At 41.0% G+C, this 130,730-nt stretch overlaps 2 protein-coding genes across 2 annotated transcripts; both read right to left on the reverse strand.

The window, feature by feature from the left end:
• Positions 1-67,386: 67,386 nt before the first annotated feature.
• Positions 67,387-106,458, reverse strand: ANKEF1 (ankyrin repeat and EF-hand domain containing 1). The gene is given in 10 exon segments (XM_075203982.1): positions 67,387-68,145; positions 68,895-69,002; positions 75,549-75,760; positions 76,560-76,786; positions 77,460-78,279; positions 93,287-93,410; positions 95,108-95,257; positions 96,951-97,150; positions 98,488-98,927; positions 106,326-106,458. Coding segments are annotated over 9 exon segments (2,370 nt in total). The 5' UTR covers positions 98,846-98,927; positions 106,326-106,458; the 3' UTR covers positions 67,387-67,974.
• Positions 106,459-112,379: 5,921 nt separating this feature from the next.
• Positions 112,380-121,660, reverse strand: LOC142143011 (ankyrin repeat and EF-hand domain-containing protein 1-like). Its single transcript, XM_075200735.1, has 7 exons — positions 121,241-121,660; positions 119,271-119,470; positions 118,502-118,651; positions 117,262-117,385; positions 114,653-115,418; positions 113,437-113,663; positions 112,380-112,603 (listed from the first exon to the last, which is right to left on the reverse strand). The coding sequence occupies exons 1-7, from the start codon at positions 121,596-121,598 to the stop codon at positions 112,467-112,469; spliced, it is 1,962 nt and encodes a 653-aa protein (XP_075056836.1). The 5' UTR covers positions 121,599-121,660; the 3' UTR covers positions 112,380-112,466.
• Between the last annotated feature and the right edge of the window lie 9,070 nt (positions 121,661-130,730).

Here is a 130,730-nt window from a genome sequence, read left to right on the forward strand (position 1 = left end):
CCCATACCACTTCTACCATCAACTGTATCATCGTGACTGTTTGCTGATTCCTATCCGCTGCCTCCGTGCACTACAGTCTTCCAAGCCACTTCAACATTATTATATATCATTGTGACTGTTTGCTGATTCCTATCCGCTGCCTCCGTGCACTACAGTCCTCTAAACCACATCAACGCTATTATATTTCATTGTGACTGTTTGCTGATTCCTATCCGCTGCCTCCGTGCACTACAGTCCTCTAAACCACATCAACGCTATTATATTTCATTGTGACTGTTTGCTGGTTCCTACCCGCTGCCTCCGTGCACTCCAGCCTTTACTTCACATCCACTCACCTGTTCCTCATCAAGTCTGTGAGCTGATTCCTATCCGCTGCCTCCGTGCACTACAGCCTCCAGCTTGCAACTCGCCTGTGTTCACCATCGTGACTGTTAGCTGATTCCTATCCGCTGCCTCTGTGCACTACAGCCTCCAGCTTGCATCTCGCCTGTGTTCATCATCGTGACAGTTAGCTGATTCCTATCCGCTGCTCTTGTGCACTGCAGTCTCTTCTCAGCTCTCCTGTTTCCTCGAGACTGCTGCTCTCATTGCCATCCGCTACTCTCCGTGATCAACAGCTCCTGGTCTACTCTGCTCTCCCGTGTTCCATCGCTACTGACACCTATTGGTTGCTACTGGTTACCTCCGTGTACCCGCAGAGTCCTGCTGCTGCTGACCGCGCTATCGTCCATCTACTGCTGATCCGCTCTCCACGCCTTCACGTGTCCCGCTGGTCTCTACCCTCCTGTCAGCATTGGATTCGTATCTCATCAACTACTCCTCTGCTGGATCATCTCCATTCTCCTGGGTCCTCCATGAGTCCAGTTCCACGTGTTACTGATTCCTGTGGATTCGTGTCCCTGTTGGTCTACTTACCTGTGCGCTGCACCTACTAGACCGCTGCCTCATCTATCCAGGGACTTCTCATCCAGCCGGCCTCCTGCCACTCAGGTATCACTGCACTCCTATCTGACTGCCTGCTTCTGAACCACGGTATGCATACTTCTCATTGACTGTGCTGGTGTATTGCATATCTTGCTGGACTGTGTTGGTTCTCCTCTGGAGTCTGCTATCCGCTGAGTCTATTGCCATCATTGACTGTGTTAACTTGTGCTGGACTACTTCAAGAGACTTTCTATATTTGCAGACCTGTTCAGTCAGTTATATATATATATCGTGCATGTTACTGTGGATCGTGTATAAGGTGCCTGTGTATATCCTGTGTTGCAGTCTCTCCCCGTGCATCTCCTCACATATATATTCAGTGGTACAACTTGCTGATGTCAGACCACTGATCCCTGTTTCCTGTATCACCTGTTCCAGTATCCTCTCACATAGCAGTGGTACAACTTGCTACCGCAGACCACTGACTACCCGGATACCTCCACTTGGATTCCATTCCTTCACTCAGACAGCGGTACAACTTGCTATCCGCAGACCGCTGACTCTCATCACCTCCTTGTTCTGTTGGACATTCCTCCTCACTATAGCAGTGGTACAACTTGCTATCGCAGACCACTGACTACCTGCACGTGCCCTTGTCCATACAGTTCCTCGTAGATTATTACCTCCATATTACCAGTGCTGCTAGTCATAGACTTTCCTGAGCATCTCATCATCTACTATTTCCTGTTCCGTGATCACCCAGCTACCAGAGTACCCTATTACCATCTACATTGCTCTGGTAAGCCTACCACCTGGTGATCCCTGGGTAAAGACTCCTAGTGCCCGTGACAAGGCATATTCCTAACTTACAATTACATAACTTTCCCTGCCTGGATAATCTGATAGAGCTTATTTCCAAGGGTATTTTTGACAATACCGTAGATTGTACTGGAAGAGGGTAATAGGTGGAATGAGTGGAAGAAGGGAATCCTTGTTCCAGCTTTCTCTTTCTAAATGTACAGTCAATTTTAACGGCTAGTTACATGGTTCTTTCCAAAGTATTTGGAAGAGGATAAGTTACCATAGTGTCTTTTATAGGTTCACAAAGCCCAACATAAAATGGACTTGAAGGAGTGAAAGGTCCAATGGTAAAACTTTGTACAAAACTCTTTAGAATACCAATTTCCCTTCTCAAAAAATTCTGGGTAGAATCTGGTGCCAGATCTGCCCGTGTTGGTGTTGTTTATATACTAGCCCTTTGTTGGATGTCAACCTCCATGACTGAGCCATGAGTTCATTTGTTTTGAGCAGCATATCAGTGTTGTTTGAAGCCTAGGCACTTGCAAACTTGACCATTGATATTAGGTTGCATGTTTAAATGTTTTGATCAAAATTTGAACTAGTACATCATGTGCTTTGGACATGCATTCCATTATGAAATACTTGCTGTCATGTGGCTGGTTGATACAGCCACTTTACTGAGTACATATGGACAGGCAGATAGGGCAAGAACAATATGTGTTTCTTGTATTGAGAAAAACTCACCTAAACTTGGCTTTTTTGGGAGGTCCTTTCAATAATGTGCTAACATGATCATAGGCTTCCTGCGGATTGCACTATTTTATTCCATCATTTTTTGTGTATTGGAAATCTATTTTAAGTATATTATGTACAATATAACTTACATTTCCATGTAATATTATATAAGTTTAAAAGGCATTGTTTTAATAGACATTTTGATAAAAAAAAAACAACAATCCTTTAAAAATCTAAACAATGTGATTCCTGCATTCCTGTTGCTAACTTGTGCTAAAATCTTCTTGGTTTTTTCCCCTAGACATGTGACCAGGCCCGGCGCTCCCATTAGGCAAGGTTAGGCACTTGCCTAGGGCGCCGGACTCTGGAGGGCGCCACAGATTAAAAATTTCTTTAAAACTGTGCGGCGACCGCTGACCATACCTTCCACGACCGCCGCACAGCTTCACATACATCCACAGGGAGGGGGGGAGGGACTATTGATCAGCACCATCGCCGCCTCTCTGCTCCGTCTCCTCCCCTCCACTCACTGACTGACTGGCGGGCGTGACATCATCATCACGGCCCGACAGTGTCAGTGAGTTAAAGCAGTTAGAAGCAGGTAAGAAAAAACGCACATTTTCAAAATCGGCGCCCCCACCCTGCACACTTACACACTATTTTGTAAGTGTGCAGGGTGGTGGCACCGATTTTGAAAATGTGCCGGGCGGGGGGCGCGGGGTGCCGATTTTGTAAATGTGCCTAGGGCGCCACGGACCCTAGCACCGGCCCTGCATGTGACTATGCAGTTCTGCTGCCTGGACCAATCTCTTCTTGTAACCTTCAATAATGAATAATAAACCTCTAGTACACTGACCTCAACATTCCTTATACATTCTAAATAAATTAATTCACTTGGGATCTATTTAACCTATATGTTACAGAGGCCCCAACCCTACTACTACCTATTGTGTAAAGGAAATACACAAATAAATATCACATATGAAATTGTAAAAAAACAAAATGATGTGTAACTTCAAAATCCCTGGAGACCCTGCTTTCAGGGTGTATAATTTTGTGGAACAGGTTTGTTCCTGTAAGAAGAGGGTGCGTTTTCTCTGAAGGTCAGAACAGCTTTGTTTATTTATAAAATAATTTATTTTGTCTCTACTAACTGTCATAATTAATGCCCAGTCATCTCTTTTTGTCTGTGACTTGGATCAATACATAAACGGTCCTATTAGTAGCAATGTGTGTTGCTGCTGCTGATTTTAAATACTTTTATTTAGCTATTAACTTATCATCAAATTTTTCTATTTAAAACAAATAACCAATTGGCATTATCTACTGTCCACTTTGAGTAACATTATCTTGTCTGCTCCTATCCAGCAAAAGCTGTGAGTGTGGAATTAATGTAAGTCAATGTAAGACCCATTTATTATTTTTAAATATGTTAGCTGACTTGGTATTTTAAAATACTTTCTTTAATGTTCTTGGGTTATTATCATTTTAAAACTCGTGTTGGTTCAGCAAATGACCGCATCAAAGATTTGAGGGTTAACAAAGATTTGAGGGTTAATTCTGATAGTCCTACAGCATACAGTCATTTCTGTATACAGATGGGATGCCACTGAGTAATTAGATGGATGTGATTCACAGCTCCAAGCAGCATATCAGTATCATTCTGTTAACTAATTTCACATCTCTTAACCCACTCATGCATATTTGGGGGAGTTCCATGTTGTGCGGAGGGGCACACAGCCGATTCCACTCTGCAAAGGAATTGATTTTTGCATCAGCCCAGAACTGAAAAGATTATGTCTCATCCTATGTTTCTAATGAGACACCTTTTGTGCCTTTCCAGATGCACTATGAAGTAGAAGCCCATTTGTTTTTAGGAGAACAGAATTATTTTTTTAAAGAAGGTCTAAAGTGCTAGGAGGTGCACTTCTTGTATGCTGAGGTTTGTCCTGAGAAAGGAGAGTAGTTGTCCACCTTTATATGTACCATCTGAGTGCAGCAATGAAACACCAATGTGTTTTCAACTGGGCATCCGGCGCACTTCATAAGGGAGTTCAACAGCAAAGCATGGATAAACCTATTTAACAAGGACAGCGGCAGTACAAGTACCGCTACTCACCTCTTGTCGCTTTCCCTACCTCTCAATGGCGATAGAAGAGAATTCTCACCAGGAAAAATGCTTTATTATTTAAATAAAGTTTCTTTCCTTAGTTAAAAACATTCAAATACTTTTTTTTTTTTTTAAAAAAAAACATTTTTTTCCCTTTATTAGTTGTTGTTGTTGAACGTGGAACTGGAAGCCCATCTGGGCTGTCAATTCCACTGCACATTTGTGGATCGGCAATGCCAGGTCACACACATGCTTAGTGGTACTCTTATCTTAGTAGGCAATAGGAAGTTTTCTATCTTCGCCATAAAGGGCAATAGAAAACCAGCTGTATTGTCACTTGATGTTAAACAGGCCCCCAAGCCTCTAACCCTTTAGATCAATGTCTTAAGTGGTTATTAGTAATATACACATAGCAACCCACAGGGCTGCCAAGCGGAATTTGGGGCCCTGGTACAGCTACTATTTGCCCCCTGTCCATAGGGTAGTCAGAAGAGGGATGTGTGCCGCTGCATAGTGTTGGCGGCGCCGAAAGGGGGCATGGTCAATATGAGCATGGCCACGCCTCTTTAGACATGACATTATGTATTGAAAGGCTGATGCTCTCACCTACATGTTATTGCAGCTTTCACAACCTGGTACTGGATTCCTGTATGGATCCTGGAATGTTGGGACCTGTTGGAAAATGTAAATATGGAAAACCGAGCAATAAGAGAACACGGTATAAAACACAGACCATACAGTATATAATACATACATTATAGTAAAATATTACATTTATCACCCCCTCCCCAACCACATCAGGTCACTACTTTTAAAAAGAAAAAAAATGAAAAGAAGAAGAAATACTTGACTCCAGTGGAGGCCGGTGTTCCCAGGCAGGCCCGGGCTCTGCTACTTTGTACCCCCTCTGCCCCGCTCGGTGCCCCTGCTAACCCAGTGCCAATTAAAATCTCAAGCACATAATGAATAGTGTGGTGGAAAAACATTAGTAGTCAATTTTTTAGATGACCAGAATTAACTTTTAATTATAAAAAAGCATAATATAACAATATAGTAAAATACATTTATTCATTTTTCAAGCCAGCAAATAGTCATTATGTGACTGATGCTGAGTTTGAAAGCATTTGTAGGAAGCATTAACGTAAAATGCGCTAAAAAAGAAACTGCAAAAGTCGGTGCTGATGATCATCATTGTTAGCACAGGTCTTTGCACCAGGAGTTGAGCACCCGCGATATGCTTCCTAACAGCCGTATGGGCGGCTGCGACCACAGTTAAGTGAACGCGCCTTTACTGTACTCGGTCTATGCTTGCCTGCTCTATTGGTTCCATTTTATGGATAGCTCCACAAGCCAAACACTGGGAGATTACCATCATCAACATCATTTATTTATATAGCGCCAGCATATTCCGTAGTGCTTTACGGGAACAAACGGTAATGAAACAATACTGTGTAATACAGACAGAGAAGTAAGATGGCTCTGCTCACAAGCTTACAATCTATTGGACAGTGGGACTTTGATACATGAGGGTAAGTGCTACTAATTGCATATTTGTCTATCCAGATTGCAAAGGGTTGTTGTCTTGTGTGAACTGTGTAAAGGGTGGTAATAGGGTAACCTATGGAGATAAAGATTGTGGTTGAGGAATATTAGAAGCTTCACAAGAAAAATTGATTTGAACTTCCGCACAGAAAAGTCAATAGACTTTAAATAACATGAGATTGCCCTGTAATATTGTGTCACTATTACTGTAGACTGAATAGATCAGAGCAGAGGTGCAACCCCTCAAGAGGCAATAAACATTATAGAAAAAAAGAAGAAAAGATCTCATAGTGGGGCACACTAAGGGCTAGATTTACTAAGCTGCGGGTTTGAAAAAGTGGGGATGTTGCCTAGAGCAACCAATCAGATTCTAGCTTCCATTTTTTTAGTACCTTCTACAAAATGATAGCTAGAATCTGATTGGTTGCTATAGGCAACATCCCCACTTTTTCAAACCCGCAGCTTAGTAAATCTAGCCCTAAAACTCACTGATAATTGTAATAAAATCATATACTTTATTGATATTATTTAAAAAGATGACAGAAGCATCCATTATTGTATCTGTACTTGGAGAAATATAAAATGATAGTAGAAGATGTAAAAATAACAATGTTGTAATATTAGTTACTATGTGTCCATCCTGGACACATTTACTCAGACACCTAAATGTGTGGCTTGCTACTGATCAGAAAGTTCAGTGGATCTTTGTCTTTATGTCTATTATCCTTTTATTGTATGATCATGTACATATTTTAAGCCACATTAACTATTTTCAGGTAAAAGATCACATTGTATAAAGTGTAGTTCTAATCACTACTGATACTATAATCTGAAAAGATCTATTGCAGTCTAGATTTCATGTTAAAGTTTGCCCAACATAATCATCATCATCATTTATTTATATAGCGTTACTGATTCCGCATCGCTGAACTCATTCACATCAGTCCCTGCCCCATTGGAGATTACAGTCTAATATCCCTAACATACACACACAGAGACAGAGAGAGACTAGGGTCAATTTTTTTTCTTTTGATAGCAGCCAATTAACCTACCAGTATGTTTTTGGAGTGTGGGAGGAAACCGGAGCACCCGGAGGAAACCCATGCACACACGGGGAGAACAAACAAACTCCACACAGATAAGGCCATGATCGGGAATTGAACTCATGACCCCAGCGCTGTGAGGCAGGAGTGCTAACCACTTAGCCACCATGCTGCATGGGTCTACACCTAATGTACTAACACTAAATTCTAGATGGACTTAAATATGCCATCTAATCGAATCAAAATTTTAAAATCTTGCTGTAACGCTTCGGTCTCGCAAGTAGTACCTGTCCCGTTACCCGCATTTCATTTATCTGGAAATTGCCATGTTCCAGCATCAGACTAACTTCATTCATTCATTCAGCCATATTCAGATCTGTACAAGTGCAAGCCTATTGCACTTCAGGACCTCCTCCCTTTTTTTCATTGGCTAAGCACTTCTGGAGCACTATTTAAACCTCCTGGATTCACCTGTCTGATGCCTGTTCTTCAAGCTCACTTCCTGTAGCCTGTGGTTCTGGTTCCTGTTCTCCTCGTGGTTTGCATGTGTTCCAGTCTGCTCTTAGTCTCCTGCTGTGTTGAACTATTGCTGCTGCAGCACTGCTACTACCATATCTAGTGTACTTCATCGTGACAGCTTCAGTTCCCTCATCGCTACCCCTGAGAGCTGCTGCTACTATTGTGACTCATCAGCTGTTACTACGAGTTACCCCCGCTACTTCAGTCTGCTCTCAAGTCTCTGGCTGTGTTGAACTATCGCTGCTCCAGTACTGATATTAACATCTCAACTGTACTTCATCGTGACAGCTCCAGTTCTCTCACCCCACTCAGAGCCGCTACTACTACTGTGACTCATCGGCAGTTACTACGAGTTACCTTCACCACGTCAGTTTACTCTCAGTCTCCTGCTGTACTGAACTATTGCTGCTCTAGTACTTCTATACCATCTCTGATGTACTTCATCGTGACAGCTCCAGTTCTCTATCCGCTATCACTGTGAGCCGCAACTGCCTTGGTGAATCATTGGCTGTTCTCCTTCAGCTACCTCTGCTTTCCCGTATGTGCTCAGCATACTCCCGTGCTGTACTCCCGCTGTTCCAGTATCTCTACCAATCACCATTGGATACACCATTGTGACAGCCTCTGCTTTTCCTCGTTGTACCACAGGACATCTATTCTCCTTGTGCCTCATTTGTTTCTATCCGTGTTACCTGGCTCCTCCACACCGTTCTGCTGTTCACCCACGCACAGGACCGCGACCTGCAGGTTTGGTGCCGCTAAATCCATACCTCCTTGTGGGGGTTCCTGGTGAAAACCACTTGCCTATTAGACTCTGCGCCTGTGGGTGGGCTAAGCCATGTCCAGCAGAGCATAGGGATCAATTTCCCATAAGCCAACCGTGACACTTGCAGAGGAACGCTAACATGCGCCTTCCATTTTAGTATCCGATCTCACACTGATTTTGTGCAGCTTCAGTATATAGCTGAAATTGCTAGGAAGGGCTCATCAGACAGCGACTATGTCCCTCTGGTAGTGGTCATCCCAGGTATCATCACTTAGGGCCTGATTCATTAAGGATCTTAAATGAAGAGGATTCTTATTTCAGTCTCCTGGACAAAACCATGCTACATTGCAAGGGGTGCACATGAGTGTTCTGTTTTGCACATAAGTTAAATACTGACTGTTTTTTCATGTAACACACACATATCAACTTTAAATTTCAGTGTACAAATAAGCTATCAAGTATTTGTGTGCTACATGAAAAAACAGTCAGTATTTAATTTATGTGCAAAACAGAACACTCATTTGCACCACTTGCAATGTAATGGTTTTGTCCAGGAGACTGAAATAAGAATCATCTTCATTTAAGATCCTTAATGAATCAGGCCCTTATATTTGGGGAGTTATGAAGTTATCATTACAAAAACACTTTTATGTTATAAGGATTATCACTATGTACTGTAGAGTATAAAGCTATGAGAGATCTTTCTCTTTATAAAGCCATTCAATATACAAATGTACACTCATGCTTTTTCATTTTTTCCCCTTAATAGCCAATTGTGATTACCTGTGCTGAATAAACAAATGAAAATGAAATGAAATGACTTGAAGTTAGAAAAAAAAACAACACTTTGTCATCAATTAATTAATTTACTAACGGCTACTACATCAGTAAAATCATGTCAAATATGAATACAGAGTGGTTAAAATGCATCAGACAATCTCCTCTAATGCATCAGCGTCAATCATTACAATACTGCACCTGTGTGCTTCCTATACACTGGATTTGCTAAGTAATAAATAAGTATGTGAGGTGCTGAATACTAAACAGTATAAAGAGAAACTCTCATGCGGGGGGATGAAGATTGTGTATTTCGATATTCTTACTTTGTATCGTGCAGAATCACCTTCAACAAAATGAGTTTTCATCGTATTTTAATATAGTCCCCTTTTGTTAACATATGACCACAATAACATGTACTTTATAACTAAGGGTGTAATGGTACTTTATATTGATTGAAAATATTATTTTTTATGTCATCTTGGAACTACCACTTTCATGCTTCTAACAATCTCAACAGTTTAATCTATGATTACGATCAAAATCATAGCCAATCAATGAACTCCTTGCTATAGCAATTATTCTAAAACTGGTCCAACCCCATTCCCAATGTTAACTGTAAGAATTTCATAAAAAGGGGAATCTCCCAATCTACATGGCATTCTTTTCATCAATCAGACACAGCCCAGTATCCCAAGTCTTCCCGTTAGGGCTCCACACTCTCTCTCTCTGTTTTACATATATGTATAGAAGAAAAGGGGGCTGTGCAGGCATATGTAGTGGAGAGGAAGGTGTTCCTTTGCAGTGATATATAGAGGCAAAAAAGAGGGAACAACATAGGCCTAAATGGTTGTGGAAAATAGGGTGTGCAGTTATTTGGATAAAAACGAGCCAGTGAAAACGACGAAGAATAGAAGAAAGAAGGAAGTAAGCAAAGAAAGCTCACCGGTCCCGGGATCCATCAATGGTTGGTGCTTCTCTTCTTTCTTCACAGGTCCCGATTCACTGCCGGCCAATCAGGACTCACCGCCGGCCATTTGAATTTTTGGCGGTGAGACGAGCCAATCAGGGCTCTTGACATCACCGCGTAGTGCCTTCACAACGGCTACTGTATAAGCTGCTGCACCCAGCGTTAGTTTCAGTCCGACAACGGAGCCGAAGAGAGTAGATGCCAGGGGATGCATAGTGTTCACCGGCGAGAAGCAAGCGGAGGAGAGCTCAAGGAAGCCGCCGGTGGGATCAAACAAGAAGCCACCAGGTCAAGCAAAGAAGATGGCATCAGCGTCAGGAAGCCCTTTTCAGGGCTAAGAGCGCCCCTGTCAAAAGAGAGAAAGCAGAAGCGCCAAACAGGAGAAGCGGCACCTCCAGCTGGAGGGTCTGGAAGAGACGGAGACGCCGGGAAGGAAGTCGGGTATGCTGTGTGGTGCAGGTAAGTAAGGCTTCAGCTAGACAGGTCGGGCACAAGGCCTGCAGCACATCTCGGGCATTAGGCCCAAATGGCAATAGTGGGCATAAGGCCCTGTGGATGTAAGTGGTAGATTTAAGAGTGATATCGTTTGGTGGCAATTCAAGCGTAAGGCCTGTGAAGGTAGATCAGGCTCTAGGCCTGTGGGCAGCAGTTGGCATAAGGCCATGGACAATTAGGAGCATTGAGTGTTCCTTGGGCGCATTTACTGTAAGACACAATTAGCCTTTGGTCTCATGTCAGTGTCAGGAGCGACTGGTGGTAAGAATTTCAGGCACTAGGCCTGTTGGTTTGAAGTGGCATTAGGCCGATAATTGTAGGTGATAATTCCCATAGTGAAACCGTGCTCTGTCTGTTCTCCTTTGAGGTAGTAAGTGGGCATTTATGTGGTGGTCACTTGCAAGTATTGCAATGTACTTTCTGTTATTGTATGATACTGTTGAGTGTGTATTTGTTTAGTAATATTCCTTTTTAGGATCCAGAAGTCAGGCCCTCATTATAGGTAAACTTTTGTTATCCAGTAACGCCTGCAATTGTGTTTTGTATATTTGAATTGAGGGGTGTGAGCTAGGGAAGTGCACCACACCTAGTTGTAGTAAAGTAGCTGATTACTTAGTTCATTTTTAGGCTCAGAGCACTGCTTTGTTGTAGTTGTAGATAACGCTAGTGTGGGAAGCACATTTGAGAAGGTAGATAGCTCTGTGAGGTGGCTATGTGTTTTGTCACCCCTGTTTACAGGTGTCTGAGTTGCAGAGTTGCAGGTGGCCATCAAGAGGAGGAGACCGTTTCCCAGTGAGTACCATCTTCGGTTTCGTCTCTCTCTTGGTGGGGCCCTCACCCGTACAAAGGTGAGTAGGATAGGCAGGCAGGATTCTTCTCTGTCCTAAGTATCAGTAGTCCCGCGTCCAGGCCCAGAACAAAATGAGGTGTCCTGACCAGCGGAGACCCTTTTATCTAGAGGTGAACGCCGCCTCTGTTGGGATAAGGGCTGTGTTATCACAAAAATCCTCTTCTGGGTCCTTTGAACCATGTAGGCTCTTTTCTAAAAAATGTACTGCTTGTGAGAAGAATTATGGTATAGACGATAAAGAACTCCTTGCTATCAAGATCGTTCTGGAGGAGTGGTGTTATCTCTTAGAAGGGGCCCAACATCCTGTGACGGGGATGACTGACCATAAGTACTTAACTTATCTGCAAAATGCACAATGCCTCAACCCTCGCCAGGACTGCTGGTCTCTTTTTTTTTTCTTGGTTCCAGTTTATCCTCATCTACCTTTCTGGCTCCAAAATGTCAGAGCTGATGCATTGTCTAGAACCTTCGACAATTGCGGCTCCCTGGGTTCTCCTGTTTGTAAACCCATCCTCAACCCTGTTCACGTAGTGGCTTTGACCAATTCCACTGTGAAGTCTCCTCCTCCCGGACACACTTTTGTAAGATCTCATATCCGTTCCAAACTTTTAAGATGGGCTCACGCTTCCAAATTTGCAGGGCACGCAGACTACAAGACGACCAGTGCCTTCCTTCGTCACAAGGTTCCCAGGCAATTTCCCTCTGGTCTCCTCCTTCCTCTACCGATTCTTGAATGCCCCTGGACCAGCGTTACTATGGACTTTATCACTGAGTTACCTTGAAGTCATGGTTAAAACACTGTCTGGGTTGTGGTAGACAGATTCTCCAAAATGGCTCATTTTACTCCTTGTAAAGGGTTGCCTTCGGCCTCAGAATTGCGCAATTTTTCTTGAAGAACGTTTTCCTTCTTCACTAGCTGTCCACACAAAATAATTTCCGATCACGGAGTCCAATTTGTTTCTAAGTTTTGAAAGGCTTTCTGTAAAAACCTCGGAGTTAACCTCAAATTCTCCTCTGGTTATCACTCACAGACTAATGGACAGACCGAGCGCATCAATCAAGACTTGGGGCTAGATTTACTAAGCTGCAGGTTTGAAAAAGTGGGCATGTTGCCTATAGCAACCAATCAGATTCTAGCTGTCATTTTGTAGAAGGTACTAAATAAATGAAAGCTAGAATCTGATTGGTTGCTATAGGCAACATTGCACTTTTTCAAACCCGCAGCTTAGTAAATCTAGCCCTTGGAGTGCTTTCTCTGCTGCTTCTTATCTGAACATCAATCTTCTTGGAGTGAACTTTTCAGTTGGGCAGAGTTTGCACATAATAATCAGATCCACTCCTCTACAGGTTCTTCTCCCTTCTTTACAGTTTTCGGCTGGCATCCTGTTCCACCCTCCTTGCTGGAAACTCCCGTTTCATCTGTTCCTGCTGTGGACTCCGTTGTACGTGATCTTTCTCAAATCTGGTCATAGACTCAAGCTAGACTTTGGGGAGCCTCTCTACGCTATAAAGGCGCTGCTGAGCACCACCACAGGAACCTCCCTGTATTGAAGGTTTTGAGATCGAGTATGGCTATCTACTCGCAACCTCAGACTCCAAGTTCCCTCTTTATTGGTCCCTTTTCCATCTCCCAGTTTATTAATGCCATTTCTTATAAGATTTCTTTACCTCCTTCCCTCAAGATCCGTAACTCCTTCCACATCTCATTACTGAAACCTCTGGTCTTCAATGAATTCTTCAGAGAACCCGCCATTCCCCCTCCTATCAATACTTCTCTTGGTGACAAATTTGATGTTGAGAGTATATTGAAGCTTTGTTCTTTTCGAGGCAAAACCAAGTTCCTTGTCCATTGAAAGGGCTACAGCCCCAAAGAGAGATCCTGGGTAGATATAAGTGACCTCCATGCTCCTTGTGTCCTTGCTGAATTTCTGGGTAGATCCAATCCTTCTCTGAGGGAGAGAAGGGGAGGGGGTACTGTCAGGCGCCATCCCTGCTGTTCTTCCGTGGAGTGGGAGGGGCGCCTGGTAGTTCCGGCGAGGGGCAACCTGTTGCTAAGCAACAGGAACACAGCGTCCCTGGCCATCCTCGCTCCGTCGAGCGCATGCGCAGTAACACGTCCCGTTTTCTAGGCTTCCATTGTTTTGGCAGTCAGCGTGTCTGAACACCCATCACCTCCTCCTACCACAGTACTGCTGGCTCTATTTAAACCCTGCTCCAGTGTTATATATATATATATATATATATATATATATATATATATATATATTTATATTACTATAATGCTTTATTGAAACAATAAAAAAATAGCATTCAAAGCATTTTTGAGTGAAGATATCTTTTATCAGTTTCTTGTTAAAAATGAAAAATTGAAGAGTGAATTACCCATCTTTTGAGTAACGATGCTGGCAACTGCTGCTCCATGAACTTTGCCGTTACATCTAAAACAACCATTCATCAGCATTTTAATAAAAAAATGCATACTTTGTTGACAAAAAAAAAAATGGAGCAGTAGAAGTGTACTTTCTAAACAGTGATTGAAGAGGTTCTTAAACAGAGAAAGGTCTATGCCGTTTTAATACCCTTGAGTAATGGCTTCATAATTTGTAAATGTATTTGCTTCTGTCACTTGTGTATTACTCATAAAGTTACGGTTCAGTTGTCTATGAAATTGGGGCGGTGTTAGAGGTACCAATCAATATACAAAGATTATATCTTCCCAAGTATATGAGTAATGTGAGCTCGCCATTGCTAATTTATTAAGAGTAATTAGTTTTATTAAAAATAATTAAACTGAATACATAGCGATTTAACTAAGCAATGTCAGGTAGTCAGTGATAATTATATTGATAACCAAATGCTATGTTCTATGACAATTATCTATAGCTACTATGTGGCTTATCAGTTGTTAAAATTCAACTCCCTTTAATAATGTTAACATAGATCAGGGCTGTCATTAGGATTTATACTGTGGGGTACCTGGTGAAATGAGCAGCAGGGAGGTTACCTGACTGTTACACAAAGGAGAAAAAAAGGCAAGAGGCAGTTTATGTAGGTGCCATTGATGTTTTCTCATGACATCAGAATAATGTTGCAGTTGTATCATAGATTGCAAGCTTGTGAGCAGGGCTTTCTTACCGCTACGTATGTATGTATTACCCAGTATTGTTTTATTACTGTTTGTTACCAATTATAAAGCGCTATGGAATCTGCTGCTGCTATACAAATAAATGTTGATGATGATGATGTATTTCCATTCTTCTTAGTGTTATCAGGAGTTCTCCCTTTGCTCATGCACACTTTTCCTGTCTCCTTCCCTCTTCTTTCTAACATATGGGACAAGCCACTGGAAGTGGCAGAACAGTGCAGATGAGAGAGAGTAACAGATCAGTAGGAAGTCTCAGAGCCTCAGTGTGTGACCTGTTACCAGTGCTGCCATCAGAAATTATGAGGCCCAGTTCAGATAGTCAAGACGTTTTACCCTCTACATGTGCACGTAACATCAGCCCGACAGTTCTCTCCAATTTAGTATCCAGCCCTACCAAGATTTCTAAGCTGAACTCCCCACCAAGTTAGATAGAAATATTACACTCTTTCATGTCACATCCTCCCTCTCTTCTCTTATCTTATATAATCCCCACTCAATTTCCCCTTGTTACATATGACCCCTTACTTTGCTGGTTTTGTCACTCATGCCTCATACTGTGTCCTTTCCATTTATGCCTAATGCTGTCTCCTTTTCACTTATGTCCCATACTGTCGCCTTTTCACTTATACCTCATGCAATCTCCCCTTGTCATATATTAACATTAGCCTCCGTCCCCTTGTCACATATGCCTTTTCCACTCTCCCCTTGTTTCTATGCCAACCTACCTTACCTTCCTTCGTTTCTCTCTCTCTCTCCACCCCTTCTACCCTCCCTCCATCACCACTGCCACCACCACAGAATCATATGTCCCCACCTCCACAAGTTCCTACCTCCCATGGTGTTCGGCAGAGAAGAGCCTCGGTCCTCCTTGCAGTTGCTCCCTGTGGGAAAAACAATGTGCGTCCTGCAGATTATGTCACCGTTACTCTTCACAGATGGCCCACTGGGAGTGTACTGTGCAGTGCAGCCCTCGGACCCCTCCTCCACTGGACATGGTAGCAGGGTTAGAACAGATGGAGGGTATGCTGGAGGAGTAAGGTTGGATGTCATCCCCACATAGTATTTCTGTCCAGGGATAGCAAAAAATAAAAACACACATTAGACAGAGAGCAGCTCCACTCTCTCCAGGCTTAGTGGTGTGGTCTAGAACAGCTGTACATGTTGCCTGCTACCATAAGCTTGTTTTATTTTTCCTGCTCTGTGTTCAACTCCTAAATCTGAAATTTTGAAGAGGGAGCGAATGAGAGATTACAGCAGTGTGAACATACATTGAGTGGGGATGTTTATTATATTGTTGGGTGTCTATGGGCTACATGTAACCCTGCAAAGCTTTACTTGTGGCCTCCTACATCCCAGGAAGCCTCCATTGTATGACATTTTTCCCAGGACGTCCATCATTCTTATTATTACCAGTAAGATTAGATTTTCTACGTATGCCAAAAGAGCATATGGCTACCTCTAATTAAGTCCCTATTTATTTAGGACCTAATACTGTGACCTATTGAAGAGACCTTTTTGAAATGCGTAGTCAGTACACGTGATATTGGTTGGTCTTGACTGTTGCTGGCGAGCAGTCTTGTGCTCACATAAAATTTATATGGTCTTCATTTTGTAAGTGCATTTAATAAATGAGAAACACGTAATCTATTGCCGGTTTCTCTATTTCAGTCTAGAGTTCTTATATTTACAAAATATCTATTGTGCCTGCAAATGTGACTATTAACTGAATATACTGAATTAACTGTATAAAGTACAAAATTACTGCAATAAACGTTAATAATGTAATGCAATTTGTTACAGCTAATGGTTACTGACATAAACTTCATGAACTGATGTAAGAGGTCTTTGCCTATAGCAGCCGCTTTTCCCGTAGAGCTAGTAGCAGTCACAGGTACTTGGATGCCCCCAGGTCTTAAATCTAGCATATTATAAGTTTATATGCAGTACCGAAGCACAGAGATAGTAGGCAGTAACCGGAAACAGGGAACGAAGTCTGGAACAGTCCAATTGTCAGGGGTCCATAGCAAGAAAGTTAATCAGGGACAGGCCAAAGGTTAGGGTTGGTAGCAAGCAAGGAGAAACTGAAGAACTAAGCCAGGGGCAATCAGAGTTCAAACAGGGTCCAGAAACAAGTCGAGGGTCACAAAAGAGATCAGTCAGAATTCGAGCAGAGTATCCACAGGAAACTGGAGCAGGTCAGCTAGTTTGAAACAGAGTGGCTAAAACCAGCAGGGAGGCTAAGTCCTCCATGCCTTAAATGGTAGAAATAACCAATCAGAACACAGGGCAACAGCCCACATAATCAGCCATAGGAGGCTGAATAATTTAATCCCCCGCGCACGCGTCTGTCTGTCAGGTCTTATGTCGGGAATCGGCGGTGAGCAGAAGAGCGTCCTGGCTGTTACCCTAGCAAGGGGCAGTATGTGGTGGCAGAAATGATGCGACCAGCAATGTGAACAGTAACAGCAATGTAATGTAATCACATACAACAACTAATGAATTCCTATGTGTAATGGTAAGGTTCGCAAGCACTCGCCATCTCCACTCTCCCTAGTTCCTCCTCAGTATTGCATGACAGGGTCATACTTCCTACCCTGTGCCTGAGCAACAGGTATTTGTATCTCTATGTACTTTTCAGTTGCAGCTTCTTTATTCTATGTGCTACCCATTACTTGCCTGGCTTTGTCTTTCACATTTGCTTTATCTACCACTGTTTGTGAAGCATCTTGTCTTTGACCATTCTGGTCTGTCCATGGCCTTGACCTTTGGCCAGTTTTGGCATTGCTCCATTGCTGCCCATCCTATCTATGTCTGAGTCTCATCACCAGTCTTCAAATCCAGCCAGCATCGACAACTGCCTTGTGAGGCAAATCCGTGGGCAGCAACCTGTGCGTGCCTCACCGCAAAGTTCATCATCTCCTTATAGGTGTACTTCGCAAAGGCCAGTCACCATTGAGATTCTGCTCCTCAGGTAAAGCCAGCAATAATCTTGTGTCCATCACCTAGAGTATGTGACAGTAATATACTTAAGCACATATTCTATGCTTAGCTCGTGATACAGTGGAAAGTATTACAGGATTCTACACATGCAGTGCAGTACAATTGGATAGTCAAATAGTATTGAGATCTTTTCTACACATGCACATCATACAGTAGCTGTTCCTGAAATAACAATAATATTGGATCCAATACTGTTAATGTATGATGAAGCAAATTACATTTCTTTAATACGCCATCTGGTGTTCTTGCTTTTAATTGCAATGGATCTAATACAGTAATATTACTGATACACTAAGTGCAGAAATTAGATGCACCTTAGTGAGAGGAGTTATACAACATGTCTAGAAGAAATGTGCTCCAATTTTCCTTGAGAGAATTTGAGATATTTCTCATTGTATTTACATTTGATGTGCATATGTGAGTAAGCTATTGCTTTCTGTTATCTGTCATTTCGGACTTAGGATAGGCTAACTGCAGTGACCTTCAGTGAATTTATAGACCGGAATACCATTTCACAATATGATGTTTGCAAATAAATAGACCCCAATGGCTGGTAAACCCTGACACCTGATAGCAAGTATCTGTGTAATAACAATACACTACAATGTGTAACCAGTATAAAAGTAAAGCCAGGCCAGTTCAGTAGCTTGAGGTTGATCTAGAACAGTGACAGCCTTATATTCAGATAGTCTGCTGAACTTAGATATGGAGCAACACAGTAAATTATAGGCACAGTCCCCAAGGAACTCTGGGACAGAGTCCAGACCTAGGCCCAGGATACAGGTTGGATTGAAAGCAGTTTCAGTATCTAAAGTAAGTCTCAATATCAGCAAATGTTCTGAATACAAAGAAGTTTTTTCAACGTTCACCAATTAGATGCAGAATCAAATATTCTGGAATCCTCAGCTGTACAATGGTGCTAATACAGTAGCGAGCAAGAGCTGCAGACAGCTCGCCGTAGTATAAATTTATAGCTGCTTCAGTGAAATACAAGTATCAGGAGTCAAGTAATAACCAGAGCCGATACACAGAGATTCCAATGGAACAATTCTCGCAAACGGATGTCAATACAGGTCAGAAATGGCAGGCAGCAATGAAGAGCATTGTTCATTTTAGATGTCAGGTCAGAGTTACAGGAGGAAGACAAGTGGTAGTTAGGAATAGAAGTCAAGGTCAGGTACACAGGGATTCAATAGAAGACAATGCTGGACAAAGGTAAGGAATAGAAACAATAATCTGCCAAAACACATTTGTTCTGACCGGATCTTATAGTTGCAGGTATGTTCCTGGCACCTGTATGACATCAGAACTCATTAAAGAATCACCTCCATGTTTTGTTATTCACATGACGCACAATGCATTCTTATTTGACCTCACCTTCTATTGCCATCTTCTTTTCTCTAGACTCAATTCTCTCCACCATTACCACCCTTTCCTGCTCTGACCAGGCTGTCCGCCTCTACAACCTGTCCTGGATTTCACCACCTGGCCATCACTCTCAGCCTTCAGTGATCCCCACCTCACACCCCTCTTTCTCTAACCTACTAACCTTGTCCTTCTTCCCCCCATTTCTGGAGATGAAGTCCAAGCTTTTTTCTCCTTTTCTCTCCCCTCCAACTGTGCCTTCAACCCTATCCCCTCTCACCTCCTCAAATTACTTATTCCTGCTGCCTGCTCCCAACTCACCCTCCTCTTCAACCTATCCTTCTCTTCTGTTTAGTTCCACTCATCCTTCAAACACACCCTTTTCTCCCCATCCTCAAAAAAACCCTCCCTTGACCCTTTCTTTATAACTACCACCCGATTTCCCTGCCTTTCTTGACCTCTCTGCAGCCTTCAATAATGTTGACCATACTTTCTTTCTGGCAAACCATGGCTTCATCCTCTCCAGGATTATCTCCAACCTTACCAACCACTCCTTCTCTGTCTCTAACCCTGCCTCCTCCTCCCCTTCTCTTCTCATACCTGTTGGTGACCCCAAAGGATCGATACTTGGTCATCTGCTCGTCTCCTTGTATACTTCCTCCCTTGTTGACCTTATGAGCTTCTCTGACCTCCAATAGCACCTATATGCTGATGATACCCAAATTTATCTTGTCTCCCCTGACGTCTCCCCTTTCCTCCTCTCTTGTGTCTCCAGTTGTCTATCTGTCATCTCCTTCTGGATGTCCCAGCACTTTCTCAAATTTAACAAGATGGAATGTATTATCTCCTTCCTCTCCAGAGTCTCCTTACCTACCTTCCTCACCTGTCTCTCCCCACTTCAATCCATCATTAACGCAGCTGCACCACTGCTTATCTTATTTTCATCTCGCCACTTTACTTCTGCCTCTCCTCACACTTTCTCCCACTCCCTCTGCTCTGCCAACAACTGCTGCCTTAACTGCTCACTGATCACCTCTTCCCACTCCAGCCTCCAAGATTCCATCCATGCTGCTCCTCACTTGTGGAATGCACTCACTTGCCCAAACAGACTATCCACTCGTCTCCAAGGCTTCAAACATGCCCTAAAAATTCATCTTTTCATCAAAGCCTACAAGCCTGCCTCCTAACTCCCCCTTCCATTTACATTTACTCCCAACTGAGGGTCACCCTCTTATTTCCTACTCAGTGTCAACTACATTGTGCCTGCTCCTCCCCTCTAGATTTTAAGCCTTTTGAGTCTTTCCTTTTTAGCTCTACACCCTTGAGACACACCTTCAGCCTGGTTTCTAAGGCTAATCCAGAGCATTTAGCCCTTTTTCTCTTGCCCACATTCCCGGACAGCAAGAGGCAACAATAAATATTTCCTACAGCAGCAATATAGACTGTAAAGGGGCAAGATCAGGTACATGCATAAGTATGCTCTGGCTATAAGGTACTTGCCGTATACAGACAGACACAACACACTGCAAGATACGTACAATGCATATGTGCAATATAAAGCCCCATCAAAGCGCATAGAGGAAAAAAATTAAATACCTGAACACTTGTAAATACTATAATCATTTATAAAACTACGTTTACAAAAACATAGCATTTTTGTTTACATGAAATACATTTATCAGAATGTTATTATGTTATTAATGCCTACTGTACATAAAATGCAATTTTACAGTTATTTGCAAACACATGTTCTGGCAAACATACATGACCGCCATCACTAACAATTAGCACCTACCCTGCAGCTGGTGCGAATGATACGACGAAAAAAATCTCGAACCTCAGAGATGCCCCGAGGTTGATTCTAACTAATATGTGTGTGCTCGATCTTGCCACAACCTTACTGTACATTGCCTAAGTGCACACACCCCTTCTATCCCCCGTTCTGCCCATCAAATTGTTGGCAGTCGGAAATGTCATTGTGTTTGAACTTGAATTGCATGCACTTGTGTTCACTGGCTTAAAGTCTTTGAACATGCACAGTCTTAAGTTTCTGAACATGCACAGAGCAATTTCACACAATATAGGGCATGCAACGGGACTTACGTTCTTTGATGAATTAGGCCCCAAAAGAACATATTCAAGTATTTTTGTATAGTTGAATGATTGTGCGCTCTTCTACACAGCAAGGAAACCCCTAAAACTGCACCCTCTCCACCCTATTTCCCAGTGGCAGAACTACCACTGTTGCAGGAAGTGCAGCAGCTTCAGAGCCTGGTGGTGGTGGGGAGGATCCATAGCCACTGCACAACCTGCAACGGTGGTAGTTCCACCACAACCTCCACCTACTGTCATCCCAGATCATGCGTAGTGAAACCCAAACAAGGCCAAAGGTGCAAGGGTCACAGAAGGACAGATCCCACCGCTGGGCCCCACACTTATCTTAAAATGGTACCCAGAGATATTGTGCTCCTGCCTTTAACCTTTATCAATAACCTAGCTCCACAAGTTGATATCTCTACCAAACTAGGCCCACTGCTGCTTCTACTTAGCACTAAGAAATTATTGTGCACATTTAAGGATACATGTTTATGTACAATTACATGAAATGTACTTTCCTCATATCTATTCATACATATGTCTTTCTCATTTTTAAAGTTACAATGATACAGTAATAAAGCTGTGCTTCAAAATGAACAACAGCCTGACTGCAAACACCACAAAGGAGAACGGTTCATTCCATCAACAGACTGATTCACTGTCTGTACTGAAAACGTATCCGTCATGCTCCCTTTAATAACCCCAGCTATTTTATTTAAAAAGCTTTTATCTCTTATTGGTTTGCCTCTGTTTTATCGTTTTATTCCAATTATTACGCTGCAATTTATCTCTCTTTTAAAACCACATGTAGCAGGTCCTTAAATATAAACAATACAAATTAGCAAGCAGACCCAGCAGTTCTGCCAGGCAGGCTCTAGTGAATCAGCACATGCACATTTAACTGGCTTATATCTTTTTTTAGCATTAAAAATTAGATATCTTGGGAAATAGTAATCAGTGTGTGTATTTGTGCTTATGTCATTGTGCTCAGTAAGTCTCATAAAGCATGTTAATTAAAAAGGAAATATTTGTCACTGCGCAAACTGTAGAGCCTGTAAATGCTATGCTAGAAATAGGAGCTGATCTGTACTGCAATGAAACTGTAACCTACCAAGCAGAGGATTTAACAAATCACTGTATGTGGCAGAATCGATTCATTGCAGCATTCACTTGGCACAGTAAGAGCCATTTTTTCCTCTGCTGCAGTGTTCCGCCTGAAGAACTTGACTCATTGTTCTACATAATTTTTGCTTATCAGTGTGAGGTCAAAAAACAGCGGTCACGGTTATAGTCACACGTTGAAAGAAATCAAAATGTGTCTGTAACAGTTAGCAAATAAAGTTGATTTAAAAATGAAAAAAAAATTACTTAATGTGAATAAAACAATGACAAGCGTCATTTTTAACAGCTGAGAGGAAACATGTATAATGGAAATAAGGTTTAAGTGATGATAAAATAAAATGCTGATTTCTTTATAATGGCTTTTATCTCCTATAGTGCAAGTAAATAACAAGGGAATATATTTGATAAGATGCCAGGAGCCTGCTCTCTATTGCATTTCCGACCATGTGAATCCAACATTATTCAGTCTTGACCAATCTTTGTATTCTGCTGTTTCCATAATGTGATGTTCAGCTATGTAAGCAAAGAACATTAAGGCAGATAGATCAATACCCAAATGAAAAAGGAGAAGACCATGATAATATAGCATGAATAAATTAGATAGTTGAAAGCATGTAATGGGTTTTAACGCACAGTGGTGATGGGGTGAATTAACTGTTATATCGGCAAAACATATCTATTTTTACCCCAAGACTTGCATTTATCACACGCTTCTTTGTTAAACAGCAACAAAAAGTATAATCTTATATATAAAAATCATTGGTTTGTTTGTCTGTCTGGTTATGCATTCGGACACCCCTGCACTGATTGGGATGAAACAAACGCGAAGTCGTCCAGTTGGATCCTGGCCCGGTTTTTGGGGGGGTTAGTGTCCTGGTCAGACCTCCCATTGGTGTACGCTGGGCAGAACTTTGAACTGGAGAGTCTGTTCTGAGCCTTCCACTGGATGGATTTAGACGGAAACTTCACAGAGCGTTAACATTGGATCCCAGAAGACATATTAGTGGTTTGAGCTCCCAGTCGGAGCTCTCATTGGTGTACCCTGAGCAGAAGTTTGACCCGGGGAGCCTGTACTGGGCCTTCCACTAGATGGATTTGGATGCAAATTTCACAGAGGGGTGGCCATTGGTCTGGGGTGCCTTCCAATAGATGGATTTGGATGTCATTTTAATTGCTAATTATCATTAAAATGTTCACAGTTACATCCAGCATCCAATGCCGGGTACTTCAGCTAGTTCCAGATAAAAATATTTTTGTAATGAAAGCTGCCCCCATTCCATCTAGCAAAAACTGTGTGTCCCATGGTAGGGACACGTGCATTACGGGAGAACTCAACCCCCACCAGCACAGCTCAATTTTCCCACACTGACAACTGGGAAGAATTTAAACTGAAGCTGCACTGAGTCATTTCTATCACAGGTGCTGATTAAACAGGGCTGCAGCTCTGTGAACTTGGGGTCAGCCTTACTGGCTGACTGACTCATCGCTCTTTTCTCCTTCTGGCCAATGAAAGGAGAAGAATTGTTAGAGCTCTGGTGGAAATGAGTTCTTCTGTGCTGCAATGATCCCCGGCAATGTAGTTACAGCTAGAGGAGGGGGGCAAAAAAAAAAAATTTTGCTGCTGCAATTACTGTGACTTGTAAAAGTATTCAACCCCTAAAAGCCAGGGAAAAGAGAAACTCATCATACTGAATTAACAGTGATAGATATCCTTAATACTTTCTAACTTACACTGAAAATATTACCAGCATGTAGTTAGCAAGACATGGCATACAAAATCTTACATCATACATACTTATCACTAAAAAAAGCATCTGATTGTCCTTGCCTCAGACACCACATGCCCAAAATGTGGTGCTGCAGAAGCGGACCTATTTCATTGTTTCTCGCAACGCAAATTAATTGGTAATTTTTGGGAAGAATATACTAGATATGACTATAGTTTTTAGGGGCTATACCTTTGAATGACACCCCACAGTAAGCTATTTTTGGACAATGGATTTACTATCTGCATCCGCTTTTAGAGTACGCTCCAAGCTACATTTCCTTTTAGGAAACAACTCATAATAAAGAACTTTTAATAGAACATTATTTCAGTGTTGGGGCAAATTCATACAAACTCTCCCATCAGCCACTACACAGGCAATAATGAAAAGCTTCCAGCACACATCCTAGTACTCCTGTCAAATACTGGCAGAGCGACCCCCTCTCATATATTATAACAGGAAAAAATTAACAATCATCTACACTGTTATAAGCTCCATACTCCAACCCAACTCAACCCAACTCCATGGGCGAATCACTGAAACTCTGGGTCAGCAATCATTGTTATGTTATGTCATGATGTTAGGTTTACTGTATTTCTTCAATATTTTATAAAATCAACTCCACTGCAAATATCTGTCTATTATTCTCAGACAACATGGAAAACAGTTCTCTATTCAATATGGATGGACTCTCCAGTGACCCAACATGTATTTTGCCGTAATGATATATACAATGTCTATATAGTTGTTTTATACTTAATATATTCCCATTCTTTATTGTATTGCGAAAATAAAAAATATTTTTGAAAAAAATAATGAAAAGGAGATCAGTGTGGACAAATTAAATAAAGGTGGTGGTTTAACAAGTAGACGAGACCAGGGCCATCTTTTCCATTGGGCACGATGGGCAGGTGCCCGGGGGCTCCACGACCATAGGCAAGGCTCTTAATAAGAATAAATAATCCTGCAAAAGAAAATCCTACAAAAGAAAAACTTCAAGCGTCACTGAGCAAGTAAATTTAAAAAAAGCAGTGCATCGGGGCCCATATATATATATATATATATATATATATTATATATATATATATATATATATATATATATATATATATATATATATATATATATTATATATATGTATATATATATATATATATATATATTATATATATATATATATATAATATATATATATATATATATATATATTATATATATATATAGGGGCCCTGATGCACTGCTTTGCCCAGGGGCCCGTAATGTTTTTAAGATGGCCCTGGATGAGACATGGCATATCCTATTAGTCCACAGAGTGCCGCCATAGCCACCTGTAGACCTAAAATTACAGAAAGGAATTGCAAAAAAACAAACATAATGCTGCCCCTACCATAGAAGATATGACAGGAAATACTGGTGGATAGGGTAAAGTGCTGATTTTAAATATTCTACTCCTCTTGAGATGTGGTACACTTTAATTAGAGATGCTCACTGACCCCCATGTTTTGGTTTTGGTTTTGGATCTGGATTACCTTCGGGTTTTGGTTTTGCCAAAACCGTCCTTGCGTGTTTTGGTTTTGGTTTATTTAGCCATTTTCTTTAAAAATTCAATTTTTTGGGTTAAAATCACATAATTTACATATTATTTTGTACCTACATTATTATTTACCTCACTAACACTAAATTCCAGTGATTTACATTCAATTTTTACCATCTCACTGGTCACAATATGCTTTTCATACACTTTCAGCCAAATACTGCAGCAATCTGGCTGGATGGTAAGCAACTGAGCAATGACTGAAACACACGGCAGTTCCTACCACATCTAGGACACATTGGCACACAGCAGTGGCAGAAATGAAAAGTGGTGCAAGATGGAATTGTCCTTGGATCATGAAACCAGTTAAGGTTCATTTGATCGCTCCACCTGTTTCTTGGATAAGTGAGGTAATTCTACAGCTAACACATAGCAACAATAGCTCCACCTGTTTCTTGGATAAGTGAGGTAATTTTACAGCTAATACATGGCAACGAGCGATGACCCCCCCGGGATGCATGCTTTTATTAGACACACACCAATCCAGGGTGCCAGACAATGCACTAAAAAGAGCCATTGAAATTCACAGCAAAAAGTCAGTTTATCAGTGAGCTTCGAATCAGCCCCAATTCCCACAAAATTATAATATAGTTAGGCACCTTTCATGTAAAGTGCTGATTACAAACATAACAAAACACGTGTGGGAGAACATTGCATGGATGGCTATCCAGGGATGTCTCCCTCTGAGGACATTCATGCACTCCCGGAACCTGTGTGTTTTTTGGGACTGCCCCACTGCACAACCACTGTTGGATGCCTTGGAACATGAAAATAAGGACTGTGCCCAGAACTTGCCTTTCATATCATTCAGTATTTTATTAATTATTTCCTGGGACCCCCATCATTGGGGTAATCCAGGAGGCCTGGAGCCTAATGAACTGCTATAAGAATGCTATTTGGCTTGCCAGGAATCGCTTCATCTTGAAAAGGGAGAAGATGATCATCCAGGACTGTCACAGACTGATCCACAGTCTACTAAGAGACTATTACACCATTGACAGTCTTGAGTAAGATGATTAATTTTCTGTCTCCCTCTTCTCCTTCTCCCCCTATGTGTCTGTTTATTCAATGTAACACTGTTGAATTTACCTGCAAATTCTACAGACAAGTCTGCCTGTCTTCCTCTTCATCAGTGACTCTTAGCAATGGAGCGCTCATATTTGGGTGTATACTAGACCCTACACTTATTAGTACAAATTAAGAAAAAAAGCCTGCAAAGACTTGTAGATTAATAAAAATGACCAAAGCAGCTCTTCTATAAGGGTGTATTTATTAGATACTACACTTATTAGTGCAAATTCAGAAAAATACAGTTCAATCACTGCTAGGCCCTCCCTAAACAAGCTAACAATGGGCTTGTTAGAGTAATGGCAGAAACACACCTCAGTGCCAGGAAAAACTAATGGTGCAAGATGGAATTGTACTTGGGCCCTCCCACCCACCCATATGTTGGATCTTGCAAAGGACATGCACACTTAAACAAACCAAGCACTTCAATGACAAGGGCTGCGACTTTTGTGGCTAAAGTGCTTGGTTTGTTTGGGCCCCCACTAAAACAGCTATCAATGCCCTAAAGGCATGTTAGGCCAACAGTGCTGTGAAATGAATTCTACATTGTCAAGATGTTGTTGTCATCATCTTCAACATCATCCTCACCCTCATCAGTGTGTACATCATCATCACAGACTATTAATTAATCTCCGCTGGAATCCGCCATTAGAGAAGTGTCAGTTCTTGGATGTATTTGCCAGTAAAGGCCTTCCTCGTGGATAATGTAGTTCATTTTGATGAACATCATCTTTTCCACATTTTTAGAAAGTAACCTCCTATGTCGATCACTGACAAGGTTCCCGGCTGTGCTGAAAACTCTGAGTACACACTGAGGGTGAGCAGCTTAGGTATTGCAAAGTAAGCTCCTACATGGGTTTCCAAATGGCTTGTTTTTCCTCCCAGTATGAAAAGGGACATTTCGATTTCAATTAACTATTGAAAATAATCCTCCACAATCCTTTGCAGAAAATACAGCTTTTTTTTATAAGGGAGTATATGAGACCTCAAACACTTTGTAGTGCAAATTCAGAGAAATGCCTGCTCTATACTGCTATATTCTTGCTCTTTACTGTGACCTAACCCTTCTCTGTCCCTCTCTTAAATGGCGGTAGATCCCCGTGGAGGTGGGTATTTATTGATTCTAAAACTCGCGAAATCCGAGATCCCAGATCCGACGACATAACAATGACGTTTTGCCTCGTTTTGGTATCCGAATAGGCGCGAAGGAAACTGAGCCTGCCCATCTCTAACTTTAATGTAATAGACGAATTATGGAATTAAATCTGAGATCTATAGTAAGTGATAAACTGATGTTATCAGGATTAGATTGTTACCCATAACTAAACAGGTTTTTCATTCCACTGGGAGTGGTGTAATTGAAGGCAGCTGGTGTAAATAAAATTATAGAATAAAGGCTAATAATGTAGCATGCATGTTTTATTTAATGTCACAGTGCTTCCCTTGCTGGCAGATGAAAAAACATCTCAAATTTTTTTTTTTATAATGATACAGTACCTCCTCTTAACCTACAGATGGCAGCATTGCTTCTATACCATAGAGAGAAAAGTAAAACTGCCACTTGAACAGTGTGTCATAAAAAATACAAAACTACATCAATTCAAGTCCCTCTCATACATCTACTAGAGGGAAAACCAACCAACAACCATATTATAATGGGAGAACATTGGGATATGAATCACTGATATATTAAAAAGAGTTGTGCAGAATGAAAATTAAATGTTATATAAATTGAAGAGTACAAAAGGATATCAGTATCCAATATCAGGTACCAAATAATCATCACCATTTATTTATATAGCGCCAATGACTCTGTACAGAGAACTCACTCACATCAGTCCCTGCCCCATTGGAGCTGTGAGGCAGAAGTGCTAACCACTTAGCCACCATGTTGCCATCATAATAATTAAGTGTTGACAATTAATGAAATGCATGGGAAGATCTATGATGTAATGTTTTAGTTGAGATTTGAATCTCTGTCTTCAGGTTGGTGTAGGATATAACAGTAGATATATGGAGGTCATTACCACTAAATAACCTTTTAAGGAGGAACACAATACTGAAATGTCTTTTTGCAAGTATCTGTACTCTTTGTCTATTTGCATAAGTAACAAGTGTTATTTCCCAGCAGGGGTGAATGTAGAATAAGATGTGCTATCATTATACACTGACTCTTTTCCAAATGCTTGATGCACCATGAATTGTCTTTATTCTATTTTTGGTATGTCAAGTCTTTAGAAAAGTTTAATTGTATACTAAGTAGATGAGTCCAAACACCAGTGTATATGTATCCTTAGGAACACACCTATATTAAATGTAACAATTTGACTGACAACCAGCTCGGAGTATTGCACATATAGTTTGACCACACAGTAATATTTATCTCTGGTGTACCTTAAAGGATTGATGGTTTGAATAAAGACACTGATCACATGTGTTTCTTAACCATATATAATCATTGCAGAATGGCTGCAAGCCAGGGATGGGGTTTAGCTAGGGTGTATAGTTCTAAGTGTGCAGTTACAAGTGTATTACGATTTAAATAGCATAATTGGGAGTTCTACTGGAGTTAAACAGAAGAAGAACATTCTACCCACAGCTACATAAGGACAACAGTCAGCATTCACCTGAAACGCCATTTTCTACTGCTGATATTTCCATCTCTAACAGGCTGCAAGTTTTGGTTTTGGACTGAGCTTATTTACTTCTCAGTATATGAAAGTTTGTTTTAACTGTCAGTTTATTTTTCCTGCAACATCCCCTCAGTTTAATCTGCCTGCTGTACCCTGTAGTAGGGGACAGACGTGTGTTTTCTGCATTAAGTGTTTTTGTCACAAAGTTTTTAGAAAATACAGTTAAAGAAGACAGTTAAACAAACATTGAACAACAATTGAAGACATCTAGAAATAATCTACATCTGCTGCAGCTTTACTTTGCTACTTCTGATTGCACAGGACATTGCAACTAAGTAATTCTTTTAATTCCCTCATTTGTTGCTATTTTACTCTTAAATCCAAATGTTTGTCACATTATTTTTCTTGTTCACCTTTTATGGCATTATCTTTAGAACTATATTATCCTTCACCCATCCTGCAACACACACCTCTGTCCACATTGCCCCTTCATTACTTCACTCACCTCTAGTGAACACTCATGAACTGTTGTCCTATTTAAAGTCAATAGTTATAACAGCCTCATCCTGTCGCCAGAAACTAAAAGACACACATCTAACAATCATCTTTCTTCCTCCGTGCTGGTGATATATCACCAAATTCCCTCACTCCTCCCACACACATGTGTCTAAACACTATCAAAATCCAGCAAACCAAACACATCACCTGTCACCCTTCTCTTCCAAAGTCCTTTAAATGTGCCCTTTGGAATGCACGCTCTGTTTGTAACAAACTTACCTCCATACATGACTTCTTCCTCTCAAATAACCGCAACCTTCTGGCAATAGCAGAAACATGGCTCATGCAATCAGACTGCCTCACCTGCAGCCCTTTCACATGGTGGCCTCCATTTCCCCCAGACCTGGAGGCAGACAAGGAGGTGGGGTTGGACTACTTCTCTCCCCAGTGTGCACATTCACAGTTCTACCAAATGTCCCATTACTCACGTTCACATCTTTTGAGATACATACTATTCGGATTTTTAACCCATTCTCTATGCGTATTGCTGTGATCTATCGCTCACCCAAAACCACGCCAACAATTTCTTGAACATTTCTCTGCATGGCTTCCTCACTTCTTATCTTCTGATATCATCAACATCTTCATGGGTGATTTCAACATCCCTATTGTTAATCCAAGTTCCAGTGCTGCTTCCAAACTACTCTCTCTAACATCCTCACTTGACTTCTACCAGTGGATTGACTCTGCTACTGCTCAAGATAGCCACTTATTTTAATCTTGTTTTCTGTAGACTTTGCTCAGTTTCTAATTTCCTTAACACTACTTTCTCCCTCTTGGATCATCACCTTTTTAGTTACTCGCTAAGTCCTTTAACCTCCCTGCTGTCAAACTCTTCCAAGTCTCCTCATACCCACAGGAATATTAACCCTTTCAACAGTTTTCCACCTATCTCCAACACCTTCTATCCCCAATTTCTACATTCTATTCCTTTGATATGGCAGTTTCTCATGTTCACTATAGCCTAGCAACTGCCCTTGATCAAGTGGCTCCAGTGACTCTTCACACTCCCCGTAGACTTCGTTGCCAACCCTGGCACACTAAAGTAACACAAAATCTTCAAAGATGTTCTCATAAAGCAGAACTACTGGTGTAAATCTTGTACCTCTAATGATTTCAGTACATATACTGCTATCTACCACTACAATCGAAATGCTCCGGACACTGCTTAACAAACATACTTCCAATTTTTCATAAATGCCCAGACTTCTAACCCCAAACGCCTTTTTAAAACATTTAATTGTCTTCTAAACCCTCCCACCCCAAACCCTCCAACTACCATCAGTGCCCAGGATCTTGCTTCCTATTTCAAGGACAAGATTGCTAAGATCTGACGTGAAATGGTATCATCTCCTTCGACTATCAATCAGCTCAATTCCTTCCCAGCACCCTCTGACACCCTCTCTTCATTTGATCTCACAAATGAAGAAGTTTCTACTATCTTCTTATCTTCCTACTCTACCTCCTGTCCTCTCGATCTCATACCCTTACAAATTGGTAGGTCCATGAATCCTGTGCTCATTCCACCTCTAACTAAAATCTGTAATCTATCGCTCTCTACTGGTTTCTTTCCATCACTATTCAAGGATGCAGTGATTACTCCTATTCTGAAAAACACAAAATTCTGACCCAAATTCTCTCTCAAATTACCACCCCATCTGTCAGCTCCCATGCCCCTTCAAAGTTATCGAGAGAATTGCCTACACTTGCCTTGCACACTTTCTTTCTGTAAACAACCTATTGGATCCTCTTCACTCAGGATTTCGTTCTCAACACTCCACAGAGACTGGCAGACCTAGGTGCTCAGTGATTTGATCACAGCTAAAACTAAAGGCCATTACTCTCTTCTAATTTTCCTGGATCTCTCTGCTGCATTTGACACTGTTGACCACTCTCTCCTCATACAAATGCTACAATCCCTAGGTCTGCAAGACACTGTCGAAGTCGTATAATTGGATGAACGAAAGTATATTGGTTAATATTGTTTTACTGTGTGATTGCGATCAGTACGCCACGTAACATGTGGCATGGCGCGATCGCACGATAAAATACGAACGCATACACTCGCACTCTCACATTCATTTATTTATATGTTTCATATTCATAATGGTTCCATTCCACAGTCGTTTATGAGCAGATGGTATTTGGTTTATAGTTATATATATTATGAGGTTATATGTACACTTTAGTGATATTTAAGGTTCAGTTTACAGGAAATATGTCATGTTTAGTATCATTTTAATCCCCTATTTATCCGCAGTTGTCCGATTCATTGGTCGAAGGGATCGCACATTGCATACTCTAGTTACCGATGTTAGGGAATAAATGTTTAAAATTATACTGACTGTGTATTGTAAATAGACTAGTTTAAACTGGATTCTGGGTGGGAAAATCAGAGTCATCATCTGGAGAGCAGACCCCAACCCTTGGAATGTTGACCCCCACCTTTGGAGGGAGTTGTTTGAACTGGCCTATGACCTGCATTACACTGGAGCCTCCTGAAGCCTGGACCTATAGAAGCAAACCACATCATCTGTATTGTTTTCTCTGTATCACTGAGTGTATATATACAGCTCCCTGGGACCAGTTAAAACAGTCATCACTGACCACAGTCTTCTAGACTGAAGGAATGTTCTAGCTGGATCCAGCAGAGGGCGCAGCGTATGTATGTATGTATGTATGTATGTATGTATGTATTCGGTATTGGCTGTACTTTATTATAATTATGTATTGAACTGCTAAAACTTTTGCTTTTGCTAAATAAATTGTTTGTGCTTTGGAACCACAAGAAATCGCTTAGACAATGCTTATTGAAAAACAATAAAATTACTTTAATAACACTGTCCTATCCTGGTTCTAATCCGACCTATCTAATCGCTCTTTCAGTGTTAATTTCTCTGGAACAACATCCACTCTGCTTCTTTTATTAGTTGGAGTACCGCAAGGTTCGGTGGCTAAGTGGTTAGCACTTCTGCCTCACAGAGCTGGAGTCATGAGTTCAATTCCCGACCATGGCCTTATCTGTGTGGAGTTTGTATGTTCTCCCCGTGTTTGTGTGGGTTTCCTCCAGGTGCTCTGGTTTCAACCAGTCACTATTTCAGGTGATTTAAAGGCAGGTAAGCAATGTAACAAAGCAATGAGGAAGGCAAGTCAGTTGCTTGGTTACATAGGGAGAGGGATCAGTAGCAGAAGAAAGTAATAATGCCACTGTATAGGTCATTGGTACGGCCTCATCTGGAATAGTGTGTTCTATTCTGGAGGCCATATCTCCAGAAGGATATTAATACATTTGAGACTGTACAAAGTAGGGAAACTAAAATGGTGCATGGCTTAAAGAACAAAACTTACCCGGAAAGACTCAAAGATCTTAATATGTATATGGGGGACATGATAGAAACTTTCAAAATATCAAGGGTTTGAGCAAGGAACATGCACTGAAACTGGAGGGAAGCAGATTCTGAGGAAAAACTACTTCACAGAGAGGCTAATATAATAGAGCAGTTTAAACATGCTTGAGATAGACATAAGAATATCCTTAAAAATAATAAATGATCAAATAGGGTTTAAGGTACCATAGGCTAATAAAATGGGCAGACTAGATGGGCCAAGCGGTTCATATCTGCTGTCAAATTCTATGTTTCTATGTTTAATAGAACAGAATAATTATTGTTAAAAAGTGATCCATGTAACATTTTAGATGTTTGGATAGTTGTAGCTCTTCTCATCATTCTAACAATATAGCAATAGATTGTTCCATACAGATATCCTGAAATTCAGTTATTTGTCATGCTTGACCGATCTCAGCATATCCTTTGAGGATTTTCCTTGGTTTGGACATTGTGACTGACACAGTATAATGAACTGTGTTTTTAATTTCCCGCAGACTTGTTTAATGCTTTCTCTGGGGTGGCATGCAGCTTGGTGTAAAGCCATTGTGGTAGCATTCGCACTGGTGTAATACTATTGTAGTTTCCTTCTGGTTGGTGTAATGCTATTGTAATGGTCTTCAGGTTGGTGTAATGTTATTGTAGTGTCCTTTAGGTTGGTGTAATGCTAGTGTAATGGCTTGGCTAGTATAATGCTATTGTAGTGGCCTTCTAGCTGGTGTAATGCTATTGTAGTGTCCTCTAGGTTGGTGTAATGCTAGTGTAGTGGCCTTCTGGCTGGTGTAATGCTATTGTAATGGCCTTCTGGCTGGTATAATGCTATTGTAGTGGCCTTCTGGCTGGTGTAACGCTATTGTAGTGGCCTTCTGGCTGGTGTAACGCTATTGTAGTGTCCTCTAGGTTGGTGTAATGGTAGTGTAATGGCCTTCTGGCTGGTGTAATGCTATTGTAGTGGCCTTCTGGCTGGTGTAATGCTATTGTAGTGGCCTTCTGGCTGGCGTAACGCTATTGTAGTGGCCTTCTGGCTGGTATAATGCTATTGTAGTGTCCTCTAGGTTGGTGTAATGGTAGTGTAATGGCCTTCTGGCTGGTGTAATGCTATTGTAGTGGCCTTCTGGCTGGTGTAATGCTATTGTAGTGGCCTTCTGGCTGGCGTAACGCTATTGTAGTGGCCTTCTGGCTGGTATAATGCTATTGTAGTGTCCTCTAGGTTGGTGTAATGGTAGTGTAATGGCCTTCTGGCTGGTGTAATGCTATTGTAGTGGCCTTCTGGCTGGTGTAACACTATTGTAGTGACCTTCTGGCTGGTGTAATGCTATTGTAGTGGCCTTCTGGCTGGTGTAACACTATTGTAGTGGCCTTCTGGCTGGTATAATGCTATTGTAATGGTCTTCTGGCTGGTATAATGCTATTGTATTGGCCTTCTGGCTGTGTAATGCTATTGTAGTGTCCTTCTGGCTGGTGTAATGCTATTTTATTGGCCTTCGGGTTGGTGTAATGCTAGTGTAATGTCTTTCTGGCTGGTGTAATGCTATTGTAGTGTCCTTCTGGCTGGTGTAATGCTATTTTAATGGCTTTTGCGTTGGTGTAATGCATTTGTGGGGTTATGCAGCCTATTGTAATGGTATAATAATATTATGGTGGCAAACTGGTGTAATCAGAACAGAGGCTGGTTTGTATTATTTTATGGTGGCATAGGCTGTCACGTAGTCACTGTGTATGTCTCCCAGCTCTAAGCATTTTAGCATATGTTAGACTTAGGCTACTTGTGTACAGTAATGCCCCCTGGTGATGCGACGTGCTGAGACTTGGATGTATCCCTAGATACACTTCTTAGGAGGTGTGTCTTTTGTGGTTACGAAGACCTGGTGTAAAGGTACGTGATGAGGATGACACCAGCAGCTTTATCCAGCCTCTTCTAACTGGTTGATAGTGTATTGACCCCTCCAGCTGATACTACTTCATTCATTAGCATCATAGCTATATTATTATATTATTGTTAAGTTGCAGCCATCTATTCTGATTTGTCACTTTCAGTTCTACTTGAACTACTGCAGGAAAGAAGACTCCTATTGGATATGTAAAGTAGTAAATTACAAATTTGAGGTGTTTACATTTTATATGTTAAAATGTGACTTTCATATTTATTAATATCCCTATTCTCTCCTGTGTACATGATATATATATATATATATATATATATATATATATATATATATATATATATATAATATTGTGTAGAATAGGGTAATGAGACTTGTGCAATCATAACTAACACTGTCAAGCTGCATATCTACGCTATCATTGGACTTATACGCATCTGTATCTGTATACGTATCTTCATGGACGCCTGATGTCAATATTACTGCTGGGTTTTGAGTTGAGCATTTCTTGAGATACATGCGACAACATACACACTTAATATCACAATTTTTGCAACAGAAGTTTTACACTTCTAAATGAGTCTTTCAGTTGCTCAAGATACTTTACATCCTGTGCTGTTTAGCCCTCTCCATACAGCTTTACTGTTTTGAGGAATTTAACTCAAATGCCTAAAAGTCTCTTGAATCCTTCCAATGCCTGGGCCAATTTTAATTCACCTTTCCAATGCTGGAGAGACATAATTACCACCACTTTATGTCTATTATTCATTTATCAAACTCCCTCATGGCCAAGTCACCAATATTTCTTTCATTTCAAATGGGAATTAAATAAATATATATAAATCAGATTAAATAATTCACTTCACTATGTGTATCTTTTAATATTGCTTCAATAACATTGTTTCATTCAGTGCAAACCATAATTCAGATGTACACAGGCAATTCATTATTTCATGACATAAAATAAGTTTCCTATTGTTGAACCCCAAGCTAAGTGTTTAGAGGCATTTGCCAGTCTTTGCCTACAAGTTGAACACAACAGTTTTACAAAAACATGTTCAAGGATTTGCAGGTTTTGTTCTTCATTAAGAAAATTATTATCATCATCCTCATCATCACTTATTTATATAGCGCCACTAATTCCACAGCGCTGTACAGAGAACTCACTCGCATCAGTCCCTGCCCCATTGGAGCTTACAGTCTAAATTTTCTAACACACACACACACACAGACTAGGGTCAATTTTGATAGCAGTCAATTAACCTACTAGTATGTTTTTGGATTGTGGGAGCAAACCGGAGCACCCGGAGGAAAACCCACGCAAACATCGGGAGAACATACAAACTCCACACAGATAAGGCCATGGTCGGGAATTGAACTCATGCTGTGAGACAGAAGTGCTAACCACTAAGCCACCGTGCTGTCCGTATTATCGGCTTGTTCTCTGTAATTCAACTCCAGTAATATATGATGATTTTCAAGTTCTGTTACTCATTTTTTCCAAGGAGTATTCTACCACTTATACATTTTGGAGCACACAAGGCTCTACTCGTAATAGTAATAGTAATTTGTGGTACTGTAAAATTAAAATAATGTGTACTTTTTTTAAATTAGATTTGCCACGCCCTACCCTGATTAATTTTCTCACTTGAATGCCATCCTTTAAACCACACTTGTGCTGCATTGATTTAATGTACCATACCATAACACAATAACACACTCTGCTAATTGAAATATCATATCTTCTGGCTGTACTTTTGCAATAAAACTTTTACAACATCGGTGGCTGTGCCAACAAGAACAGACTGTCACTCCGGCTTGGTAAGGTAAACTTAACATTTTAGTTGGAAATCTCAAACAATTTGAAATATCCACCTGTCCCTCTACTCAACCATCTACTATAAAAATTAGGGAAATCCATCTCTAAATCTAATTAACAATGCAAGACATGATTCTGCTGCAGGTATTTCTAATCTGATACATATTCTGAGACATACCACTAATTGTTATTAAATAAATAGCTGTCCAAATGTTCTTGCAACCGAACCAATTATTAACTCGTAATCTTTTTGTTCTAATGTAAATCTGTTTATGTTAAGGTGCTCCCAATTTCCTAAAGGAATATGTCATTTTTCATGGTTTGTGCTAAACTTTTTAAAACGCTTGAAAAATAAGATTTCATAAAATTGACGAACAGCAATTATGAATATATGTGTTGTATAGCTAAATAGTGCACCTTGATCATCATCTGCGTTAATTTATATAATTGCAATGTAATGTACAGTATATATAGATTTGGCATATAAGGGTCCATCAGGTTTAAATGCCCTGGTCATATTTTCTATATCTATAGTAATGCTATGCAATCCTGTACTAACAATTCCCAAAAATCTGTTTATTTACCTCTGGTATTCTTCTCAGCATATCTAATAAAATATATTTCCATGGTTGCAGTTTTGGGGCCCAGTACAGCAATTTTTTTGGGCTCCTACCATAGCCGCTAACGGGGGAGTGGCCACACCAGGTTATGTTATAAACCAAGAAATGAACAAAGACAAAATCATCAGTAGATGCATCCACCACATGGAAGCACAGATACCGGAAACGTGTTTAATGTGTACCATCGATTATTATCTGCCAGGGGTGCTAAAGCTAAGTATACTAAAGTAGTAATGGATGCGTGTGGCTTAAAAGCATTTGGTCCTTTTCATGGTAAAAAAAAAAGTAAATTCGATTTCTACACACTTCAACAAATATTACTCCAAAAATGTAGATGCCAATTCAATATGTTTAACCCTTTATGGCAGCATGTTATAGACAGGTACACAAATTGCATACAATGCTCCATTTTTTCCTTACTTGAAAACCAGGTTACGATACTTATAAAAGCAGCACATTGCAGAGACTGGGAATTATCAGACTTGGGATAGGATGTAACCACAGATTGGCCATTTGTTTAAAAATGGGTTTGTTCTTTCTGCAAGAGACAGTGCTTACGATGTCTACTGCCCGTCAATCCTCTCTTACATCTGGTCAAAGAGCAGGAATTACAATACGGCACATGTCTCCGCCAAATTGGTCATAGAATGAATATTTGGTCTACGCCCGCTCTCTGTGAATTGATATGTCTGGACTGAGCCCTCATGTGCGCGCCAAAGTTGTGTGTGGCGTAATTACTCTGTGCGCCATATTGGAGATTTTGTCGGAGCGACCTAGATATCACGATCCTGATCCCTCGTCCATGGAAGAGGGCAAGAGAATGAGGGATCATGTTACCCAACAATATTCCAGTTGTAAGTACATACAATCACGTCGAAGGAAATACGAATCCAGTATGGGTGTGATTACAGGCAAATACGTCTTCCTGCTGACATTTTCCAATGCAAGGTTTGCCAATGTGAATAAGTAACAAATACAGCTTATATAATGAATGCTGTCTAGAAATACTGTTCAGGCTGAGATAACGACACCCGCTTAAAAGACACCCAACATTTGTCCCCATGCAGTCTAACATTTGTGTAAAATACCACATATTTGATGTAATACATGTACCTCATACACAATGGTTTATTTAACTCAATAATTATGACTATTTTAAAAATACAAGCACATTCTTTGCCTTAAGATGTTATTAAACAGAACTAATATATATACACACAATGGTCGAAGTGATAATTTATATGTGCTGGTATGGAAAGTTGAAATTAAGCTTTAGAGAGTTTGAGTGAAATTAATTTTAGATGTCATAGCGGCACATACCGCTACACTTTGAGCAATGTGCACCTCTTTAAAGGTATATAATTTCCTGTTATCAAGCTTAGTCTCGATTACTTATAATTTGTTACTACATTTGCCTTTCTGGATCATAGCATACATTTTAGGATTTGGATTTCCCTTATGTGAGATGGATATTTCTATAATTTAAACCATTACAGAAAGGGCTACAATGTTATCTGTTAGCCCAGATGAAATTCAGGACGTTCTCTCTGCTATTTCAGCATTTGCTGGGTGCTGACATTTCCTGTGAATTAAAGAAACTGAAAAAAAAACTGGGTATAAATTTACTATTACACTGACCAACATTGTCAAAGTATTGTTATTTCACAACACATACCGTGTGGCTCTGTATAATTGGCTGCAATTATTAAATTTTTTACGAGAAGTGTTTCAAGGTCAATTATCAAAGTTTATCAAATAAACCACAGAACCAAATTGATCTACACAAACCATTACCTAATACCAAGTAATTATGAATAGTATTTGGAAGGTTAGAAAACTTAAGTTATGTAAACTTCAGCTGCTCTGGTTGTAAAAGCAATTAGTGTTGCCAATGAACGTGCCTGTTGCTTGTAATCGGGCTAACAATGTTACCCCAGACTTTCCCACAACCTCATCGCTGCGGACATGGGAAAACCCCAGGTTATAAATAGATCTAGCATTTGTAATTCTCTCATTACGCAACGGGAGCTCTTCAGTTAAGAGCTAGTTTGCAACATGTTCTAAAGGTTTTTTTTATTTTTCCACGCAAGAAGCAAGGATTATCTGGATTATTTGGATATTTTTTTAAAGCTGCAGAACCGATGACGTGTCTTTTGTATTTCTTTTATGGATAGGAATTTTTTCTTTACTTATAAAGCTGCCAGATCCTAGCATATCATTTCATTCTCTGGACATAGATTTTGTTTTTAGGTATAAAGCTGCCAGATCCTAAGTTATAAATTTTATTTTCTGGATATGGGGGGGTTAGGTATAAAACTGCCAGATTCTAGGATATAATTTTATTTTCTAGGCATGGATTTTTTGTTTTAGGTATAAAGCTGCCAAATACTGGAATATAATTTCTTGGATAAGCATGGATCACAGAAGAAGAACCTGGATGTTGGTGGGTATTACAAAGGTTTATTTAAAAGAAACCTATTTTTCAAACGAGGTGTGTGTTATTTACATAACCATATTAACCAAGTAGACAATTCTGATGATCGACATTTTGATGCCAACTGGCTGTTGACAGATTCAGCGTAGACAGATCGTACCCAACCCCATCAAAGAGATGTTGAATCAGTGCCAGAGTTTGTGAGGCAGCTGATGGGCTGGGCTGGGTGTGTGTTTCTGGCCTATCATCACTGGGTCCTTGCTCAGCATATATGGAAATGAAAGACAGTGAGACAGTGTCAAACCCAATGTTTTAAGCACTTTTACATGTAAAATATAGTGGATAATGCCAGTTTAACAGCTACTGTCAACTATAGCTTGGTGCCAGGGGCGGGCCGCTCAGTCTAACCCCTGTTAGGGCCGGCCGCCCTTCCCCCCCCCCCGGCTGCAATATTGACCATATATAACCAGGCGGCCGCATCACATGCCAGGCGATGCGGCCGCATGCGCCCCCCTGCTTGGTGCATCCAGAATTACAAGGGCTAGGTGTTTAAAACAATAGCAAATGTCAACAGAAGTAATTTTTTTTCCAGTCTGTTTTTTTTTTTTTTAAAGCAACATGTGTTAAAAGTAACACAACTCTGTTTACATAGCTTTAGGTAGACATACAGTACTACATAGTGAAAATTGTTACACATATCCTATGCATGTACATTTATTACATAAATTAGGTAGGATATTAAACACATATTTTGCTGCAGGAGAGAACATTGACCATGTGTTTTATTACACATGTGTTTTTTTATTTCTTTAGGCGGCCTCTCATAGGTAATCTGTAAGATATAATTATGATGCACTATCTCTTTAAATATTATATAGCATATGGTATTGGGTTGTTAACAGCTGAATGGCATATTTTTATTTGTAATGTACTTTTATGCACTCTTTATATAGTGCAGTGTAATATGTTTCCACGTCCTAAATAATTGTAAATAATAATAAAGGCAGCTACCAGCTCCAGAAAACTTGGCTAACGATCACATTTATTTTAGTAATGTTGATGTCAACGTCTGTGAAAACAACTTCAGTGCAAAAACAAATGTCATGTGTCGCATAACTGTGTATTTTTATTGAACCTTAATATGAATTCATTATGTTCCGAATGATTTACTGGCTTTACGCTATGCCATAGTAAGCATGTGCTGTGGGAATTACAACCAAAAAGTAAATAGAAGAAAACTGGGTTTATCTCTTGACAGGTTCAGATTACATAACGTCAGAGAACAAAACAACTGAACTTGATATTTCATGAGCATTTTGTGAATGCCTTGGCCCAATAGTTTTATTCTTGTCAAATGGTTTGCTTATATTTGTTCAGAATTTCCCAGTGGTTCAACTGGGACAGTCAAAATTTTGTAAATGTCTATCCCTTCTTCATTGTACATGTGCTTCTCACTCATTACATCAACTTCCCCCAGGTCTGATAACAGGAACATGAAGGAGAAGTACTGATAAGAAATTGTGTTTATTATTTAAAAGTTTCTGTTTTGGAATTCCATTTTTCCTTAGTAACAAATCAGCAATTCTTTGCAGTTCATTACAACTTTATGTACATTTAATTATTAATTTTACATATCTGTCCCAGTAGGACAGGATTGCATGCTTATTTGATTTGCCACCTATTTCAAAGACAAAATTGACACCATTCGACGAGATTTTTCATCATGCCAAATTCCACTCCCTCCACTCCACCTTTACCTACACTCTCCAATCCTTAATTCATTCTCTCCAGTAACTGAAGACTAAGGGCTAGATTTACTAAGCTGCGGGTTTGAAAAAGTGGGGATGTTGCCTATAGCAACCAATCAGATTCTAGCTGTCATTTTGTAGAAGGTACTAAATAAATGAAAGCTAGAATCTGATTGGTTGCTATAGGCAACATCTCCAATTTTTCAAACCCGCACCTTAGTAAATCTAGCCCTAAGTCTCTGCACTCATTTGATCATCTCACCCTACAACGAGTCCACTCGACCCTATTCCCTCCCAACTTCTCTGCTCCCTCTCCTCCACTACATGTCCACCTCTAACTCACCTCTTCAACCTGTCTCTCTCCATTGGCACATTTCCATCCTCCTTTAAACATGCGCTCATCTCACCTATTCTATAGAAACCATCTCTCGATCCAGCCTCTCTCTCCAACTACCGCACTATTTCTCTCCTCCCCTTTGCCTCCAAAATACTTCAGCGATTAGTGTACAAACGCCTGTCTCACTTTGTCTCCTCTCATTCCATTCTCGACTCTGCAATGAGGCATCCGCCCCCAACATTCCACTGAAACTGCTCTCACAAAAGTGACCAATGATCTACTTACTGCAAAATCTAATGGTAATTTCTCCATACTTATTCTCCTAGACCTCTCTACTGCTTTTGATACTGTTGATCACCCTCTTCTCCTACACACCTTCCACTCCATTGGCCTTAGTGACACAGTCCTTTCCTTGTTCACTTCCTACCTATCGAACCGCTCCTTTACTGTTTCTACCTCTGGCACATCCTCCCCGTGACTCCCACTATCTGTTGAAATCCCACAAGGCTTATTTCATTGTACACCTCTTCTCTTGGGGCACTAATTTGCTCATTCAGCCTCCAATACCACTACTACGCTGATGACACCCAAATCTATATCTCTTCTCCTGACCTCTTTCCTTCTTTACTATCTCGTGTAACCGTCTTTCTGCTATCTCCACATGGATGTCCCAATGCTATCTAAAGCTCAACATGTCCAAAACAGAGTTTATTATCTTCTCTCCTGCCAGAGTCACTATCTGCCCTTAAATCTCCCTCACTGTCAATAACACCACAATTTCCTCAGTCTCCCAAGCCCGTTGCCTTGGTGTCACACTTGACTCTGCCCTCTGCTTTATTCCTCACATAAAGACTCTCTCTCAGTTCTGTCGAGTCCACCTAAAAAAACATTGCCAGAATACGCCCTTTTCTTGCTCAACATACTACCAAAACTCTTATCCATTCTCTCATCATCTCCCGTCTTGACTATTGCAACCTCCTGCTATCTGGCATTCCTGACACCCATATATCCACACTTCAACCCATCCTAAATGCTGCTGCAAGACTGATCTTCCTCTCTCACCGCTTCACATCTGCTGCACCACCTTACAAATCCCTACACTGGCTTTATGTGTCCTCCAGAATCAAATTCAAATTACTCACCCTTACCTACAAAGCCCTCAATAACAACACCCCTGCATACAAATCTCATATCAAAATATTCTCCCTCCCGCCCTCTTAGATCTACCTCTGATCTGCACCTTGTCTCGTCTCTAATAACCACCTCTCACTAACGCCTACAAGACTTCTCCCGTGCTGCTCCCCACTTATGGAATTCCCTACCATGCTCAATCATCCTCGATAACACTATTCACACTAATGCACCTTCACAACTATCCCAATCTCCACTCTGAGCCACACTCGCTCCTCTTGCTTCAGCTGTGCCCTATTCCCCTTAGAATGTAAGCTCTCTAATGAGCAGGGTCCTTTATACCCATTGTTTTCATATCTCCATTCATTAGGTCTGCCTTGTCTGTTCTTGTTTTACGTATGTCCTGTTTGATGTATGTCCTTGTCTTCCCTACTGTACGGCGCTTCGGAGCACTGTGGCGCCTTACAAATCTACGATAATAATAATAATGATAATAATAATAATAAAGATGGTTGCTAAAGGCCCAAGAGCATGCTATAACTAGCAAGTCTATTTTACAGTTGTGGGCTTGTCTGATATACTTTGAGCTTGTCTTGTTTATATTTTCAGGTATCTCCTGATATTGATCCCTATCTCACAGACCCTTAGATAAAGTATATAGCTACCTGCTCAGGACTGCCGCTGGCCTGGCTGACTTTTCTCTTGTTGCCTCACTAGTTAATATATTTGTCTTGGTATGTCCGTAATTCATAAATCATCATCTCAAAATCTCCAGGCCTACACATTCTGTCAATTCATGTTAGTTCCTGTTTTGTAATTCCATTTTTCCTTAGTAACAAATCAGCAATTCTTTGCAGTTCATTACAACTCTATGTACATTTAATTATTAATTTTACATAGAAAACACCATCTGTCCCAGTAGGACAGGATTGCATGCTTATTTGATTTTCATGTGCAGCATGGATGGAGACCCATGAGCAGCAACTCGTGCCATTTATAATGACAGGCTAGAAAATAATCTATGGGCATTAGATATTACCTTACTGTTTCTATCTGTCATAGTGAATTCCAGTAGCAACAATGAAATGAACTGAACTCAGACTGGCTACTTGATTTCAGTTTGAAAGATAAGCAAAATTAGCATTCTAAATTCTACCCAATGGCAGCAGACTGCATTAATAACAGTAATTGCTGGATTAGCATAGAACCCACCCCAATCCAATGAGATGTAGTGAGTGCACTGTGTTGGCTCTGTTGGGCCTTATGTGTTGGTCACTGAGTATACTTCCTTGAACACAGCTGGGCTTTATGTTTTGGGCACTTATATCTAATGTGCTGGACACTAACATGCATTAGGTATAGGACAGTGCTAAAATATTGTGTTGGGCATTACTGGATATAATATACTGGACATTACTTGCTGTAATTGATTGGGCACTGCTGCATAATATTCTGGTCTATAACTTGACGTGCAGTGCACATATGCATGGATAATTGTGGGATAAAATAAAGAACCTCTCACCATAAAACCAAACCAATTAATTTGGATAAACAGACCACCAACAAATTGTGAGCAATGATATGCATCACTCTAATCTGACCTGTTCTATATTTTGGAGTCAGTAATCCTTTAGTAGAATAATTTTTATTTTATGTTTAGTGACTTTATAAAGGTCCACTATGCCTATAATAAAACATGTCTTCCATCAAAGAGCTATTAATAAGATGTATATATATTTATGCAAATATTTCAGGCGTTTATTAGAATTGAAGATATTTGAGATACAAAAGATGTCATTTTTTAAGATTTAATAAAACAACAAAGTTCGTCTTTAAATCTATTAAATTATACTACAGCAAGTCTTTCATTTATTTGAAATGTATGATAAATGAGAACCAAAACTGGATAGCAAATTGTATAGACATGGTTTGCTGTGGAATAGGAAAGTTATGACACATTTTTACATCATATTAATTTGTATTTTATGTTTAGTGGTCCATTAAACACATACTGCACCCTCATGTGCAAAGCCTGTCACATTAACTAAATGAGACAGCAAAAATGTCATAATATTTATCGCTACAAAAAAACTCAACACAGAGACAAGAGACTTAGGGGCACATTTACTAAACTGCGGATTTGAAAAAGTGGGGATGTTGCCTATAGCAACCAATCAGATTCTAGCTTTCATTTATTTAGTACCTTCTACAAAATGACAGCTAGAATCTGATTGGTTGCTATAGGCAACATCCCCACTTTTTTAAACAAGGCAGCTTAGTAAATCTAGCCCTTAAGATGGGTTGATAAATACAAAACTTACCACTAGGGGGTAGCAAACAACAATATTTAAATATGAATTTGCTTTGTCTAACAATACAATATAATTTTTTAATTTCATTAGACAGACCTATACAATTATGTTAGTTAAAATGTATGTTATAAACTATTGTTTATTTTTTAATGTGGATATTAGGTAAAAAGTTCCAGTCAGTAGTCAGAAGTCATTGGTCAGTGTTTGGTAAGAAACAAACATCAAGGTAGGTATGTGAACATTTACATATGAACTTGTGGCGAGTATAAGTAGATCTTTTATGTAAATTGTAATTTAGATTTGAAACTAAATTTTTATTTATTTAACTAAAGTTGGGTTGAAATGCCCAATGTACATATATTTTACACTAATGATTTGTTATAAATGCAACGACTGGACCCAGCTCTCACCTATATAGGGAGACTGTTACGGCTGACAAAAAACACCATGAACTTGTAGAGCAAGCAGGAGAGGTCTTCACCTATAGCAGCCGCCTTTCCAGTAGAGCTGGACGCGCTCACAGGTACTCAGATGCCCCCAGGTCTTAAACTCAGAGTAGTACAAGTTTATGTCACCGCAGCGCTGGCGAGGGCCAGATAGGAGGCAGTAACGGAATCCAGTAAACAGGCCGAGGCAATAGCAGGCAGCAGAGTGAAGTCCAGGCAAGAGTCAGGGGCCGGCAGAAGGCAACGTATCCAGAGAACAGGTCAGGGTCAGAGGCAATCCAACAAAGTACAGAAGCAAGCCAGGGGTCATACATGAAGAATCAATCAGAATACTCAAAAGAGGAGCAAGAGAAGGGAGCAGGAAGCCAAGCAAAACAGGAAGCTATAACTGGCAGTGAGGCTCAGTCCACACTGCCTTAAATAGTGAGGGGAACCAATCATCAGCAGAGTGCCAGTGAGCCCCCTCCCTAATCAGCCATAGGAGGCTGTTCTCACATACCCCTAAGCGTCCCGGCTGTTGCCTAGGCAACCGAGGTGTAGAGGGAGGAAGTGACGTCCCGGTCATCATGGTGACGGCCAGGACGCCAGAGGCACCAGGAAGTGAGCCGCGGAGGCCAGCAGTGGAGCCGCGGCTCGTAACAGAGACTCTCTGGTAGGGGGCGGGCAAACTCTTCTTTGTGCTCTGGAAACTACACATCCCAGCATGCCCAAGGAGCAATGAAGGAGCGAGTAACTTCTGAACTTGTCAGATGCAGAGAGGTTCGTGTCAGAGAAAGAGAAGCCTGGAGCATACCTCCCAACAGTCCGGATTTAGGCAGGACAATCACGATTTGAGGTCTTTTTCCTGCCATCTCGATTAGAACAGATATCTCATGTGGGTCTGAAATTTGGGAGATATGTCTTATCATTCACTGTGTGACCAGGTCCCACGACCACCTGTACAGACGACAATAGAGGTGTTTGGATGGGAGGAGAGTATGAGGCAGCCTAGCACTTCAAGAATGCTAGGCTTGCCCCCGGAGGTGTGCCCATGTCCATGTCCCCATTGTGATGTGGTCATGACCGCAACTTGACATGGCATGCCCCCTGTCCTGATGTTGGATACCCAAATGTTGGGAGGTATACTGGGCTGTGGCCAGAGAGAAGGTAGGCACAGCCATTGCTGGGACCACCACTTTACCATCTAGAGCTGATTGAGGGAAGAAAGCAGTGCAGAAAAGTCTTCTGAGTCTGCCAAGTAGCACAGAGTTGTTGGGAGAGTGAGTACTGTGGAGAGGAGTGCTGCAGGGAAAGGCAAAGACAGAGACGGCAATATCATTATACTGAGACTATAAATGAAGAGTAGGGCTGCAAATGTCTTAGAGAGGTGTAAGTTTTATAGAGAGCTGCATATTTGACAGAGCTGCCAACTTTACAAAATAAGCTGCCTGTCTAACAGGGAGATTTTCCATGTTGCTGCCAGAGGGGTCACTGCCTATACCAGAGGTCCAGTTCAAACTGCCATAGGTCCGGAGGAAATCCAGTCCAGAGGTGCAGAATGAGTCCAGGTCCCATCAATAGGGAGTGCAGAACTATTCCATTTGTATGCAGAATGTCCTGATCTTTTTCCACTTGTTCCAGGTGCCTTCTGTGACTACTACTTCTACATTATGGCCTATTGAGGAGAGCCACTGGAGACCCATCCAGTTCTTTGACCTTTAAATGTCCGGCAAGGAATCTCTGCTAATTTTTCCTCACTCCCCATGGAGATGCACAGAAAAATGAGCTGAGATTCCTTATCGTAATATCATCATCATTACCATTTATTTATATAGCGCCACTAATTCCGCAGCGCTGTACAGAGATCTCACTCACATCAGTCCCTGCCCCATTGGAGCTTACAGTCTAAATTCCATAACACACAGACAGACACAGACTAGGATCAATTTTGTTAGCAACCAATTAACCTACTAGTATATTTTTGGAGCGTGGGAGGAAACCGGAGCACCCGGAGGAAACCCATGCAAACACGGGGAGAACATATAATCTCCTTACAGATAAGGCCATGGTCTGTAAGGCAGAAGTGCTAACCACTACGCCACCATGCTGCCCAAGGAGGCGAGGTGGGTAGCTGGACATTGAGGCGATGTCCGGTGGCACATCGCTCCAAATTGACTCTCCCCCAAAGAGTGACTTTTCTTCCTTGTGCTCTATTTTGCCAATTTTACCCATATCTTCTGTAAGAGACGCTGTAAGAGTCATGTTGTGTGACTGTCGGTTTAAATGAGAGTGCTGCTACTAGTAGCTAGTAGTATTATTACTAATTTATGCTGTTGAGAGTACTACCATTGCTGATTCTGCTATTTCATCTATGTTGTTACTGATGCTCTTACTGCATGTCGTTGCAAAACTAATCAGTATTCAGTAATCAGTTAAAGTATTTTATAATGTTTTAATCCTTGTTATTTCCATTTCTTGGTTACTGTTATCTCAGCCACTTTATCTTTATCAAGGATCATTTACCTCTATACAAAAATGCATAGCTATGAAGGTACATGATGCTGGGTTGCTAAAGTACATGTTTTGACCAAATTTTGGACTAATGCCTTACATTTTACCGTGCTAGAAATGCAGAGACAGGGTCAGACAACAAATTGCTGGACCCCATAGCAAAACTGGCCTAGGTGCCCAGTTATGTCACAGTAGCCTCCATGCCTCCACGCTCTGCTCTTAAAGGGGGGCTCTTCTGAGGAGAATGAAGAAGACTCTACCTGGAGGTGGATCCTCCTCACATCCAGCCCCAATATTGGCCACACCCCCTGCAGCCACGGCAGTTCTGCCATTATGTAGAAATTTACACTGGTAAGGACATGCGCTGAAAACAACTATGTTCTATTCTGCCCACTAATAGATCAACATCTACACAAATACTGAACATACATGAGCTTCAACTTGCCTAGGCAGCTGTAATTTCTGGACATTATCTCATACTTGCCAACTCTCACGGAATTTCTGGGAAAACTCCCGAATTCCAGGTAGGTGTCCCAGACTCCAGGGAGAGTAGGGCATCCTCCCGAAGTGGGCAGAATTATAGCCGTTTTTGCGCCATTACGTCACGGGGACAGAGCCAAAATGATGTGATTCATCAAGCCCCGCCCCTCTGGCCATAACCTCTCCGGGAACTCCCGGGAAGGGCTCAACAAAAAGTTGACAAGTATGCATTATCTGCTGAAGGAGAGTTCCACTGAAGTGCGGCTAGTGACAAGGTGCAATTCATTCTTCCTCTAAATGCAAAGGGTTGAGCCCTGGAAGTCAGGGGTTTAAAACAGCAATTGTGTGCCCCCCACCCCCCTTTGTATGTGTTTTGTGAAGAATAGTAAGCAATAGATAATTGGAGTGAGATAACTTTGTGTGTGGGAAGTAAAATGATCAAAGCGACAGAGCAATAGATATTCTTTTGTCATCTGCTACAAAGCTCCAGCTTAGATAATTTTCATTTTCAGTTTAAAAAGCTTTCCTGAAACTACTCTGCAGCCCCTGCATTTACATGTGACAAATAATGGGGTTTATGTACCGTACTCAAGGCTACAGTTCTGTGTGTTCTTCTGCTACAGTTGAAACATTTACTTTTTTTGACAACTAAATGCAAGTGAAGGTTGAAACCATTATTAATGCTGTGAAAAATATTAAAACTTGGATAAGTCAGGTGAAAGAATATATCCTACTAACAATAATAATGAGAGAGAGAGAGAGAACAGGGATGTCGGTCATTTGACAGTTGTCTTTTGTTCCACTTTTACCCTGTCTGACAAATAGAAATTAAACCTATTTTTACCATGATGCAGTAATCATTAAATTGGAAGCATGTCTTCATGTTAAAGCATGTGTACATAATAGTATAACAGTACTTAAAGACGAAATCTAAAATAGATGAGAGACGATAAAATAAAATTAAATAAAATAGAGATTTGTGAAGTTAAAATAAAATGTATACGTGTGGCAGGACGAGGAGTAAAACTGTGTGAAGAGATATAGGTACCAAAGAATAGTAAAGTGAACAGTTTAATATATCAAAAAACACACAGGTAATATGCAGGTATTTAACCCTATTTTTAGGACTATGTAAGAACATTCTGTCCCCTTACTTTAATTATTTTTGCTCAATTGAGTAGTGTCACATATCGAGGTCTTAGCTGCATTTACCTCATCCACCGCTGTCATATCACAGCTACCCGGATCCCTCCTAGTTGCCTGCAGCATTTCTGCCCATCTCATCTCCATTTGTAAATAAACACATACTGTTTGTTCTGCTGCTTGGGTGCAGCCATATTGGATGCAGTCAGGTGATCATTCCAGACCAACCAGATTCAGCATCTGTGATCACATGAATTGTGCAGCCAATAGGTGTTTTGTACACCTTATTTAAACCCGCTGCTGAGATCTGTTCATTGCCAGAACAACCCCCTTCTCTCCTGAGGATAGTTCTTGACTCCAGGTTCCATTTGTTCCTGCATCATCTTCTGTGCACATCCTGCATTACCAACTATATGTCACTTTGCAAGTATCCTGCATTCTAAAGTGCATATCTTCTTTCAAGCATCCTGCATTACCTGAAGTTCATCATTCTGTATGTACTTTGCACTTAGAAGCTGCTTATCTTCCTGCAATATTCTGCATTCAACAGGAGCACTTACCTCAGTAAGAACTTTGCACCATCCAGTATCTATTCTGCAGTATCAGTGACTTTACCGGTATTACCTGTTCTGTTGCTCCGGCTGGTTCTGAGTCTCAAGGGCTTATTTCCAGTTCTGTGTATCTCTCTGTGGGTTCCAGGTCTGTGGCGCCACACAGTCCTGAGTTCTCCATTTCGTGTCACGGTTCTGAGTTCCTAGTCTCTGTCTCATTTTCCAGTTTGTTCTGTTCTGAGTTTCCTTGTGTTTTCTATCTGAGTTCTTATTAGTGGGTTCCAGTCCCGTGTGCCAGGTCACAGGAGCCGGGTTTGAGTTCCCACAAACAGTTCCAGTCAGTTATTATGCCAGATTCTCAGGCACAGACTCCGGTCTTTATACTCCTATACTGCTTGTGCTACTCTGAGGACTCTAGATGAGCAGAGAGATCATAGAGGCCTCTAGGTCCTGTTTCAGTCCTGCTCCAGTTAGACCCAAGGGTCCCGAATCGGATTGAGAAATACAGACGACTGTGACAGTTTGTTCTGGCCCAATGGAACCGCTAGGGTAACATACCCCGATGGAGGACACTGTCCAAATATTAGATGAACGCATTGAAAGACATGAAACTAGCCAGGGGCAAATTTTGAGATTCTTGCAGGATTTGTTTACGTGTATTGATACCTTCCAGGTATTCCACAGTCAACCATCTCATACACCCTCCGAGCCAGTAAGACCTGCTTCACTACCTACTCCATCCGGACTCCATCATTCCCATGCTAGCTAAATATAATGGAGATCCTAAGAACTGCTGCAGGTTTGTCAATCAGTGAAGTATATACTTTGAATTACAACTCAGGAATTTCCCTACTGCATGTACAAAAACAGCTTATATTATTTTGTTACAATCAGGGCAAGCTCTGGCATGGGCATCACCGCTCTGGGAAAAATCTGACCCAATTTTGTCTTATATTGATAGCTTCCCATCTACCTTCCACAAGATATTCTATGAGCCTGGAATAACTACGTCAGCCGCTTCAGATATTCTGCGGCTTTGGCAGGGGCATTATTCTGTGGGCCATCCAATTTCAAACACTTTCTTCTTAGCTGTCTTTGAATAATGAGGCTCTTGTTGCGGTCCTCTGGCAGGGCCTGTCTGATCATATTAAAGACGAATTAGCATCTCGGGAATTACCTACAACGCTAGATAAATTGATTACCATTTGCAATCGGGTTGATCTTCGGTTCAGAGAGAGAGCTCTAGAAAGGAGGAGGCTGGAGCACACCAAGTTCTGTCTATCACGCATCTCACCGGTTTAGTGTCATTTTGAGACTTGTATACATTTCTTTCCCAAAAAACAGCTGATGATCAATGGCATCCCTGTGGATTCTTCTCCCGAAATTTTTTACCAGCTGAATGTAATTATGCCATAGGGGACAAAGAACTGCTTGCCATCAAATTGGCGCTCGAGCAGTGGAGGCATTTACTTGAGGGAGCTCATTATCCTATCACAATACTACACAGATCAAAAGAATCTGCTCTATCTTAAAACCGCACAGTGCATAAATCCACGTCAGGCCCGGTTGACACTATTCTTTTCTCGATTTGATATCCATGTTACCTTCTGTGCCGGTCCCAAAAATCGCAAGGTTGATGCCCTGTCACATTCTATGGTTGAAGAGGAAGGTTCCATCACTGTGAATCTGCGGCCTATCATCAGCCCACTCAGAATCGCAGTTGCTAAGCCTGACAATTCACCTCCCCAGGGGAAAACGTTTGTTCCTGAGAATCTGCGTAAGAAATTGCTCCAATGGGCAACCTGTCCTAGATTTGCCTGTCATGCAGACGTCCGCAAAACTCAAACTTTCATATTGAGAAGCTATTAGTGGCCCATGCTTCTTCGGGATGTTCAGCAATTTGTTTTCGCATGTGCCAACTGTGCCCAACATAAAAGTTCAACACAATGTTCAACTTTTGCCTCTGCCTATTCCCACTAAACCCTGGACCCATATTTCAATGGATTTTTATTTCTGATTTGCCTAATTCTGACAATTTCCAAACCATCTGGGTCATCGTTGACCGATTCTTCAAAATGGCACATTTCATTCCTCTCTGTGGTCTCCCATCAGCACCTATACTGGCTCAGCTATTTATGAAGCAAATCTTCCGTTTGCATGTTGTCCTGAAGAAATCGTCACATATAGAGGAGTTCAGTTTGTGGCGAAATTCTGGAGATCCTTGTGTCAAGCACTACAGGTCAAACTAAACTTCTCTTCAGCCTATCATCCCCAATCCAACGGGCAAACAGAAAGAGTCAATCGGGACCTAGAAACATTTTGCCGCTTGTATATCTCCTCTTCTCAAGACTACTGGGTAAATCTGCTTCCCTGGGCAGAATTTGCTCATAATAACCATTATCATGTGTCCTCTGGTTTCACATTGTTTATGGTCTACACCCCAGGTTACCTTTGTTTACTCCACTTCCAACAGCTTCAGTACCTGCCTCTGAAACCTTCCTAAAAAAAATTGCAGGTCACTGGAGCCAGGTACGGGAATCTCTACATAAAGCATCCCAATGCTACAAAATTCAGGCGGACAAAAAGCGACAAGTCATTCCAAGCTTGAAACCTAGAGACAGAGTCTGGCTGTCTACTCACAATCTATGCCTCAGAGTTCCATCTACGAAATTCACTCCTTGCTTTATTGGACCATTTAACATCTACTGGGTCATCAATCCAGGGTCCTACAAATTACATTTACCATCTTACCTCAAGATAAGCTCCTTCCATATCTTTCTCTTAAAACCCCTGGTAATAAATCGGTTTTATACACCCAAATTGGTTTCTCCTGAAGTACAGACTGAACATGAAGAATACAAAATTAAAGAGATCCTGGACGTTCGGTTTTGACAAAATTCCTTACAATATTTAGTACACTGGAAGGTCAATGGTCCAGAAGACAGGTCCTGGATCAAAACTTCTGATGTTCACGCTCCATCTCTCAAAAAAATTCACCTGCAGTTTCCAGCTAAGCCCCAATCTAAGTGTGGCCATTCATAAGGGAGGGGGTACTGTTACACATCGGGGTCTTAGCTGCACTTACCTCATCCATCGCTGTTATATCACCCGGGTCCCTCCTGGTCGCCTGCAGCATTCCTGTCCATCTCATCTCCGTTTGTAAAGAAACACATACTGTTTGTTCTGCTGCATGGGCGCAGCCATATTAGATGCAGTCAGGTGAGAATTCCAGACCAACCAGATTCAGCATCTGTGATCACATGAACTCTGCAGTCAATAGTTGTTTTGTACACCCTATTTAAACCTGCTGCTGAGATCTGTTATTGCAACAGTTTAAGAATGTGCTGGAGTGAAGAAGGCGTGTAAATAAAGATGCAGTATTTTGCCATATAGAAATGATCTGCTGCTCAAATAATTGAAACATCTGATTGCACTGAGCCACCAAATTACATCTCCTGAGTCCCAACTACAAAGAGACTTGTAATACAATACCTGCATGTGTAGGGACCCCCTGGTAATTTGCACCCATACCCATGAGCTAGCCAACGCTAGAGAAGGAGGTGCACTGCCTAACTTGTGCATCTCACACTACACACAGGACAGGGGGTTACATATATGACACTTTTTTCTGTACATAAATACACATTAAAATCTTTCTAGTTTGGTCATCCTGTTACCTGACATTTTCATTCAGGCCTTATTACTGTTAACCCATTTGTTTTATGAAAGAGCATCAATTATAGTATTTGCACTCATCTCCCTTATGCTTACTATGTGCGTTATGCCAGTCTTATACATGCACTAATTTACCATGCAACAATACTACACAAGATCATTTTCTTGTTTGAATCACGCTAAACTAACCTCTTCTGCTTATTTAAGTGAATTGTATTGATTACATGAGCAGTTCATTTACTACATATGTTATTGTAACTAAGTACTTAATCACCGTCTCTAATTGGATTGTTTGGACTCACTAATCAAACACCTGTCAATCAAGCTATATAAGGTTCACCTGATGCAGTCATTTTTCAGACACTTTTCCCTATACGCCGGGGAGTATATACTCTTTCCCTTTGATGTCGTTGACGCTGTGTTTTGAAACTGGCAGCAGCATGTCTCTGTTGATTTACCCAACTTCTTTAAATGACTTTTAAACAATTTCAAAACTATATTTCTTTTTCAAAAACTTGTTCAACAGAGCTGTTATTTGAGCAGTTTCTTTTAATTTTCTGAATTGCCCTCCAGGTATATTATTTAGCCACTTTATGTGATGGTTGCTGTTACCCAATATGAAGTTATTGCAATCAACTTGTTTGTGAAATATATAGATCACTGTCAGAGAGACCGTGAGGGATAAGTGGGATCCTGCTGTCTCGGCTGGGATTGGCTAGACTCCACCCAGAAGCGCGGAGTCTAACAGAGCAGAAGGTATTCAACAGGGATCCCCGCAAAGAGATTTGTGCTTAGCAGCTTCCACCCTGCAGGTTGCGGCCCTCTAGGGAAGTTCCCAGTGAGACAGGACAGAGAAGTAACTCGAGAGCTACCAGAAGTAGTATGAGATAAGACTGAGCGATGAGACCCTATGAAGGGTACAGAACAGGAGTCTATAGTAGTACACTGGAGAGGAGGAGGCGATGATCCAGGATAGTTCTAACCACAAGTGGAGCAGATGAGCAGAAGGACAGCGATGCTCACAGGATAGGTAGTGGGTATTGGTGATTACCACTAACGAGTGGAACAGGTAAGCAGAGATCAGCTGTGCACAGGATATACAGCAGATGACAAACCACAGCTATTACCACTTGGGAGTGGAACGGATCAGCAGAGGTCAGCGGTGCATGCAGGATAGGTAGTGGGCGTTGATCACAGTGATTGCCACTAACGAGTGGAACAGGTAAGCAGAGATCAGCGGTGCACAGGATATACAGCAGACGATGAACCACAGCTATTTCCACTTGGGAGTGGAACGGATCAGCGGAGGTCAGCGGGACATGCAGGATAGGTAGCGGGTGTTCATCACAGCGATTAATACTAACGAGTGGAACAGATAAGCAGAGATCAGCGGTGCACAGGATATACAGCAGGCAATGAACCACAGCTATTACCACTTGGGAGTGGTACGGATCAGCGGAGATCAGGGGTGCATGCAGGATAGGTAGCGGGCGTGGATCACAACGAGGAGAAGGGAGCTGCTTCCAGGCCAGGTAAAGACTCGAAGAACCAGCACTGAAAGGTGAGGGGAGGAGCCTTATAAAGGAGTACTGACCAATGGAAAGATAGTGCAGGTAAAACAGGTGAGGCAGTTTGCACAGGCGCAGACTGATGCTGACAGGACGGCATGCACGATAGGGAGAATCAGGATGAGGACACGCGCGCCGATCCTCGAGTGGAGGACCCAGGAGGCCGATGTGTGACAATCTCAAAGTTTAAATTGGTCCATAAATTTAAGATTGGAGTTGGTTTAATTTATGTAGTCAAAAAAATGCATAAGTCAGTTTGTGAGACTTTCCAGATTATTAATACATCATCAATATACCTTCACTTTTTGAGTTGGATTATGGTGTATGGTTGTATTATTTTACTTAATGAACTCAACTGGAAACTGAATTATCCTTTAAGAATAAGCTCCTTGTTTTCGAACCTAATCTCAGCTTCAGCAACCAGCTGCACTACAGTTATCCCTGTGCCATCCAGACATCAGAGAACATCAAATTTAGCCTCAAGTCCACTTCTAACAACAGAAAGGGCCAAGCCAGTGGTGCGATGATTTGCTGCTCAATTTCCTCCAGTATAATACGAGGTATGTCTATTAAATACCGAGACTGATTAAATAACTCACCTTTATTTATTGGTATTACAAATTTAATGTTTGTTCCCTTCAATATACTCCCCATTTGCACTAATACATCGTACAATCTGTAGTCTTGTTTTCCACTGGTCGAAGGCATGGAGCAAATCAATTTCTGCCGTTTTCTTCTTTACAGCATCAACTGACTCAAAATGTGTCCCTTTAAGCACTGATTTAACTTTTGGGAAAAGATAAAAATCGCAAGGTGCTAAATCGAGCGAATATGGAGGATGTTCAAGTGTAGTAATGTGTTTGTCGGTCAAAAACTGCTTCACAGAAAGTGCTGTGTGAGCAGGCGCATTGTCCTGGTGAAGAAAGAAACCATTTTTCCACAGTTGCGGCTGCTTCTTTCTGACTCTTTCTCTCAGCTTTTCAAAGCTTCCTTATAATAATGCTGATTAACTGTTGTGCCTTGTGGAGCCCATTCTTCTAGAATTACACCCTTGGTATCGAAAAAATCAATGAGCATTGCTTTGAATTGTGACTTACTTTGACAAGATTCTTGGTAATGACGGTGTTTTCCAGTGCATTGACTGCCTTTTGGTTTCAGGATTGTACTGGAAGATCCAGGTCTCATCACAAGTGATTACTTTATGAAACAGGTTTGGATCTTTGTCAAGTTGCTGGAGAATGTCAACACAACATTCCTTGCAACGTTCTATTTGGTCTGGTGTAAGAACCCTTGGGACCATCTTTGCACAAACTTTCGTCATGTTAAGATCCTCACGCAAAATTTTCCATACGGTGTCTTTGTCAATGTTCACGGATTTAGCTATCATTGGAACACTGAGTCAGCGGTCTTTTCGAACAATCTGACTGATATTTTCTACATTTTCTTCGGTTCTTGAAGTGAAAGGTCGTCCAGGGCGTTCATCGTCTTCGACATTCTCATGTCCCTCGCTAAATCTTTTGTGCGACTCAAACACACGCGCACGAGACAGGCAGTCATTCCCATAGGCCGTAGTAAGCATTTGAAAATTCTGTTAGTGTTTTGTGCAATTTTACTTAGAATTTCAAATTAGCATGTTATTCAACTATTATACTTAGCATTTTTTCGGCACTCTAAAGAAAACACAACCAAACTAAATGACGACTCACAATCAACTGAACGTCATAGAGTGTTGCAGCTTGTCATGCAGGTTCAGATAGGTTCAAGGTTACTACGTATGCAGTTATAACCGGTTCTGACTGCTTTGTTTACTAGGTGGAATCACAGTCTCGTTATTTAATAGACATAGCTCGTATGTTCTTCTGGGCTATAATTTGGTGGTTTCTTGTGTAATGGTGGAAATGTTCTGTTCTTACTTTATTATTTATGCAAAACATTAGACAAACCTCTAGATTTACACAAAGTTTTATATATCAAATTTGAGTATATGTGCTGCTGTGAATACTGGGAACACTCTATTTTTTAAATATATTAATATGTTCCCCAATTGCATGACCACAAATGTAACATGTGCCCAGGGACATCCAAATATCTTAAAAGTAGCCCTGATGGGATCAACACATTATTTAAAAATGACAATTGAATTTGGCTTTTTGAATGACTTTGTCAGTTAAATTCTGAATTCTACATAAATGTGCCTGTTGCCATTGGATGTCACTTTATCTATATGGTTCTACAAAAAAATGTGCAGCCATCGCAATGAGCTCTATTTGATCAATTGTACAATTGCCTCGTTATTGCTAGAAGCTTAAACACCTGAAGATTATTGCTACCTGTTCTCTGAGTTTCCAGCACATCTATCAGCAGATCATCTCAGCCACTGTGTCTACTCCAGTATCCTGTGGTAACACTCTACAGATTATTGGGGCAGCACAGTGGCCTAGTAGTTAGTACTTCTGCCTCACAGCACTGGGGTCATGAGTTCGATTCCCGACCATGGCTTTATGTGTGTGGAGTTTGTATGTCCCTGTGTTTGGGTGGGTTTCCTCTGGGTACTCTGGTTTCCTCCCACACTCCAAAAACATACTGGTAGGTTAATTGGCTGCTATCAAAATTGACCCTAGTCTCTCCTCTCTGTCTGTCTGTCTCCTTCTCTGTCTGTGTGTGAGTGTGTGTCTATATTAGGGAATTTAAACTGTAAGCTCCAATGGGGCAGGGACTGATGTGAATGAGTTCTCTGTACAGCACTGCGGAATTAGTGGAGCTATATAAATAAATGATGATGATGATTATTGCTACCTGTTCTCTGAGGTTATAGCACATCTATCCACAGATCATCTCAGCCACTGTGTCTACTCCAGTATCCTGTTGTAACGCTCTGCAGATTATTGCTACCTGTTCTCTGACGTTCCCAGCATATCTATCCACAGATCATCACAGCCTCAGCGGTTTTATGCGGTTCAGCCTGAGTTGCCATTCCATGCAATACAGCCCGAGTTACCATTTGGTGGTGTTTTCTCTGAGGCTTCTCACAATGCTGTCTGCTCTGAGGCTTCTCACAGTGCTGTCTGCTCTTAGGCTTCTCACAGTGCTGTCTTCTCTGAGGTTTCTTACAGTGCTGTCTGCTCTGAGGCTTCTCACAGTGCTGCCCAGTCCGAGCCTCCTGCCAAGCCTGGTGCCCAGTCCGGGCCTCCTGCCAAGCCTGGTGGCCAGTCCGGGCCTCATGCCAAGCCTTCTGCCCAACCCGGGCCTCCTGCCAAGTCATCCGCCCATTCCGGGCTGTCTTCTGCCAAGGGTGTCCTGCCTGAGTCCCCAGGGACGTATATTCAACCCGAGCTGAGCAAGTCTCGTGCTAAACCGAGTTCATCCTCTGTTTCAGACTTCCGACCACCTACCTTCAGTGGGGATATTCAGCAATTTAATGCTCTTATTAAATTTTGTATATCTTATTTTCCATCAGTACCTGACCTCCTACATTCCCAACGAAAGCAAGTGTTTTACCTGTTATCCAACTTTACAGGAAAAGCTCTGGAATGGGCAAGCCCCTTTATTGAGACCAGAGATCCCATTCTTTCTGATTTGCAGCTTTTTTTGAAGCAGTGATCAAGGAATTTCCTCTGGCACTTGTTGGTTGTACTCCATGCATGCCTTCTGTGTCATCTTCTTTGTCTCCAGTTGCCCAAGCCTTGGAGTTATCTTCATGCTCTATTCAATTTGAACAACCCTGTGTCCCTAAAAAGACTCATAAAAAGAAAGCGAAGAAGAAAAAAGGGTCTTCTGGGTCTCAACTCTCTTGTGGCGTGTTTTCTATACCCTTTCCGTCCTTGGACGAAGACTTCTCTACTACATGCCCAATTCGGGACTATGACTGTGACTTTTTGACCATTCCTAGTAAACTCTGCATCTGGAATCTGCCCGTAAAGGAGGGTGTACTGTCACAACCTGCATCCTGCAGCTCCTGTCTGCAGGGTACTTTGTTGGACCGTTTGTATATATTGTATCCTGCCTGTACTACCACTGTCCACCAAAGGGGCCACTGTGCTACCTAGACTGCTCTTACCTGCCTCGTTATTGCTGGAGGCTTAAACATCTGCTTTTGGCCTATATAAGCCTGCCTGTCCCAAGCAATCTGTGCCAGATCATCTGTTGCAATCACCTGTGTTGCTGTGCCTGTTCCTTGACTCTTGTTTGCTACCTGTTCTCTGAGTTTCCAACACATCTATCCGCAGATCATCTCAGCCACTGTGTCTACTCCAGTATTCTGTGGTATTGCTACCTGTACTCTGAATCTTGCTCCGCAGACCATTGCACCTTGTTTGCCATCTCCATCGCATTCTGCATCTGTTATCCACTGTGTTCTTTAGCTAATTCTGCCATACCCTACCGTACTGCAACTTGAAACCTGTGTAACCGGTGTTAATAAAAACCACTTCTTTTCACTACGCTCTCTCTGTGGTTTTTATCGGGAATCCTGACAGTTCCTACACCTCTTCCCCTTTGTCTTATTTTATTATTGTGTTTGTTCTGATAATTTACCAATGTAATGCGTTGTGGAGTATGCTGGTGCTATATAATAAATATAATAATAAAAAATAAAAAATAATAATAACAACATTTCTTCGTTGTAGTTGTGAGTTATTTGCCCTATTGCACCAGCCCTGACTTTTTATTTACAACCTGGGATTTGACCTTAAATATTATAATTATCCTGTAGCCCGGGAAATGGGTTTTGGTTGATTCCTACAGTCTGTACTGCCAACATAAATTAAATAGCACCAACAGATTCCAATATTACATCGCCCACAATGGCCCATAAAGCACAAAACCCGGTAGAATACAATATAACATTCACTGTATACAAAATGGCTATTTACAGTCCTGATTAAAATGATAGAAGATGGTATATTACAGGAACACAGTGAACGTCAAAAATAAGGGACATTTAAAACCTTAACGATACCCGATGATTTACACATATGAATCTTGCCATATATAGAACATTAAAATGGATCATACAATTTAATCTTTTTTTTTTAAGTCAAACAAATTTTATTTGTGTTCCGAGAAACAGTAATAGTCATATATTATCACCCACACAGCAATAACATACAGGTATCATTAAATTTTGTAGTGTACACATAAAAAAAAGTAGAGTACAAAGATATCAGCGATAACATCTTATTGTTAATAAAAGAATTAAATACAACTTAATAACCACATTGATTCTGTAGTGTTAATTCTATTTGTCATGAAGAACAGACTATATGAGTGTAATGAAACATAAGATATATCTCTATATGATGTTCTGAATACCGGGTGCCCCCAGGACAGTACACTCTATTAGGAACATTCCAACTTCTGCAGTTTCTCAATAACAAATAGTGATTTCTGCCATTGATACCAAATTTTTTCATATTTATCTAATTTGTTATGGCTTGTATACATGTATCTTTCGTGGCCAACTATATCATTGACCAGATCAATACAATCTCCATGGAATGGCCATTCTGGCGCCATCCATTTCCGGACAATAACAACTTTAGCCAACATAAAGATAGTGGACAACAGCTGTCGAATTAGTTCATGTATCTTTTTAGCTAGGGCTAAACCAAATATACACATTCCTGGATCAAGTTTCATTATACAGTCCATGACTTCCCTCCAGAATGCTGCAATCCAACAACATATGCCAGAAGGTGCCCAGCTGGCTCCCACATTTAGGAGAGGACACCACCCAATTCCCTCAAAATTTGGAGAGACCTGCAGTCCTCTGGATGTGTAGAGTACAATTGGCAGGAGCGCCAAAGTGCTGTCCAGAACGGTGTACAGAGCAGAGGTGTGCTGGATGCTGGGATTTGTAGTGCAGCTTAACCCAGCTGAATGGGGAGTGAGGAGAAAGTTGCGCAGCATGAGAAGTCATGATTACATTAATGTTTATATATTGCCCTTCCTTGAGATTGGGGGCAGAAAGAGAAGCAGAATGTGTGAGAGATACCGCTTTCATCGGAGCTTAATAAAATAGAAAAAGTGTAGGGATAACAGCGCTGCTCTAAGAAAATGTGAAGCTGCCAATGTGGGTCTGTATGGGACGAATTCCAAACTTCCCAATAAGATATAATACAAAAACCATAGTATTGACCCATGGCGCTATGAATGTATAATCTGCAATTTAAAATAAAATAAACTAAAATGAAAAATAAAAATAGATACAAAAATACACAAAAGTAATGACAATGATGTAATAACAACAGTAGGCACTTTGGAAATACCCAGAAGGGTTTAATAAATAAATCCCTAAATGATGAAGGATGAAAAGATAGCTAAAAATAGTCCATTAGATGTATAGCAAAACAAAAAAATATATTCCAATAGCAAAAAAAATTTAAATGTAAAAAGCTAATAAAAGTGTATTAAATCCTCTTCTTGCAAGGAATATTAAGATATAAGTGTACACTTTTTCTTTCCCTGAGGAAGCCCCCGATGGAGGGGTGAAACGCGTTGGACACTTATATCTTAATATTCCTTGCAAGAAGAGGATTTAACACACTTTTATTAGCTTTTTACATTTTACAGCGTTGCTACACATCCCCGCTGCCCGAAACCGGAAGTGCGGCACTTGGAACGCAGGCTTGCGTTCCAGGACACAGGAAGAGAGGGTGAGCTCACTGTATCTAGCCACCGTTGGCGGTGCATCGCTTTCCGGAGAGAAAGAGTCCCCATCCCTAGCCCCGGAGGGCTTTACAGACTCACGAACCCAGATACCTGCCTTTTAGACTTATCCAGAGGTAATTTTTATTTTTCCATTTAATTTACTGGATTTGTGATTTTTTACTGGCCTATATCATCACTGGCCCCTTTTTTATTTATTTATTTTTTATTTAAAAAATTTTTGCTATTGGAATATATTTTTTCATTTTGTTATACATCTAATGGACTATTTTTAGCTATCTTTTCATCCTTCATCATTTAGGGATTTATTTATTAAACCCTTCTGGGTATTTCCAAAGTGCCTACTGTTGTTATTACATCATTGTCATTACTTTTGTGTATTTTTGTATCTATTTTTATTTTTCATTTTAGTTTATTTTATTTTAAATTGCGGATTATACATTCATAGCGCCGTGGGTCAATACTATGGTTTTTGTATCATCGAAGCTTAATGCTGAGGAGCGAAAAGGGATAAGGTAACCCCACTAGCCAAATGCCACCCACTGCGATTGGCCAGGGGGTTCACGTGAGTAGCAACAAGCAGCCAATCTCTTCCTGTCTGTTCGGCAGACAGGAAGTCTGACTTCACATCCTGTCTGCGTGATTTGAGGAGAGACGCCAGCCAGAACAACTGAAGGTAAGTGAGGGGGGGCTGCCAATAGTATACTGATACTAAGGGGGGGCTGCCAATACTTTACTATACTAAGGGGGGGCTGCCAATACTATACTATACGAGGGGGAGGCTGCCAATACTATACTATACTATACTATACGAGGGGGGCTGCCTATTCTATACTATAGGAAGGGGGGCTGCCTATACTATAGCGAGGTTGGGGAATGCCTATATGCTATACTATAGGAAGGGGGGGGGGTGACTGCCTATATGCTATACTATAAGGGAATTTTGTAAGGATATGTTAGTAGGCAACTAAACAAGTTGGAGCACAGAGGTATAAACCAGTCGCAGATAATGTAAAAGGATTCATGTAATTTTATGACACAGGACTGGCAGCATTTGCCCTGCATTGCTTTAGAGATGACCCACTGTGTGTAAAGTCATCACATCTAGATTTTCCTAAATGTTACTACAACCAAATTCCTGTAGTTCTAAATCCCGCCTATTTTTGTGTTGGCCCCACCTACAGTTATTTTGGTCCCGCCCATATGAGACTACTTCAATAATTTTTTCCAGGGCCACTTAAAGTTTAAATCTGCCCCTGGAGACAGTTGATGTATATAGCAACTGTACATATTTGTTTTTATCACTGCAACCATTTAAGAATGTGTTGGAGTGAAGAAGAAGTGTAAATAAAGAGTTTGCAATATAGAAATGGTATGGCGCCAAATTATTGAGACATCTGATTGTACTGCACCAAATTACATCACCTGTGTCCCAACATCTACACAGACTCTACAAAAATAACCTGCATGTACGGGGACCCCCTGGTCATCTACAAGGGCTACGAAGAAGGTGCACTGCCTAAACTGTGCACCTCAACACTATACACAGTGACGGAGTTACATATTTAATTTATTATTGCAACAGTTTAAGAATGTGCTGGAGTGAAGAAGGCGTGAAGAAGATGTTGCATTTTGCCATATAGAGATGATCTGGTGCCCAAATAATTGAACCATCTGATAATAACCTGCCTGTGCAGAACACTAGATTCCACATAATCAGTGTTTTTTTTGTCATAGAACTCACTGGAACTGAGTTCCGGCACCTTTTTTCGATGGATTTTCCAAGTTTTAAAAGTAACTTTTGAACATTTGATGTTTGGTCCAAGTGGGCTTGAGTCGCCCTGTCGAGCGTAGCAGTTTGGCGGCAAAATCATTAAAACGTTGCATGCGGGCTACTTGTGTGTCAAGTCCGATGCATGCGTGCTTCGTCCGCGCTGGTTGTGATGGCGCTGCTTGGCTTGTGGCACTGTTCAGCTTGTGATTGGTCGTGCGCTGAGTACTTACTGCGGGCGGCGAACGTTATGTTTCGTTACACAACTGACGTGTGTGGGTGTGTGTGTGTAGTGATTGACTACGTGATGTGAGTTCCGGCAGCTTTTTTCTTGCAAAAAATGCACTGCACATAACTAATATTCAGTTGTATTATTTTACTTAATTAACTCAACTGTAAACTGGATTATCCTTTAAGAATAAGTTTACTGGTATTAGAACCTAATTTCAGCTTCAGCAACCAACTGCACCACAGTTGTCTCTATGACTTCCAAACATCAGAGAACATCAACTTTAGCCTCAAGTCCACTTCTTACAACAGAAAGGGCCAAGCCAGTGGTGCTATGATTTGCTGCTCAATTCACCTGTATAATATGTCATTCTGGGCTATAATTTGGTGGATTCTTGTGTAATAGTGGAAATGTTCCGTTCTTACTTTATTATTTATGTTAAACATTAGACACACCTCTAGATTTACACAAAGTTTTAATTATTGGAGAGGAGGAACTTAATTATCAAGATTTGGATCTGGGTTCCTTTCTCCACAACTAACTGACTTGAAAATATAGAGAAGAAATGATTATTTGCAGACCTGATTAAAATGATAGAAGATGTATATTAAAGGAACACAATGAACATAAAAGATGAGGACAATTAAAACTTTATTGATGCCTGATGATTTACACATATGAATCTTGCTATACATAGTACATAAAAATGAATCATACAATTTCATATTTAATAAAACTATTCAGTACAAGCAACATGTCACAAGTCATCTTGCAGTCAAGGTGTAAACTAAATGCATTATTATTTTCAAATAACTTGTGGCATAGGATGGGTACATGTATGTAAACATAGCTATATCATTCTATATATCATACAGATTCTTCATTTATATTTGAATTTATGATATTCCTTAGTAGAACATTACTAATAAGAATTACTGTAACAATAGTGAATGAGATGAAACTACTGACCTATCATAACTACCAATACCAAGTATAAGAACCTACTACTGAGGTCTGTATTCCTCATTTCAAATAAATAATAAGTTGATAGCTCTTTCATTGATCAGCGACATTAGTATTGAACAAATCATCAGTCACAGCAAGCAATCAAATGTTTATAATAATACATTTATTACATCTCTTTCACTCAGTAAACTTCTATAAGGAATTTGTTTTCTTACCTATAAAGTGTTTTTGTTTAGACCAATTACTATCAGATTTGATTTGCTGATGATTAACGATGTTAATAATTTTTCTCAGATATAATACTATTAAGCTATTTGTGTCACTTCGTCTGGTATATTCTAATAGTATTCTATAATAACTAATGAATTGAATAAAACAAGTCTCACATGAAAGAAAGTACAGTGGTTAGTTGTAAAAATTGGGCTGTCCAATAGCATGAATAAATGTTTCCATTGAGAAGGCACGCTGTCATCAACATATTCCTTTGCTTACAACACCCCTCAGCTGGATCACTGGTGGCTGCTACATGAAATCATTTTTACCAGAGCATTGACCACTCTGTGTTACAGAATTGGCAAATTTATTTTATTAATTACTTTTGAATTGTGGTGGAGGGGTGTGTGTGAGCGAGATGACCTATCACAAGCCATGAACTCTTAACAGCAGCTCGTGATTGGTCTTACTATTTACACACAACCCCACATTTTTTTCAGCCGGTTTGAAAAAGTACAGAGGAGCCCTGGGAAACTGGCTGCACAGAACAGTGCACATTTTACTGGATGGTAGTGCAGCTGTGTCGGGTTAGGAAACCACTGGCCACACCACAATACAGCCATAAACAGTGGATGAAGTGGAAATTTAGAAGTGGCGGTATGAAAAATGTAATGGGAATGTAAGTAAATAGAATTGCATAGTTTTACAATGAAGGCAATAGAAGAAGTGGCGATATGGCATAACACTGTATACACCCCCACTTCCACCACTGGGTATAAATATAAATAACTGCAACAGGATGTAATTGAAAGAAGAGGCCATCCCAGGAGGGATGTGAACGTCATTTGATCACATTCTACCATGGGAAGACCTCTTCCGGCATGTACAAATCACCACTGTCCCCTCCCCTGGCCATATTGTGATAAATGTTCCAACCCCTTTAATTGTGCATTACTCAGGGGGAATCATATGCCAGACATAGAGGGGGTTTAAATACCTAACTCAGTTTTCACTGTCAGTGATGACAGCTCTTTTCTCTTGTGTTCTGGTGCTTCACCACCACAATTCAGTAACAGTGGAGGCCCCAGGGGGATGGGTGCGGTCTATACCAAAATAGCAGGGTTTGCCTAAAGGTGCAGTGTAACCACACTCAAATATATAGGTGCATCTGAACCAGACCTTCTCTCCACTCAAGACAATGTCCAACAAGCACTACAACTGTTTGTGTATAGATCCTTCCAAATATAATCCTTTATTGTAGTACAATGAAACTTGGTGAAGAATTAAACATTGTAAGAGGAACACTTTCTTTGTCAAGTATTTTTCACCGTGTTTAATTTCAGCTAAATAAATAATTGTATTTCGAAGAATGTGTCCAAAATGTATTGGCTAAAGGTGGACAATCCCTTAAAAATAACCTGAAATAAACAAAAACAGCTAACAAAGAAATTGTGTATTGACGCCTATCACTAACATCACAGATGAATTATTCATATATTCCATTTGTCAAGATTTAAAAGGAATTTTCATGGAATTACAACCCTCAAACATGTTTTTATACAGTACAAGATATGAACAGACCATGTATTATTTTAAAATAAGGTTGTTTTTCAGTATATTTTTGAAAATTCTGGAAAGTTGTCAACTTTGATTTATTGTATGACTATCATTATGGAAAACGTATTATTTTACACATACAATTAATACTGAGATTTAAAAAGTGTGCATTCCCTGTCAATGATTCATATAATTAACAGTACTCTTTCTGGCAACAGAAGAAAGTTCAGTAAGGTCTATTTACAAATTACAGTGAAAACACATATCAAACGCAAACAATTTGATAACAGCAGCTTTACTCATGTTCAGAAGGATTGGAGGTCACGTAGTCTTTCCCAATGAGTGCACTTGTGGTAAACGCAACTGGATGGAACAAGCAGTATTTGGAAAGCCACGTTGCTGCAGTAGTTCAAACGTGAGTATTAATGCTAGTGGGTATGGTTTCCATGTTAAGACCAGGTTTCATTTGTCGTTCTTAATAAACATTCAAATCATTTTACATTGTCAATCAAAAAGTCTTGAAGAAATGTATTTCGTAAAACATTGCACTTTGAATATTGGCATCGTAAATATTGTACTACTGCAGAGTTGATTGATTGATTGATCAGTATTAACATTGCATCATTTATTTCATGTAAATGTATCATTTCTTCTTGCCCACAATGCTCACTATTTAATAAACATAGAAGGGTCACTATGCATAAGTGCTGTGGTTTTCTGCGTTAAAGTTTTATTGAATGGCATTTGGAAGTTTTCAAAATCCACTTCATATGTAAATCGTTCCCGTTGTTGATCTCTCTTTCTTATTAGATCAACTGTTGTGGGCTCCGAGACCCAAGCCTTGGAAGATATATAATACAGTCAAAGATTAGGAGATGATAGAGATCATTGCCAGGTCTTGCCAAAATACTGACATACATGACTGAGGCATGAGTGTCATAACACAATAATGTCACTAGTAGCTAGTGGTTTGATACCCTCTAATTCATATCATTATTTTTAACATTATGGGCTTGATGTGGCTGCAAATGGATGTAACGTACACTAAAAAAGTTACATGCAAAAATAGTGTATCTACTCCTATATGCTGGATTGCATGGGTCTTAAGATCTGTATGAATCTGTATATAAGCATAAATTTGTGTGTATGTGTGAAACATAATGGTGCACTATTAAGCGCATCATTATGCTGTTCATATGCCAGTCATCATCCTCATTACTATCTTGATGATATAGACTGATTTTAAATGTAATTTTTTGAAGTAAAAAAATAAATATATTCTTTATAAACAATGCCCCCCCCCCCCACTCGGTCTGTATTGATTAGTGTCTAACATATATTTTTTCCAAATGGATTGCCCAGCTTGAAAAACGAAGACCACCCCACCCTCATACGGATTTAGGTGAAAAATAAATTGGTGAACGAGGGTGTGTGTGAGGAGTTTTCATTTTGAATAAAGGACTTTTGGCATGGGTATAATGGCACTGTGAGTTTCCATGTTATACAGCCACTAGCCCAGCCTGTCATAGCCTAGTGCTGGTAGCAGATTTTTTTGGGGGGACATGCTGTTAGTTCGCCAATTTTCTTACCGTCTTAGGGATAAATGTTATGTCAACTTTCTTTGCTTCTCTCATTTGTATTAGCTTCTTTAGGTGAATAAGAGTACTTGTCTTCTTGTTTATAGAAGGTATTGATACCTGCTAAGTGGAAATATAGACAAATGTTATAAATACATACAGATATTTTAACAGTATGTCATTATTGCAGAGCTAAACTTTTTTTATAAAGAGAGAAAATACATTGACAAAGGGTTGTGTAACCGTCACTAAATAAGAAATGTAGCTAAATTTGAAAGATGTTTCTAAAGTAGTTACATGTCATAATAGCCCAAGTCCTCAAATAGTGTTAAAAATATCTACCTTTTTTTTTTTTTTTTTATTTGAGCACAAGTCCATAGCACAAGACTATGCTTCTGTTTCATAATAAGCTGATTGCCGCTGGTAGCCATTTCCAACATAAAGCATACTAGAGACAAACATGACACCGGTGCGACAATTGTGTTCCTACTAATATAAGGAATATTCACAATTCATTGATTGAGTCTCTGAGCGCAGCACCAGTCTTCTAAAGATGGTTACTCCCTGGCATTAAGAAAACAACTGTGGGCAGCATGGTGGCTTAGTGGTTAGCACTTCTGCCTCACACCTTATCTGTGTGGAGTTTGTATGTTCTCCCTGTGTTTGCATGGGTTTCCTCCAGGTGCTCCAGTTTCCTCCCACACGCCAAAAACATACTGGTAGGTTAATTGGCTGCTATTAGATTGACCCTAGTCTGTGTATGCATATGTTAGGGAATGTAGACTGTAAGCTCCAATGGGGCAGGGACTGATGTGAGTGGCTTCTCTGTACAGCGCTGCGGAATTGGTGATGCTATATAAATAGCTGCTGATGATGATAACCAATATGTTATAGGACCCTCTATTTTATTACTCATTATTAAAGTAAAACTCAAAATCTGCCTTGCATATTAAATATATATACATATATATATATATATATATATATATTATATATTTATATATATTTATATATTTTATTAGTTATTGGGTTACAGGGCGAAGCCAGATACTGCCCACAAGCAATCTTGCATAGTGTTTTTACCCCTGATTCGAGTACCCAAGATACCATTTCTGGTGAGTCTAGTTTATATATATGTGTGTATATATATATATATATATATATATATATATATATAACACAAGTTAACCCGTGCATGATACTCATGCATTCTAGTCAAATCAAGCTACTTAAGGTGTTAAAAAGGTTCTTGTCATGCATTTGGGCCATAGCCCAGGCCTCAACCACCAACCACTCCCCACTGTCACCCCCGGCAACCACCAACCACTCCCCACTGTCACCCCCGGCAACCACCAACCACTCCCAACTGTCACTTCTCCTTCAAGAAATATATATATTTTTTTTTTAAAATCTTTATAAACATTTTTAACAATTAACAAATTAAATTAACAAGTTAAAAACATCTTAGTATACCAAATTTCAGCCCTTTCTGAATTTTTTTTTACACACACACACACTAAGAATTTAGAAGGTCAGTGTATAACTCCGCCCAGCAGGTGGCGCTGCAGAATTGGTTTTATTTTTTACACACACACACAGACAGACTAACACAGGCCACTAGACATTTATATTATAGATATATATATATATATATATATATATATATATATGCTAATTAAAGCTTATAGGCAGGCTCCAGTGATTACTTTAGTGAGGATTAATAAGTTAGAGGATCTTATAATACCCTATTTATATATATCACACAACTCTGCACATCAACCCTGCAAGACTTACCAGAAATGGAGTCTTGGGTCTATTAATCAAGGGTAAAAAATATGCATACTGAAAACATTTTAGTGATCTCTATACAATACAAAGAGCATTCTAGTGACCTTTATACAATGCAAAGAGCATTCTCATGGCCATCAGTTAAAACACAATGCATTTTAGTGACTACTATTCAATGTCAGCTCAGTTCTGAAGGCCACTTTAAAATACAAACCCTCAAATCTCTGGTGGCTTTACAATGCAGGCCCCCAACATCTCTGGGTATGTTATAGTGCAGTCCTCTAAAATGTCTGTTAGCTTTATAATGCAGACCACTTTAAATCTCTGCCAGATTTACTATACAGACCCCAGATCTGTGGTGGCTTTAAAATGCAGACCCCCTCCCCTAATCTCAGGTAGCTTTATGACTTTACTATACAGATCAAAGATCTATGGTGGTTTTACTAACTAGACCCCATATCTGAGATGGCTTTAAAATGTAGAAATTCCCTCTCATCCTCAACCTTTGTTGGTGAGAAAATAAGATCTCAGATCTTTGGTGGCAATCCAAATGAATAACTTACCCTTACAAAGTTCCCAAGCTGTCGCCAGGTCCACTTTAAAACATTTTTGACTGTGCCCAGATGTCATCTTACCTTTAGACAGCTTCCTGCACTCTAATTGATGGATAGTTCAGTGTGTGGGGACCCTCCAGACAATATGGTTACAGGCCAGTGCCATCCACCAATCATCTTGCTAACAGCTTTCAGTTCCCTGGCCATTCCAGTTATGATTTATACACAATCAGAACAGTCAGGGAGTGTCCTTTGCCTGCGTCATGGCCATCAGCTGTGGTCATGAACTGCACAGCTGCAGGCAGACTGGTTCTGCTCCTGGAAAACCAGGACACCCAACTGACATTAAGTTTAATATATTATAAATATTTTTACAAATAAGGTAAAATAGTTATAGGAATGTACAGTATTCTAGGGGGCATATTCAATTATTGGCGTTACAGCCAAAAGTAACGCGCCCGTCATTACGGTAATAGTGCGCGTAAATACCGTCATTACGATAATAGTGCGCATAAATACCGTTATTATGGTACTTTTCACGCTGGATTTTAGCTCGCGGCTCAGGGAACTGCGAGCTGAAATCCGGCTAGTATTACCGTAATAACGGTAATAATTTTTCCGCTGCGGAAACCGCCAACAATTGAATATGCCCCTAGGAGTCTAAATAATGGGAAAATTATCACTGTGAGTTAGAGATTCTGGGGAGGAAAGAGGGGGGAAACTAAGAGAAATTGGAGCCTTACCTCTCCATACTTCAGGGGTACTTCCATTGTATGCTTTTAACTTTGGAAAGAGAGGCCATTGATTGTTTTAAAAAAATAGTCTTAAATAACCACTCCCACCCCCCATCCATTTATGTGCTTGTTCCACCATATAGTAATTGGGGTAGGACCACTTTATCGCTGGCAGCCAAACTGCGGTTCATGTGTGGGATGACACTGTAGATCAAAGTGCAGGAGGACGCAATTCATCCAGTTATATTTTATAAGACATATTAGAAGTTCTCTGTTCTGATCTATTGAATCATACTAAAGTTATAGTGTTCTACCGCCCAAAACAGAGTTACCTTCTGGCACTTAATAGGCTGTGGTTCAAAAGCACTAATTACAAGGGGTCTGCAATTCCCAGAAAACAAGAAAATCCAAATGAAAAAAGTTTGCAAAGTGCATTTAGAACCACAAAAAACAGATGTGTGAAGTGTGGTGACCACCACAAACTGCTTGAAGTGTTGGGCAGTGAAATTGCTTCTCCCACCCCCTGTGTTGGGGAGTTTCCGATGGTTCCCTTTAGTCTATCTCCATCTAGGTAAAGCTGACAAAGTTTAATAGCAACAGCAACGGTGGGAAGACTTAAAATGGTACACAAGGCAGACTCAATTAAAGCAGGTGCTCCCAGAATTATCTGTAGAATTATAGCTAACTAGCCTGACACGTTTCATCGCCTTGGGGTGATTTCAGAGGCCTAACCAAAACACTCACTTTGTCTCTCTATATAACCAGCAGAGTACTAATTCACATCATGCTTGCCATACATAGAGTCCAGAAATAATACATAGAGATCATTTAAAAATTAAATTATTAATCAATAATCAAACAAAATAAAAATAAGTTAATTAATAATCAAATATTAAAAAAATAATTTATATCATTATAAATATCTAACATCTAAAAATTACACAATAAAATAAACTAAAATATAATCCAATATAACATATATAATGAAAAATGATATACTAAATGATTCTGAAATATTAAAATAAAATAAAATAGAATACAAATAGTGTCAGATTCAGTATACTATGGAAAAAGGACAAGCAGCAGCAAGTAGGCCAGGAGTAGGACCTCATTCCACCTCAGTGTTTGGTAATAATATTTTTGGGTAATAATATTTTTATCTTCTATCCAATTCTATTTTTTTTTTTTTAAAGATGCTATATATAGAGCCATTTATATATAAATATTAGGTAGGAGACCATATAGAAAGATCATAAATTACCAGAATTCTACCACAATAACTGAATCACAAAGGCATCTAACAATATATAACTAATACCGCCCTACAGGAAGCAGGGAAAAAAATATATATTCCCATCCCATATTTGGAGACTGTAAGATCTAAATCCTAAGTATCAAACAAGAAGTTTTTTTATATATAATTTCATTAAGTTCAAGGGATTCATTGGCGAGAATGTATTTCATTGTATTCTGTTGATAGATCCAGAAGGCCTCTTGTTTACATAGTCTCTTATACCTGTCCCCACCTCTTGGGGTGGCTTCAATCAGTTCCAACCCATTGATGGTGAGGCAGTTCGGATTACAATTATGGTTATTGGCATAGTGTCTAGAGACACTGAATTCTCAGTCCATTCAGTATATTACATCTATGTTCACTGAATCTCATATTCAATGCCCTCGTAGTTCTTCCAATGTAGTATAGGTTACAACTACACTTTAATAAATAGATTACAAACAGGTATTACAATAATGAATCCTCTGATGATATATTTGTTATCACCAGCCATATTTCTAAGTATACTCTATAACTAATTTGTTTACACATAATACATTATTGCCTGCCACATCTCAAACAACCATCAGGAGTGGAAAGAAGCCACCCAGATACGATCGTATCACTATCGTCTCCTTTCTGGGCACCTTCATTTAAAGATGTGGTTTTAGAGTTCAAAAAACTTGGGCCAATATATTTTTTCCTAACCCGAAATAACAGGTCGCCTTGGGGGTGTGTGCATGTGCTTGTGAATCTTAGGCAAATGATAAAATATCAGTGTTACAGGGTAAGATACATACAAAAAACTCATTTCTTTCCTGGATATTACCCCATCGGTCACAGTCAATTCTAGAATATTTCTCAATTTCAACTTATAACATTCTCCCAGATTACTCTCTAGTTTATTATAGAATGTTCTACTATCTAATTGCCTATAGGCTTCTCTTTTATAATCCGACACATCCTGGACCACAACACCCCCACCTTTATTGGCATTTTTGATAATATTAGCACGTGCCATTGTGTTTCAAACTCCCTTTGTCCCATAGATTGTAAGCTTGTGAGCAGGGCCCTCTTATCTCTCTGTCTGTATGTATTACCCAGTATTGGTTTATTATTGCTTGTTCCCAATTATAAAGCGCTACGGAATTTGTTGGCGCTATATAAATAAATGTTGATCATGATGATGATAATGGAAAAATCAATTTGTAGCTCTTTAAGAGAAATTTGTTCTCTATAGGGGAGGTTGGAATTTTTCCTCCTATTTGACGAGGAACTAATGAGGAACTTGACGACATAACTCTCTAAATTGTTTCAATGTAATTCTAGAAAAACAATCCATCTGTGTACTCTTCATCCTCACTATCTAGGGTGATCAACTGTATATCTTACTCCATTTTTTTCTTTTTCAACATTTTTATTGCAAAATATTTCTTTCTGCAGAGCAGTCTCACATATCTGTTAAATTCTGTAAATAATTCAAAAAGGTTTGGCTCTGAATAGGGGGCAATGTTCAATTCTCTGTTTAGTAACTCTATTTTTGGCTCAGATAGTTTTTTTCTTGGGTAGATTGAATACACCTTTGCTTCAACATCCATCTGAATTAGCAATTATTTCCAAATTTCCACTGTCATTTGTATTTTTAGTTGTATTATGTTTCTATTTATTCTTACTTTCCCCTTTGTTTTAAATTTTATTTTATATTTTAGATCTTCTTATCTCCATCTTCTTGAGTTGAGGTTTTCCTCCTCCTATCTTCCCTTTGATACATTTTGTGACCTTTTTGCAGGGCCTACTGATAACAGTTGATAATGATTTTTGTGTGTCCAGTCTTTCTCTCTTTGTGACTAATGTGTCTCTAAAAGAGCCTGTAAGGAATTACTCTGATATTTGCACGTCCAACCACTAGAGGTCTTTGTATTCGTAAACTTGCCCTTAGATTTGCTATCTTCCAAGATGGCCAGAATGGCATCAAGGAGAAACCATCTTGGATCCTGTTTCCTGTTTGGGCTTATAATAGGCACTTTCTGGATTAGACATGTGCTTGAGTATACTGCCTGCTCAGCTCCTGCTACTTGCTACACTTCCTTGCATCTGTGATTACCTGCTTGTGTACCAATCCGGCAAACGTGTGTCTACCCGCCTGTGTACCGACTTGGCAAACATCTGACTACTCGCTGGATATCTACTCGGCTATTGGGCTGCAGATAATACCACCAGTATTGTTACAAAGACACTGAAAATACCGCACCCGGCTGCAGCAAGAACAAGAAGAGAAGGGGTTGCACAAAAGCGGACAAACTCTTTTAATTAAAACCAATAATTAATCTACCTCTTGCTTTACAGGTTTGGGTTCTGGGCTTGCAGAAGTCCGAGGCTTAGATAATGCTTGTGATTTTCCTTCCATTTTGCCTTTCCCTTTGCTCCCCTTTTTCCCTTTTGGTTTTGGCAAGCTGTCCATTTTTTCTTGGATCATGTCAATCAGTCTACAGTCAGCATATGCTTTTGCAACATCCAGAACATTTTCTCCTAAGAAAACAATAGGAAACCAAAGAGTAGGAATTATAATTTCTTAATATATACAGTAATAACAGCTTTAATTTACTCAAAGCACAGACAACAACGATTGATAGGTTCATATATGAAGAGCATAATGTGCATGGTGCAGTACACACACATACATTATATTGTGGTTACCTATAAAGGTGTGTGCATATATATTTGCATGCTCGCCATGACCCATCTGTACTTCCAATGTACGCAATAATTGGTGTTTGAGGTGGGAGTCAACAGCACGTCTTGCACGAGTGTAAACCCCACCACTAAGCTCTCTGTATTATCACAACTGATCCATTGCTATCATTAATTTTTTTAAAAATCCCTATTTCTCCCAATATACTGCTCATTCGTGCTTTATACACTTCTTGATAGTAGGGGTCACCGTGCTTTCCTTTATTTGAAGGGGTAATTGCTTTATGTTTACACTTATTTGTTCAATGTGTCTTTCTGTTTGCTACATGCTCCTACATAGATCAAGGGACTTTTCAAAATGTCATAAAAACAAGTGGCAAAAAGCAATATGTCTCAGTGACAAGTTCTTCTTTCCATCAACTCTAAGGTAGAGTCATTCTGCATGACTTAATAGCCCTGCAGTGCTCCATCAAATCCAGAACACCTTCATCTATGTGCAATCCCCACCACTGCCACTTAATGAAGTATCTCCCCTTGAAGAGCAAAATCTCATTTTTATCAATGTAGCATTTTTGTGCATCATTGCTCCTACCCCGCACCGGTTTTACCACTACACAAGCTTTGTGCTACTATTTACCTTTCTTGTTCGCAATTTCCACTTTTGCTCCTGATTTTATTAAAAAGTGAGCACAATCCAAGCTTCCACTCTCTACTGCTCTCATCAGTGGCGTGGACCCGCTGAGAGCAACTGCATCTATTTTGGCTCCATGATTTAGCAGCAGTTCTGCAATGTCTTTCTGGCCCGCGTGACAGGCGTGGTGCAGAGGAGTCCACATGAAATTATCACTTACATTGACGTCAGCACTGGAAACAAAAACACATGAGTATCTCAGTATGTGCAACAAGCCTGGGAGGTACTGCACAAGTAGAAAATCTGAAAGGATCATAGCAGCACAAGCTTTCTACTTCTCCATTTTCACTTTTACGTTTGCTAAAGAGAAGCACACACACACACACACACACACACACACATATGTACTACTCCTTTCAGCCTGTTCAACTTCTGCTCCTCCAGAAGATCTGCCATGCATTGTCTCAGAAACCTAGTTGCACTTGCGCGAATCGAGGCGCGGTCGGCTGTTTTATACTTCGTACACTACCTCTCGTAATATTAGTGATATAAGAAAAGTGAAATATTGCTGCTTTTAGGCGATGGGAGGATAGATACATTACCAGTCACTTCCCAGTGATCCAGCAGTCACTGTGAAGAGCAGGGCTACACAATTTAATGAGAAGGGCAATGCCAGGGGCAGTGCCGTGATGGATAGGGGTAATTTATTTTAACATAATTGTGAATATTTTAGATATGGAGCTTCAAATCATGAAAAACCTTAAATCCCAAGCATTCTTGATGTTAGATCTCATATTGGAAAATAGGATTAATAATATACCCTTGCATAATATTACTTCTACTCACATCCTGCAAAGTGTCAACCTACTGGCAATTTCATTAATGAAAAAAAAAAAGCAAGCTTACCCTTTTTCTAGAAGAAATTTCACTGTGTCCATATTTCCATGAGCACATGCAGAAATCAGGGGTGTTTTATAAAAAATATCTTTCACATCCACAGGTACACCCTCTGCAAAAGCCCTCTTTAAGGACTCTATGTCTCCGGCTTTGGTGGCAAAATTTATGTGCGTATACACCCTTTCCAGTTCATCCACATACCATCCAGTGTCATCTATCACTGGATTCTGAGGTGGGTGGTCACAGTCGAACCGATGGACATCAGTAACATTATGAAAATGTTTAATCATAAAGTTGGGAAGTCCACCATCTTCTCGATGTGAAATGAGATGACTTGGCATCGTACATATTGGCATGGGCAGAGTCCTCTTTCCTTTTTTCCCCTTCCCTTTTTTACCTTTTTTCTTTTTTGGACCATAGGAAGAGAGTAAATAGGGTTTTTGTAAGTACTTAGATCCTTTTAAAAACTCCTCGGTATTAATATTACCTCCTCTACCTATCTCATGAAGACGAATTATACTGTTTAGTTCCTCTTCAGACACTGGGGCTCTCTTCGCTTTGAGGATGGAAGCAAAGTCCTCTTTTGTGACAGTTCCATCTCCTTTATTCAACATAGCAAAAGATTCTCGAAGAAATAATTGGTGCTCAAATGACCAATCATGTAGAGTTATTGACCATTGTGGGTTGGGATTTTTTACTCCTGGCTTAGAGTATTTTTTATAAAGACGCATGGCTTTGCCCAGTTCCTTCATTGCAGCCTTGAAACCACCCTCTTTTGCAACGTCTTTGGGTGTCAGAGCTTTTATATTTTTCCAAATAGGATTGCAACCTGTAACAAATACAGTCATTTATTTAGATGCAGGACGTCATTACTGTAACCAGCACTGCAAAAACATCGTTCATATCAAGTCTGTAAAACAACCAATAATACCAAAAGCAGAAAATTGATGTGCGATTAATAGGCAACACATCTTCTAAAATGTCACTCATACATAATTTTTCCTAACACATCAACATTGAGACGAGCATATTGCAGCATACAAAGCATATGGTAGAACGGTAACGCAAGCTGCTATGCAAATTAGTGGATGTGGTTAAGCTAAATGAAACTTGTGGTTTAACCATACCAAGAAGGAGCGTGGTCACCATCACAGGGATATGGCCACAGGGTACACCCCCAGCCACTTCTGAAACAACCTTTCAATGCCAGTGGCAGGTGCGGGCAGCACCCATTCACCGTTGCCCTGTATGATACAGCTGAAATACATTTAAGGTGGGGATTTCATCCAACTGATTGAACATTTATATACCCCTTAGAACATGGTGTGGACCCGCTGTTAGTAATCTGGTAATTCAGTATTTTTCACAGGTGCAAACTGTCTGCCGACATGCCTTAGTGCCAGTGAACTCTGTTGAGGTCACAATAATAGCCATGTTTAAAGGGAGGCAGCGGTACTATGGGGGGTGGCTGGATACGGTGCCTTGTATATAAGCACTTCAGCAGTATTAGATCCCATCTAATTTGGATCCAACTGAAGATGGCAGGTTGGCTACTAAGGTCCAGTTAACACAGTAATTGTTAGTATACAAATATATATTATATAATGACATATACCTTTGTTTAAAGGACTATAAATCATCTCATATCTTATCATATCTTAAGTAAGGTAGAACGATCTGATATCTCAGTAGTGAGAAATGTGATTTTGCTAAGCTGACGCCATCTTGTTGCCTTATAGCCATTTTGTTCTGTTATAGCTTAAAGACAGATTAGATGCACCTGTTTTGTAGGAGTAATTCATTATTTGCAAGGCTATGCTTATAACCTTGGACATAGCAGACAGGAGATAAGCCAACCCCCCCTGGGAAGTATTCCTGTGTGATAATCAGAGAATATAGTAACATCTGTGTAAAGGGAGCATGAGTGGTTAAAACCTTTTTGGGGCGTAGTTTTCTGTAATACATGATTTTTACTATATAGATATGGACTTGTAACTAATTATTAATCAGCACTCCGGACATATTTTTTCTTTAAATATTGAAGTATTCTTGAATAACCTTTTTATCAATGTTACATACATTGCCAGATAACCAAATACAGTCCTTCTTATCTCAACACACTGAAATCTTTTACACAGAATAAGGAAGGGGCACAGTTCACTCTTTCAGCTGCGCAGTATCAAACATACATTTTTAGTACACAACCTACTTGATTCATTATTTTAGTCATTATATCATTTAACTTGTGATACATTTAGCCTATCCACATATATTGCGACTTTCCAGTTCTCTTAACTTTCCTTTGTCACCTCAAACTATCTCTTGGGGTTTGGGCTCAATACCCCTTTTGTTCTGTTCACATTACCACTTGCAACACCCTTGTTTCTCCATTAACACATATCAATTCCTTCTTTGGCTATGTCAGGCGCCGCTCGGCGGCCGCCCGCCCGTCCACACAGAACGTCTGGTTGCCTAGCAACCAGACGCATCACTTACCCTTCCGCCCGGCCGGCCAGCTCAGACCCAGAAGCGTCCCCGTTGCTAGGCAACGGGACGCTGCTTGAAGAGAGCGCTACGGCGCTACAGTATGACTAGCGCTACGGCGCTACAGCTATGACAGCACTACTAGTGCTGAGGGCATTGGCTAGCAGCACTATTTAAGGCCCTCTGACCTCACCTCCTGTGCCAGAGTTTCAGGTCCTTTCCTGTCCTCCAGCGTTCCAGTGTTCCTGTGTTTATCTGTTTCCTGACCCTTGCTTTCCTCCAGTTTATTGCCGTTTGCCTGTGACCATTGTGACCCGGATTGCCTTGACTACCCCTTTTGGATCTCCCTTTTGTACCTCGCTGTCAGAACGTTATCGACCCGGCTTTATTCACACCCCGCTCGGATTCTCCTTGTGTACCTGCATTGCCCGCACCGTTGCCGAACCTGCCTGTCTGACATTCCTCTCGTGCTTCGCTATCTGACTCGTGGAAGGACCGCGACCTGCGTGTTTCCTGCAGCTAAGCCCATACCTCCTTGCGGGGGTCCCTGGTGAACACCAGGGGCACGTTAGACTCCGCGCCTTCCTCCGAGTAGTGCCAACGATAGCAGGTACGCTATACTAGTCGTGACAGTAAACTCTGGCGATGACTACCGAAGGAACGGGGGAACCCTCAGCCCGGGACCTTCTCATTCATTTGGCTCAGCGAGTAGAACAGCAAGAAGCAGCCCAAGCACACCTCCTACAATGTGTTCAAGGTATCGCTACACGCTTCAATGCCTTACAAGGCTCCCTGCCTGCTGCTCCTGCCATTACCACCGCCCCAGGGGCGTCCTCTAGTGTGGTTACTGTATCCACTGCAACTTCTGGCATGCGTATCCCCACGCCTGAAAAATACGATGGAGATCCCAAGAAATGCAGGGGTTTCTTGAACCAGTGCTCCATCCAGTTTGAGTGCAATGCAGGAGCATTTCCTTCAGAGCGAACGAAGGTGGCATTTATGATCTCCCTCCTGAGTGGTCAAGCACTAGCCTGGGCTTCGCCTTTGTGGGAAAATGGAGACCCTCTTCTTAATAACACCGGCTCCTTTATTGAAGCTTTCAGGAGAGTCTTCGATGACCCTGGGAGAGTAGCCTCTGCTGCCACCAGCTTGCTGAACCTGCGTCAAGGCAACTTATCGGTTGGGCAATATGCCATCCAGTTCCGGACCTTAGCATCAGAGCTGAAATGGAACAACGAGGCGCTGGTCGCAACTTTTTGGCAAGGTCTAATCGACCGTATTAAGGACGAACTAATTTCTCGGGATCTTCCCTCTGATCTTGATACTCTAATTGCGCTATGTATCAAAGTAGACCTACGTTATCAGGAACGCACCCAGGAACGTCCTGTCTCTAAGCGGGTGGTTCCTCGTCTGGCTCCTCAATTTCAAAACCCAGTTTTGCCTATGGATGAACCCATGCAAGTAGGACGTTCCCGTTTATCCCCAGAAGAAAGAGAGAGGCGCTTCAGGCAGCGTCTCTGCCTTTACTGCGGCGATTCCGGACATGTTCTCAAGGTCTGTCCTAAGAGACCGGGAAACCCGTCCTCCTAAACGGTAGCAGGGAGGCCGGTTTAGGAGTATCCACAGTTGCTCCCTACTCAAAAAACACCCCTGAGCTTCTTATGGCAGTCACCCTGAGCACCCCTAGAGGTCCCTTCTCCACCACGGCCTTTGTGGATTCCGGTTCCTCCGGGAACTTCATTTCTGCCACTCTCATTGCTGGGCTTCAAATTCCAACTCTCCCCTTGCCTCAATCATTATCATTAACAGCAGTGGATGGGAACCGTGTCAGCAGTGGCTCCATCTCCTTCATCACTTCACCTATTCGGTTAATGGTTGGAGCCCTCCATAGCGAGATGATTCAGTTGTTGGTGTTGCCAAAATCCATCAATCCCATTATCTTGGGGCTTCCATGGCTACGAAGACACTCTCCGCAGATGGATTGGGATCGAGCTCAGGTTACTCGTTGGGGTACAGAATGTCATCATAGATGTCTACCTAGTGTTCTGCCTCCTGGTTCCCAAGTTGTTGCTCAGTCCACGGTTACGGAAGTTAGCCTTCCAGCTGCATACACTGACTTCCAAGATGTTTTCAGTAAAACTGAGGCCGAGTTATTACCTCCCCATCGGCCCTGGGATTGTTCCATCACTTTGCTTCCCGATCAACCTATACCCAAGGGGCGAACGTATCCCCTTTCTCGCCCAGAGACCCTGGCAATGTCCCAATATATCAAGGAGAATCTGGAACGTGGTTTTATTCGCAAGTCTACCTCTCCTGCTGGGGCTGGATTCTTCTTTGTCAAGAAAAAAGATGGGTCTCTGCGCCCATGCATTGACTATAGACCCCTGAATCGTATTACCATCAAGAATCGGTACCCGTTACCTCTTATCTCTGACCTATTTGACAGAATCAGCGGGGCTCAAGTGTTTACTAAATTAGACCTACGAGGGGCCTACAACCTCATTCGTATAAAGAAGGGTGACGAGTGGAAGACCGCCTTCAATACGAGGGATGGTCATTTTGAATACCTGGTAATGCCCTTCGGTCTTTGCAATGCCCCTGCCATCTTCCAGAATTTCGTTAATGACATCTTTCAAGATCTGTTGTACACCTCCGTAGTCGTTTATCTAGACGACATCCTAGTGTTTTCTAAAGACTTGAGTTCTCATCAAGAACAAGTGAGGGAGGTCTTACGAAGACTGCGCAAATATCATCTTTATTGCAAATTGGAAAAATGTGTTTTTGAAGTTCTCCAAGTGTCCTTCCTTGGGTTCATTGTGTCCGGCTCCGGGTTACAGATGGATCCCACCAAGGTGTCATCCATCTTGAATTGGCCTCAACCGCAGGGTCTTAAAAGTACCCAAAGATTCATTGGATTCGCCAATTATTATCGACAGTTCATCCAAGATTTCTCTTCCATCATTGCTCCAATTACAGCATTAACTAGGAGATCTGCCAATCCAAAGATATGGTCTACAGAAGCTGTTTCTGCCTTTACTACTCTGAAGAAAGCCCTTTCCTCAGCCTCTGTTCTCTCTCAGCCGGATCAACAGCGACCTTTCTTTGTGGAGGTAGATGCCTCTTCAATAGGCATTGGAGCCGTGTTATTCCAAAAGACACCTTCAGGTACCCATTCTCCATGTGGGTTCTTCTCCAGACGATTTCTTCCCAACGAGATTAATTACGGAATCGGAGACAAGGAGCTTCTCGCTATTAAAGCAGCTTTGGAGGAATGGCGGCACCTATTAGAGGGAGCCCTATATCCGGTTACCATCTTTACAGACCACCGAAATTTGACATTCATTCGGGAAGCTCGCTGTCTGAATCCTCGGCAGGCCCGCTGGGCATCATTCTTTGCTCGCTTCAACATGATTCTTACCTTCTGTCCAGGTGCTAAGAATGGGCGGGCAGACGCTCTATCTCGTTCTTTTGATGATACAGACCGCCTGAATCCATCGATTCCTCATTGCATTATTGACCCTTCGAACATCATTGCTATTACCAATACTGTGAAGGATGCTCCGCCCACAGGACGATCATTTGTGGAACCACAATTACGACTCAAGGTATTGCGTTGGGCCCATTCGTCCTGTATTGCGGGTCACGCCGGCATAAAGAAGACCACATTCCTTCTCTGCCGTCGTTTCTGGTGGCCTACCATACACGCTGATATACGGGACTTTATTGCAGCATGTACCATTTGTGCCCAACACAAAACTTCCAGGAAGGTTCCTGCTGGGTTGCTCCAGCCCCTACCCACGCCTGATGCTCCCTGGGAGAGTATAGCCATGGATTTTATTACTGACCTTCCCTGCAGTTCTGGATTCAATACCATCTGGGTTGTCATTGACCGATTTTCTAAAATGGTGCATTTTATTCCTCTTTCAGGTCTACCTTCAGCCAGTCACTTAGCCGACACATTTATCAAGGAGATCTTCAGACTTCATGGTTGCCCTAAGGAAATTATCTCTGACAGGGGAGTGCAATTCATCTCCCGGTTCTGGAGGGCTTTCTGTAAAAAACTGGGTACGGAGTTAAAATTCTCATCGGGATATCACCCCCAGACCAATGGTCAGACCGAGCGGATCAACCAGGATTTAGAGACTTTTCTCCGTTGCTTTACCGCTGATAATCAAAGCAGATGGTCACAATTCCTTCCCTGGGCAGAATTCTCACACAATCACCATGTCCATGAATCTACCGGGTTTTCTCCATTCTTTATTGTGACCGGGATGCATCCTATTATCCCAGAGCCATTTCCCAATTCTTCCTCCTCTGTTCCAGCGGTGGACTCACTTTATCGAGAATTCTCTATCATTTGGGCCACAACCAAAGCAGCTCTGCAAAAGGCATCACAGCACCATAAGATCTTTGCAGATCGCCACCGAAGAGCTACTCCCCTATTAAAGGTAGGGGATCAAGTATGGCTTTCCACTAAAGATTTAAAACTCAAAGTACCATCTATGAAAATGGCTCCACGTTTTATTGGTCCTTACATCATCTCACAAGTTATTAATCCAGTGTGTGTTAAACTAAAACTACCGGCTTCTTTACGATGTCATAATACTTTTCATGTGTCCCTACTCCGGCCATTGGTGCTTAACAGGTTCTTTGTACCTCCATCTCGACCTCCTCCTGTTCAAACCTCCTCTGGAACAGAGTTTGAGATCAGCCGGATTCTGGATGTCCACATTCGCTACGGGCAACAACAGTTCCTTGTGCACTGGAAGGGATTTGGCCCGGAAGAAAGATCTTGGGTGGATAAACCGGACCTTCACGCTCCTCAGTTACTCAAGAGATTCCTCCAAACAAGGGGAGAAGGAGGAGGGCATACTGTCAGGCGCCGCTCGGCGGCCGACCACCCGTCCACACAGAACGTCTGGTTGCCTAGCAACCAGACGCATCACTTCCCCTTCCGCCCGGCCGGCCAGCTCAGACCCAGAAGCGTCCCCGTTGCTAGGCAACGGGACGCTGCTTGAAGAGAGCGCTACGGCGCTACAGTATGACTAGCGCTACGGCGCTACAGCTATGACAGCACTACTAGTGCTGAGGGCATTGGCTAGCAGCACTATTTAAGGCCCTCTGACCTCACCTCCTGTGCCAGAGTTTCAGGTCCTTTCCTGTCCTCCAGCGTTCCAGTGTTCCTGTGTTTATCTGTTTCCTGACCCTTGCTTTCCTCCAGTTTATTGCCGTTTGCCTGTGACCATTGTGACCCGGATTGCCTTGACTACCCCTTTTGGATCTCCCTTTTGTACCTCGCTGTCAGAACGTTATCGACCCGGCTTTATTCACACCCCGCTCGGATTCTCCTTGTGTACCTGCATTGCCCGCACCGTTGCCGAACCTGCCTGTCTGACATTCCTCTCGTGCTTCGCTATCTGACTCGTGGAAGGACCGCGACCTGCGTGTTTCCTGCAGCTAAGCCCATACCTCCTTGCGGGGGTCCCTGGTGAACACCAGGGGCACGTTAGACTCCGCGCCTTCCTCCGAGTAGTGCCAACGATAGCAGGTACGCTATACTAGTCGTGACAGGCTATCCCCGCTTCCTTGACAAATTACTTGCAGACCTTCTACTCCCCTCACATCCTAGAAATCTGCCCATCATTTCTATGTGGGGTGGGGGGGGGGTGCTGTCATCTATCTGCTTACTGTCTATATTCCCCTATATTGACAGTACTTTTGAGACCCAATAGAGACTCTGGCCTAGTTTCTGTGGGTTGTCCCAATAGTGGACGTCCCGTTCTGTGGTCTCCTAACAGTGAATTTATTATTATTATTAATATTTATTTATAAGGCGCCACAAGGCATCCACAGCGCCGTACAGAGACAAACAAAATTACAATACAATGGGAGACAGCACAGTACAGTAAACACAGCAACTCAGTAAGCTCAATGCACAGCTAGAGAGGGCGGGGAAGAGGGATGGAGGATCCGCAAACGACGGGGCCCAAGAAGGAGGGCGCGGAAGACAGGGAGACCCCCAGGGGGGAGGAGGGAGCGAGAGTGGATGTGGGGTGGAGGACCCTCGAGGAGGAGGGCTAAGTAGCTGGAGAGCAGAGTTAGAAGTGGTGGAAACAGGAGGAGAGATGGCCCTGCTCAGAGGAGCGTACAATCTAAGGGGAGGGGTGGACAGACAGAGAGACGTAGGGGAGAATGTTCGGTTCTGTGGACTCCATACACTAGATGCCCCTTTTGGGCTCTATACGCTGGATACCCCTTTTGGACTCATTATACTGGATGTCCGGTTCTGTGTGCTCTGTGCACTGGATGCCTCTTTTGGACTCCTTACACTGGATGCCCCTTTTGGACTCTTTACACTGCGTGTCCGTGCAGAATAGCCTGACAGCATCTGGTACAAAGGTCTGAAAATTCTTTCTAAACTTCTTGGGGATGGTGTTGTATCACACATGCACTCAAAATTCACTCATCTTTCAGAAATCTAATTACTAATACAATTACAATAAACAAATTGTTAGTAACTGTATAATTCTAAGACTTATAGATCTGCATGCCTGATACCTTAGACGGGCAGCACAGTGGCCTAGTGGTTAGCACTTCTGCCTCACAGCACTGGGGTCATAAGTTCGATTCCCGACCATGTACTTATCTGTGTGGAGTTTGTATGTTCTCCCTGTGTTTGCGTGGGTTTCCTCCGGGTGCTCCGGTTTCCTCCCACACCCAAAAAACATACTGGTAGGTTAATTGACTGCTATCTAAATTGACCCTAGTCGCTCCCTCTCTGTCTGTGAGTGTGTGTCTATATTAGGGAATTTAGACTGTAAGCTCCAATGGGGCAGGGACTGATGTGAGTGAGTTCTCTGTACAGCGCTGCGAAATTAGTGGCGCTATATAAATAAATTATGATGATGATGATAATATGTTGAAGCTAATTTGTATTTCGTCTAATGCTGGGACTTGTAGTTCCACAGCAGTAGGCTGGAAGATATCAGTTAATTATTCTCTCTCTGTATGTTTTATCTCCGTCTTACTGCGTGTGGGGGAGATCCATGTTTGTCTGTCTTTACTGTTTTACAAGAGACATGTTTCAAGGTTGAAAAAGTTGTACATTTGTAAATAATGTGAAGTGATGGAAAAGACGTTTTAAAATCTTTGGTCCATCACTGCACGATTCAGTGGACGGACAAGACTGTAAATAATGTACATTAACACTAATATTACTAGTGTCAGAACAAAGTTGGCAGGGTCCAACAAGTCGTTTCTGTATTTGAACAAAGTAATTTTGTTTCTGAAGTTGAGAAAAATAGCTTTCTCTTTAATGAAGTTGAGAATTGTGGGAGTGAGCTTTTACATGCAGATATATTACAAGCTGTTTTTATCTGTGTTAAAATGGCGCTGATGAATGTTCTCAGAAATCACGAGGGTTTGTTATGCCCATAAAGAAATGGCTGAAAGAAAATGATGTCTGTGAGGGAGACTTGCTTAAATGAATATATATTTTTACTTTCAACATGAAAATCACAGAATCTGGAAATATGTGTGAATATTTGGTTATGGGAGATTTTGTTGAGAAAATGTTGAGTGATTTACAGACACAATGTGAGGTGTCTAGCGAGAGTACTCTGATTTATAAGAGAAGCAGTGTTGCTTTCAAATGGCTGAATGCCTGGAACCAAGATTACAGATTGAATGTTTGTAAACCCGGAAAACATATTAGTGTCATTTAAGGGGGCTGTACTAGGTGATGATGAGAAAAGAATGGCTTTGAACACTCACCCAGGTCTCGTCCCTTTGACATTCCCTGTTTGTGAGATTAGGGACTGCCCCTTTGAGGAAATCATGGCATGGAATGCATAGCAGCACAGTTAAGCTTTTAGCAGCTGTTCACTGCACAAAAATGTTTACAGGTTACCTGATAACGGTGTACTAATACTGACAAGCATGATAGTTACTGTAATTCCAAGTGAATAAATATTAATCTCTATGCAAAAGTTTTTTTTCTTCACAGAAGATCTCCAGCTGCAAAGACCCTTTAGGCAATCCAGATTGCATTGAACCAACTTCCAATGAATAGAAGTTTGCAATATGTTTTGGTCTACAGCCACAACAAACATAAGTATAAACTAATGAAGGATTTAAAGAACGTAGACTCTGCTGAGTAATGATTACCTTGCTTTGGAAAGAGCTATTAGAGTTTATGGGCTATTCGCATAGCAAATGCATGAACTAGGTGGTTTTTCTGTATGTTGTAGAAGGTCAGAAGGTATGTTTTTAAAGAGAAAAGGAGAAATGGACTAACATAGTTGAATATGAAATAGTGTTTGGGTTTATTTTTTATCCTCATAATAGTTTTGAGTCAATCAGTGTTGTAAAGACATTCACTGCCCTTATTTACTGTGCTATAATCATCATATACTGTAAATACCTCTTTGTATCATGGGTATGGTATTGCTTTGATGGGAATTCAATGTTTGTACATAAATTATAAAAGCCTTAAGACTTTAAGAGCTATTATCTGTGCTCCTGGAATAGCACTTCTGGATGATAACAAGCCATTTATACTCTCCTCTGAGCAGAGCCAAATGTTTAACCAATTTTAAGCTGAAGTAACTTCGGCGCCAGCACTGACTTTGCCAGATTATGACAAGCCTTCCACATTATTTTGTTATAAAGTAAGCGCACACGCACAAGGAGTACTGACACAGATACATGGTCGCAAGCTAAGGTCACTTGCATACTACTCTGAACAATTAGACCCAGTCATACGAGCAGTGGCTGTAGCAGTCATAGTGTTTGGAAAAAGTACAGATATTGTGCTAGGGCACCCAGTAACCCTAATGGTGCCACATGCGGTAACAGGAATTTTAAATCAAGCACAAACAAAACACTTCTCAGCAGCCAGACTAAATAGCACTGCTAACTCCCTGTAACGTTACACTTAAGCGGTGCACAATGGTGAATCCTGCTGCCTTATTGCAGCAAGTTTCAAAAGATGGGAGAAGTACCTGTATATAGCGGGGTTCCCCTAGGGATTTGGGGGAATCCCATCCCAGCTTGAACAGGAAGAAAAAAATGCAAATACAAAATTTTTCTGAATATGATTGTGTAAAACTAATGAGACAAGGATCTTTGGTTTTATCTGACATTAAAGATACACCGCTACCAAATGCAAACATTTCACGCTACCACATAGATGGTGTTTCTTATACAGGGTGTGCTGTAACCACACACACAGAAAGAGTGATTCAACAGACTCTACCGAGTCACATGTCAGCACAAGAAGCTGAATTAAAGGCCCTGACACTTGCATGCATATATGCAAAAGGACAAACGAGTAAACATTTACATTGATTCAAGTTATGCGTCTGGAATTGCACATGTTTATGGCCCTATATGGAGAATAGGGACTTATAGGTTCAGCAAGCAAACCAGTCAACATGCTGAACATATCAGGGCACTGTTCACCGCATTCCAGCTGCCCTCCAAACTCAGTGATGAAGATGAAGACACACACAGTGACACTACCCCCAAAGCTAAGGGAAATAGACTGGTAGACCAGGCCGCACGAGAAGCCGCCATAGCCCCAGTACCCCAAGGGGAGTCTATTTACATGGTGACCCCCTGACCCCAAATTTGATCGTACCACACTCCAACTTATGCAGAGACAAGCAATGGAGAATGAGAAAAAGACTTGGGCAAAACATGAAGCACTAGAAGTGCAAGGAGAGTGGTGTAAAGGTCAGCGTTTGTGTCTGCCAAAGCACTTTATCCCATTGTGGCCAATTTAGCACGGTAAAGTGCATCTGGGGAAAGATGCTATGGTTGTACTCACTAACAGGTTATGGATAGCGCCAGGGTTTGTCCAAGCAGCACAGGTGTTAGTGGCAGGATGCCTAATCTGTGCATAGAATAACCCGGGTAAGACTGTCCTATGGAAAAGCACACCCCAGACACAGTATCCCTATAAGAGGATACAGATAGACTTTATACAACTTCCCAAATGCTAGGGCTTTGAGAATGTGCTAGTTTGTGTCGACTTCTTTAGTCACTGGCTGGAGGCATGACTGTATAGGAAAGCAAATGCTAAAGCAGTAGCCAAGAAAATTACGAGTGAGATAAATCTGCTGATATGGGGTACCAGAGGTCATTGAAAGTGACAGAGGGACGCACTTTACGGGGCAAGGATTCCAGGAACTGCTAAAAGACATGGGAATCATATCTGCCCTTCACACCCCTCACAGACCCCAAAGTTCGGGATGTGTGGAGCGCCTTAATGGTAATCTGAAATTGAAAATGCAGAAAATAATGGCTGAAACAGGCCTGCCATGGATCTCAGTAAGAAACACTGCTAGGAAAGACACAGGTTTAGCAACAAATGAGATACTGTTTGGCACAGAACAGGCTGTTACTTTCCATAGCAACTACAGCATGTACATGGTGATTTGTTGAACTATGTTGCTTTATTATAGAAACAACTATCTGAAATACATGATCAAGTGATTTCTTCCATTACAGGCCCTAATTTTGATGCAGGTACCCATAAACTGCAACCAGGGGACTGGGTGGTCATGAAAAAGCAAGTCAGGAAGAGTCTTGAACCCAGATACGAGAGTCCTTTCCAGGTCTTATTGACGACTCCCATGGTAGTGGAAGTACAGGGAAATGACACCTGAATACACGCATCCCACTGCAAGATCTTCAGAGAAGGGGAGTCTGAGTAAAATGTATTCTACAAGTTTTTTAAAGGTCCAAGGGAGACCAGAGAGTGGTGTTCATTGATATTAGCAGAAGGAATATTGATTGCACGTTATGTTCCTTTACTGTAGGCTGTAGATATGTACAAGTCTAGAAAGGAAAGCTAGGTCTGGAAGAACCAGACTCATGCCAATAGTAATGTAGAGATCATTATACATAATGAGAAAAATTCTAATATGAAAGTTTAACTCAACCAAATAAAGAAAAGAGCAACCCATGACTGTTTATTGATGATGTGGCTTATTAACAAGTGTAGTAAAGCTAAGTGCTTCTCTTCCAGAAAAATTAAAGTTACCACATCTGTCTTAACCGCTGTACTGTACACCCCATCTAATGAGTGTGAACCTTGTGGAACTCTCAGTACTACTGCCAGTTGTGATCAGTGCAGAAACCAAGAACCTTTTCCTTGGAATCCACATGGTCGTTACTGAAGCTTATCCTTATGAAGATATACAGCACAATGGACAATCCCTTCTATTGTGAAATAAGTGACATATAACACTTGCCAAGCGCACTGTGTATTTTCTCCCTCCCTTTGCTTTGCCTTCCCTAAAGAAATCCATAGTTAGAAGACAAAAAGGAAGCACAAGAGGCCCCAGAGCCTCTCATGTTCACTGATATATGTGAAGATCTGACATCAGAACATGCAGCGGGTGCAAGACGGTTGTCGACTCATTGACCATCTATCAGCTAGAAGAGGGATCATGGACTTGCTATTGGTGGGGGATGGGTTGTTCTATGTATCCAGTTTTAAGCATCCCTATTCATATGTTCTGTTAGAAGGGTGTATGTGTATAAGTACCCATTAAAAGCGACAGCAAGAATGTGATCTCTGATAGGTAGTGTTAGGGCAAATAATGAATAAAAAGATGGGAAATGAGGAATGTGATTATGCTAAGCTGACGCCATCTTGTTGCCTTATAGCCATTTTGTTCTGTTATAGCTTAAAGACAGATTAGATGCATCTGTTTTGTAGGAGTAATTCATTATTTGCAAGGCTATGCTTATAACCTTGGACATAGCAGACAGGAGATAAGCAAACCCCCCTGGGAAGTATTCCTGTGTGATAATGAGAGAATATAGTAACATCTGTGTAAAGAAAGCATGAGTGGTTAAAACTTTGGGGGCGTAGTTTTCTGTAATACGTGATTTTTGCTATATAGATAGGCACTTCTAACTGATAAAGCAGAGTTTATTGTACACGCAAACCATGCAGTGTATTCAATTCTCTCCATCTGATGAGCTCATAACTGATAAACTGACACTTACAGGTGAACAATCTGATTTAGATTCGACAGTAGGCAGGAAAGTCGCAGCTGAAGTATAATCATAACAGCTGATAATTTTGTGGAAATAACTATGGGCATAACTATGAAGTATATTTAACCCTATTTTTGCCTGTTTTTGTTTTTGTTGCTGTAGAATGCACTTGAAGTACATAATAATGTTATTTATTCCAAAATGCTACCAAAACAAGTATCTCATGCTCTAAAACACAGCATAAAGTGCCCTTCGATACAGGCCGGGATTGATGGAAATTCTGCATAAGCCAAGACCTAAGACTGCAGAATTGATGATTGACTTGTTTAATATGTTTACCTGTACTGCTCCTACAGGTGATGCAGTTCATGTGTCATGTCTCTAAAAAGTCTATTATTTTTAATTACTGTAAGAATAGTTTTCTTTTACACAGTAGAGATGTGGTCATGTAACAATACAACAAAAGGGGACAGCACAGGGAAATAGTGCTGCCCTTTAAATATAGGATAATAATACAGTATTAATAATTTACAAGTATTGGGCAAAAGAGAGATATATAAGGCCTGATTCATCCTAGAACGCAATTTGCGTTTAAAAAAAATCGGAAGTTAATTTTACACATGTCCACCCGTATTCAAGTAGAAGCAGATCTCAAGAAACGTTACCATTTGAATAAACGTGTAAGTAAAAAAAATCTATTAAATAAGTTAACAACTTTTAATAGTATAATCACTAAGAAAAATATATTTAAAACAATGTGTTAATTTTCTATTTACATGACATACATAAATCAGGATGTTCTTAATGCATGCTGTACATGAAATGTATTTTTAGAGTTTCTCTTACTTGCATACACGTTATGGCATGTATATCTGTCAGTCATCACTATCAGTTGGGACTTATACCTGCCCTGTAGCTGGTGCAAGTGATATGGCTAATAAAAGTACCTAAGAAATGACCAAAGCTTGAATTGGCACCACCCTTATTATATTGACTAGGTGCATCCACCCCTTCCCTTCCCCGTTCTGCCCTTCAGGTCATAGGCAGTCGGAAGTGTTTGGACATGAATTTGCAATTGCGTTTCCTGGTGTATGGTCTGTTTCTGAGCATGAGCAGAGCAATTTCACGCAATGGGACTTATGTCTGATTCATAATGTATAAAACACAAATCACTGGAACAAATGGTGATGACGTTTTCTTGTAGGAACTACTGACTTAAGCTACAATGTGCAAATGAGGTGTGTGTGTGTATGTGTGTGTGTGTGTGTGTGTGTGTGTGTGTGTGTGTGGGGGGGGGGGGGTTATACTGCACCATGTTAAAGTTTAGCACTACCGCCCACCTCTTTGTCCAAGGAACTTGCAGCAATCAGCAAACCCACCGCTAGCAGCATGGTGAAGGGCTGTGTTTCCATCCATTGCAATAATTCCCATGTCCGCTTTGTATGCAGACAGCACCATTAGGATCTACAATGCAGAGGGAGACATGTCAGAGGCATGGAAGGAAGTGGACCGTTCTCGCCTAAATACACTTTTAGTACATCAAGTAAGAATTGTTGAGCTGACTGTCTAATAATTTTTGATATTTATTTTTCTCCCCACAGTTACAATAAGAGGGGCAGCTTTTATTTTCTTTTTATATTGCTGGAATGTCTGCTGCAAAAACAGCCACTGACATTAGGGAGAGATACCAAACTCACACACAACAGCCAGATTTCAATCAATCCATATTTGCCTATGCACTTTGTATGTAAAGTATTGTGTGCACTATAAACACAGTGGTTGTTCACCTACTAATACTAATAAAAAAGTAATACTTAGTTTTTTGTTGCCATAGAGCACTGGGTAGAATGATTGTGTGGATTCATGTGGTATCGGCTTGAATGTCTTGTGTCTAGAACATTTGGAAGAGGTGTGGTGTAGTATATCCTGGTAGAATGTCCCAAGTGATGTAGTGAGGAACAATCTCTTGATTCTGGTCGTAGTTGTCAACTTTGACCGTAACTAGGAGAGTATTCCTTACTATATCACTTGGTGCAACTACCGCCAGAACCCAAATATTATTCCTTACTATATCACTCGGGACATTTTACTAGACCTGAACCAGAGAAAAAAGTCAACACCTACCAAACCAGACCCTCTCCAACCATACTAGACTCAAAACATCCAACCGATACCAAGGATAACACCAAAGGAATCCACATGACCAGCTCACTATGGCAACAATAAGCTAATAATAAATAACAACCACCGTAAAACTAAGCTAGGCCATCTCTGTTAATAAAGCAGCACTGGCCAGCTAGAGTCTAATACATGAACACTGTTGTTCTACCATTATTTCCTTAGGGGGGTGGTATTGCATAGATAAGAGGATCAGCCCCCCTCATATATCGCAATACTGCTACTGTTTACAGAATAGTAAATAGATCACTTAAAAAGAGACATCCTGCTTCATCCATCCCCATCCAAATTATAAATCAGCTCCAGTACCGTGCCAAGACTGTGGCGATCTCCTGCTATTGTGAAAACCAGCCCTGGGTTGGTTAGTGAAGAACTGGTGCATTTATAAAGGAGGAGGCGGCAAAGACCCTGTGCCTCCCCACTCGCAGAGGGTACCAGCTCCGCACTGAGCTGTGGAGGCTGGGGTAATCCTCAACATTGGGACCACTCTAGTGTCAACTCTGAAAATCCAGTGGTCCCAATTTCCTGACATATTAAGTATGAAAGAAATTCCTTAGAAACATCTGTAATTATGGAAACTGTAATGGCATCTACAGTTTGTTTCCATGAGTGCAGATGTTGTTAAGGAACATCAGTTATGCAAAATATATCTGTCAAATCGCAGCAACAGTATGTTTCTCAGTTGACAACAGGCAATTTCAGGCAGAAGTCCTATTTCAAGTATCAGGAGTTATGCCAGTAAATTGTAGTACCCAGAATAATTTTAATGAAGCAAATATTTTTTTAAGTGGCTTTACCCTCAAATGATATAAAAAATCCAGACACTCTTAACTGTGAAATATAACCATGATATACTCTGACACAGGTTGGGTAACATTGGAACAGTGAAGTTTACATATTGCTGAAATGGTGAAATAATTTTACCTCCAGCTACAGATCCAGGAAACAGAACTGTCACAGGGAAAATTAAATATAACATCTACCTCAAAAAATCCACCTTTAGCAGCAAAATGAACAGCATGATATCGTTGTTTGTCAAAAGCATTCACATTTCCTCCTTTTATCAAAATACTTCGGACAACATCTAAGGCACCTTCTCTTGCTGCTTCCATCAAAGCCGTGCGACTCGTCATCTAAAGGGAATAATAACATAATATAGTGATTTTAAGTCACAAAAACATATATTGCTGTTTCCTAGGACAATGCATATTTCGATTTAATATTAAGTCACAAGACATTATCTAAATGTCATCTGCAACTTTCATGATGGATATAAACTTACAGAAGATCAGTGCAGTAGGTACTGGATGTAGGAAAAAAGATTATTGTTATTCAGTCATGTGACCTGCAGAGTTGGGACAAAATGTTCAGAGCACATGGTCTGATGTATTTGTTAGAGAAAGTTTTCAAACTATTTCCAGCTATTTAAAGAAGTTAAATTTACATGTATAGAACAACTTTATTGTCCGTAGTATCAAACTTTCTTAGCTCTTCCTCCCACGTGATGTTTTTAATCTTAGAAATAAATGTGCAAATGATAATGCACTATTAGTGGCATTTCTTTTTCCATGAATGGAGTAAGCTGAACCTAAAGGAGAATTGCACGCATCTGGAGTTTGCATGGGTTTCCTCCAGGTGCTCCGGTTTCCACCCTTACTCAAAAAACATACTGGTAGGTTAATTGACTGCTATAAAAAAAATTTGACCCTAGTCTCTCTGTGTGTGTGTGTGTGTATGTTAGACAATTTAGACTGTAAGCTCCAATGGGGGCAAGGACTGATGTGAGTGAGATCTCTGTATAGCGCTGCGGAATTAGTGGTGCTATATAAATAACTGATGATGATGATAATGACATACAACACCATATCATAGGGCAGCACAGTGGCCTAGTGGTTAGCACTTCTGCCTCACAGCACTGGGGTCATGAGTTCGATTCCCGACCATGGCCTTATCTGTGTGGAGTTTGTATGTTCTCCCTGTGTTTGCGTGGGTTTCCTCCGGGTGCTCCGGTTTCCTCCCACACTCCAAAAATATACTGCTAGGTTAATTGGCTGCTATCAAAAAATGACCCTAGTCTCTGTCTGTCTGTCTATCTCCCTCTTTGTCTGTCTGTGTGAGTGTGTGTCTATATTAGGGAATTTAGACTGTAAGCTCCAATGGGGCAGGGACTGATGTGAATGAGTTCTCTGTACAGCGCTGCGGAATTAGTGGCGCTATATAAATAAATGATGATGATATCACAACCAATATTTTGTGAGTGCATTCACAACGGGGTGTGGAGCTGTTCATGTGGTGGTATTGATTAATATTAATCACTCAAGAGAAGAGTATTCATTGGGAATATATTGAAAAGAATTATTATCATTTACAGTATTACACTATGATGTGTTCTTTGTTTGTTCTAATTCTCATATTTACATCACGGTTGAGGAAGATCTAAGAAAGTTTGATAACACGGACACCTTTTGGAACTTTTGGTGATCTATAAACTGGACTGTATAAATTTTAGGACGGTTATTTATTTTGGATATTATTATTGTGGATTTGATGCTTCGTGGTCAAAATATTTATCAGTTTTATCTTTGTTCACATTTATGACACTTTTTCTGTTCACATTATCTTGATAATAAGACTTTAGGATCAGCCAACATGGAACCCTGCCACTTAATGCTCATCACTAGACTGAGGCCATGATTATGCAAAAGCAAGTAACTGGCAGTATAGTGTTTATTTTGCTGATAAGCAACTAAAATGTTTTTCCCTTATTGTAAAATGCCAGAGTAAAGTACATCTTTATGTATACAGAATGCACATAGAAAGTCTTACTGGATTGTATGCATAGGCCTTAGCTCCTCTTTCCAATAATGTCAGACACATTTCTTTACACTCCCGAGCCTGCTCACATGCTGCCAGGAACACCGGAATGCCGCCTTTGGTTTTGTTATTGACATCAGCTCCACCATCCAGCGCTATCTGAAAACAGCGTAGATGTCTCTTGGTGGGTGAGATACAGTAAAATAGGATCCCTATTGAAAACAAAAAACATCAACATTATTATAAAACTACAACATATATGGCAACTTTTGGAAATCCATTTTTTGGCCCGAATGGTAAATGACTGGATGTGCAGCCAATCTGGTCGCACATATCACTGCCAAACTGGGCAGATCCAATCATTCCAGTGATGTACAGGGTGGTCAGATTAATCTCAATGTGGCCCGTCTTACCTATCTCAATGTGGCCCATCTTACCTATCTCAATGTGGCCCATCTTACCTACCTCAATGGGGCCCATCTTACCTATCTCAATGTGGCCCATCTTACCTGTCTCAATGTGGCCCATCTTACCTATCTCAATGGGGCCCGTCTTACCTATCTCAATGTGGCCCATCTTACCTACCTCAATGGAGCCCATCTTACCTATCTCAATGTGGCCCATCTTACCTGTCTCAATGTGGCCCATCTTACCTATCTCAATGTGGTCCATCTTACCTGTCTCAATGTGGCCCATCTTACCTATCTCAATGTGGTCCATCTTACATATCTCAATGTGGTCCATCTCACCTATCTCAATGTGGTCCATCTTACCTATCTCAATGGGGCCCATCTTACCTATCTCAATGGGGCCCATCTTACCTATCTCAATGTGGCCTATCTTACCTATCTCAATGTGGTCCATCTTAACTGTCAGCAGCTGTCCACAGAATTTGCAGACAGCTTATACAACCCTTATTCAAAGAAAATTTCACATCTAAGATGCTAGTTATGGAAACCACAAATATAGGCAATATGCCAGTTTGAAAATTACAATTACATAATTGGAACATGGAATGTGCCAGTGTTTCCCCAACTCCAGTCCTCAAGGAACCCTGACAATGCATGTTTTCCATATCTCTTTGCTGGAGCACTGGTGTATTCATTACTAACTGACACATTTTGAAAGATCCACAGGTGGTATAAATATATCACCTGTGACCTGGAAAACCGGCACTGTTAGGGAGCCCTGAGGACTGAAGTTGGGAAACACTGGAATGTGCAATGAAGTAGTTTAGATCTTTCATACAGCTGAAGACACTGGCATCCCAAATAAGTTCCTCTTACCTTAACTGATTGCAACTTAACATGTTGTTTTATTGATAAATATATTAGATTTAAACTTAGGATACCTATGAATCACTCTATTTTAATTGACATAAAATATGAAAAATATTCATTTCAGCTATATGTAAGCAAAGGGAGGTTAAAGTATGGGTTGCAATAAAACAGAACATGGAAATAAAGAATGATCTATGAAAATGTAGAAAGAGAAATCTGTTTAAATCCAAATACATATGATGGTCAGAATACTAGTCAATGACATTTACCTTTTCCTTCTTTATTCACGATAGTCATGCTGGCATGGGCTTTGGCAAGAACTTCCAACACCAAGTCATGTCCTAACTCTGCTGCTTTCATGGCAGGGGTACATCCTTTTAAGTCTTGTACATCAGGATGGGCTCCACGGCTAAGCAGAAACTTACACATATCAACATTATTAACCTCGGCGGCTTGGTGTAGAGCACCATATCCATTACGTGGCTCGGTGAGGTTGATAAGGTCCGGGACTCCAAGTGTAGTGAGTTTTTCTATCTGGTCTTTATTTAGATCATGAACACACTGTAGAACTTTGTAGATCTGTAAAGTTTCTAGCCTTCCAACGGCTACACGTGTCTCTGGTGCCATTTGCTGTTGAAACTTATATTTCAGTAGCCCTTTTACATTGCAAAGGAATTTCGAATAGCTGAAATTTGGAATTTCAGGAACACTATAATAAAAAAAAACAAGTTAATTTTTAATGTAAGGTAGTGTTGTGTAAATAATACTACTACACTAAACTTAAAGTTGATGTTTTTCTCTGTTTTCTTCATTCATTCACTATGTTAGTACAATAGCTTTTTACAGCAGCTAGACCTTACGTATCACATGCGCCACTAACTCAATTTTCGTATTATGAGGCCATACAAGAACAGTTCTGGCCATTAGCCCTATAGACAAATGATTGGATCTGTTGTGCGCTAAATAGAACAGATCCAGTCATTTGGCAGTCATGGCGTACTGTAAAGAATGAACAATAGAGGGCGCCATGCAAAGCAGTCTGCATATTAAATAAACTCGTAAAATCTGACAGATATAAACTGGATTGGACAAAATACTGTTTTTGTACAACACATGTACCTATTTTGAGCCAATCAAAATTGAACTATATAGTGTTATGAAAATCACAGAAGTAATGACGTATGAAGTAGTTACAAACAATATGGAGTTTACTGGAGAGTTCAGAAGCAGACAGGAAATAAACACAATCTCTGAAATGATGCCGGCATGATAAGGCACAAGGTAGTGCAGGAATATAACAGCAGAATACTGAAGATATTTCTGGCATAAGGTAATAAAGACTTAGGCCGGCGGTTCCCAAAGTGTGCGCGGCGGCTCCCAGGGGTGCCCGCTGTCATGGGGTGCCGCGGGCCAGCCATAAAAAAAATAAAGAACAGAAACTTACCAATCCGCCCGGCGCCGGGACCCAGCAACCTTTTGCTGGGTCCCGGCGCCGCGCGGATTGGTAAGTTTCTGTTCTTTATTTTTTTTATCGCTGGCGCGGGGCAGAGTGAGAGGATCGTAACAGCGGAGGGGGACAGAGTGGCAGCAGAGGGGGACAGAGTGACAGCAGAATGGGACAGAGTGGCAGCCAGCAGAGGGGGACAGAGTGACAGCAGAGTGGGAAAGGGGGCAGCAGAGGGGGACAGAGTGACAGCAGAGGGGGACAGAGTGGCAGCAGAGGGGGACAGAGTGACAGCAGAGAGGGACAGAGTGACAGCAGAGGGGGACAGCGTGACAGAGGGCTGCAGAGGGGGGCAGCGTGACAGAGGGCTGCAGAGGGGGCAGCGTGCCTGGGGACAGGGGGGGCAGAGTGTCTGGATGCAGAGGGGGCATTTTTGCATACAACTAAATAAGTATTTCTGTCCTGACCTAAATACTTATTACAATTTTTTGACCCAACTACTTCTAAAACAGGACTGCTCAGTAATTATTTTGGAGGGGTGCCTTGAAAAAATTTGGAGACGCTAAGGGTGCCGCGAACTGCAAAAGTTTGGGAACCACGGACTTAGGCAATGAAAGATAGTAGATAGTAAATAATGTCTCTAGTAACAAGGCTGGTTCAAATGTTCACAGAGTCCAATAATAACTGTGAAGCCCTACCGGAAGGTAAAGAATAATTAGAGCTGTCTTGGGATTTTGAATTGGTGCAGACCAGAAGACAAGATACAACAGTAGAAATGCCATTAAGTAACAAACTCAATGAAGCAATCAGATGAAACAGGGACCGATGCAGGGACAGCAACAAACAGGTCAGGATACAGGAGCCAAGAACATAAATATATCAAAAGCTATCATTGGCAATGAGTGCACAGCCAGTCCAGGTTTAAATAGTGAGGTGTACCCACAATGTTATCCACTCAATTAATTTTCTGCAGCACCAGAATTACAATAAGTGCAAAGAAATCGAACCCACTGAAAACCTACCAATATAAGTCACGGGTAAAATGACTTTCAGCTAGAGTCTGTGTGTGATCACTCCTATTATAGAACTAATAGGTGCCAAATAAGACAGCATGGGGACCCAGCTATATAGAATGGCTGGAACCATACCAAATACTGTGAATGGTGGGTGTTCCAGGGGAGGAACACCTCTCATGTACTATTATTGGTAAGGAATGTTATTTAGTAGAATTGATGTTTAAAGTGAAAACCCTCTTTAAGACAAAAAATTTTGGCCGCTAAATATGGCAGTGAACAAGAGATGCCAATGCACACGGTCTGCGGCCTCAAAACCATAAAATAGAAAAGCAAAAAATAAAATGGTTACTCAAGCCACAATAAACTGTTTAAGCACTGTGAATATTCAAAATAAATCTTTAATATAAACACATAAACAGATCTCCCAAAAACTGTGATACCACTACTCAATGTCAAACAATATTAAGATCACAATGTTGAGTAAAATACAGGGGCAAACGCAGGATTTGTAGAGAGGGGTTTCCATGCCACACCACCAGTGGGCGTGGCCAGCATGCTTCAGGGCGTGGCTATAATTTTAGACAGTGCTTGGCTGCTCTCCAACTCTTCCGATCTCCAACATATACACGGGTAATGCTGTGTGCACTACTGTTAGGGGCACACAGTTCTCCCTTTTCGAGTAGAGCCGTGTGTAGCGGAACATACCTTCCAACTGTCCCTACAGTCAGGACAAGATTGAGTGTGTCACAACAGTTGACAGACTGTCCTGCTCTCTCCTACCTGTTCGTGCTGCTTTCAATACTTGTTGGGGAGAGATGGCTGTGAACAGTGCAGACAGAAACGATCTGCACACAAGCTACACAGTGGCTGGTCCCGGGGCAGGGTCCAGCCACCTTAAGCATACAGTACTCCAGGCTGGTATGGGGGGTTTCCAGGCACTAGGAAACCCCCTCCCCCCTCGGTTTGCCTATGAAATATATATAGAGAAGCCACAATAATATATAGGTGCACCGATATTTAATATCTCTCGTATCTTGAATAGTCCTTGAAGCAAAGTGTTGGTATAGTATCAAGACGGTGTCTTATGTTGGAGATTCGTACCAAACAGTCTCACTTAATCATAAACCGGTATTAAATAAAGAATTAATAGTCCCATATAGCAGAACTGATTCATGTAGCTGGATGAGTATTTAGGTATTCAAAAGCGGAGATTACAATCCACAAAGTATAACGTTGAAAGCAGTCTCTTACCAGATAACAGGGCGGGCACTTAAGCATTCAAAAGTGGGGATTACGATCCACAAGATGCAATGTTGAAAACAATCTCTTACCAAATACCTGGAATACTAATGTAACATCCGACTTGTTTTTTCACAACAACTTTATAAGTTGTTATATGTGTAATTTTAGCTATATGTGATAAATCCAATAAAGAATGTATTGATATAGAACTTTAATTGGTGTTTTTCACACCATATTTTAGACGGTCCTACATTATGTTTGTGAGACATTCTGATTTTTAGATTATTGTGTATGTGTTGTGAGCTGAGCAGGAGAGAATGGAAAAATAATGGAGTGAGAGCCAAGACAGAGAGAACTGGCTAATTGTTGCAGGAGTGGATCCTGCTCTACGTGCGGTTTTGGAGTGTACATCTAACTGGTGACTAGTGTTCTACAGTTGTTGCTGGACATTTAACCTAATGTTTGGCTATGTTTGTACTAGTGCGAAACACCTGACTTAGTGAGTCTAGAGGCTCCATCTAGTGCACATCAAGGTTCACACCTACTCTCCACACTCGGGAGATAATTACACACAATTTAAGTTCACTTGGGTGTGCGGAGAGGCAAAAAGATGCATAGAAATACACTGTCAAAGGTGTAAATGTCAGGTCAAAAGCCCAGGCTCCTACCATTTTGTGTGTCACTTTTGTGTGTTTGAAGATTTGTTTTACATTGGGCAAAGAAAAGTGCTTATTCACCAACTGGAAGTTACAAAATGCTTTCCACTAAAACATAGGAAAATCACTCCAAAAATCTAGTGATTTACAGGGTGCAAATGGCTACGAGCTCCTGCGGATAACAAGGAATGTCTAAAAACATGCCCACTGTTTTCAATCATTCTGCTGAACAACATTAAATTTACATTTAGGTGCATCCACGTGCTTATTCCATAGTTTTCAAGCAACGCTCTCTCTCCACCCAACTCCTCTCATTTCCCGGAGCAAACTTCCACTTCTCCTTAACGCCGCTCTTGCTCCACAAACACATGCACTTTGGTGAACACTAAATCACTTACATATACTGAGGCACAGGCAACACCAGAGGTTTGTCCTTTGCAAATAAGACTCAATGACCCCAGATATATATAGACGCTTCTGCATATTCCTCTCCATGTTGGCAATGCCCAGTTATAAAAAAAAAAAGGTTAGGAAAGCTCACTGTTGCGTATTTACGTGTTAACAGGGCAGTTTATTTAAAATGATGTTTGTGTGCTTGTAGTGCAGGGTGGTTAATGTAGCCAATTTGTCTAGAATAGAATTGATTATACTTCATTTAGTTTCCAGACCTGATTTTTTTTTTTTTTTACAGATTCTGCTAATTCTGTTTTCTACTGGAACGAGAAGGACATTAACCAGTGTCATTGTTATACAAGAGATTTCTTCTGTCTGTGCCATCCTTTGGCATGGTAACCACTGTTTGTAACAGTTGGCATGTAGTGGCATGTAGTGTCTATGGCTTTGTCAGGTTCTCAAAAGTGGCAGAGCGTACAACATGCCATACATCACCAAGGAGATATAACAGAGAGAACATTAGACTGCAGAGGAACCTGAGCACAGGCTTCTTAAACACATTTAGTTGCTGATCTTTGCTTGGACCTAAATAATTTTACCTTGAACTTCACAGAATTGTAGATTGTTCTGCCCTGTATTGCTGCAGGACAAGTAAATTGGTCTTTTGGGGGTGAATTAGAGTCCAGCATAAAAGTCGATTGTTTGCGTATGCAGAAATATGCTTCTGTACATTGGGTGCTTAATTTTACTGCATTTTAATGTGAATTTCCCTGATTCATCTTTCTAAGTGCAACACATACAGCTCAAAGTACTGGAGTAAGTTGTACAAATGCTCTGTGTGACCATTTTAGTTTTAGTTTGATCCTCCATATACTTTTCAGATTCTGCGGGAGGCTGTTTCTCACTTTCTCTATAACCTCCCTTAGACATTTTCTGATTTTTCTAAACAGCTTCATGTCATTTTAGGTGATTAAAATCCAGTTCCATATTGGATTGCTTTGTGCCAGGTCAGAGGGCCACCTGCATTATTTTTTATTAGAATGTTTCTAATAGGCTGCCAGGATGAATTGGCATAGTGCAGAAATGACACAACTGTGTCATTTGTGCACTCCACAAAGGTGCACTCTGTCATCACTCTGTTTACATGGGGGGAGCAGCCTCTGGCGCCATGTGCACCCCCTGACCTTACATTCATTCCTGCTGCACTGGGTGCACGGTGTCCGAGCAACACTCCTTCTCCTCCTGACCACTACTCCTCCTCCACTGGGTGCACGGTGCCCAAGCATCTCTCCTGCTCCACCTGACCTCTACTCTTCCTCCACTGGGTGCACGGTGCCCAAACACCTCTCCTGCTCCTCCTGACCTCTACTCCTCCACTGGGTGCACGGTGCCCAAACACCTCTCCTGCTCCTCCTGACCTCTGCTCTTCTTCCACTGGGTGCACGGTGCCCAAACACCTCTCCTGCTCCCCCTGATCTCTACTCCTCCACTGGGTGCACGGTGTCTGAGCACCACTCATGCACACCCTGACCTCTACTCCTCCTCCACTGGGTGCACGGTGTCCGAGCAACACTCCTGCTACTCCTGACCATTACTCCTCCTCCACTGGGTGCACGGTGCCCAAGCACCTCTCCTGCTCCACCTGACCTCTACTCTTCCTCCACTGGGTGCACGGTGCTCGAGCTCCTCTCCTGCTCCTCCTGACCTCTACTCCTCCTCCACTGGGTGCATGGTGCTCTAGCACCATTCCTGCTCTTCCTGACCACTACTCCTCCTCCACTGGGTGCATGGTGCCCAAGCACCTCTCCTGCTCCCCCTGACCTCTACTCTTCCTCCACTGGGTGCACGGTGCCCGAGCACCTCTCCTGCTCCCCCTGACCCCTACTTCTCCCCCACTGGATGCACAGTGCCTGAGCACCTCTCCTGCTTCCCCTGACCCCTACTCCTCCCCCACTGGATGCACAGTGCCTGAGCACCTCTCCTGCTCCCCCTGACCCCTACTCCTTCTCCACTGGATGCACAGTGCCTTAGCACCTCTCCTGCTCCCCCTGACCCCTACTCCTCCCCCACTGGATGCACAGTGCCTGAGCACCTCTCCTGCTCCCCCTGACCCCTACACCTCCCCCACTGGATGCACGATGCCTGAGCACCTCTCCTGCTCCCCCTGACCCCTACTCCTCCCCCACTGGATGCACAGTGCCTTAGCACCTCTCCTGCTCCCCCTGACCCCTACTCCTCCCCCACTGGATGCACAGTGCCTGAGCACCTCTCCTGCTCCCCCTGACCCCTACACCTCCCCCACAGGATGCACGATGCCTGAGCACCTCTCCTGCTCCACCTGACCTCTACTTCTACTCAACTGGATGCACGGTGCTCGAACACCTCTCCTGCTCCCCCTGACCTTTACTCCTCCTCCACTGGATGCACGGTGCTCGAGCACCTCTCCTGCTCCTCCTGATCACTACTCCTCCTCCACTGGGTGCACAATGCCCAAGTACCACTCCTGATCCCCCTGACCTGTTTTAAAGTACTAGTGCTGTATTGCTTATCGCTTTTGCCATATCAGGATGGCGCTGGGGACAAACAAAAAATGATTTATCATTAAAATAAGGCATCTTTTAATTTTCTTAATTTCATTTTCCTTTTTTTCTATGTATGTGCAAATTGACCAGAGGCTGGCCTGGCAACTGGTAAGACTCATCTTACCGTTGCCAGCCAGTATTATCGGTGAGCTGAGCACCGCTAAGCTATCACAGAGACATTTATTGATAAGTTGTGCGGCCGAAGATCTTCAATCGCTGCGATAGGCAGCAATAGAAAATCTTCAGAACCACAGGTCCATGGTAAATAGACCTCTTAACCTCAATGTGATATCAAAATAGAACATTAGAAGATTAAGTTACTACTTTTTGAACAGTTTAGAGTTGCATTATTCCTTTCAACCACCAGATGACACCACAGTATAAGTATTAAAAACATAACCTAAATCATAACAATTTAACTTGGTGTCTGTACGAAATAATATGATACATATACACCACACTTGTATAACCACATCATTGTTTTGTAAAAAGAAAAGTTTTTTACTTGCAGCTTATAATTAGAGATTTGTATAAGCACAAGTTACAGTGAGTTGTACAGAAACTTTAGTTATTATAATGGTGCCATTAACAGTATATGCCCCTATAGCTGCCACATGCATTACATACATATTTGTGCTTTGTGTTACAGACCAATAAAAATCGAACTGGAAAAACTTAAGTCCAACATTCCAATACCTAAAGAGTGAAAACATAACAAATGGATTTCCATGCTATTGTTAATGTGAGAAAAAGTTGTGCTAGCCGGTTTATTACCTGTTTTATGTGAAGATCAGTCCCTGGTCCTCTGATTGTCCCCCTTACTCACAAGTTGCCAGAGGCAGGATAATATTCATCTAGCGGGAGGTGATTGTTCAGGAAGGACGCGGAGTTATGTCTCCATGGTAACAGTACATTGTTGCAGACTAGCTAAGCCGGTATTGGGACGTGCGCATGCGTGCATGAAAGGCTGTCCTGCGCATTGTTTGCTGTTATGTCACTTCCACGCCTAGTCAGCGTGCGGTTGTACATCTAACAGCTGTTGCAAGCTGAACATTCTGTGACCTGTAGTTCTACAAGAGCCTCTGGTTGTCAGTGCATGTTAGGACTTACTAGTTTAACGGGGCTCGATTACAGGGCTCGATTACAGGGCTGGGTGTCGTGCTGGACAGTTCTGTGTATTCCTTTAGTGATCCAGTGATTTGTGATTTAAATTAATAGGGCTGTGCTGGCACTGAGGGAGGTATAAGGCAACATCATCTAACTAAAAATATTTTATTGATATAGTTACACTAAAATGGACCCGTACAATTTAGTTGGTTGATGATAAGCATCATATTATCACTTGTAGCTGAAGTATACCTGTCATTATACATTAACATAGATTGTAAACTTGTGAGCAGGGCCCTCTTACCTCTCTGTCTCTGTATTACCCAGTAGTGTTTTATTACTGTGTTTGTTCCCAATGGTAAAGCGCTAATTAATATGCTGGTGCTATGTAATTGATGACATGTTCAGATAGTGTATTATATACAGGCCCGGCGCTCCCATTAGGTAAGGTTAGGCACTTGCCTAGGGCGCCGGGCTCTGGAGGGCGCCACAGATTAAAATTTTCTTTAAAACTGTGCGGCGACCGCTGACCATACCTTTCACGGCCGCCGCACAGCTTCACATACATCCACAGAGGGAGAGGGACTATTGCTCACCACCACTGCCGCTCTGCTCCGTCTCCACCCCTCCACTAACTGACTGACTGTTGGGCGTGACATCATCATCACGGCCCGACAGTGTCAGTGAGTGAAGGGGAGCAGACGGAGCAGAGAGGAGGCAAGTTAGAAGCAGGTAAGAAAAGACGCACATTTGCAAAATCGGCGCCCCCACCCTGCACACTTACACACTATTTTGTAAGTGTGCAGGATGGGGGCGCCGATTTTGAAAATGTGCCGGGCGGGGGAAATGTTGCTGGCGTCCCGTCCGTCTCCAAGATGACCAGGACGTCACTTCCAGCTCCCTTGTACCGGTTGCCTAGGCAACAACCGGGATGCGTAAGGCTCCCTGCCACCGCGCCCGGCCAGCTGTCAAGCAGCCGGGTGTGCGCGCACAAGTCTGTTCAGGCTCAGCCATCTATGGCTAATTAGGTTTATTATATTGCAGCCCTGACTAATTATGCAGCTGGGCACTGCATCTTCATTGGCCACCAACGCTACTAATTATTTAGGCAAGTCCTGGGGATACTTTCAGGGCTTTGCCCTGATTGGCTTTTAGTACTATCTAAGGCAGTGAGAACTGAGCCTCACTGCCAATTATAGCGTTCTGATCCCAGTTTGCTTTCCTGCTCCTGTGCCTTGTTGGTGAATACCTTCTGGACTGCTTTCCTGTGTATGACCTCTCCCTGTTTCCTGGACTCTGAACCTTTGCCTGTTGCCCTGACCTCTCTGCCTGTACCCGGACTCTGAACCTTTGCCTGTGGCCCTGACCTTCTGCCTGTACCCAGACTCTGAACTTGTGCTTGTTGCCCTGACCCTCTGCCTGTTACTGGATTTGCATCATTGCCTGTGACCCAGACCCGGCTTGCACCTGATGTTTCCGCCTGTGTCCTGTTAGGCCAGTTGGACATTGTCATCTCTATCCCCAGACCTCTGGCCTGTCCCTCCTCCGTGTACTACCTCCCACACTTGAATTCTGCCGTGTGACCATAAACTTCTACTACACTGAGTGTAAGTCCTGGGGGCATCCGAGTACCTGTGAGCATAACCAGTCTCTAAGGGAAAGGCGGCTGCTATAGGTGAAGACCTTTTCTGTTAAGTTCTACAAGTTTATGGTGCACTGGTTTCCATAACATTATAACCGGCCAGTGAAGACTGGAGGTAAATTCTGTCATGGACGGCAGCGAGACGAAACATTCTCCAGCCCAGATCCTGGCAAATCAGATCCAGACCTTGTCACAGGTAGTACAAAGTTTAACTCATCGTTTGTCATTACAAGAGGAATCCTCCAGGAATCTGCAAATTCAACAGGCCTCTCCTGGCGTTGCTATTGAGCCGAAACTGAACTTGCCCGATCGTTTTTTCTGAGAGCAGATCCTCCTTCCGCAACTTCATGGAAAGCTGCAAACTATATTTTCGCCTGAGACCACGCTCCTCTGGCTCTGAGCAGCAGAGAGTCGGTATCGTAATTTCCTTGCTCCAGGGCGATCCTCAGTCCTGGGCCTCCACTCTTCCACCAGCAAGTCCCTCCTTACAATCCGTGGATGCCTTCTTTCAGGCCTTAGGTCTGCTATATGACGACCCAGACAGAGTGGCCTCAGCTGAGTCTGATCTTCGGGCATTGAGGCAAGGACATCGCACTGCTGAAGAATATTGTGCAGAATTCAGACGGTGGTCAACCGATAGTGAGTGGAACGATCCGGCGCTTCAGAGTCAGTTCTGCTTAGGCCTTAAGGAACAAATCAAGGACTCAGTACAGTATCCTACGCCATCCTCACTTGAAAGTTTGATGCAACTCAAAATTGATTGCAGAATCAAGAAGAGGAAAACTGAGAGTTATCTATACCTTCTTGCTCACTTCCGAAGTCTTGTTCTACTTTTCTGGACACCCCTGAGCCCATGCAGTTGAGCGTTTACCATTTGCCTCCTGAAGAACGTTCCAGACGGTGCTCCCTGGGTCTCTGCATGTATTGTGGTAAAACGGGCCACCTAGTTCGTTCCTGCCCTATCAAGTAGGGAAATGCCTAAACCCAAGCGCTGGTGAAGAGGTACGCTTAGGTCTCCAAATAATCTCTGCAGAAAGTTCCTTGTTAGTTCCTGCATGCCTAATCTTCAGAGATCATTCTACAGTTGTGTCAGCCTTCCTCGATAGTGGTGCAGCAGATAACTTTCTGGATATCCACTTGGCTCAGACGCTTGGTATTACTGACATCAAACTGGGTTTGAGCATTACCGCCTGCGACTTGGATGGTAGCCCCTTGGTTGGGGGGAGAATACTCGCTAAGACTCCATTGGTTCGCTTATCTGTAGGAGCCCTCCATACGGAGAAGCTCTCATTCTTCCTGATCACATGTCCCTCTGCTTCATTGATTCTGGGGTATCCTTGGCTTCAGAGTCATAATCCCCTCATTGATTGGAAAAAGGGTGAGATCATCCGTTGGAGTCCAGAGTGCTCTTCTACATGCTTGACCCTACCTCTCAGAGTTCTACAGCCTAGTACAGATTTTTTTTTACTATGCAACACGTATGCATTATTGGCACATATGAAGGCCTAACAGAAACTTTGTGGACAATGACTGCAATGTATCAAGAAGATCAGTAACTGGGACTTAAATTATAGTCAGCATAGTTCCCTCAATAGCTAGAACTCATGCATTGTGGCTATAACATTGCTGGTCACACTGTATTAGAATTATTTTATTATACTGAAGACAACGTGCAGTTATTAAAGTATTGTATTACACTGCAATCAGAGAAGCTCTTTGTTCAGTAAAATTGTTATCTTATTTTGTATATGTGAAATGTATAATATTTCCTCATGAACACATATATAACCAGTTCCACCTAGCAACATTACGTGCTGTGAATAACCTTGTATAGATGTTTTTTCTGTACGTTATACAAACATTTTCTCTTAGTCAACACAGAAACCCCAGCATCAGTGTCATCTTTCATAGGTCTACTTTATGCAAACTTAACAGATGATTTTTTGATAATCAATATACTAAGATTGCAGCTATATGCATAACAAGAATAGTGGGAAACTGAACGATTTGAAAGTGACATTTAGTTAATAAAGGTGGTATAAGTAAACTAAAATACAGTTAGATGTGTGCTAGTTTATGCATTCATTTTTTAGCCTTCTTTTTTATGATTATGTGGTTTGTGTATTAGAGATGTGCTTATTCTATTTTATATTTGTGCCCGTTATTTTTAAGAGCTGGACTAACCCGTTCTAGATATGACCTCCTCCATCTTCTGTAGACCTGTTAACTTGCTCATTACAAAAAGTAAATCATGTTTTCACAGCAGAACTGGTTATGTCGCATAGGGGAGAAGTTCCGGTGATAGAATCTTTCAGTTTCACCACTCTGTGGAATGGCTTTCTGCACTGTATTTGTACATTCACATTTCACAGAATTATGGTTTGAGAGTATCGTTGGGACAAAAAGCATTATTTCATTCTGTTATGTTGTTTGGTTGTGTTAGGTGTGTGCGAAATTTCGCTACCAAATTGGAAATGAGGTGTCTATTTTGCGTAATAGCATTGAAAAATGTTCTCATTTGTAACTGAGATGCATTTAAATACATGCATACTTTATAAACTTTTTGGGGGTTTACATTACAGTTGCTTTTAATTTTTTTTTTGTCATTCCCTCATCTTGTTTTAAGAACACATATCCATTGGAATTATTTCTGCCTGTGGCCAATAGGGCAACATCTAGGACCTCCATGTGTGTGGCGTGATACTTATAAGTGAACTTAAGATTCTAATCATTATTATTTAAATAACCAGCAAACTCCAGTGCATGTGATTCACTACCCCTTGAAATAATATACAAAATGTCTATACCAGGGCCATAGAAGATAAGGTCCGCCCGAACTTGTGTGCCCCACATGCGGGCCTCTTTAAGGTCACCCACGTATAGGTTGGCGTAGCATGTCCCCATGGTCGTTCCTATCACCTGTAAATAATGACCTTCAAACAAAAAGTGATTGTGAGCTTATTTAAAGGAAATGGAAATGGAATCTACAAGGATCCTCTGGTGTCTCACTGTAATCCCGCTTCTGACTGATTTTCAATGACCTTCACACCTTTTTCGTGGGGGATGTTACTATATAAAGATTCAACATCCAATATCAAAAATATATATTATTAAGTAATATCTATATTATATTAATATAGATATTACCCCGTCGGCCATAGTCAAATCTATTATATTTTTGAATTCAAACTTTCTGCAGAGCAGTCTCATATATCTGTTAAATGATGTAAATAATTCAAAAAGGTTTGGCTCTGAAGAGGGGGCAAAGTTCAATTCTTGGTTTAATAACTATTTGTGCATCAGATAGTTTTTTCTTGGGTAGATTGAATACACCTTTGCATCTACATCCATCTGAATTATCAATTATTTCCAAACTTCCACTCTCATTTGTATTTTTATTTGTATTATGTTTCTATTTATTCTTACTTTCCACTTTTATTTGAATTCTATTTTTATTTTTAGATCGTTTACTTATCTCCATCTTTTTGAGTTGAGGTTTTCCTCCTCCTCCTCTCTTTCCTGATACATTTTGTGACCTTTTTGCAGGGCCTACTGCTAACAGTTGATAATGATTTTTGTGTGTCCAGTCTTTCTCTCTTTGCGACTAGTGTGTCTCTAAAAGAGCCTGTAAGGAATTACTCTGATATTTGCACGTCCGACCACTAGAGGTCTCTGTATTCGTAAACTTGTCCTTAGATTTGCTATTCTTGAAGATGGCCAAAATGGCATCAAGGAGAAACCATCTTGGATCCTATTTCCTGTTTGGGCTTATAATAGGCACTTTCTGGATCAGACATGTGCTTGTATTCTGCCTGCTCAGCTCCTGCTACACTTCCGGCAAAACATCTGACTACCTGCTTGTGTACAACATGTATATCTGCTTGTGTGCCGACTTGGCAAATGTCTGAATACTCGCTGAATATCTACTTGGCTATTGGGCTGCAGATAATACCATCAGTATTGTTACAAAGCTACTGAAACTACTGCACCATGAGCTTCAGTGGCAGCATTTAGATGAACAGGGGCCCATCTGCAGCAAGAACATAAAGAGAAGGGGTTGCCCAAAAGCAGACAAACTCTTCTAATTAAAACCAATATTTAATCAACCTCCTGCTTTACAGGTATGAGTTCTGGGCTGCAGAAGTCCAAGGCTTAGATAACGCTTCTTATTTTCCTTCCATTTTGCCTCTCCCTTTGCTCCACCACTTCTTTTTTGGTTTTGACAAGCTGTCCAGTTTTTCTTGGATCATGTCAATCAGTGTACAGTCGGCATATGCTTTTGCAAGATCCAGAACATTTTCTCCTAAGAAAACAATAGGAAACCAAAGAGTAGGAATTATAATTCTCTAATATATACAGTAATAACATCTTTAATTTACTCAAAGCACAGACAACCATGATTGATAGGTTCATATATGAAGAGCATGATGTGCATGGTGCTGTACACACACATACATTATATTGTGGTTACCTATAAGGGTCTGTTTATATATATTTGCATGCTCGTATTGACCCATCTGTACTTCCAATGTACGCAATAATTGGGGTTTGAGGTGGGACTCAACAGCACGTCTTGCACGAGTGTAAACCCCACCACTAAGCTCTCTGTATTATCACAACTGATCCATTGTTGACATTGATTTTAAAAAAATCCCTATTTCTCCCAATATACTGCTCATTTCATATTCATTCGTGCTTTATAAACTTCTTGATAGTAAGGGGACACCGTGCTTGCCTTTATTTCATGGGTTAATATTTTTTTTCTAATGAAAGTAATTGGTTTATGTTTGCACTTATTTGTTCATTGTGTCTTACTGTTTGCTACATGCTCCTACATAGAACAAGGGACTTTTCAAAATGTGATGAAAACAAGTGGCAAAAAGCAATATGTCTCAGTGACAAGTTCTTCTTTCCATCATCTCTAAGGTAGATTAATTCTGTATGACTTAATAGCCCTGCAGTGCTCCATCAAACCCAGAACACCTTCATCTATGTGCAATCCCCACCACTGCCACTTAATGAAGTATCTCCTCTTGTAAAGCAAAATCATATTTTTATCAATTTAGCATTTTTGTGCTTCATCACTCCTACCCCGCACCAGTTTTACCACTACACAAGCTTTGTGCTACTATTTACCTTTCTTGTTCGCAATTTCCAGTTTTGCTCCTGATTTTATTAAAAGGTGAGCACAATCCAAGCTGCCCCTCTCTACTGCTCTCATCAGTGGCGTGGACCCGCCGAGAGCAACTGCATCTATTTTGGCTCCATGATTTAGCAGCAGTTCTGCAATGTCTTTCTGGCCCCCGTGACAGGCGTGGTGCAGAGGAGTCCACATGAAATTATCACTTACATTGACGTGAGCACTGGAAACAAAAACACATGAGTATCTCAGTATGTGCAACAAGCCTGGGAGGTACTGCACAAGTATCTGAAAGGATCTCTGAACTCTGAAAGGATCATAGCAGCATTAGCTTTCTACTTCTCCAATTTCACTTTTACGTTTGCTAAAGAGAAACACACACACACACACACACACACACACTACTCCTTTCAGCCTGTTCAACTTCTGCTCCTCCAGAAGATCTGCCATGCAGTTTGTCAGAAACCTAGGTGCACTTGCGTGAATCGAGGCGCGGTCGGCTGTTTTATACTTCCTACACTACCTCCAGTAATATTAGTGATTTAAGAAAAGTGAAATATTGCTGCTTTTAGGCGCTGGGAGGATAGCAGTGGCGCACGCAGGATTGTCAGGCAGGGGTTTCCCCTCTCCCCTCCCCTGACCAAAAAACTCCCCCAAAAAAAACAGAGAGAGAGCTGCTGCGCATGCGCTCCGTTTCGGCAGCGCTGTCCTATACAGCAGCCGCGGCGCTGCCAAAGAAGCGTCCGCAGCGGTGCTGTATACAATATAGCACCGCCGCGGACGATCCTTTGACAGCACCGCGGGTGCTGTATAGGACAGTGCCGATATGGTGGGCACTTATTTAGCGCAGGGGGGGTTTCTGGAGACTCATAAACCCCCCCTGCATGCGCCACTGCATAGATACATTACCAGTCACTTCCCAGTGATCCAGCAGTCACTGTGAAGAGCAGGGCTACACAATTTAATGAGAAGGGCAATGCCAGGGGCAGTGCCGCGATGGATAGGGGTAATTTTTTAAACATAATTGTGAATATTTTAGATATGGAGCTTCAAATCATGAAAAACCTTAAATCCCAAGCATTCTTGATGTTAGATCTCATATTGGAAAATAGGATTAATAATATACCCTTGCATAATATTACTTCTAGTCACATCCTGCAAAGTGTCAACCTTCTGGCAATTTCATTAATGAAAAACAAAAAGCAAGCTTACCCTTTTTCTAGAAGAAATTTCACCGTGTCCATATTTCCATGAGCACATGCAGAAATCAGGGGTGTTTTATAAAAAATATCTTTCACATCCACAGGTACACCCTCTGCAAAAGCCCTCTTCAAAGACTCTATGTCTCTGGCTTTGGTGCCAAAATTTATGTGCGTATACACCCTTTCCAGTTTATCCACATACCATCCAGAGTCATCTATCATAAAGTTGGGAAGTCCACTATCTTCCCGGTGTGAAATGAGATGATTTGGCATCATACATATGGGCATGGGTAGAGTGCTCTTTCCTTTTTTCTCTTTTCCTATTTTCTCCTTTCCTTTTTTTCTTTCTTTCTTTTTCGGAGCATAAGCAGATAGTAAAAAGGCTTTTTGTAAGTACTTACATCCTTTTAAAAACTCCTCGGTATTGATGTTATCTCTTCTACCTATCTCATGAAGATGAATTATGCTGTTCAGTTCCTCTTCAGACACGGGGGCTCTCTTCGCTTTGAGGATGGAAACAAAGTCCTCTTTTGTGACAGTTCCATCTCCCTTACTCAACATAGCAAAAGATTCTCTAAGATATAATTGGTGCTCACATGACCAATCATGTAGAGTTATTGACCATTGTGGGTTGGGATTTTTTACTCCTGGCTTAGAGTATTTTTTATAACGACGCATGGCTTTGCCTAATTCCTTCTTTGCAGCCTTGAAACCACCCTCTTTTGCAACGTCTTTGGGTGTCATAGTTTTTATATTTTTCCAAATAGGATTGCAACCTGTAACAAATACAGTCATTTATTTAGATGCAGGACGTCATTATTGTAACCAGCACTGCAAAACCATCGTTCATATCAAGTCTGTAAAACAACCAATAATACCAGAAGCAGAAAATTGCTGTGAGATTAATAGGCAACACATGTTCTAACATGTCCCTCATACATAACACATCAGAAGACTGCATCAATATATTAGACAATGGTTACACTGGACACATATGATTAGATATGATAGAAAGTTACACTGTACTGTTCCCTTAGAAGTATAAATTGCAACATAAAGTATCCATATCACCATCTTTGTGACAGATGTTTTAGGCCCTGTCTGCAGTGCTGTAATCCTAAGAAAAGAAGTTACGCAAGTGATGGAGACGAGCATATTGCAGCATACAAAGCATATGGTGGAACGGTAACGCAAGCTGCTATGCAAATTAGTGGATGTGGCTAAGCTAAATAAAACTTGTGGTTTAACCATACCAAGAAGGAGCGTGGTCACCATCACAGGGTTATGGCCACGGGATACACCCCCAGCCCCTTCTAAAACAACCTTTCAATGCCAGTGGCAGGTGCGGGCAGCACCCATTCACCGCTGCTCTGTATGATACAGCTGAAATACATTTAAGGTGGGGTTTTCATCCCACTGATTGGACATTTATATACCTCCTAGAACCTGGTGTGGACCTGCTGACAGTAACCTGGTAATTCAGTATTTTTCACAGGTACAAACTGTCTGCAGACATGCCTTAGTGCCAGTGAACTCTGTTAAGGTCACAATAATAGCTATGTTTAAAGGGAGGCATAGGTACTATGGGGGGGCTGGATACGGTGCCTTGTATATAAGCACATAAACAGTATTGGACACTGTCTATTTTGAATCCAACTGAAGATGGCAGGTTGGCTACTATGGTCCAGTTAACACAGTGCTTGTTAGTATACAAATATATATTATATAATAACATATACCTTTGTTTAAAGGACTATAAATCATCTCGTATCTTATCATATCGCATTATATCTTGAGTAAAGTAGAACGATCTGATATCTCAGTAAGCAGGAAAGTCACAGTTGAAACATAATTTCACATTTAATTGACTTTGTTTATATATGCAGTGCTGCCAAATATGCTACAGTAATAATATTTTACAGGTATTGTACAAAAGAGAGATATATAGGGCCTGATTCATCTTGGAACGCAATTTGCGTTTAAAAAATCTAAAGTTAATTGTACACATGTCCACCCGTATTCAAGTACAAGCACATCTCAAGAAACATTTCCATTTCCAAAGGTATAAGTAAAAAATCTATTAAATAAGTTAACAACTTTTAATAGTATAATCACTAATAAAAATATATTTAAAACAATGTGTTAATTTTCTATTTACATGACATACATAAATCAGGATGTTTTTAATGCATGCTGTACATGAAATGTATTTTTAGAGTTTCTCTTACTTGCATACACGTTATTGCATGTATATGTGTCAGTCATCACTATCAGTTGGGACTTATACCTGCCCTGTAGCTGGTGCAAGTGATATGGCTAAAATAAGAACCTAACAAATGACCAAAGCTTGACCGACCTTTATTATATTGACTATGTGCATCCACCCCTTCCCTCCCCCGTTCTGCCCTTCAGGTTATAGGCATTCAGAAGTGTTTGGACATGAATTTGCATAATGTATAAAACACAAATCACTGGAACAAATGTTGATGACGTTTTCTTGTAGGAACTACTGACTTAAGCTACAATGTGCAAATGAGGTGGGTGTATGTGTGTGTGTGTGTGGGGGGGGGGGAGGGGGGGTTATACTGCACCATGTTAAAGTTTAGCACTACCACCCACCTCTTTGTCCAAGGAACTTGCAGCAATCAGCAAACCCACCGCTAGCAGCATGGTGAAGGGCTGTGTTTCCATCCATTGCAATAATTCCCATGTCCGCTTTGTATGCAGACAGCACCATTAGGATCTACAATGCAGAGGGAGACATGTCAGAGGCATGGAAGGAAGTGGACCGTTCTCGCCTAAATACACTTTTAGTACATCAAGTAAGAATTGTTGAGCTGACTGTCTAATAATTTTTGCTATTTATTTTTCTCCCCACAGTTACAATAAGAGGGGCAGCTTTTATTTTTATATTGCTGGAATGTCTGCTGCAAAAACAGCCACTGACATTAGGGAGAGATACCAAACTCGCACACAACAGACAGATTTCAATCAATCCATATTTGCCTATGCACTTTGTATGTAAAGTATTGTGTGCACTATAAACACAGTGGTTGTTCACCTACTAATACTAATAAAAAAGTAATACTTAGTTTTTTGTTGCCATAGAGCACTGGGTAGAATGATTGTCAACTTTGGCCGTAACTAGGAGAGTATTCCTTACTATATCACTTGGTGCAACTACCGCCAGAATCCAAATATTATTCCTTACTACATCACTCAGGACATTTTACTAGACCTGAACCAGAGAAACAAGATCAACAGCTACCAAACCAGACCCTCTCCAACCATACTAGACACAAAACATCCAACCAATACCAAGGATAACACCACAGGAATCCACATGACCAGCTCACTATGGCAACAATAAGCTAATAATAAATAACAACCACCATAAAACTAAGCCAGGCCATCTCTGTTAATAAAGCAACACTGGCCAGCTAGAGTCTAATACATGAACACTGTTCTACCATTATTTCCATGAGTAAAGATGTTGCTAAGGAGCATCAATTATGCAAAATATATCTGTCAAATGGCATCAACAGTGTGTTTCTCAGTTGACAACAGGCAATTTCAGGCAGAAGTTTTATTTCAAGTATCAGGAGTTATGCCAGTAAATTGTAGTACTCAGAGTAATTGTAATTAAGCAAATATTTTTTTAAGTGGCTTTACCCTGAAATGATATAAAAAAAATCCAGACACTCTTAACTGTGAAATATAACCATGATATACTCTGACACAGGCTGGGTAACATTGGAACATTGAAGTTTACATATTGCTGAAATGGTGAAATAATTTTACCTCCAGCTACAGATCCAGGAAACAGAACTGTCACAGGCAAATTAAATATAATATCTACCTCAAAAAATCCACCTTTAGCAGCAAAATGAACAGCATGATATCGTTGTTTGTCAAAAGCATTCACATTTCCTCCTTTTTTCAAAATACTTCGGACAACATCTAAGGCACCTTCTCTTGCTGCTTCCATCAAAGCCGTGCGACTCGTCTTCTAAAGGGAATAATAACATAATATTGTGATTTTTAAGTCACAAAAACATATATTGCTGTTTCCTAGGACAATGCATATTTTGATTAAATATTAAGTCACAAGACAGGATCTAAATGTCATCTGCAACTTTCATGATGGATATAAACTTATAGAAGGTCATTGCAGTAGGTACTGGATGTAGGAAAAAAGATTATTGTTATTCAGTCATGTGACCTGCAGAGTTGGGACAAAATGTTCAGAGCATATGGTCTGATGTATTTGTTAGAGAAAGTTTTCAAACTATTTCTAGCTATTTAAAGAATTTAAATTTACAAGTATAGAACAACCTTATTGTCCGTAGTATCAGACTTTCTTAGATCTTCCTCCTATGTGATGTTTTTAATCTTTGAAATAAATGTGTAAATGATAATGTACTATTAGTGCCATTTCTTTTCCCATGCATGGAGTAAGATGGGGAATTGCAGGCATCTGGCTTTAAGAAGATGATACATCTCTGACATACAACACCATATCACAACCAATATTTTGTGAGTGCATTCACAATGGGGTGTGGAGCTATTGTAAAATGCCAGAGTAAAGTACATCTTTATGTATACAGAATGCACATAGAAAGTCTTACTGGATTGTATGCATAGGCCTTAGCTCCTCTTTCCAATAATGTCAGACACATTTCTTTACACTCCCGAGCCTGCTCACATGCTGCCAGGAATACCGGAATGCCGCCTTTGGTTTTGTTATTGACATCAGCTCCACCATCCAGCGCTATCTGAAAACAGCGTAGATGTCTCTTGGTGGGTGAGATACAGTAAAATAGGATCCCTATTGAAAACAAAAAAGATCAACATTATTATAAAGCTACAACATATATGGCAACTTTTGGAAATCCATTTTTTGGCCCGAATGGTAAATGACTGGATGTATAGCCAATCTGGTCGCACATATCACTGCCAAACTGGGCAGATCCAATCATTCCAGTGATGAACAGTGTGGTCAGATTTATCTCAATGTGGCCCATCTTACCTATCTCAATGGGGCCCATCTTACCTATCTCAATGTGTTCAATCTTACTGTGAAGAAACGAGTGTGATAGCCCTGTGACCATTCTGGTTTTCGTTTCTCACATAATGTGGATTATAGTACTTTTTATAGCCCATGCTTTTGTTCCCCAGCTCACCAGACTACAACTGCATTGTCCAATTACATGTGGTTAAGGGGACATTGTAGTTCAATGTAAATATGTATATTGTGTATTATATATTGATGACTTGCAGTAATGTTATTCATTGTCCTTAAACTGAAGCCAGGAGGGTTATGGGTAAAGATCAGGTGGTGTCTAGGATACAGGTGAGAGGGATGGAGCTGCATTCATTCTGCCCCTACCTTCCTCTACAGGAAGCATGGAACAGCTGGGGACTCTGTGACATCACAAAATCGTGTAAGGGGTTAATTTTAGGAGGGGCTCACTGCTACCTTATCCTTGGAAGTAGGGGAAGCCAATTAGCATCAATTGTTCTCCATAGGACTAGTCCAGACGTTCTGTCTGCATCCCAGCAGGGGGCATCTGTCGAAGGACAGCTCATCTTCACTGCCCTCTCCAACCCCCCCTAGTCCTGCACTGACCAATGGTTAAGAAGAATAGACCCAGGGGTTTGCCTAGGGAGGAGAAAGACTGTGGAAATTAGACCTGAGATATAAGGAGCGACTCCAGAGGGGAAGAGTGTTCATTCTGGGATTTCATTCATGAAGACTGCAAGATCTAGTTTTTTGAGTTGTCGTTCTCTACTAGTCTATATATGCAGCTGAGAGAGATCCATGGGTTGTCAAGTCTGCACAGCCAGGTGACTATAACTCCTTAAGCTAGTGGGGGTAAGGGACAGATTATGTGGTAAACCTGCCTGGCATTTATTTACTGTGTGTACATAGTATTCTAGTGTTGTTTGTATGACAATAAATATACTGTTGTATTTTTATAACTGCATTTGCCTAAATGACTATACGAATCCTAGAAGGTACTGAGTAGACTTCCCTGATATAGGAAGGCATCCGTGGGTGGCCAGCCAGCGTGAAGTGGGTAGCATTGGGCCAGAAAACCTGGTATCTTCACACTTACCTGTCAGCAGATGTCCACAGAATTGGCCGACAGCTTATACCACCCGTTTTCAAAGAAAATTTCACATCTAAGATGCTAGTTATGGAAACCACAAATATAGGCAATATCTGCCAGTTTGTTTGAAAATTACATAATTGGAACATGGAATGTGCAATGAAGTAGTTTAGATCTTTCATACAGCTGAAGACACTGGCATCCCAAATAAGTTCCTCTTACCTTAACTGATTGCAACTTAACACGTTGTTTTATTGATAAATATATTAGATTTAAATTTAGGATACCTATGAATCACTCTATTTTAACTGACATAAAATATGAAATACATTTATTTTAGCTATATGTAAGCAAAGGGAGGTTAAAGTATGGGTTGCAATAAAACAGAACATGGAAATAAAGAATGATCTATGAAAATGTAGAAGGAGAAATCTGTTTCAATCCAAATACATATGATGGTCAGAATACTAGTCAATGACATTTACCTTTTCCTTCTTTATTCACGATAGTCATGCTGGCATGGGCTTTGGCAAGAACTTCCAACACCAAGTCATGTCCTAACTCTGCTGCTTTCATGGCAGGGGTACATCCTTTAAAGTCTTGTACATCAGGCTGGGCTCCAAGGCTAAGCAGAAACTTACACATATCAACATTATTAACCTCGGCGGCTTGGTGTAGAGCACCATATCCATTACGTGGCTCGGTGAGGTTGATAAGGTCCGGGACTCCAAGTGTAGTGAGTTTTTCTATCTGGTCTTTATTTAGATCATGAACACACTGTAGAACTTTGTAGATCTGTAAAGTTTCTAGCCTTCCAACGGCTACACGTGTCTCTGGTGCCATTTGCTGTTGAAACTCTTACATTTCTGTAGCTGTTTTACATTGTAAAGTAATTTCGAAAAGCTGAAATTCACTATAATAATAAAAAACAAGTTAATTTTTAATGTAAGGTAGTGTTGTGTAAATAATACTACTACATTAAACTTTAAATTGATGTTTTTCTCTGTTTTCTTCATTCATTCACTATGTTAGTACAATAGCTTTTTACAGCAGCTAGACCTTACGTATCACATGCGCCACTAACTCAATTTTCGTATTATGAGGCCATACAAGAACAGATCTGGCCATTAGCCCTATAGACAAATGATTGGATCTGTTGTGCGCTAAATAGAACAGATCCAGTCATTTGGCAGTCATGGCGTACTGTAAGAAATGAACAATAGAGGGCGCCATGCAAAACAGTCTTCAAATTAAATCAATTCATAAAATCTGACAGGTATAAACTGGATTTTGATTGGACAAAATACTGTTTTTGTACCACACATGTACTTATTTTGAGCCAATCAAAAATGAACTATATGGTGTTATGAAAATCACAGAAGTAATGAGGCATGAAGTAGTTACAAACAATATGGAGTTTACTGGAGAGTTCAGAAGCAGAAGGAAAATAAACACAATCTCTGAAATAATGCCGGCATGATAAGGCACAAGGTAGTACAGAAATCATGCAGGAATATGATAGCAAAATGCTGAATATATTTCTGGTATAAGGTAATAAAGACTTAGGCAATGGAAGATAGTAATTAATGTCTCTAGTTACTAGAGTCTAGTAGCAAGGCTGGTTCAAATGTTCACAGAGTCCAATAATAACTGTGAAGCCCTACTGGAAGGCAAACAATAATTAGAGCAGTCTTGGGATTTTGAATTGGTGCAGACCAGAAGACAAGAGACAACAGTAGAAATGCCATTAAGTAACAAACTCAATGAAGCAATTGGGTTTCAGATGCCCAAAATGAGCAGAGCCAGAACCAGCAAAACTGTATGGTGCAGTCCAGAAATCAGGATACAATTAATGATGAAACAGGTGACAGGGACAGGAACAAACAGGTCAGGATACAGGAGCCAAGAATATGAATATCAAAAGCTATCATTGGCAATGAGTGCACAGCCAGCCCAGGTTTAAATAGTGACGTGTACCCACAATGTTTGTTTGCACCTGTCCCACATTTGAGGGTGTGCATCTGTTTCCTCAATCTGCAGATCCCAACAGCGGCTGCTCATATCCCGGCATACACATGGGAGGTCAGATGGGTAACTAAGGGGGGACAATTGGGATGAATTTAATGTTTTAAAGTACTAGTGCTGTATTACTTATTGCTTTCGCCATATCAGGATGGCGCTGGGGACAAATAAAAAATGATTTATCATTAAAATAAGGCATCTTTTAATTTTCTTAATTTTATTTTCCTTTTTTTCTATGTATGTGCAAATTGCCCAGAGGCTGGCCTGGCAACTGGTAAGACTCCTCTTACCGCTGCCAGCCAGTATTGTCGGGGGAGCTGAGCACTGCTAAGCTATCCCAGAGACATTTATTGATAAGTTGTGTGGCCGAAGATCTTCAATCGCTGCGATAGGCAGCAATAGAAAATCTTCAGAACCACAGGTCCATTGTAAATAGACCTCTTAACCTCATTCTGATATCAAAATAGAACATTAGAAGATTAAGTTACTCCTTTTTGAACAGTTTAGAGTTGCATTATTCCTTTCAACCACCAGATGACACCACAGTATAAGTATTAAAAACATAACCCAAATCATAACAATTTGACTTGGTGTCTGTACCAAATAATCGATACATATACACCACACTTGTATAACCACATCATTGTTTTGTAAAAAGAAAAGTTTTTCACTTGCAGCTTATAATTAGAGATTTGTATGAGCCCAAGTTACAGTGAGTTGTACAGAAACTTTAGTTATTATAATGGTGCCATTAACAGTATATGCCACTATAGCGGTCACATGCTTTACATACATATTTCTGCATTGTGTTACAGACCAATAAATATCGAACTGGAAAAAGTAAACTCCAAAATGCCAATGCTTAAAGAGTGAAACCATAACAAATGGATTTCCATGCTATTGTTAATGTGAGAAAAAGTTGTGTTAGCCGGTTTATTACCTGTTTTATGTGAAGATCAGTCCCTGGTCCTCTGATTGTCCCCCTTACTCACAAGTTGCCAGAGGCAGGATAATATTCATCTAGCGGGAGGTGATTGTTCAGGAAGGACGCGGAGTTATGTCTGAATGGTAACCGTACATTGCAGAAGACTAGCTAAGCCGGTATTGTGACGTGCGCTTGCGTAGTACATGAAAGGCTGTCCTGCGCATTGTTTGCTGTTATGTCACTAGTCTTGGTGAACATTCTGTGACCTGTAGTTCCACAAGAGCCTCTGGTTGTCAGTGCATGTTAGGACTTACTAGTTTAACGGGGCACGATTACAGGGCTGGGTGTCGTGCTGGACAGTTCTGTAGTGTGTATCCCTCTTTAGTGATCCAGTGATTTGGGATGTAAATGAATAAGGCTGTGCTGGCACTGAGGGAGGTATAAGGCAACACCATCTAACTCAAAATATTTTATTGATATAGTTGCACTAAAATGGACCCATACAATTTAGTTGGTTGATGATATGCATCATATTATCATTTGTAGCTGAAGTATACCTGTCATTATACATTAACATAGATTGTAAGCTTGTTAGCAGGGCCCTCTTACCTCTCTGTCTCTGTATTACCCAGTATTGCTTTATTACTGTGTTTGTTCCCAATGGTAAAGCGCTACTTAATATGCTGGCGCTATGTAAATGATGATGAGCAACATGTTCTGATATTCTGTTGTTTATATAAAAAGTACCTTTATATCGCCCTTATGTTTTCCTGAAAATTAAGATGTAAGAGGCACATTAAGAAAGGTAGTTGGTGCTTTTGAATGGTCTCATACTTCTGTGAACAATGCACTTTGTAACAGTAGGTCTTCTGCAACTTTTAGGGGATGCTTCAATTAGTTGCCAGGTTCCATAGTAGCCTTGTGCGTTATGTTTCTATGGAAATTACAGCAACTATGGTAATGATAAAATGTTTTCCTGTATCCCTATAAGGAGCGAGCAAAAATGAGTGCAGATCATTACCTATGTAATACGCAATACTATGGAACCTTGCAGCTAATTGGATTGCCCCTTTAATGTTATTCGTTCCAGACATGTTTACATTTTATCACATTTCAACTTCCTCTATGCTGGGATTTTCAAACATATGCTGATTGACTATGCCATGGCTTTTTGGGGGTTGTTAATTTTGTTTTTAACTGAGTCACCCAGAAGATGAAGCGGAAGAGAGGTGAGTGAGCATTGATATAAGTTTTTTTTCTTTTTGTGTAGCGATCCTTTAAATCATATTTACTAACAATCTTGGTTTAAAAATTGTGACAAGTTATTCCATGGCTATCGTCAAACATTGCCTGATCCAACCAGATCACGTCTTGCCTACTTTTTGGACCTCTCATCGCGAGTTGCATTACCGTGTAGTGGTGGCATGATGATTCATTGACATGAATTGCATAGTCAAGGCCCTGCCCACTTCACAAGAATAAGAAGGATCTAGGAGGGTGGCCTACTCTCCCAGAAGTCTGGGTGAACTTCCTGAACTTCAGGTGTCCCCCAGACAGAGTAGACAAGTATGCCCTACCATTAGCAGGCTATCTGTCTTTCTTTCTTTTCTTTCCTTTTTTTTTTTAATTAAATCATTTTATTAATAGAAGCAAATGTGAGCAAATAGAACAGAAACAAAAGTACAAGATATAACATTTGAAAGTAATGAATTACTACAAAAGAACCTTAAGCACATCACCAACAGTTTTAATGCTTGATTTTAGATTTTAAATAAGGAAAAGTGAAAAATGAGGGGGAGGGGTTAGTAAGAGGGCCTCTGGGCATCAAAGTACCAATCATTGGAAGAATACATCAGCCAGATAAGAGTTGAAGCTAAGTATAGAGAGTGGATACATAATTAAATTGGGTCCACCAACACCAGGTTTTGAAGAAGGAAACATCTGGATACTGATATGGTCCATCTCGTAAATACATAAGATCCTTTTCCTAAGGGCCACAAGGGCGGGCGGATTCTGGATCTACCAAAAACTCGGAATCAATTAGTCAGTATGTGTCCGGCAAGCGTATTAAGGAGATTTGGGAGGTCATGAAAAGGGAGGAGTATGTGCTTTGGTTGGAAAGGGAGGTTAGTGGTAGTTGGCTATGCACTTTTTGTTATGTAACCTGGCATCTTTATATTCATTATAAAAAAAATAATTAAATATATTTTTTCCATTAGGATATAGCATGATTACAGGACTTAATTTTTTTTTTGTCAGCATGCACATGAGCATTTGGAGTGTCACAATTCTGTACTTTTAATGGTGTTCCCAATGGTGTCCCCTTCAGGAAATTTTAAGTTGACATATCATAAAAATATACATTTTGCCCTCTGCTGATGAAATGGTAAGCCACAGTAATAAATAAAACAAAATAAAAAAAATAAAAACCACTTACGTTCAATCTAAATAAATTGTACCTCATAATCATTTTTGCCCCTCAACAACAAAAAAGTTGGTTTGTTGAAACTTCCATTGTGCCTCCTGTTATATTAACATTGCCCTGCAGTGTAACAGTGATGTGTTTGCCAATCTCGCCTATAGAAAGCAGCATATTGTATCTGGCGATTCTGAATTCAAACTCGGCGAGTTTGTGTTTAATCTTCCGCGAGTTTATATAACACGGGAGAAATTGGTGTTTTAAAATTGACACAAATCGCCAGAGATTGGATTTAGGAAAATCAAAATTGCTGGTTAATACATATGGCGATTTTGCACTTCAAATTGCTGGTTATCTCTCGCGATTTGCGTTGATTTTAAATTGTCGAAAAAACAGCAGCTTGATACATTTACCCCCAGAGGTGTTTATTTCAATGAAAGTGGTGATGCTAAAGGGATTGGACTTTCATATGATGTTTACATCACATCAAAGTGCGCAATTTGTCTACACACAAAATAGGCAATAATGATACATTATAAAAGTTATGTTTTATTTTTAAACACAAGCTAAGAGAATGGGAGTTATGGAACCCGACTCAGATAGAGCTTAGAGAATGATGGTTCACAGCAGAACTGCTGTCAGAATGTGTTTGGGTATCTGATGGGATGAGCACATGCGACTTTCCCAGCCTGTCTGCGTTCACAATTCTCCAGGCACTGCAGCCTTCTAAGCAGGGTCCGGGCAGGGCTAAGCACCTAGTGATGCCATGCAGTGAGACCGCTGCAGATTGTGTTAGTAAGGGGATGGAAGGCTTTGTTTCCAAACATAAATAAAAACAAGCATGAGTTTCCTTTTAATAAAGCCAAGCTAGAATTCTACAATGTTTAGGATAATTTCCCATCTAGAAGAAGTCTTTCACTGGTGTCTATGGCTGATAGGTTATTTTAGTCTGACCAAGGAAGTAGCTCCTACTTTTATTAATACATGTAAATATTCAGATAAATGAACGCTGTTTGTAATGCTGTCTTACATCCAAAGACAGCTCCAGTTTACAGCAAATGCCCATGCCAAGCATTAAACAAAGGGTTTGATGAGCTCAAATTGTATAACATTTGTGTTGTTAATTTTTTACTATGCAACACGTATACATTATTGGCACATATGGAGGCCTAACAGAAACTTTGTGGACAGTGACTGCAGTGTATCAAGAAGATCAGTAACTGGGACTTAAATTATAGTCAGCATAGTTCCCTCAATAGCTAGAACTCATGCATTGTGGCTATAACATTGCTGATCACACTGTATATTATAATTATTTTATTATACTGAAGACAACGTGTAGTTATTAAAGTATTGTATTACACTGCAATCAGAGAAGCTATTTGTTCAGTAAAATTGTTATCTTATTTTGTATATGTGAAAAGTATAATATTTCCTCATGAATACATATATAACCAGTTCCACCTAGCAACATTAAGTACTGTGAATAACCTTGTATAGATGTTCTTTCTGTACGTTATACAAACATTTTCTCTTAATCAACACAGAAACCTCAGCAGCAGTGTCATCTTTCATAGGTCTACTTTATGCAGCCTTAACAGATTTATTTTGATAATCAATATGCTAAGCTTGCAGCTATATGCATAACAAGAATAGTGAGAAACTGAACGCTTTGAAAGTGACATTTAGTTAAAAAAGGTGGTAAAGGTAAACTAAAATACAGTTGTATGTGTGCTAGTATATGCATATTAATTTTTAAGCGTTCTTTTATGATTATGTGGTTTGTGTATTAGAGATGTGCGTGTTCTATTTTATATTTGTGCACAGTATTTTTAAGAGCTATACTAACCCCTTCTAGATATGACCTCCTCCGTCTTCTGTAAACCTGTAAACTTAAATCAAGTTTTCACAGCAGAACTGGTTATGTCGCATAGGGTAGAAGTTCCGGTGATAGAATCTTTCAGTTTCACCACTCTGTGGAATGCCTTTCTGCACTGTATTTGTAAATTCACATTTCACATAATTTATGGTTTGAGAGTATCGTTGGGACAAAAAGCATTATTTCATTCTGTTAAGTTGTCTGGTTGTGTTAGGTGTGTGCGAAATTTAGCCACCAAATAGGGAATGAGGTGACTATTTTGCATAATAGTATTGAAAATTCCTCTCATTTGTAACTGTGATGCATTTAAATTCATGCATACTTTATACATTTTTATTGGGTTTACAGTGCAGTTAATCAGCATTTATATGCACTTACTTTACTTTGTATCAAAAGAGGGTGGGATACATTTATTTGTTTATACTATAAGCTCTATTCCCCAATACTTTGATATACCAGCAGTGCCATACTGCCATCGTAGTACCTCTATTTTGATTGTACCAGCAAAGAGTTCTATAAATAACATTTGCTCACTATCTGGTGGACTAATCGGTTCTACAAAATCTGCTGCCAAGAAATTCAGGGAGATGCTGCTGTAGTGATATGACAGACCAGACTTTGTGATTAGTACTGATAATGGTAATCATGTACACCGGCCTAGACGTCATTGTAACCACTGCATCCCTACAATGGTATATGTGTCTACCCCATCCCTCTACGATGTAAGCTGGGCTCACTTTCCTTGTGTTTTCCTCTCTACCATTGCACCTTCTCCCCGGTCCTCTGTACCTCAAGGCCTGTTTCCCCAGTTTCTCAAGCCTAAGTTCCTGGGCACAGGCCTACTTCATGCAGGTATCACTTATGCTCACTCACTAGTCTACAACTTGTTCTGAAATACTATGTTCTCTTCTCGTAGTCTGTTAATTTGTAGCTGACTGGTCTTTGTATAATTATGTGTAGTATAATTGTGTATTTTCAAAGCTGTATATTGTGTATTACTGTTAATGTGTACTCTGTTTACCCTCTGTTTATGGTGCCTTATGAATAAGAGATAATAAAGATAATAATAATTGCCAGACCAATTTCCTACTACTGATGGTTGCAATTCCACCCACTACCACTAATGACCCTGGGTGTAAACACCCCTAGAGTTCTTTGTAACTGCCTGTTTTGCATTTTGGGTAAATAAATGTACATGATAACATTCAGCACAACTGGCTCACTCGGCAGTTACAAAAATTGTGTTGTGTGCTTCTATACTCACTTATCTGCATGTCTGCAGAAAAGCTCAGTGATAGAAGCAATCTGTCAGGATTCCCAATATGGAGACCATGAAGAGTAATCTGAATGAAATAATGTGGTTTAATTTTAATCACAGGAAAAATTGTTAGGAACCCCTCCAGCCGGTACAACAAAACCCGGAGTCTGCTCCGAAAGCCTGGTGTTCACTGGAGCCCCTAGTGGTGGGGACAGACTTGGCCAAAGACTAACAGAGGGTCGTGAATTATGCACCGGCTGGGGAGAACCCGGGAAAGCGGAGAGAAGTCCAGGCAAGGGTCGAGGGCCGGCAGCAGACAGCGAATCCAAATAACAGGCCGAGGTCACAGGTCACAGGCACGGTAGCAAGGTCCAAGATACAGGCAAGAAGGGTCAGGGTCACGATCAAACAGGCAGGGTCCAAATCCAAGCAAGGGGTCATACACAAGAGGACAATCAGAGGTTAAACACCAACAGGGCTCAGAAGCAGGCAGCAGAACTGTGAGCAGAACGCTATAACCGGCAGTGAGGCTGCAGACCTCACTGCCTTAAATACCAGCATCAGCCAATCAGAGCCTAGCTCTGAAATCACATACAGCCCCTGCTTAATTAATAATGCTCTATTAAATTAGCCCACTGTATATTTCTGCGCACACGCCCGGCTGTCCCCAGCCGCCGGGACGCGGCACTACTACTGCTGGCGTCGGCAACGGTCGGGTAGACTCCGGAAATGACGTTCCAGTCGTCAATGTGACGGCCGGGACGTTAGAGGGCACCAGAAGCGAGCCACGGCGGCTGTGAGTACCGCCGCGGCTCGTAACAAAAGTTAGATGCAGTAAATGGTAAGACAGCTAGCACAAGTCCATAGAAACATTTTCAATGGTATCCCAGGTTTACCAGGTTAGCTGATAAACAGGAGTACTGGATACCTGGCACAATATGTTAACTGCAGGTACAGGTTTGTCAGAGTAAGCAGATTAACTGGGGAGCTGGAGACCAGGCACAACAAGATGACTGCGGGTTCAGGTTGTCAGGACCTGGTTTAGCTTGGAAGTTGGAGACCTGGCACAACAGGAGGATTTCAGGTACAGATTGTCAGGATAACCAGGTTTGCTGATAGACGATCACTTGGTAATGCAGGGTATTTGCAGAAAGATATGCATTTGGAAATGCAGGATACTTGCAGAGAGAGGAACACTTGGAAATACAGGGTATTTGCAGAAAGATATGTACTTTGGAAATGCAGGATACTTGCAGAGAGAGGATCACTTGGCAGAAGTCAAATACCAGGGAGTAAGCAGGAACAAGGTCAAATGAAACTGGGGTCTGGTCACAAAAGGAGGTAGAAAATGTATGCACAAGCATAAGTCAAATACCTGGGAGTAATTTAGGATCAGATCACATGAGTTACACAGAGAAACCAGCAGCAAAGACAAATGATGAAGTGGCCCAGACTGCTGGGAGAGGCAGTCT

Source organism: Mixophyes fleayi, chromosome 3, assembly GCF_038048845.1.
Source record: "Mixophyes fleayi isolate aMixFle1 chromosome 3, aMixFle1.hap1, whole genome shotgun sequence".
Classification (NCBI taxonomy): Eukaryota; Metazoa; Chordata; class Amphibia; order Anura; family Limnodynastidae; genus Mixophyes; species Mixophyes fleayi.

What these genes read in the sequence shown, in the direction of transcription:
- LOC142143011 (XM_075200735.1), bottom strand. Translation starts at nt 121,598, where the DNA reads ATGGCACCAGAGACACGTGTAGCCGTTGGAAGGCTAGAAACTTTACAG. An exon ending in AGGCCTATGCATACAATCCA is followed by an intron (nt 118,652 to 119,270) that starts GTAAGACTTTCT and finishes TATTCCCTTTAG; the next exon opens with AAGACGAGTCGCACGGCTTT. An exon ending in GGAAATTGCGAACAAGAAAG is followed by an intron (nt 112,604 to 113,436) that starts GTAAATAGTAGC and finishes TTGTTTTCTTAG; the next exon opens with GAGAAAATGTTCTGGATCTT.